General features: G+C 44.7%; 2 protein-coding genes across 5 annotated transcripts; one reads left to right on the plus strand and one right to left on the minus strand.

The window, feature by feature from the left end:
• Positions 1–757: 757 nt before the first annotated feature.
• On the minus strand, positions 758–72,306 carry slc25a16 (solute carrier family 25 member 16). 2 transcript variants are annotated; one of them, XM_078565846.1, is made up of 10 exons: positions 72,246–72,306; positions 62,056–62,193; positions 53,547–53,639; positions 25,772–25,905; positions 24,459–24,522; positions 8,469–8,590; positions 5,795–5,861; positions 4,896–5,058; positions 3,176–3,244; positions 758–1,436 (listed from the first exon to the last, which is right to left on the minus strand). In XM_078565846.1, exons 2-10 carry the CDS (start codon positions 62,150–62,152, stop codon positions 1,280–1,282), a joined length of 966 nt encoding a protein of 321 aa, XP_078421972.1. In that variant the 5' UTR covers positions 62,153–62,193; positions 72,246–72,306; the 3' UTR covers positions 758–1,279. The 2 variants fall into 2 exon arrangements, with proteins under 2 accessions (XP_078421972.1, XP_078421973.1); XM_078565847.1 differs by lacking the exon at positions 72,246–72,306 and adding an exon at positions 64,710–65,032.
• Positions 72,307–111,849: 39,543 nt separating this feature from the next.
• eif4e1c (eukaryotic translation initiation factor 4E family member 1c) lies at positions 111,850–135,524 on the plus strand. Of its 3 annotated transcripts, none has more exons than XM_078565827.1 (7): positions 111,850–111,930; positions 119,825–119,928; positions 126,732–126,827; positions 129,313–129,376; positions 130,591–130,704; positions 132,196–132,335; positions 133,842–135,524. In XM_078565827.1, the coding sequence occupies exons 1-7, from the start codon at positions 111,895–111,897 to the stop codon at positions 133,954–133,956; spliced, it is 669 nt and encodes a 222-aa protein (XP_078421953.1). In that variant the 5' UTR covers positions 111,850–111,894; the 3' UTR covers positions 133,957–135,524. The 3 variants fall into 3 exon arrangements, with proteins under 3 accessions (XP_078421953.1, XP_078421954.1, XP_078421955.1); XM_078565828.1 differs by having other exon boundaries at positions 111,877–111,930; positions 119,828–119,928; XM_078565829.1 differs by lacking the exon at positions 111,850–111,930 and adding an exon at positions 115,081–115,185.
• Positions 135,525–138,777: the final 3,253 nt, after the last annotated feature.

Below are 138,777 nucleotides of genomic sequence, written 5' to 3' on the forward strand. Positions count from 1 at the left end.
GTTCTGTTTTTGTTATGGCCCTTCCATACTGATTAGAAAGCAACAAGAGTCTTCCTTACCAAATTAGCTGATTTGCCACTGTCTGTCAAACAACCTTTTCTCACATCTCCAACATTTTTGTAACTAATAAATAAAAGTATTCAAGAAAAAATGAAAATAGAACATCTTTTTTAATGTCCCATGGTTTTTCTCCCAGGTCTGCACTATCCTTTAATTTTAATCCTTTAATTCCTGGAGACTCCAGTTTGCAACCCCAGCATGAGCTAAATGAGGCAACTAACACAGATGGATTTAAGGAGAAGCTAGATAAATACAAAGGACAGAGGAACAGAAAGGTATGATCAGGTGAGATGAAAAGGGATGCTGAGGTGGAGCATAAACACTGACATAGACCAATTCAGCAGATGGTCGATTTCTTGACCAGTCCTTGTCAATATTAATCTTCCACACAAAGAGACCAATAGAAAAGCAAAATGAAGATCTGGATGTAACAGCATCTGCAGCCCTACATTCAATGGCAGATCTCTTTGGTAAATGAAGGACCCATTTGGGTAGAGGGATAGTAGCCACTGGAGCTCATGATTCCTGCACAACACACAGAAGATTTGGTACTAACACACCAGAATTATAAAATGCAATGGTGCTCTGAAGAAATCTGCATCAAATCCAAATACCTGGAAGTTTACTGTTACCATCCAGAGGAGAAAAAATTGGCCAGAACAATTATCCCCAGGACAAAACCAATCTCAAGGCTATATCTACAAATATTCACAAATGTTTACTGCAGCATCAATTGCCAGAGATTACAATTATTACAATATTTAAAAATTAACATACACCAAATATTCGATCAAGGATGCAAAATAAACCTCACAACAAAAAGTTATATCTGTACACATGATGAACGGATTGATAATAAAATATTCATACATAAAGTAACAGAAAATGTTGCTGGCAAACATAGGTCCAATTGTTCTGCCCATATTAAACTCATCTTCCTCTCCTCAGAGCTTGTGTGCAGGAACTGAAATTAATTCTCTAGCCTAGTGAAATAAGAGAGGTGTGGCAGGAGACAGCCATAAGGTGTGTATACCTAAAAACACAAAGCACACGGATGCTGACTTTCAATGTTCATCACAATCAATTACTGAATTAAATAAATAATGGTTGTGTCCACATCTGACCAGAGCTGTGCCCACTGTGGAAATGTTCTCATGATTAAGAGTCCCAGAGCTGTAACAATGAATTCGATAGTCCAGATTAACATTCTGAAATGTCCTTAGTTCAGATGAAGAGCTTGTCTCATGAGCTCATAGGTGGTAAATGCCACAGCCTGAGATGGGATACAGCGGATGTAATTGAGAGTGAGCCCCCGGTACAGGCCCTTCTGTATCCCATGCACCTTGTAGACATACTTCAATGTTTTACACATCGAGCTAAAGGAGAAAAAGAGGTTAAACAGGAAATTATTCCATGTAAACACACCAGCGTTACAAACAATTTAAGTTTCCTACTGAATTAACCAGATGATTAGGACCATTGAGGAACCTTTGTACTGATTAATGTTAGTTAACAATTTTAATCTAACCAAAAAAAAACCCACAGGGAGAGATTTAGACCCCAGGGTCAGTGTATGCTGACCAAACAGGGAGATAGTCTAATCCCTAGGTCACAGCATCCTTTCACGATAAGGGAGAAAGAGTGACCACCAGACAGTGGTCAATAGTCAAGGGCAGTGGTCAATGAGTTGGACGGCATTTGGGTAACAGGGTCTAAGTCTGAATCTCACCCAATTTTGATAATCTCAGTTTATTGAATAGAAGAAAGTAGGCAAAGCCTCCAGGTGATCTAAATAGATGAATGTATTTCAATAGCTCTCACCCCAATATTCTTGTGCTGGCCTCTATAAATTTACTGACACTATGAGCCCAAATCACTGAGTATTGAGAACCTGGCCCTGCCTGTAAGGCTGCATTATCAGAGTTAGACCGAACATTCCTTTTTGCTTTTTGTGATAGTTCCTAGTATTTTATAGATTTTTTTCATATCCGTCCCTTGTATTCAACATTAAAATTGCACTAAAATAAAAGCAAAACACTACGGATACTTGAAATCTGTAACATAAACAGAAAATGCCAGAAAAACTCAGCAGGTCTGGCAGCTGAGTTAACGTTTCAAGTCCAGCAATATCCCAAAGAACAGTCGTATTGGACTCAAAACATGAACAGTTTCTCTCTCCACAGATGCTGCCACGCTTGCTGAGTTTTACCAGCATTTTCTGTTTTTATTATTATTAAAATTGCTCACTCCATTATGTAGTACTCAGCTGTTAGCTTGCTCTGCTCAGTTAAAAAGTATTTCAGCCATCGATTTGAGTGTGACTGCACCATGTGAAGAGGTTTTTTAATGTTCTTACATGGGATGCGAGCGTCACTGGCTAGGCCAGCGTTTATTGCCCATCCCCAATTGCCCTTGAGAAGGTGGTGGTGAGCTGCCTGCTTGAACTGCTGCAGTCCATGTGGTGTAGGTAAACCCACAGTGCTGTTAGGAAGGGAGTTCCAAGATTTTGACCCAGCCACAGTGATTACAATTCCAAGTCAGAGTGATGTATGGCTTGGAGGGGAACTTGCAGGTGTTCCCATGCATCTGCTGTTCTTGTTCTTCTAGCTGGTACAAGTCGTGTGTTTGGAAGGTGCTGTTGAAGGAGCCTTGGTAAGCTGCTGCAGTGTATCTTGTAGATGGTACACGCTGCTGCTACTGTGCATCAGTGATGGGGGGAATGAATGTTTTGTGGATGAGGTGCCAATCAAGTGGGCTGCTTTGTCCTGGATGGTGTTAAGCTTCTTGAGGGTTGTGGGAGCTGCACTCATCCAAGCAAGTGGAGAGTATTCTATCACACTCCTGGACAGGCTTTGGGGAATCAGGAGGCGAGTTACTCTCCGCAGAATTCCCAGCCTCTGACCTGCTCTTGTAGCCACAGTATTTATATGGATAGTCCAGTTCAGTTTCTGATCAATGGTAACCCCAGGATGTTGATAATGAGAGATTCAGTGATGGCAATGCCACTGAAAATTTTCTTAATGTGTGGAAAAGAGGAGGACTGACAGTCTCTTGTCATATAACATTCCCCTATCGTTACCAGAAACATTTTTGTACATCTACAGATTATACTTACACACATTTATCAGCTTCAGTCAGAATGGAGCCTAACTGCATTCGCCTCCGAGCCACATCTAGAGGGTATCTACAACATAAACAAAAATTCAACACAATCCCTGAAAAGATGTTAGAAGTATTTCTGCTAATAATGAAAAAATTGCCAATGATTGGAAAACTGCTAGTGTACAAATCCTAAGTTTTTATAAATTGTTGCCTGGGCCCACCTGCCGCCCACCAGTCTCTCCTGATTCAGGAATTATGCCCTTGAATGGAAAATTGCCAATGATACTCCATTAATTAAGAGTAAGAAAGATAAACTTGGAAATTGTATGCCCATTAGCCCAATGCCAGTTGTAAGAAAGTTATTAGAGACAGAGTGACTGCAACTTGAACAAATATTAGCTGATCAGACAGAGCCAGCATGGATTTGTAAAGGGCAAATCATGTCTAACGAACCTAGTTGAATTTTTTTGATGAAGTAACAAACATTGGTAGATAAGGGTGTGTGTATTTATATGGACCTGCAGAAGACATTGAACTAGATTCCACATCAGAAACTTAAAAATGGGAGCACATGAAATTACATACAAACTACTGGTTTGAATAGAAAATTGGTTAGGAGGTTGGGATAATAGGTCTTTACTCAAATTGGCATGGTATGACTAACCCAGGCATCTGTACTGGGAACATTACTATATATATGACTCAGATGGAAGACTAGAGAGTCATATATCTATATTTGCTGATAACAACAAGTTAGGTGGCACAGCAAGTAATGTAGATGGGAGCTGAAAGTTGCATAGGAAAGTTGACATTAAATGAATAAAACTGCAGCAGAGGGAGTTCAATGTGGGAAAGTGTGAGGTCACCACTTTGACCTAAGGAAGATGGAAGAGAAATATTTCTAAATGGCAGGAAGCAAGGATTGGCAGAGCGATTTAGCGATCGAAGTTCAGAATTCAGTAAAATCTAGGAGGCAGATATGAAAATTAAATAAAAAGGTTACTGTCTCAAGCGCGTTGGAATGCAAAGGGGTGGAAATTATGTCACAGCTGCACAGAGCTTTGTTTAAATTGTACAGACTAATCTAGTATTCCACTGAATATAGGAGATTAAGGGGTGGTCTAACTGAGAAGTTTAAGATGGTTAAAACGTTCCATAGTGTAGATTTTTTTAAAATTCCTCTGGTGAGAGAGTCCGAACAAGAGGGTACAACCTAGAGCCAGGCCATTCAGCAGTGATGGCAGGAAGCACTTCTTCATACAAAGGATAGTTGAAAACTCTCACAAAAAGCTGCTGAAAATTTAAAAACTGAGATTGAAGGATTATTTTTTAGACAAGTATATTAAGTTACGGGAACAAGGAGAGTATATACAGATCAGCCATGATCTAATTCAGTGTGGAACAAATTTGAGGGGCTGAATGACCAATTCGTGTTCCTACGTTCCACTGTGACCTATCACTGCATCTTGTTACAATCGGATCATGGGGACCAGTTACAATCGGATCACGGGGACCAGTTACAATCGGATCTCGGGTTCCGGTTACAAACAGATGACCTGTTTCAGCTATTTGGAATTTAGATGGAAGTAATAGTAATAGTAAAATCTAAAATACGTCGGATTTCTTTTTTTTTAAACCGATTGTCTACTATGAAAACAACTTTTGGAGCAAGCAGAATTGGCATGGCCAATGCTTCCCTCCCTCTCCTCCCCATTGTGCAGATGAACACTTACGATACTGTTTGAGCAAACGCTCCTGCTATTCCACCACATAGCAAGTTCACGTGGGTTTTTAAAACCAAAACATTAGGATTGTCAGAAGAAGGTCTTCCAAGAATGCCAGGAGCCTGATTGAGGCCAATACTCTTCAAAGTGCCAAAGGTGAAGAATGAAATTCCTGAAATTAATATTTATTACAAAGTAAACATCTGGAATTGTTGCTTTTGATTAATGCGAGATATGAACATAAGGGGGTTACAGAAAGGACAGGATTAGGGTCATAAAATAGGTGAGCATGGAGTGTGCAGGAGAAAGCTGTAGTAAGGGAGGTGGCACATTGGTTAGATGTATAGACTTTTATTATAGTTCTGTACTGGAGTATAATAGCATAGTGGTAATGTTACTGGACTAGTAATCCAGAGGCGATGATCTGGAAACTTGAGTTCAAATCCCACCACAGTGGCTGGGAATTTAGATTTAATTGATTAATTAAATCTGGAATAAAAAGCTAGTAATGGTGACTGGATTGTCGTGAAACCCCACTCATGCCCTTTAGGAAAAGAAATCTGCTGTTCTTACCCGGTCTGGCCTACATGTGACTCTCAACCCACAGCAATGTGGCTGATTCTTAACTGCTCTCTGTAATGGCCTATCAAGCCTCTGAGTTGTCTCCCTACCACCTTCAGAAGGGCAATTAGGATGGATAATAAATGCTGACTTTATTAGTGACACATGCTGTGAGAGAATAAAAATAATTTTAGAGATGAAGCAGTTCATCATCTTCACATTTGATATTAGAAGTGAAAGCGGAGGGATAAGCGGGCAGGTTTTAAATGTACCATAGCCCTCAGTTCTTAGAGATGTTTATTGAAAGCATTAATGAAAAAAAGATGTTCTTTAAGCCCTCTAAATACCTGCATAAGGAGCCATGCCAATGATAGTAGGAGTCAGACCTCTGTAAAACCCTCGAAATCCTCCTTCCTTATAAACAGAAAAAAAAAATTCGGGACACAAATAAACTTCTTCATTCAATCAATATTTAGCTACAACTGTACAAAAACAAAGTAGAATGGCCTCCATTAATGCAGCAACAGCACCTCTCTAAGCAATGGGCTTGAGTCTTTCACAACCTGCCACAGGGAGGCAGGATCAGATATTGCAGCCTTTGCTGCAAAGTGACCCCAAGGACCCCAGCGAGGAGGACTCTGAGCAGTGACAACAGCAACAAGAACTTGCATTTACGTAGCACCTATAATGTAGTAAAACATCCCAAGGCACTTCACAGCAGTGTTATCAAACAAAATTTAACACCTTGTTACATAGGCACAGCTACCAAGGGTGCAATGATTAAAATTGGGGATGCACAAGAGGTCAGAATTGGAGGAGCACAAGAGGTCTCAGAGGCTTGTGAGGCTGGAGGTGGTTATAGCGATAGGGAGGGCAAGGCCATGAGGGATTTGTAAACAAGGATGAGAATTTTAAAATTGAGGTATTGTCAGACTGGGAGCCAATGTAGGCCAGAGAGTACAGGTGATGGGTGAACAGGAATTGGTGAATTAAAGGACACAGGAAGTAGAATTTTGGATGAGCTCACGTTTTATGGAGAATGGAAGCCCGGCCAGGACAGCATTGGAATGAATGAGTATAATGGTAACAAAGGCATGGAGACGGGGATGTCTACAGATGAGCTGAGGCATGAATATATTCCGGCAATGTTATCAACGTGAAAGTAGGTCGTCTTTATGAGACCAAGGTTAAGAATGATCTAGTTCATCCTCAGACATTTTCCAAGGAAAGGGGTAGAGTCTACGGCGAGGGAAGGGAGTTTGTGATGAGGTCCAGAAACAATGGTTTCGGTCATCCAGATATTTAATTGGGAGAAATTTTTGCTCATCCAGTACTAGATGTCAGACGAGTAGTCTGACAAATCAGAAAGAGTGGAGGAGTCAAAAGAGCTGGTGATGAGGTAGAGCAGTGTGCTGTTGAGTACATATGCAACAGATGTGTTTTTGGATAAAGTTGAAGCATGGAGATGAGAAATAGGAGGAACGCCAGAGGTAATGGTGTGGGAGTGGGCAGAGAAGTCATTACAGGTGATTCTTTAGCTACAACTGAATAGATAAGAAAGGGATCAGTCAGGGATAGTCCCACCCAGCTAGGCAAAGCAGGAAAAGTGCTTGAGGAGGGTGATGTGGTCAACTGTGTCAAGGCTGCAGATAGGTCAATAAGGATGAGGAGAGATAATTTGTGATGGTCACAATCACAATAGATGCCATTCTGACTTTGATAAGGGCAGGTTCAGTACTGCAGCAGAAGTGGACACCTGATAGGATTGATTAAAACATGGACTTGTGGGAAGTTGACCCAATTTGGAGGCTACAACACACTCAAGGATTTTGGAGATGAGGTAATAGTTGCAAGGGCAGAGGGATAAGGGTGGTTTTCTGAGAATGGGAGATTTGTTAAGGAGGGGGACAGTGCCTGAGCAAAGACCAGCATTGGGGACCAGGATGAAAGCAAAATACTGTGGATGCTGGAAATTGGAAATCAAAACATAAAATGCTGGAAGAACTCAGCAGGTCTGGCAGCATCTGTGGAGAGAGAAACAAAGTCAATGTTTCGAGTCCTTATGACTTTTCTTCAGAGCTAGGGAACAGGACTCTGTGCTGTGATTCTAATGGGAGAGCTGCCCGTTACTCTGGCTCATGGCAATGAGGCCAGAGTCCCAGTGTCAGGGGTACCTTGGGCCTGATCATCCAGATAGGGGTGGGGCTACCTGCTATTATTGCCACTGCTATTCGCTGCTCTGTTAAAGCATCTGCATCCTTTTAAATGGTCGCATTGTTTTAAACTCTGCGGTTTTGAATTTCTACCTTCCCAGTAATGGTAAATCCTTCAGGAGCAGTGTTGCTGCTCTGAACCTGCCCTGCAAATGCAGGAAATTCCTGGAAGGAAAGCACAGTGGCTTAACGATGGAGTCACATTAACTACTAACTAACAGGAACAGAATCCTGCCAGATTGTCATTCCTTCTTCACCACCAGATGAGAATCCTGGAAATCCCTGTCTAACACACTGGAAGCACCTTCACTGCAAGCACTCCTGTGGTTAAAGGAAGGTACCTGAACAGTGTCTTCTGGGAATGAGGAGGAGCGAATAGCAGGTCCCAAGAACAAATTTAAAACATGGTCTTTTCCCATTCCATACTGTCACTTTGTCTTGCTGAGTACTTAAAAGTCAACCAAATTATAAAATGTTTATATTTATTTAATAGGCATTTGACCCTAGTTACCTCATTTTAATTTACACAAACCACAGCACAGAGACAGATAGATTCCAGCATTTTAAGGGGAGATTGGGCTAAGGAAAAAGCAATGTGAAATGAGGGTGAAACCCAGATCCTTTTATAGCCACGTATTTGAAGTTCACACACCGAAATCTACAAAATATGATCTATGCTTTGGTCATTGAAATACTGAACAGCAATGCTTACTAATATAACATCAGGAAATCTCAACATTTAACCAGTTCCAATATAGCTCATCAGGTTAGTTTCTCATAAAGTGCAACAGAAAGATGCAATACGCACCTGTGTATAAATGACCCTGAAAGCATCAATGATTCCAGCATACCTGTGCTCGCCCTTCACCTGGAATGCTAGACGCGCTCGAATCATGTCAAGTGGATAGGTACATATCACTGCAGTCATCCCTGTAAAATAAAACTACTTATTGTCCACTGTTCTCTGAAAGAGCAAGAAGTGAATCAAAACCCAAACTAAGGAGGCCCTAGCATGTTTCTGCAATGTTAGTGTAGTAACAGTTTGAGCCACAGCAAAACCCATGCATACATTAACAATCTCATGTAGAATAGATACATTTGCCACAATTTTGTACACCTCCAGTGGCCAAACGTACTTCCTGTATTATCATTTGGCCTATGATCGGATTAAAGGCAAGATCAATAGGGACTTTGCATTGAAACTTGATAACTTTCCCTGATGACATTAAGATTACCACTCCTTGGGAAATGTCATCCTGCCATCATCAGCACCAATGTGTCAACCATAAGCAGCCCAGACAAAAATCAAAAATCAAGCTCAATGAACATCTAGGCCACTGGGCAACTTTAACACTCATATGAGTCAGACCGTCAAAGGCAAATCTGGTGTTGAAAATTACCACTGCAACTGCTTTCTACTCTGAAAAAAATGCACTGAGCATAGTCTGATCATCAAGAACACAGCTTTCCAGCTGCCAAAGAAAGCTTAATGCTCATTTGTTCCAAATGCTGGCATTTGATTGATTAGATTTTGGTCATGGAAAGGGTCATCAATGTTGTCAAGGTCTCCAACAAGAGAGAATCTAGCCATTTCCCATTGACATTCAACGGCATTACCATTGTCAAATCCCCCATTGACTAGAAACTGAACTGGACCAGCCACATACTGTGGCAACAAGAGCAGGTCAGAGGTCGGTTATTCTGGAGCAAGTAACTCACCTCCTGACTCCGCAAAGCCTTTCCCAACTACAAGGCACAAGTGAACCATTATATAATTAGCCATGGCCAATCAGAGTCAACTTGACGTACAATCAGTACCCTTTTCTCCTATGGTATAAATTGTGATCGTTTGAAATTTGGCTTTCTCGCATTTGTCCTGATGAGTGCAAGATGAAAACCTTGGGGAACATGTCTTTCTTTTCAGCAATATTCCAGTTCTGTACTACCAACTGGCCGTCATCTAATAGTGATCATAATATAGTTTTTGAAAAGAACAATAGAGGAAAAGCAGCTAAGATTCTAGACTGAGGTCTGGCTGATTTTTTGCAAGGAGACAGTGACTGTCCACATTAAACTGGGCAAGCCTGTTAATAGAAGGTGCTCAAAAATAATTTAACCTGATACAGAATAAGTCTGTACCTCCAAGGGACGAAAGTTCTCCTTGCCAAAAAAAACAGCAATGGGCAATTAAAGAGGTAAGAGACAATATAAATATTAAAAAATGCACATAAAATGCAAACAATAATGGAGATCCTAGCAAATGGAAAAGATACAAAGAAAATCAAAGGGTGACTGATTGCAAGAGCTACAAAAATGGATATGAAATGTGTGAGGAATAGCAAAAGCAACACAAAATATTGTGACAATTTTATTTGGAAAATGAGGGTGTTCAAGAGTAATGTGGGCCGCTTGAAAACTGATAACTGTGATGTTGTCCAGGAAAATAAGGAAATGGCAACCAAGTTGAACATTTACTTTGTGCCAGGATGAGGAAGATGTTAGCATGCCAGAAATCCCAAGGAAAGTAATACTGAATCAGGGACTCAACAAGGTTAACATGGTAAAGAAGAAAATAATGACAGTAAAGGGTGACAAATCCCCAGCACCAGATGTTTCCATCCTAAGGTTTAAAGGAAGTAGGTGAGAACATTGTGGATGCCCTAAATATAATTTTCAAAAGTTCTCGATTCTGGAACTATTCTTTTAGATTGGAAAATTGTGCATGTCACCCAGCTAATTAAGATTTAAATTTAAATGAAATGGAAAAACAGAGTATTTGCAATTTAAAAAAAAAACACACATGCACAAAACAAGAAAATACCTACTACAGGGAATTGCAGGTCAGTTAACATAACATCTGTTATCAGGAAATCATTAGTTTATAATTAAGGATAGGGTGACTGAGCATCTTGAAAATTTTCAGCTAGTCAGAGAGAAAGAGAAAAAGCGTGAATTTGTGAAGGGTACAGTATGCCTGATAAACCAGAAGAGCTGACTAAAGTAGTGCACAGGGGAATGTCAATAGATGCTATTTATATGGGCTTCCAGAAGGCATTTGGTAAAGTCCCTTATAAGGGACTGTTAGCTAAAGTTGAAGCTCATAGAATTGAAGGTGAATTGTCAGAAATTAGCTAAGCAGGAGGACACAGAGATTGGGGACAATGGGACAGGATGTGACTAGTAATGTTTTGCAAGGATGTTTTGGGGGCGCAACTATTCTTTGTATTCATTAATGACTTAGATGAAGGGACTGAAAGCTAAATATCAGAATTTGCCAATGACAAAGATTGGCAGCAGTATAATTGGAAGTATAATGTTGGAATTGTATAAAACACTGGTGAGGCCACAACTTGAGTATTGTGTGCAGTTCTGGTCACCATATTACAGGAAAGACATAATAGCTCTGGAGAGAGTGCAGACGAGGTTTACAAGAATGTTGCCAGGGTTAGAAAAGTGTAGCTACAAGGAGAGATTGGATAGGTTGAGGTTATTTTCCTTAGAACAAAGAAGGCTGAGAGATGACTTGATTGAGGTGTTCAAAATTATGAGGGTAATAGATAGAGTGGACAGGATAAAATTGTTTCCCTTGGTGGAAAATTCTAGAACCAGGGGACATAGATTCAAGATAAGTGGCAGAAGGTGTAGGGGGGACGTGAGGAAGAATTTTTTTACATAGAGGGTAGTGGGTGTCTGGAATTCGCTGCCCAAGTTGGTGGTAGAGGCAGAAACTCTAAACTCTTTTAAAAAGTACCTGGATCTGCACCTTAAGTGCTGTAAGCTGCAGGGCTATGGGCCGGGTGCAGGAAGGTGGGATTAGAAAGGGCACCTGGGTGTCCTCGGGCTGGCATGGACAAGAATGGCCTCCTTCTGTGCTGTAACTTTTCTATGGTTCTATGGTTTAAAACTACAAAGAGATATTCATAGATTAAGGAAATGAGCAAATCTGAGGCAAATGGATTTGAATGTAAACAAATGTGACCTCGTCACTGCTAAAAAGGATAGAACAGGATACCTTTTAAATGGACCTCCATTGTTTCTAGCTTTTCACCACAGAGGCTTAGGAGTACAGATACACTAGGTACATAAATCATGGGCAGATACAGAAAATAATCAAAAAGGCTAATGAAATGCTGGCCTTTATATCTAGAGGCCTAGGATACAAGAAGTCACACTTCAAATACACAAGCCCTGGTTAGGCCACACCTAGAGTAATGAGAGTAGTTCTGGGCACTACACCTTTGGAATGCAGACTTACCCAGAATGATACCTGGACTCAAAGGGTTAAATTACATTAAACAAAGTAGGGTTTTATTCCCTAGAAGTTAGAAGCTTAATGGGTGATTTGATTAAGTTTTAAAGGTATAAGGAGAAACAGCATAAAAACAGAAAAACTATTTCCACTGATTGGGCCGTCTAGGACTAAGAGGCATAGTCTATACATTAGAGCCAGACTCTTCAGAAGTGAAATTAGGAAATACTTCTATGCACAACATTTGCAGCATGGGGTCCAGTACTGGGGAATTTGCGAAGAGTAGTCTAAGAGAGGGGACAGAAGACAGGAGACAGTGAGACCTGAGAGCGAAGATCTGGAAGCATTAATTAAAATTAATAGTTTAAAAAAGATACTAAATAAATTCTAAAAGAGTGAGGAGAGATTTTCCTTTAACATCATAGAAAGAGGCACGCAGCATACGAGACAACACCTGAGTGAGACATAGATCGGGCGAGGAGTTGGGAATTTGGTTCAGGTGGGAATTTGGGGCAGAGAGTTGCTCCTTTTCCTGCATTTTTTCCAGTCTCCAGTAGTTGGTGAGTTTCCTTCCTTGTCTCCAAGCTAGGTGAGTGCAGCTTTCTATTACTTTATCTGTGTAAATTATTAACTATTTGACTAATTAAATAAATAAGGTTAGACAGAAAAGGCAGGGCTGGTAGTGTGCCATGACTGCAGCATGTGGGAATCTATGAAATGTACTGCAATCCCAGACAACCATATCTGCAGCAAGCGTCTGCAGCTTAGGCAACTTTGGCTCCAACTTGCAGACATTGCGGGGCATCAGGGAGGGGGAAAAGTTACCTGGACACTTTGTTCCAGGAGGCAGTCATTCCCCTTATGTTAGGTAGAACTTTAGAGTTGGTCAATGGTCAGGGACAGAAAAGTATGATTGAGAGTCAGGCAGGTATGGGGAACCACCATGTAGTGATGGAAGAGCTTCAGCCCCTGACTTTGTCCAACAGGCATGAGGTGCTTGCTACCTGTGTGGATGAGGAGAAGGAATGCAAGATGGTTGAGCAAAGTGCCCATGGCACCATAGTGAAGGATGCCATTCAAGTGGGAGGAGCGAAGAGGAATGCGGTAATGACAGGAGACAGTATAGTCAAGGGGTTTGACACTGTTCTCTGCAGTCAAGAGCGAGAATCCAGAAGGCTGTGTTGCCTGAATGGTGCCAGGATTCGGAATATTTGATGGAGACTGGAGAGGAACTTGCAGTGGGAGGGGGAGGATCCAATGGTTGTGGTCCACATAGGTACCAACGACATTGGAATGACTAGGAAAGAGTCTGCACAGAGAGTATGAGGACATAGCCACTAAATTAAAAGTGACGAATGCGTGGCTCAAAGACTGGGTTGGGAGAAGTGGGTTCCGGTTCGTGGGGCACCAGCATCAGTACTGGGAAAGGGGACTGTACCATTGGGACAATGTGCACCTGAACCATGCTTGGACCAATGTTCTAGCGAGCTGCGTAACTAGGGAAGTAGAGAGGATTTTAAACTAAATAGTGGTGGCAAGGGATCAAATTTGGGAAGATGTGGTAAATCAAAGAGTAGAGACAAGGCAAGAGAGAAAGGTACTAATATGGGAAAGGATAAACAGACTGTGACAGGAAGGGACAAAGAGTACAAATCTAAAGGTAAATCAGCAGATAAGGCTAAAGGTTACAAAAATAATAAAAAGACAAAACTAAAGGCTCTGTAACTGAATGCACATAGCATTCGAAACAAAACAAATGAACTGATAACGCATATAGAAATAAATAAGTGCGATCTGATAGCCATTACAGAGGCACGGTTGCAGGATGACATAGATTGGAACCTGAATATTAAAGGGTACATGACATGTAGGAAGGACAGGAAGCTAGAAAAAGGTGGATGGGTAGCTCTGTTAATTAATGATGGTATTAGCACAGTAGAGGGGGGTGGCTTAAGTTCAGAAATCAGGACGTAGGAGTGGTTTGGGTAGAGATGAGAAATGATAAAGGCAAGAAGTCACTTGTGGGAGTAACCACATGGTAGGACGGAGTATAAAGGAAGGGATAATGGGAGCTTGTCAGAAAGGTACGGCGATAATCATGGGGATTTTAATCTATATTTAGATTAGAAAAATCAGATGGGCAAAGTTAGCCCAAATGAGGAGTTCATAGAATGTTTTCAGAATGGTTTCTTAGAACAGCACATTCTGGAGCCAACCAAAGAGCAGGCGATACTAGACCTGGTATTGTGCAATGATTTAGGATTAACTAATGACCCCATAGTGAAGGTGACCCTTGGTAGCAGGGAACATAATATGATTGAATTTTACATTCAGTTTGAGGGAGAGAAGAGTGGGTCCAAGATTAGTATTTTAAACTTAAATAAGGGCAATTATGAGGGCATGAAAACAGAGCTAGCTAAAGTGACCTGGCAAATTAGGTTAAGGGATAGGTCAATAGAGATGCAGTGGCAGACATTTAAGGGCATATTTCAGAACATACAGAATAGATACATTCCAGCATGAAAGAAAAATTCCAAGCAGAGGACCTACCATCTGTGATTACCTAAAAATGTTAAAGATAGTATCAAACTTAAAGATAAAGCATATAATTGCGCAAAGATGGGTGGCAAGTCAGAAGATTGTACAGGATATAAAAAACAGCAAAAACTGACTAAAAGATTAATAAGGAGGGAAAAATTCGAGTACAAGAGAAAGCTAGCCAGAAATGTAAAGACAAAGAGTTTCTGTAGATATTTAAAAAAAAGAATTAACAAAGTGAGCATTGGTCTTATAGAAAGTGAGTCTGGGGATTAATGACAGAAAATAAGGCAATGGCAGATAAATTCAATGGGTTTTTTTTAATTCATTCATGGGATGTGGTTTCGCTAGATAGGCTAGCATTTATTGCCCATCCCCAGTTGCCCTTGAGAAGGTGGTGGTGAGCTGCCTTCTTGAACTGCTATAGTCCACGTAGTGTAAGAACACCCACAGTGCAGTTAGAGACGGAGTTCCAGGATTTTGACCCAGCGACAGTGAAGGAACGGTGATATATTTCCAAGTCAGGATGGTGAGTGACTTGGAGGGGAACTTCCAATCTATCTATCTGATGCGCTTGTCCTTCTAGACAGTAATAGTCGTGGGTATGGAAAGTTCTGTCTAAGGAGCCTTGGTGAATTCCTGCAGTGCATCTTGTAGATGATATACAATGCTGCTATTCTGCGTCGTGGTGGAGGGAGTGAATGTCTGTGGATGTGGTGCTAATCAAGCAGGCTGCTTTGTCGAACAAACAAAGAAAAGTACAGCACAGGAACAGGTCCTTCAGCCCTCCAAGCCTGCGCCGATCATATTGCCTGCCAAACTAAAACATTTTGCACTTCCGGGGTCCGTATCCCTCTATTCCCATCCTATTCATGTGTTTGTCAAGCTGCCTCTTAAACACCACTATCGTACCTGCTTCCACCACCTCCTCTGGCAGCGAAATCCAGACACTCACTACCCTCTGCATAAAAAACTTGCCCCGCACATCTCCTTTGTACTTTTCTCCTCTCACCTTAAATCTATGTCCCCTAGTAATTGACTCTTCCACCCTGGGAAAAAGCTTCTGTCTACTCTGTCCATGCCACTCATAATTTTGTAAACTTCTATCAAGTCGACCCTTAATCTCCGTCGCTCTACTGAGAACAATCCGAGTTTCTCCAACCTCTCCTCGTAGCTAATAACCTCCAAACCAGGCAGCATCCTGGTAAACCTCCTCTGCACCCTCTCCAACACCTCCATATCCTTCTGGTAATGTGGCGACCAGAATTGCACGCAATATTCCAAGTGTGGCCTAACCAAGGTTCTATACAGCTGCAGCATGACTTCCCAGCTTTTATACTCAATACCCCTGCAAATGAAGGCAAGCATGCCATATACCTTCCTGACTACCTTATCCACCTGCGTGCCACTTTCAGTGACCCGTGGACCTGTACACCCAGATCCCTCTGCCGGTCGATGCACTTAAGGGTTCTGCCATTTACTGTATAATTCCTACCTGTATTAGACCTTCCAAAATGCATTACCTCGCATTTGTCCAGATTAAACTCCATCTGCCATTTCTCCGCCCAAGTCTCCACCTGATCTATATCCCATTGTATCCTTTGACAATCCTCTTCACTATCTGCAACTCCTCCAACCTTAGTGTCATCTGCAAACTTACTAATTAGCCCAGTTACATTAACCTCCAAATCATTTACGTATACTACAAACAGCAAAGGTCCCAGCACTGATCCCTGCGGAACTCCACTAGTCACAGGTCTCCATTCAGAAAAGCACCCTTCCACTGCTACCCTCTGTCTTCTATGACCAAGCCAATTCTGTATCCATCTTGACAGCTCACCTCTGATCCCGTGCGACTTTACCTTCTGTACCAGTCTGCCATGAGGGACCTTGTCAAAGGCCTTACTGAAATCCATGTAGATAACATCCACTGCCCTTCCATCGTCAATCATCTTTGTCACTTCCTCAAAAAACTCGATCTAGTTAGTGAGACACGACCTCCCCTTCACAAAACCATGCTGCCTCTCACTAATACGCCCATTTGCTTCCAAATGGTAGTAAATCCTGTCACTAAGAATCTTCTCCAATAATTTCCTTACCACTGATGTAAGGCTCACCGGCCTGTAATTTCCTGGATTATCCCTGCTACCTTTCTTAAACAATGGAACAACTATGGCCATTCTCCAGTCCTCTGGGACCTCACCCGTAGCCAGTAAGGATAGAAAGATTTCTGTCAAGGCCCCAGCAATCTCCTCCCTTGCCTCCTTCAGTACTCTGGGGTAGATCCCATCTGGCCCTGGGGATTTATCCACCTTAATATTCTTCAAGACGCCTAACACCTCCTCTTTTTTGATCTCAACATGATCCAGGCTATCCACACACTCTTCCCCTGGACAACTCGACTGCTAAGTCCTTCTCTTTGGTGAATACTGATGAGAAGTACTCATTTAGTATCTCTCCCATTTCTTCTGGCTCCACACACAGATTCCCACCTCTGTCCCTGAGTGGGTCTACCCTTTCCCTGGCTACCCTCTTGCTTTTTACATATGTATAAAAGGCCTTGGGATTTTCCTTAATCCTGGTTGCCAATGACTTTTCATGACCCCTTTTAGCCCTCCTGATTCCTTGCTTAAGTTTCTTCCTACTTTCTTTATATTCTCCACGGGCTTCATCTGTTCCCAGCCTCCTAGCCCTTACGAATGCTTCCCTTTTCTTTTTGACTAATCTCACAATATCCTTCGTTATCCAAGGTTCCTGAAACTTGCCATACTTATCCTTCATCCTAGCAGGAACATGCCGGTCCTGAATTCTTATCAACTAACGTTTGAAAGCCCCCCATGTCAGTTGTTGATTTGCCCTCAAACATCCACCTCCAGTCTAGATTCCTCAGTTCCTCCTTATATTGTTATAATTAGCCTTCCCCCAATTAAAAACCTTAACCCGAGGGCTCCTGTTATCCTTATCTACCAGTATCTTGAAACTTACTGAATTATGGTCACTTTTCCCAAAATGCTCCCCTACTGAAACTTCGACCACCTGGCTGGGTTCATTCCCCAATACCAGGTCCAGTATTGCCCCTTCCCTAGTTGGACTATCTACATATTGTCTCAGGAAGTCCTCCTGGATGCACCTTACAAATTCTGCACCATCCAAACCCCTAGCACTAAGTGATTCCCAGTCAATATAGGGAAAGTTAAAATCACCCACCACAACAACCCTATTGTCCTGGATGGTGTCAAGCTTCTTGAGTGTTGTGGGAGCTGCACTCATCCAGGCAAGTGGGGAGCATTCCATCACATTCCTGACTTGTGCCTTATAGATGATGGACAGGCTTTCGGGAGTCAGGAGGTAAGTTACTCGCTGCAGGATTCCTAGCCGCTGACTTGTAGCCACAGTGTTTATATGGCTAGTCTAGTTCAGTTTCTGGTCAATGGTAACTGCTAGGATGTTAATAGTGGGGGATTCAGTGATGGTAATGCCACAATGTCAAGGAACGAAGGTAAGATTTTACCTTGTCGGAGGTGGTCATTGACTGGCACTTGTGAGGAATGAATGTTATTTGACACTTGTCAGCCCAAGTCTGGATATTTTCCAGGTCTTGCTGCATTTGGACATGGACTGCTTCAGTAACCAAGCAGTCACGAATGGTGCTAAACATTGTGCAATCATCAACAAACATCCCCACTTCTGACCTTATGATGGAATGAAGGTCATTGATTAAGCAGCTGAACATGGTTGGGCCTCGGACACTACCCTGAGGAACTCCTGCAGTGATGTCCTGGAGCTGAGATGACTGACCTCCAACAACTGCAACCATCTTCCTTTGTGCTCGGTATGACTCCCACCAGTAGAGAGATTTCCCCCAATTCCCATTGACTGTTTTGCTATGGTTCCTTGATGCCAAACTCGGTCAAATGCGGCCTTGGTATCATGGGCAGTCACTCTCACCTCACCTCGAGAGTTCAGCCCTTTTGTCCATGTTTGAACCAAGGCTGTAATAAGGTCAGGATCTGAGTGGCCCTGGTGGAACCCAAACTGGGCGTCAATGAGCAGGTTATTGCTAAGCAAGTGACGTATGCTAGAACTGTTGATGACCCCTTCCATTACCTTACTGATGATCGAGAATAGACCGATGGGGCAGTAATTGGCCGGGTTGAATTTGTTTTGCTTTTTGCGTACAGAACATACCTGGGCAATTTTCCACATAGCCGGGTAGATGCCAGTGTTGCAGCTGTACTGGAATAGTTTGGCTAGGGGTGCAGCAAGTTCTGGAGCACAAGTCTTAAGTACTATTGTCACGGCCCATAGCCTTTGTAGTATCCAGTGCCTTCAGCCATTTCTTGATATCACGTGGAGTTAAGTGAATTGGCTGAAGACTGGCATCTGTGATGCTGGGGACCTCAGGAGGAGGCCCAGATGGATCATCCACTCAGCACTTCTGGCTGAAGATTGTAGCAAATGTTTCAGCCTTATCTTTTGCACTGATGTGGTAGGCTCTCACATCATTGAGGATGGGGATATTTGTGGAGCCACCTCCTCCAGTGAGTTAATTGTCCACCACCATTCATAACTAGATTTGGCAGGACTGCAGAGCTTAGATTTGATCCATTGGTTGTGGGATAGCTTAGCTCTTGACTATCACTTGCTGCTTATGCAGTCCTGTGTTATAGTTTTACCAGGTTGACACCTCATTTTTAGGTATGCCTGGTGCTGCTCCTGGCATGCCCTCTTGCACTCTTCATTGAACCAGGTTGATCCCCTGGCTTTATGGCAATTGTAGAGTGGGAATATGCTGGGTCATGAAGTTACAGATTGTGTGCGAGTGCAATTCTGATGCTGCTGATGGCCCACAGCACCTCATGGACGCCCATTCCATTTAACACGGTGGTAGTGCCACACAACACAATGGAAGGTATCCTCAATGTGAAGGTGGGACTTCGGTTCCACAACAACTGTGAGGTGGTCACTCCTACCAATACTGCAATCTGCGGCAGGCAAGTTGGAGAGGGTGAGGTCAACTATGTTTCTTTATTGGTTCCCTTATCACCTGCCGCAGGCCCAGTCTAGCAGCTATGTCCTTTAGGACTCAGCCAGCCGAATCAGTAGTGGTGCTACCGAGCCAGTCTTGGTGATGGACATTGAAGTCCCCCACCCAGAGTATATTCTGCACTCTTGCCACCCTCAGTGCTTCCTCCAAGTGGAGCACTGATTCATCAGCTGAGGAAGGGGGGTATGTGGTAATCAGCAGGAGGTTTCCTTGCCCATGTTTGACCTGATGTCATGAGACTTCTTGGGGTCCAGAGTCGAGGTTGAGGACTCCCAGGGCAACTCCTGACTGTATACCACTGTGCTGCCACCTCTGCTGGGTCTGTCCTGTCAATGGTGGTGTCTGGGACATTGTATGTAAGGTATGATTCTGAGAGTATGAATATGTCAGGCTGTTGCTTGACATAGTCTGAGAGCAGCTTTCCCAATTTTGGCACTAGCCCCCAGACGTTACTAAGGAGGACTTTGTCATTTCCAGTGCCTAGGTGTCATTCCTTTTTTGAGACTTTGTAGTGGTTTGGTACAACTGTGGGTCTGGAGTCACATGTAGGCCAGACCAGGTAAGAGCAGCAGATTTCCTTCCCTAAAGGACATTAGTGAACCAGCTGGGCATTTACAACAATCGACAATGGTTTCATGGTTATCGTTAAACTTTTAATTCCAGGTTTTTTAAATTGAATTCAATTCAATTGAATCTGCCGTGGCGGGTTTCGAACCGGGGTCCCCAGAGCATTACCCTGGGTCTCTGGATTACTAGTTCAGCAACAATGCCAGTACGCCATCGCCTCCACTATAGAAGATACAAGTAACATCCCAGAAATAGCTGTAAATCAGGAAATGGAAGGGAGGGAGGAACACAAGAAAATTACAATCACCAGGGAAGTGGTACTGAGCAAACTGTTGGAGATGCAGGATGACACATCTCCGGGTCCTGATGGACTACATCCTAGGGACTTAAAAGAAGTGGCTAGTGAGATAGATGCGTTGGTTTCAATTTTCCAAAATTCCCTGGATTCGGGGAAGGCTCCATTGGATTGGAAATAGTGAATTATTCAAAAAGGGAGGGAGAGAGAAAGCAAGAAACTACAGGCCAGTTAACTTAACATCTGTCATAGGGAAAATGTTAGAAGCTATTATTAAAGACATTTCAGCAGGGCACTTAGAAAATTTCAAGGTAATCGGGCTAAGTCAACATGGTTTTATGAAAGGGAAATTATGTTTAACCAATTTATTGGGGTTATTTGTAGTAACACGTGCTGTGGATAAAGGGGAACCAGTGGATGTAGTGTGCTTAGATTTTCAGAAAGCATTTGATAAAGTGCCACATGCAGAAAAAAGCTCATGGTGTAGGGGATAACGTATTGGCATGGATAGAAGATTGGCTAGCTAACAGGAAACAGAGAGTGGGCATAAATGGGTCTTTTTCCCATTGGCAAGACGTAACAAGTGGCGTGCCACAGGGATCAGTTGCTGGGCCTCAACTTTTTACAATTTATATAAATGACTTGGATGAAGGGACCGAAGGTATGGTTGCCACATTTACTGATGACACAAAGATAGGTAGGAAATTAAATTGTGATGGGGTCATAAGGAGGGTACAAATGGATACTGATAGGTTGTTAAGTGAGTGGGTAAAGATCTGGTAAATGCAGTATAATGTGGGAAAATGTGAAATTGTCCATTTTGGCAGGAAGAATAAAAAAGCAGCATTTTATCTAAATGGTGAGAGATTGCAGAGCTCTGAGTTGCAGAGGGACCTGGGTGCCCAAGTTCATGAATCGCAAAAGGTTAGTATGCAGGTAATTAGGAAAGCTAACAGAATGTTATCCTTCATTGCGAGGGGAATTGAAAACAAAAGTAGGGAGGTTATGCTTCAGTTATACAGGGCATTGGGAGACTATTTCTGGGTACTGTTTGCACTGTTGGTTTCCTTATTTAAGGAAGGATGTAAATGCGTTAGAAGCAGTTCAGAGAAGGTTTACTAGACTAATACCTGAAATAGGTGGATTGTCTTACGAGGGAAGGTTGGACAGACTAGACTTGTATCTGCTGGAATTTAGAAGAATAAGGGTGACTTGATTGAAACATATAAAATCCTGAGGGGTCTTGACAGCGTGACGTGGAAAGGATGTTTCCTCTTGTGGTAGAATCGAGAACTAGGGGTCACGGTTTAAAAATAAGGGGTAGCCCATTTAAGACACAGATGAGGAGAAATTATTTTGCTCAGCATTTCGAGAGTCTTTGGAACTCGCTTCCTCAAAAAGCAGTGGAAGCAGAGTCTTTGGATATTTTTAAGACAGAAGTAGATAAATTCTTGATAAGCAAGAGGGTGAAAGGTTATCGGGAGTAGGCGGGAATGTGCAGTGGAGCTTACAATCAGGTCAGTCATGGTTTATTGAATGGCAGAGCAGGCTCGAGAGGCCTATTCCTGCTCCTAATTTATGTATTCGTATGTAGCATGGACAGGCAGCAGAGACCTGTTGCTTACCATTCCTGTGCCATGAGAGAACTTCAGGAAGCTTCATGTGTCTCGGGTGACCATGTATGTGGGAAGTGTCACCAGCTGCTCAAGCTCTGGATTTCCGACCTTGATGGGGCAGCTTTAATCACTGCAGAGCACCAGGGAGGATGAGAGTTCTCTGCATCGTACATTTGAGCAGGCAGTCACCCCACAAGCAGTGAGAGGTCAGGATAGTAGATAGGTGGCCATCAGGAAGTGCAGGAATCTTCAAGGTGTGTGCCACTCTCAAACAGGTACTCAGCATTGGAGACTGCTGGGGGTGATGGCATCTTGAATGAGTGCAGTACAGACCATGGCACCAACGGGCAAAGGGCTGTACAGAATGGAAAAGCCAAGAATAGAAATGCAGTCGTTATAGGAGATTCTATAGATAGGGGACAGAATAACGTTTCTGTAGTCCTCATTGAGAGTTCCGCATGGTGTGTTGCTTCCTTGGTGCTGAGGAAAGGATAGCATGGAGATGGTGCAGAATATTCCGAAGTGGGTAGGAAGTGGGACAGAAGTTGTGGTAAATGTTTGTACCAACAACAGGTACTGAGGTCCTACAGTCAGACTTTAAGGAGATAATGTTTAAAATGTAGGACCCTGGAGGTAGTAATCCCTGGATTATTCCCAGTACCACATGCCAGCAGGAGCAGAAATAAGGTCAAAGAAGTGATGTATGCTTAGAGGTGCAGAACGAGGCAAGAATACTTAATAAGTATTTTGTATTGGTGTTTACCAAAGTAGAGGATACTAACAAAATATCGCTAGAAGTGGAAATGGTAGAGGTAATGGATGAATGAAAAAGTTAGGATGTACCGGAAAGGCTGGTATGCTTAGAGTGGATAAGTCACCTGGTCCGGATGGTTTGCATCCCAGATTGCTAAGGGAAGTAGGTCTAGAGAATGCAGAAGGGCTTGTCATAATGTTCCAATCTTCCCTAGATACAGGGTAAATGCCAGAGGAAAGTGGCAGATACACCCTTATTCAAGAAAGGGTGTAAGGAAAGTCCTAGCAACTACAGGCCAGTCAGTTTAACAACAATGGTGGGTAAGATTTTAGAAACAATGATCAGGGAGAAATTAAGACGTTTAAGTTAAATAAGGAGAGCCAGCACAGATTTGTAAAAGGCAGATCATGTTTGACTAATCTGATTGAATTTTTTGATTAAGTAACAGAGAACGCTGATGAAGGGAAAGCGATGGATGTTGTGCACATGAGTTTTAAGAAAGCGTTTGACGAAGTAGCACAAATGCTATTTACCAAAATTGAGGCTCCTAAAATAGGAGGATCAGTGTCCAATTGGATAAAAAATTGTTGAGTACAGAAAACAGCGAATCGTTGTAAATGGTAGTTTTTCGGACTGGAGGCTGGTAGACAGTGGTGTTACCCAAGGGTCAGTGCTAGGACCGCTGCTATTTTTTTGCTACAAATAAACAACCTGGATATTGGAATAGAGAGTAATATTTCAAAATCTGATGATGATACTAAACCTGGAGGTGTGGCAAACAGTGGGGATGATTCTTATCGACTGCAACAGGACATAGATACACTAGCAGAATGGGCAGACAAGTGGCAGATGGAATTTAATATGGACAAGTCTGAGGCAATACATTTTGGAAGAAGAAATAAAGACTCAATGGCACAATTTTAAAGAGTGTGAGGAACGGAGGGACCTGGGGTGTTTGTGCATCGATCTTTGAGGATGGCAGGTCATATTGAGACAGCATTGAGCAAAGCAAACAGGATCTTGGACTTCATAAATGGGGGCATCAAGTACAAAAGCAGGGAAGCTATTCTGAACCTTTATAAAATTCCAATTATGCCACAATTAGAGTATTGTATCCAGTTCTGTTCACCACACTTTTGAAGGATATGAAGGTCCTTGAGCGGGTGCAGAATAAGTTTACTAGAATAGTTCCAGGGTTGGTGGATTTTAGTACAAGGTTAGGTTGGAGAAGCTGGGGTTGTTCTTCTTGGAGCAAAGGAGATTGCGGGGAGATTTGATAGAGGTGTACACAATTTTGACAGGTTTAGAAAAGGTAGACAAAGCTATCTCCATTAGCTGATGGTACAAGAATTAGGGGATACAGATTTAAGATTTAAGGCAAGAGATGCAGGGGGGATGTGAGGGAGAACTCTTTTTACAAAGCGAGTGGTAAAGACCTGGAACTCACTGAGTACAAGGATGGTGGAAGCAGTAACAATGAATGATTTCGAAAGGAAATTGATTGGACATTTGAGCAAAATAATCCTACAGTGCTATGGGGATAGAGAGGGGGAATGGGGCTGATTGGATTGCTCTACAGAGAGCCAGCATGGACTCAATGGGCTCCTTCTGTGTCATAATGACTCTATGACTTCATAAAAACACTTCTTTAATTTTTTTAGCAATTTCAGAAGTCTTCTTTACACCAGCTACACTGGAAGGTTATCTAGATTTCAGAAGAAAAACAAATTACCTGCCATGGATCCAGCCATTAATCGGTGAATGTGCCCAGATATGCCAAGTTTGCTGATCAAAAGCTGAATGAAACATAATGAAGATTCTTTTATTCACAATTCTAACTATTCAAAATCCTTCCTAATCCTTGCCACAATACACACACAGTATACAGGTGAGACCCCAAGACTCTGGGCAACGCCCCTCCCCCACTGAGAGGCTTGGTACTCCCCACCCCCTTGAGACACTCAGTACTGCCCCACAACATATGGTACTTTCCCCCTCCCCCAAGACACACAGCATCATACGTAGAATGATACATCATAAAAGGAGGCTACTCATCCATCAGATGTATGTTGGCTCTTTGGTACAACTATCTAACTAGTTCCACTTCCCTTCTCTTTCCACATAGCTCTGCAATTCACTTTCCCCTCAAAACACTTATCCAAATCTCTTCTGGAGACCCAATGGAACCTTTTATAAACATATAAATTGTGAGAGTCAAAGGAAGGGTTGGGCCGATTAGGGAACCAAAAAAGAGGCAGAGGGCATGACTGAGTGTGAAGTGATGCATTTCGGCAGAACGGATAGGGAGGCACTTATAGACTTAACGGCACAGTTTCAAAGAGTGTGCAGAGGCAGAGAGACCTGGGGTGCATGTACATCGATCTTTGAAGGTGACAGGACATATTGAGAGAGTGGTGAGCAAGGCGTATGGGATCTTGGGCTTTATAGAGGCATTGAGTACAAAACTAGAGAAGTTATGGTGAACTTTTATAAAGTTCAAATAAGGCTACAAACTAGAGTATTGCATTCAGTTCTGGTCACCACACTGAGGAAGGATATGAAGGTCCATGAGAGGATGCAGACGACATTAATCAGAATGGTCCCAAGGATGGGCGGGTTTTAGCTCCAAGGTTAGGTTGGAGAAGCTGTGGTTGTTCTCCTTGGAGCAAACAAAATTCAGAGGAGATTTGATAGAGGTGTACAAGATTATGACAGGTCTGGATAAGGTAGGTAAGGAAAAACTGTTCCCATTAGTTAGGAATAAGAATTAATTAATTAGGAATGGGAGACACAGAATTAAGGTTTTGGGCAAGACATGTAAGGGGAATATCTGTGTTACATCCATATCTCATGTTCAGTTATAGATGACTGTTCTGATGCACTGATATAGGACCTATTTACTCCACTGCTACAACACACTATTGCCCACTCATTTAGGTCAGCAAGTTACAGAACAAAAATGAATGCCACAAATTTTATTTGTATAATGATTTCATACTTTAATAATACTATTATCATGAACTCTGTTTCTTCAACTAACTTTACCTTTCTGTATCGGTCGAATGCAGTGAACTGAATAGCACCATAAGGAAAGATCCTGACCATCATAGCTCCGTTACCTTTATACAATCCAAGGAAGCCTTCTTTCTTTGGTACAGCACGCAGAGTAGAAAACACTCCTGTAAGAAAGATTGCAGTCACAAATCAAGTTCCAAACAAACTTTTAATTACAAAGCTGATTTTGATGACCCGCATTGCTTAAACCAGATATCACTTATTACTCTATGATACTAGCACACGTGCAGCACCTTCACTGGTTGGAGTGTATCAAAAATGTGAGAAATTTACACAGACAGTTTACATTACAAATGTAAATGTAGAAATTTTGAAACTAAATACACAAATACGATCAGAATGTCTTTAAGGTGAAAACTGAATTATGTTATTACCTAAATACATTTCATCCCACACTCAAATTCACTTTGAAGTGGAGCAGTTTAACTCACTCCTTTTCCTAATGTACTAATTGAGAAATCCACTAATGGGTTCTTTACTACTGTCTACCACAAGCCTACCTTCACCAGTCAATATACATATTGGGATTCAGAAAGCTCCATGTGCTCTAAGATTGGCCTGATCAGCAATCTTGTCAATAGGGCCCCAGCCATTTGTTCACTTTGCAAGCTTGACGCAGAAATACAGCGCATCAAAGCTACCCTGAGGGACCATGACTATCCTGATCAGGTCATTGTTTGCTGTGTATCGTGCAAACTCACAAATGGGTCAAAGACCACCCCTTTCGAAACTGAAAAGTGCCCATTCTACCTCAAATTATCCTGGAAAGGCAAAGTTTTTCAATAATTTGAACAACAGGTTAAGCAAGCCGTTACATGCTGCTACTACGCAGTGGCTACACGAGTGGTATTTTCCACCAACAGAATGCTGCTGTCAGTCTAAAAAGACGTTCTGCCTACTATTGAACAGCTTTGTGCATGAATTTCAATGTTTACTGTTAGATATGATCCTGTGATTGGACAACACTTGCTGAACAATCCTGAATGCACCAATAGCTACACTAACAACCAACTTAAGATAATCAGTTGAGCTCGTAATATGACTCAGTTAAGCCTGCTAAAAGTGACATACATTCATACGCAGGGACTTGTTCTCTGCAAAAAGGAATATGTTCAGCCTTGTGCCTCCTCTTAGAATTACCCAGGAGCCTGGGGAGCCTAGGGTTCGCCGTGCATTCTCCATAGCAACACCTCAGTCAATTAGCTTGTCAACTAATCAGCAACCCTTTTCTCCTGTAGTATAAATTGTTGTGATAATTTGAAATTTGGTATTCTTGCACTGCCCTGATGAGTGCAAGACGAAAAGCTTCAGCAACATGTTTGTTTTTTCAGACATTTTGAAGTTCTGTCTCACCAAGGGACAGTTTGTGTTTCCTGGTCCAATTATCTTCCATTCTTTAGCCCTGCTTCACCTGAAAACTGTACCTGGTCTTGATTCCCTTTGTGCAATAGTATATCTACCAGGACATTATTGAAAATCACATGTCTATATGAACTTCCTGACAACATGACTTGCGAATCACTTTTCTTTCCCCCACACTACTACTTAAATAGCGTCTTCCCACTGCTCAGATTTATAACTAAGTTAAAATTGGTTCTCATAACAGCTGATTTTCAGGCAGAAAATGATGATGAGGAGAAAGAAAGGGCCAATTTCGTGGGCAAGGTCCCATGCCTGAGCTGCACCTGTATCACAAGCATGGGCATAATGACAAACAGGTTTAAGGACCCAATGCAGTGTTAGGCTCAGAATACATTCCAACACTTCTTGAGGAACAGCAGCCTCTGCATCAAACTAATGTTGGGGGATATTTAATTCAATCACAAATAGATGCCTCTGGAGCAAGAAGCAAAAGTGCTCTCAGACTCCACAGTGCTCACAATTAAATCCTGTCTTTAATTTTGAAACTGTTGGCAGGAGTAAATGTGATGTGAGGGAATTTCTTTTCACCCAGAGAGTGGTTGGAGTCTGGAACAAACTACTTGAAAGGGTGTTGGAAGCAGGGTTGATCGAGGTATTCAAAAGGAATTGGATTGCTACCTGAAGAGAGAGAATGTGCAAGGTTACAGTATAAGTCAGGGATTGGGACTAGGTGGAACACTCTTTCAGAGAGCCAGTGCAGACTTGATGGGCCGAATGGCCTCCTTCTGCACTGTAAAGATACTGTGATATATTATTCCACACACATTGAAGATTAAACAGGTATAGTTACATAATGTTGATGTAATGACATCATGGTAGGGGGATGTAATTAAACATAGAAAAGATACAGAAACTGGAGCTCCTTGGGAACTTTTGATCATAGTTTTGCTAAGTCTAGAAAGCATTCAATACGACGTGCTTGCGATCCTGGAGAAGTCCTTGGTATACAAGATAAAATGGCCTGGATTTTGAAGTAGAAATACTGGTGAGACTATTGTGTAATATTGCTTTTTTTTAATTCATTCACGGGATGTGGGCTTCGCTGGCTGGGCCAGCATTTATTGCCCATCCCTAGTTGCCCTCGAGAAGGTGGCGGTGAGCTGCCTTCTTGAACTGCTGCAATCGATATGGTGTAGGTACTTCCACAGTGCTGTTAGGAAGGGAGTTCCAGGATTTTGACCCAGCGACAGTGAAGGAACGGCAGTATATTTCCAAGTCAGGATGGTGAGTGACTTGGAGGGGAACACCAAGTTCCCATCTATCTGCTACCCTTGTCCTTCTAGATGGGAGTGGTCCTGGGTTTGGAAGGTGCTGTCAAAGGAGCCTTGGTGAATTCCTGCAGTGCATTTTGTAGATGGTACACTAGTAAAGCTCTTGCCCAAGGTCTTGTGGTCTAACAAAAACTTTTTTGAACACCACCCACTGCTCATCTATACATTTATCAGTTAGTAGTTCTGCCCAGTCTGTTATGGTCAATTCTTGCCACATCTCTCCAAAGTCAGCCTTTAAAGCCCTGATTCATGACTCAACATTTTCCCTCTCCAACCTAATATCGAATTCTCACATATTATGGTCACTGTTAACTAGGTATTTTCTCCCTGTTAGATTAACAACTTAGACACATTATTAAATCTAAGATAGTCTGTTCTCTTTTTGGTTCAAGGACATATTCTCCCAGAAAACTGTTCTAAATACCCCAAGAAATCAGCCCTTTGGACTTTAATTGAGAGAAGCAGGACATCTCAGGGAGATTAAAGTCTCGCATTATTATCACTCTGTCTTTGCAACAAGCTTCTCTGATCTTTGTGAATACTACTTCATCACTGCTATCCTACCCCAAATCTTTTATCTTTTTCTATTCTTTAAAAACCCAGTGTCTCTACCGCCTCCTCATCCTTACTGGTATTCTCTCCAAAGCTGCACCAATGTCCTTTATCAATATTGTTATTCCTCCTTTTCCAGTTTCCCTATTCTATCTAAAGACCTTATAACCTGCAATATTTAGTCCCCAGTCACACCCAACTTGTAGCCAGGTCTCAGTGATGGCCCCTACATCATGCTGTTTAAGCTGAATTTGTGTTTCGAATTCACTTGCTTTATTTCTTATACTACACACATTTGGTGTAGAGAACACTTACTTAGGCAACAGACCCTATCCCTGTCCTGGAGTATAATATGGGAAAATGTGAGGTTGTCCACTTTCATGCCTTTCAGTGGGAAGAATAAAAAAAGGGATATTTAAACAGACAAAGGCTGCAGAATGCTGCAGTACAAAGGTAGCATGCAAGTACACAAGTAATTAGGAAGGCAAATGGTATTAACATTTAATGCAAGGGGGATGGAATATAAAGTAGGGAAGTCTTGCTACAACTGTGCAGGGCATTGGTGAGATTGCAACTAGTGTGTATAGTTTTGTTCACTTTGCTTAAGGAAGGATATATTTGCATTTGAAAATCACAGAAGAATCACTAGGGTGCTTCTTGGGGTGAAAGGGTTCTCTTATGAGGGAAGGTTGATCCTATACTCATTAGAATTTAGAAGAATGAGAGGTGATCTTATTGAAACATATGAGATTCTAAGGGGGCTTGACAGGGTAGATACCGAGAGGATGTTTCCTCTCATGGGGGAATCTAGAACTAGGGGCACAGTTTAAGAATAAGGGGTCACACTTTTAAGACGGAAATTAGGAGGAATTTCTTCTCTGAGGGCTGTTATATCTTTAAAAATTCTCTTCCCCAAACAGCAGTGGAGGCTGGGTCATTGAATACACTCAGACTGCATCAGACAGAATTTTGATCCACAAGGGAGTCAAGAATTATTGGGGGCAGGGGAAAGGCACGGAAGTGGAATTAAGGCCACAATCAGATCAGCCATGATCTCACTGAATGGCAGAGCAGGCTCAAGGGCCTATTTCTGCTCCATACCTTATGATCTTATTATGTTTTTCTGATACATTTTAACTTGCTTTCATCAATCATGTTCTATTTTTAACAGAAATATTGTTATTTCCTATATTTCTTTTCTGAACCTGAAATATTTATTACCTTCAATGCTATTTATGATCTGGACTTCGCTCTCATTCTTTTTCTTTATGTTTAGGCTATTTTCACTTTTATTTTTATGTTTGCCTTAGTTGAATAAGGATATACACCCAGCTCTACCTCACCACCACCTCTCTGACCCCCTTTACTCCCCCTGAAAATTACACTGCTAGTCTGACATCTAGTATCGGATAAGCATAAATTTTCTATAATTAAACAGAGCGAAGTCCAAAGCCATTGTCTTCTGCCCCACCAAGAACTCCACTCCTAGCTATCAACTACATCTCTCTTCTTGGCCACAATCAGATGCAAAACAGATTGTCCATAACTCTGGTACTCTTTGAGCCAATTTCCCATCTTGTATCCTTGTAAACGTCAGTTCATCTAAACCATGCTGCCCATTTCCTAAATCGCAGCAAGTCCCATTCACCCGTCACCCATGTTCACTGACTCACATTGACTTCCAGCCTGGCGATGCCTCGATTTTAAAATTTTTATCCTTATCTTTAAATCCCTCCATAGCCTCACTCCTTCCTATCCCTGGAATTTCCCCCAGTTCTACAAACCTCCGAGGTGGCTGCACTCTTCCAATTCTGGACTCTTGCAGCATCCCTAATTTACACTGCTCCACTTTTGTCAGCTGTGCATTCAGTTTCCTGGGCTCTGGAATTCCTTCCTTAAACCTCTCTGGCTCATTAAGACGTGCTATAAATGCAAGTTGCTGCATATGATGATATAATACCTCCACATACGGGCATTAAGAATATATGACAATATTCAATATACCTCCACATAAGGACAACAGGAATATATGATAATATCCTACAATGTCCCCAAATGAGGGCAATAGGGATATATGACAATGTCCTACATTAACTCAACACTATTGGCGACTATGGCAGGAACATATCTAATTGAGCGTTTGAGTGCTTTGAGTGTCTAACTGGGGACTGACTATCTCCATTACAAAGCAGATTCAGGAAATATGGGGGATCTGGGTGAATACTTGGCTGCGTACTCACCACAATGTGATCTTTAAAGAAGGGTAGAACAAAAGTTGCAGGCCAAGATTTGTTCGCAGTTACTAAGGTTGCATCAGAGTCTCAGAAAGGAGAGTAAAAGATTGAAGGAATTAAATTAACTCAACAGGAGTCAATGGAAATATTTTATAATGAATATATAATTGGCTGATTGATAGAACCAGTATCATGGTTTGGGAATTCTCAGCAGTCTGGGTGAATATTGCTAATAAAGTCATGGACCCGATGGGCCAAATGGTCTCCTTCTGCACCAAAATGACTTATGACATGAGGTTCTCTCTTATTTAATACCTTAATAAATATTTGAGAGTTTGGTGTCTCAAGCATAACATCTAAATTTGCAGATGATACAAAACTAATCAAGGTGGCAGGCCATGAAGCTGAACAGGATAAGGTACAGGAGGGTTTCAACATACTTAAGAACAGCTGTGTTTATTTCAGAATCACAGAATGCTTCCCACAGTGCAGAAGAGGCCCATCGAGTCTGCACCTACATGTGAGAAACACCTGACCTACCTACCTAATCCCATTTACTAGCACTTGGCTCATAGCCTTGAATGTTATGACGTGCCAAGTGCTCATCCAAGTACTTTTTAAAGGATGTGAGGCAACCCTCCTCCACCACCCTTCCAGGCAGCGCATTCCAGTCCGTCACCACCCTCTGGGTAAAAAGGTTTTTCCTCACATCCCCCCTAAACCTCCTGTCCCTCACCTTGAACTTGTGTACCCTCGTGACTGACCCTTCAACTAAGGGGAACAGCTGCTCCCTATCCACCCTGTCCATGCCCCTCATAATCTTGTACACCTCGATCAGGTCGCCCCTCAGTCTTCCCTGCTCCAACAAAAACAACCCAAGTCTATCCAACCTCTCTTCATAAATGTTTCATCCCAGGCAACATCCTGGTGAATCTCCTCTGCACGCCCTCCAGTGCAATCACATCCTTCCTATAATGTGGCGACCAGAACTGCAACAGTACTCCAGCTGTGACCTCACCAAGGTTCTATACAACTCCAACATGACCTCCCTACTTTTGTAATCTATGCCTCGATTGATAAAGGCAAGTGTCCCATATGCCTTTTTCACCACCCCACTAACATGCCCCTCCGCCTTCAGAGATCAATGGACACACATGCCAAGGTCCCTTTATTCCTCAGAAGTTCCTAGTGTCATGCCATTCATTGAATACTTCCTTATCAAATTACTTCTTCCAAAGTGTATCACCTCACATTTTTCAGGGTTAAATATTTGTACCACAACACTTGGGAGCGTACTTCTTGCACATGCACAGTTGAAGTGTCAGCTGTCTGTATTAAAGCAAATGAGTTGGTTTGACACAGACTAACAATAAAATCCAAGTTACCCACTTTTGGGTCTTGCAGTCCTTAACCAACTTCAAGTTCTTCTATCTAGTCCACCTATCACTTCTCAACTGTTCCCTATGTAACACAATTCAGTAAATAACGAAGATATATAATCAAGAAATCTCAGTAAATGAGATTCTTAACTTCCAATGAACTCAAAGAGACTGCAGAAATTTGATTGTAATATTTAGTTTAAGGATACATTTTGGTTTAAAAAAAAACTATTTTGAATAAAATATTTTGGAAAAATTTCATTACCCAATGTGAGACTTGAAACCATGACCCTAGGATTGAATGTCCCATTATCTACCAACTAAGCTACTTAAGCTGTGTAAGAATTTCCTGCACAAAGCCTTAACACACTAGGTTTAGCTCCAAGTGACTCCTTTTAAGGAGACAGCACTCATATAAAATCTGATTGAGATTCCATCACAGAAAGGGAATTGGAATGAATAATTAAGCTACAAAGAGATGTTTTAATCGTTCTCGCCAAATTATGTTTTTTCTTTCATATCTGTTATTTGCTACAGTGAAATTGATGCTGATCGTGCACATTCCAAACTCCTGTCACCAGCCAGAAAGGCATCAGGAACAGTCGCATGCACACCAGCAGCCACAATTTGGGCCTAGTACACATGCACAACCATTCCTGATGCCTTTCTGGTCAGCAGCAGGAGTTACAGTGTTCATTCAAATGATAAATTTCTTTCAGAAAAGAGCACTTTGGGATACAGTATGTGAGTAATGTGAGATATGATGAGTGTAGAGCACTTGGGAGGAACATGTGACTTTGGGCCGATGGTTCCCAAAGCTCTCCACCACTGGGGTTTTTTCTCACCTCTGGGTGTGTTGTGGACTATCTAGTGATCTCTGTGGAATGGATTTCAACTTCCCAATGTTAATTTGGATTCAGCTTCAAGTCAAAAGGATCTACAGGCATCTAGCAACAGTGATGTCATCAAGCAAAGTAAATAACAATCACATTGTTCTGACAGACGGCAAGCCAGGAGATAAAAAGCACTTGTTATCTTTCACATTTTATAAGTTTTACAGAAAGTGAACATGTACATTAGAAGCTGAAATATATGATCGAATTTTAACACTTATACAGACTCACAGTTGGGGAAGCACACTGGGCATGTGAAAGCCGCTGCAGTGGGCTTTGCTGTGGCTTTTTAACTCAGCAACAGCATTAGCATCCCATTTCAAGGTTTTCAGAACAGTCAAAGCAGGGTGTTATGGTAACCTGCTCCTGACAGTTAAAGGCTCTCTATTTAAAGAGGCACCAGTAGAGGTTATAGTGGATCCATTATTGAAATGGTTGCACAGACAGAGCCTGTACAATTATGGAGATTCAACGTGGGAAGGCTACCCCTTGGTTCCCAGAGGCAGCCCTGGATACCATGCTGTGGGCTGTAAGGGCCCATACAGAAACACTCTTCCCAGCAGACCGGGGAAAGAGAAAAGCCTCTGAAACCAAGCAGGCACGGCTAGAAATGGCTCAGGCAGTCAGCAGCAGAAGCGTGGTACCTTGCAAATGGATACGGTACCAAAAGAGATTCAAAGGCCTCATTTACGGCAGGAAAGTGAGTGACGGCTCCCTCATTCAAGTGCCAACACCCTCGCTTTGATTTCAGCGTTCTCCTGTGCAGCACTACTCAGACCAACACATCTGATAACTCCATTCATTCCTGTTCCTCGAGACATTTGCACATCCCTATCTGAACAGGATCCACTGACATTCACCTTTGTGCCATCCCACATCCATCTCTCAGTCACCCTCCACAAATATTGTCCTTCCAGCCTCTCAAAATGTTCTGTTTCACACACTCACAGATCTCTCATTTCTCTTGCAGAAGATAGCACATGACACCAGGGAGAGACAGAAAGCTGGGGGGTGGCCCTCCGATCATCGCCACCACGACTGCTGTGGAGGCGGTGGCCATGGAGATGTGCAGGATGGTGGGCTGCACAGTCATTAGAGATGGAGATCTCTCAGATGGCTAGTGACAGAATTAGCAATTACACAGACACATGGCACACACACTCACTGTATGATCACAATGCTGATATTTTTTAAAAACCCTTTCCAGTTCTAATTCATGTCTTTCATCTCTCAGGTCCATAAAACATGATGCACTTTGAGGAAACACCAACTCATGTACACACATCTCAGTGGGGATCCCAAGTAAGATAGCTACGTTGTCACATGGTAAAGTGCATATCATAAGTGAGCAGGAGCAGGTATTGAAAACATGGACAACAGTGTGTCATAGGACGCAGGGCATTCCAAGCTCTGCTTAGCTAGGCACAGATATTAAGCCTCAGTGGTCATCCACGAAGAAGGCTATTCTAGAAAAGTAACAGAAAATGTGTGAGGTAGTCAACCTATCAAGAGGCACTGTGCACTCTTGGAGAGAGATTGGAGGAGTCTGTATCTAACATGAGTGCTACGATGTTTCGGGACTTTGCACAAATGTCCATCTCTATGGAAAGTGAGGCCACCTGCGTGGAGAAGCAGATGCGGCAGGTAACCGAGTGTATGCTGAGCCTCACCAATGGCCTATACACTCAGGATGAAGAAAACCTCCCCTTGACCATTTAGTGCTGAAGTGTAGCAGAGTGCTCTCCAGATTTTGGCCAGCAGGGAAGTACAGACGGGCCATGATAAGGAAGATGGAAACATGGAAGTTGGAACTCTGCTCAAGACACTCCCGTTCTTCCCTGCTTTCCCCTTCCCACCCAAGTCAAAGTCCAAAGGCCCAGTCTGACCCTGCATAGGTGCAGGTGGGACAACTTACTGGGACCCTCATGGTCCCAAAATCCAGAGGTCATACATCTCACATATCTCAGCTGTCAGCAGGGAAATGAGCAAGCCGTGATGAGCTCTGACTTGCCGAGAGCTTAAAAACAGCTCGGGTTGGGGGGGTGGAATGGGGAGCATGGGAGGGAATACAAGCTGTGGACCAACTGTGTTTGGAGAAAAATCAAAGTATGACATCACAGGAAAACAGATAAGTGTTGGTGGGTATTTGTTCCCATTTTTCTCGTTTAATTGGTAATTGTAAGGTTTTATTCATAAGGTTTACTAGCAGTCGTAAAGCTTATTGGGAGTAGTAGGGTTTATTAATTATAAATTAAGTAAAAAGTAATAAATTAATTAACATATAGTAAAAATGCCAGAGCAGGTCTTGCGTGGCAGCTGAAAAATGTGGGTGTTCCTGGACATCAGTGTGATCCAGGAAAACGCGTCTGCAGAAAGTGCCTACGGCTTGAGGAATTTCGGCTCAGAGTCCTCAAGCAAGGGGCCGAGCTGCAGACATCTGGAGGCAATCACACCCCTTAGGCTAAGCAGATCTTTAAGAGTTGGTCAATAGTTTAACAGAAGGGTGTGACTGCGAGCGAGGGAGGTATGGGGAATCAACATGTAGTGACAGCAGAGCCTCAGGTCCTAACTTTGTCCAACAGGCACAAAGTGCTTGTGACCTGTGTAGATGAGAAGGACTGCAAGGTAGATGAGCAGGCTGTCCATGGCACCATGGTGAAGGACACCATTCAAGTGGGGGGAGCGAAGAGGAATGAGGTAATGACAGGGGACAGTATAGTCAGGGGATTATACTGTTCTCTGCAGCCGCGACTGGGAGCTCCAAAGGTTGTGTTGCATGCCCAGTGGCAGAGTTAAGGACATCTTCTCATGGCTGGAGGGGAGTTTGGTGTGGGACAGGAGTTGTGTGCAGAATCTAAGGGATAAAAGATTAAAGGTGTTATCTTCCTGCAATTAATAATGAGACCTTTTGGTGGGTGTTAATTTACAGGGAAACAGTAGATATGAAATTTGCACTTGGGGATGAGTTTTGAAATTGATTTGTAGCTGTTGCATTTCAAAGGAGTCTCAGATACAGAAGAACATTTTACAAGAGATTTGTGAGTAAATGGGGATAGGCATTTTAAATTTTATTAGCCTGAAATAGAGGTAAAATGGGAACATGAAAGGTTTTGATACTTGGGAACCTGAGTTTTCAAAGAGATATTTAAAGACAATGGAGAACTAAGATAAAAGGGTGAAAAGGTATTTATGAAAATGGGTTTTCAGCTGTAGTGAGTTGCTGTAGGGGAAAGCTCCACTGAAGGCCAATTCTGGTGTTTTGGAGTGTGCTGAAAAGCTGTGAAAGTTTTTTAATTAAAGAAAACAACTCAGTTTTGGGTCAGGAGAATATTTGTTCTGAGAAACAGTTATTTTTTAATCACCCTTTGGAAAAACCACATCAGTGTAGATTTGTTCTGGGGAGTCATGGATTGTATTTCTGTTTACAGTGAAAGTAATTTCTCAGTTTGGATAATATTTCCTGGATTTTATGGTTAAGAATCTAGAAGGGCTGTTGTCGAAGAGTTATTTTGGGCACCTTTGATAAAGCATTTTGGGGGTTGTTTTGTAAGATTTCTTTATGTGTACCTTTTTTCTTGTGCATTTGAGTTTCATCTTTTCTTTCTTTTAATAAACAGTTTAATTCTCCGATGCCTCAACCTTTCTCTTTGGATTTTAAATCTCCCTTCTCCCCCACTCCATTAGTTTAAAGACCTGTCCGTAGCCCTAGTTATATGACTGGCCAGGACGCTGGTCACAGCCTCACTTAAGTTGAATCCATCCCAATTGTTATGACCACTGATAATGTTAGTGCTGAGCAAGCCAGGTTTCAGATTGAAATCTGTCTCAGCTAATCGTATTTTTTTTCCTGTACTGTAAAAATGAGGAGGAAAAGCTACTAGATACAAAAGCACAGGACTCACACAATGATAATTTTTTTTAAATTAAAGACAAGCAGAATGCGACAGGAAGAGATAGAGTTTAACAAAATCTGTACATCAGCAAAAAAGGTCATTGCAGGGAACAAAAGAAAAAAATGAAATTAAAGGTTCTTTATATGAATGCATGAATCATCTGCAATAAGATAGATGAATTAGTGACACAAAGAGAGGTAAATGATTTAGATCTAATCGCCATTACAGAAACATGGTTACAAGATGATCAAGGTTGGGAAATAAATATTCGAGGGTACGCAATATTTTGGTCAGACAGACAGAATGACAAAGGAGCTGGGGTAGCCCTGATAGTAAAGGATGACATTAGTAAGAATGGATCTGGCCTCAGAAGATCATGAAGTGGAATCAGTATGGGTAGAAATTAGAGACAGCAAGAGTCAGCGGGAGAAGTTTATATAACAGTAGTTGTGCTGTTGGATAGAGCATTAAGCAAGATAATATTGGAACTTGTAACAAAGACAATGTAATAATAGTGGGACTTTAATCTTCATATAGATTGGGACAATCAAATTGGCAAGATTGGTCTCGAAGATAGATTTGTAGTATGTTTCCATGACAGTTTCTTGGAGCAATACACTGTGGAACCAGCTAGGAATAAAGCTATCTTAGATCTATTATTGTGTAAAGAAACAGGGTGAATGAGTAATGTCATAGTAAAATATCCATTGGGAAATAGTGATCATAACACTATTGAATTCCACGTTACATTTGAAAGTGACATACTCCAACCACATACAAGAGTCTTAAACTTAAATAAAGCCAAATACATAGGTACGCAGGGAGAGCTGGCTAAATAGACTAAAAGGTATGGTAGTAAATGAATGGTGAGAAACATTTAAAGAAACAATTCGAAATGTTCACCAAAACTACATTCCACTGAAAAACAATAAAGGGCAGAATTTTGCCCTTAATGGGTGGGTGGGCCCCGCCGGCTCAGTGGCAGGCGGGCAGCCAATCGCCGCTGGCGAAACGGGCCCCACCGCCATTTTGAGTGGGCAGGCCAATTAAGGCCCGCCCAGTGGGCCACCCAACGGGAAGTGCTATGTACTTCCTGTGTGGGTGGGTGAGGAATTCCCCAACTGTCAAAGTGTGCTCTTTCGTGCATGCGCGCGAAAGAGCGCACAGCTCCCTGAGACTAAGTGCTGTCTTTGGGAGAGCGCTGAAAGTTTTATAAACTTAAAAAATAGAAAAATAAAAAAATTATTAACATGTCCCCCTCATGTGGCAATGTCACACGAGATGGGACATGTTAATAAATATCACATAAATTTTATTAAAGTTTTCTAAAACAGACATGAAACTTCATCCCACCAGTGATTGAGGTTTCATGTTTTTTCAGAAGCCCGCTGGGGCTCCTGGCCTACCCACCAGCCTTAAGGTTGGATGGGCAGGGCCTTTAATTGACTTAATTATCCTGTCAATGGCCTCAATTGGCCATTGACAGGTTGGCGGGCGGACAGCTGATTTCGCTGTCCGCCCGCCTTCCTGAATATTTAAATGGGGCGGGATGACGTCGGGGGTTCCGCCCGACATCATCCTACGTCATTTTCACGTCGGCAAGCGGGCCCTGCCCCCAACTCGCCAACGAAAAATTCTGGCCAAAAGCTCAACAAGGAAGACCCATCTGTGACTCACTCACTAAGGCTGGTGTTAGATTAAAAGATTAGGCTTATATTGTTGCAAAAAACAGCAGCAAGTTTGAGGATTGGGAGTGTTTTAGAAACCAGCAAAGGGCCACCAAAAATTTGATAAAAAGGGAAAAAATAGAATGTGAGCAAAGTAGTTAAAAATATAAAAACAGATTGTAAGAGTTTCTATAAGTGTATAAAAAGAAGAAAGTAATTAAAGTAAACTTTGGTCCCTTAGAAGCAGAGAGAGAATTTATGGGGAATGAAGAAATAGCAGAGACATTGAACAAATATTTTGTGTCTGTCTTCGGCATAAAACTCAAGTTTCATACTGGAAATAGATGGTAACCTAGGGGCTAAAAGGAGTGAGGAAATTAAAGAAATTATCAGCAGAGAAAAAGCATTGAAAAAACTTAAGGTACTAAATTCTGACAAATGCCTGGGACACGATGGCCTACACCCTGAGGCTCTAAAAGAGATAACTGCAGAAATATTGGATGCATTAGCTATGATTTTCCAAAATTCCTTCAATTTGGGAATGGTCCTATCAGGTTGGAAGTTAGCAAATATTACTCTGCTTTTCAAGAAAGGAGGGAGAAAGAAAACCATGAACTATCGGTCTGTTAGCCTAACATCAGTTGCTGAGAAAATGCTGGAATCTATTATTAAGAAAGTCTCAACAATGCACCTATAAAAGCATAGTATAATTAGAACTCAGCGTGGTGTTATGAAAGGGAAATCCTGTTTGACAAATTTATTAGAGTTTTTTGAGGATGGAACTATTAGGGTAGATAAAGGGGAACCAGTAGCTGTAGTACAGCTGAATTTCCAAAAGGCATTCAATAAGGTTCCACACAAAAGATTAATAAGCAAGATAAGGACTCATGAAGTTGGGGGCAATGTAGAAGCATGGATAGAGGATTGGTTAACGGACAGGAAGCAGAGAGTGGTCATAAACAGGGCGTTTTCAAGAGGCAAGAATTATGGAGTGCTGCAAGGATCAGTGCATCACTGGCTAGGCCAGCATTTATTGCCCGTCCCTAATTCCTCAAGGTGGTGGTGGTGAGCTGCCTTCTTGAACCGCTGCAGACCCTGTGGTGTAGGTACACCCACAGTGCTGTTAGGGAGGGAGTTCCAGGATTTTGACCCAGCAGTAAAGAGCAGCGATATATTTCCAAGTAAGGATGGTGAGTGACTTGGAGGGGAACTTTCATGTGGTGTTCCCATCTATCTTCTGTCCTTATCCTTCTAGATGGTTGCGGTTTTGGGTTTGGAAGTGCTTTCTAAGGAGCCTTGGTGAGTTTCAGCAGTGCATCTTGTAGAAGGTACATAATGCTGCTACTGTTCATCGGTGGTGGTGGAGGGAGTGAATGTTTGTTGAAGGGGAGCCAATCAAGCGGGCTGCTTTGCCCTGGACGGTGTCAAGCTTCTTGAGTGTCGTTGGAGCTGCAGTCATCCAGGCATGTGGGGAGTATTCCATCACACTCCTGACTTGTGCCTTGTAAATGGTGGACAGGCTTTAGAGAGTCAGGCGAGTTACTCGCCACAGGATTTCTAGCCTCAGACCTGCTCTTGTAGCCACAGTATTAAAATGGCTAGACCAGTTCAGTTTTTGGTCAATGGTAACCCCCAGGATGTCAATAGTGGGGATTCAGTGATGGTAATGCCACTGAACGTCAAGGGGCGATGGTTAGACTGTCTCTTGTTGGAGATGGTCATTGCCTGGCACTCGTGTGGCATGAATGTAACTTGCCACTTGTCAGCCCAAATTGTGCTAAATCCGCAGGGGTAATATTTGTGGAAGGCGAAAAGGAAGGGAAAGACTTTGTAGTTCCACAAGACTTAGGTGTTTTCAAGTAATGTCACTGTGTCAATTTTATTGTCAATGTTCAAAAACCATAAACTTTATTCCAAGTCTCCACTGTCGCCTCTCACCTGTCGACAGGCCGTGAGTCTTGAGAAAAATTGTCCCGCCAGAGATGACGACAAGCAATGGGTGTCAATGAGATGAAAGGATTATTGGATGTGGGAATGCTTTGTACTGGGTGTGGATAGTGCCCAGTCGTTTCTGCACTGGTGTGCCACATGGTTTAACAACATCAGTTAGCTCAATCATGCTTGTATGAGTCCACTGCAGGTGTTTCTAGTAGCTAGGTGAGCAGCCTCAGGGACACTGGACACACCCTCTTCCTCTGAAGATGCAAAACAATCATCACCTTCCTCCTCCTGCAGCTCCAGTCCTCTCTGCCGCACTATACAGTATTGTGTAAGGCAAAGTGGACCACTACCATTTGGGGTGCCCTTGCCGGTGCATACTGAATGATACCCTTAGATCAGCCCGGGCACACAAATCACATCTTCAGCAACCCAATAGCTTGCTCAATGACCTCTCTTGTCATACAGTCATTACAGTTCAGAAGGGGGCCATTCAGCTCTGTAGAGCAATCCAGTCAGTTCCATTCCCCCTGCTTTATCCCCATAGCGCATGTTTATTTTCCCCAAGTGCCTATCCAATTTCCTTTCGAAACCATTGATCATTTCCGTTTCTAACACCCTCATAGGCTGTGAGTTCCAGTTGAATAAAAACAAAATACTGTGAATGCTGGAAATCTGAAACAAAAACAGAAAATGCTGGAAAAACTCAGCAGGTCTGGCAGCATCTGTGGAAAGAGAAGGCTCTGAAGAAGGGTAATACGGACTCGAAACGTTAACTGAGTTCCAGTTGTACCTTTCCTATTCATCTGAGTTAGGGCTCCTCACAGGTGTCATCAACCAGGTCTTTGTAGGGTGGCCTTTGTCTCCAAAGAGCCACTCGCTGACTCTGCTTGGAGGTTCAAAAACCTGTGGAAGACATGACTGGCAAAGAATGAAGGCACCATGGCAGCTTCTAGGATATCTTGCACAGACATGCATGCTGGTGGTCACATACCAGCTGAACACTGATGGAGTGGATTTCTTTCCGAACGATAAAGACTGCTGGTTGATTGGAGGGTGCCTTAATTTGCCACTGTGTACTGTATGACTCCCTGTATCTATAAGACCATAAGACACAGGGGCAGAAGTAGGCCATTCAGCCTATCAAGTCTGCTCCGCCATTCAATGAGATCATGGTTGCTTTGATAATCCTCAATTCCACTTTCCTGCCTTTTCCCTATAAGCCTTGATTCCCTTACTGATTAAAAATATCTCAGCCTTGAATATACTTAATGACCCAGCCTCCACAGAGCTCTGCGGTAAAGAATGCCACAGATTCATGACCCTCAGAGAAGAAATTCCTCCTAATCTCTGTCTTAAGTGGGCAACCCCTTACTCTAAGACTATGCCCTCTGGTCCCAGACTCTCGCACAAGGGGAAACAACCTCTCAGCGTCTACCCTGTCAAGCCCCTTAAGAATCCTATATGTTTTGTCATCCTAATAAGGTTACCTCTCATTCCTCCAAACTCCAATGAGTACTGACCCAATCTCTCCTCATAAGAAAATCCCTCCATATCCGGGATCAACCCAGTGAACCTTCTCTGAACTGCCTCCAATGCCAGTATATCTTTCTCTAGGTAAGGGGACCAAAACTGTTCACAGTATTCCAGGTGTAGTCTAACCAGTGCCCTGCACAGTTTTAGCAAGACTTCCCCATTTTTACACTCCACTCCCCCTGAAATAGAGGCCAACATTCCATTTGCCCTCCCCATTACCTGCTGAACCAGTATACTAGCCCTCCAGGATTCAAGCACGAGGACTCTAAAATCCCTTTGTGCTGCAACTTTCTGCAGTCTTTCTCCATTTAAATGATATTCAGCTCCTCTATTCTTCCCGCTAAAGTGCACAACCTTACACTTTCCCACACCATAATTTGTGGAAATCTGCAGAAAATCCAATGACCCTCTTATCAGTGGACCCTGGCATGCAAGGCATCGGGCACTTGACCTTCACACAAGTGCATCTCCCATTTTGAAATCCTGCAGATGTGTCACAAGCCCTGGAGAGAGCTGGAGACAAAGAAATTCAGGAATGACCTTGACAGCCACTGGCATGTCCACCTGGTCTTGTTCCAGGAGGCTACAGGTGTCAGCAACCTGAGAAATTCTGAGCCTCCTGAAGCACTGCTGCTCAGTCATGTCCAGAAAGCTGATCCTTTGCTGAGAAACTGTGTTAGGGATACCACCTCCTTCAAGCTGGAGCTCTGTGTTCACTCCAATTGTCCTACGTAAATCCGGGTGGCTGAAGAAAAGACAGCTGCTGCTCTTGCTCCTTACCAGGAATCCAAGATAAAGCTGCTCCCAAGCTGCAGTGAAGGTTGGCAGCTGGGAAGTGCAGGTCAAAAAAGTCCAGGTAGCAGAAATGAGTTACAAAGTGTTGACTCACTAAAGCAGTGAAAGCATGCACTCAGAACATGTCCTGTAACCCAAATCTTTGACAGCTGCTTCATTTCATGAGTAATAAATAGCTCAGCACTTAATGGCTTTCCAACCTGTCAATGTTACAGTGTTAAACTCGCCTTGTTGACCTTAGAAACTTTCAGATTGCTTGGGAAACCCGTGTGCTGGTGGTTAAAACCAGAACACAGGGTTAAACCTTCATTCAAAATGTATTTTATAATCACCAACTTGCCTACCCCATGAGGCTTTCCATGTGCCTCCAAACACACACCAATGCTGTGTTTCCAACAAGCCAGCATTCCTTTGTTTTAAAAACCCCCCATCCCACCTTGCAGGATTAAACCCCCCAGTATAAACAAGCTTTTTTAAATTATATTAAAAACCTATGGAATTTATCATAATGGAAAAAAATCAACATTACACAAATATAAACTTAGTTTTCCAGGGCCAGCGAGGTTGTTCGGAGATAGTTATTGCTTAGTACACCGTTAAAAACCTAGTTACACCTTATTAAGGAGGCATAACTTGAGAGGGTAATAAATGCAATATTACAGCATAAAAGTGGCCCACAGAACCATAAGGAACCACTACCCATTACAAACCACTTACAGAAAGAGTCCTTAGCTCCTGCTATCTCTCTCTAATTCCACATCAGTTAATCTGCTCCAATAATCTCCTGGGTGGTACCTTATCAGAAAGTCCTGGTATACCACATCCACTACATCTCCCCATCTACCTTGTCTGTCGTCTCCTCAAATAAATCCATCGCTTTTTTCAATCAAAACCTTCCATAGATGTTTAACTAATGGAGCAATCCATCTTTATACTTTATCTCTAATCATACAGACCGTCTGAACCTCCTTTGTGTATATTGTTAGGTTTTTAGAATCCTCACTACCCTTCCTCTTTCAAACTTCAAGGACCAAGAAATATTGAAACTTCAGATTAACAACTTGCATTAATATAAACACCACTAGAACCCATTGTGCACAGGAGTCCATGAGATCAACACCAACTATGCTTGGAGAACTCAATAGGGTCAGAGTTGCATCTATCCTCCCACCCCCAAACAGTATTCCTGGGTCACATTATACACAATTCCTGAAATACAAGAGTGTAGCCTGTACTAATAAGGTTAACTAATGAATCCAATATCTCATTACCTTCTGTATGCATACAGTTGATAGGTCAAGCTTGTTTAGTTGTTAGGTCAATTACTATCGTTCAGTCCATTTGTCAATTAATATCTTTGTTTTATGCACTGGATGTTCCCCATACACCGGGGTGAACTAAGATTCTCTGCAATCTTTAATCTTTTATCACAAAAGGGGCTAATTCTCTATATCTATACAGACCGGCATTGTGGCCATGCTAAATTACCCCCCTCATCTTTCCTGACTTGCATACAGCTTTTGACATGGTTGACCACACCACCATCCTCCAACACCTCTCCACTATTGTCTAGTTCGATAGGACTGCACCTGCCTATTTCCATTCTCAACTATCTAATCAGAGCTAGAGTATCACTTGCAATTTTCTTCTCGTTCCTGCACCACTATCTCTGGTGTCCCCAAGGATCCTTGCTTGGCTCCCTCCTATATCTCATTGACATACTACCTCTCAACGTCAGCCAAAAGCACCGCATTAGTTTTCACATTTTTTTTACTCACCCATGGGATGTGGACATCTCAAGTTAGGCCAGCATTTATTAACCATCCCTAATTGCCCTCAAGAAGGTGGTGGTGAGCTGCCTTCTTGAACCACTGCAGTCCATGTGGTGTAGGTACACCCACAGTGCTGTTAGGGAGGGAGTTCCAGGGCTTTTACCCAGCCATATACACCAATACACCCAACTCTACCATTGCCTTCAATCCTTGCTCCAAACTCAATTCCACAGCTACCCACTCCATTCTCCTCCCCAATTACAGTCTGAGGCTAAATCAGAATGTTTGTAACTTTGGCATCACTCTTGGCTGAAATGAGCTTCTAACCACAGTTCTTCTCCACCACCAAGATCATTTATTTCCACCTCCATAACATCGCCCAACTTCGCTCAGTCTCAGCTGAAATCCTCATTCATGCCTTTGTTACTGCTAGACTTGACTATTTAATGCTCTCCTGGCTGACCTCCTACATTCTACCCTGTATAAACTTGAAATCATCCAAAGCTCCACTGCTTATATGCTTACACCAAGTCCCGTTCCCCTATCACTCATGTTCGCTGATCTCCACTGGATCCTGGCCAAGCAACATCTCAATTTGAAAATTCTCATCTTGTTTTCAAATTCCTCCGTGGCCTCACCTCTCCCTATCTCCTAAATCTCCTCCAGCCCCACAGCCTCCGAGATATCTGCACTCATCTAATTTTGACCTCTTGAGCATCCCCAATTTTAACTGGTGGCTGTACCTTCAGTTGCTCAAGCCCCTAAGCTCTGAATTTCCCTCCCTAAGCCTCTCCAAAACTCTTCCCTTCTCTCTTCTTTTAAGATGCCCCTTACCTCTTTGACCAGGCTTTTGGAAATCTGGGCGAATATTGTCTAATGTGGCTTGGTGTTTAATTTTACTTTATAACATTCTTGCGAGTCACCCTGGGACGTTTTATGACACTGAAGTATTTCAAGGTAAGTTGTTGCTGGTAGGTCTTTTTTTTAATTCATTCACAGGATGTGGGCTGAGCTGGCTGGGCCAGCGTTTATTGTCCATCCCTAATTGCCCTTGAGAAGGCGCTGGTGAGCAGCCGTTTTGAACTGCTGCAGTCCATGTGGTGTAGGTACACCCACAGTGCTGTTAAGAGGGAGTTCCAGGATTTTGACCCAGTGACAGTGAAGCAACAGTGATATATTTCCAAGTCAGGATCGTGAGCAACTAGGAGGGGAAATTCCGGGCGGTGATATTCTCATCTATCTGCTATCCTAGTCCTTCTAGATGGTAGTGCTGGTTAGTTTCGAAGGTGCAGTCTAAGGAGCCTTGGTGAATTCCTGCAGTGCATTTTGTAGATGATACACACTGCTGCCACTGTGTGTCAGTGGTGGATGGAGTTTGTGGGTGTGGTGCCAATCAAGCAGGCTGCTTTGCCCTGGATAGTGTCAAGTTTCTTGAATGTTTTTGGAGCTGCACTCATCCAGTCAAGTAGGAAGTATTCCAGCACACACCTGACTTGTGCCTTATAGATGGTGGACAGGCTTTGGAGAAGAGGCGAGTTACTCATCACAGGATTCCTAGCCTCTGACCTGCTCTTGTAGCCACAGTATTTATATGGCTAGTCCAGTTCAGTTTCTGGTCAATGGTAGCCCCCAGAATGTTGATAGTTGGAGATTCATTGATGGCAATGTCATTGAACGTCAAGGTGCGATGGTTTGATTCTCTCTTCACACAGAATCATAGAATCACAGTGCAGAAGAGGCCCATCGAGTCTGCACCGACACGTGAGAAACACCTGACCTACCTACCTAATCCCATTTACCAGCACTTGGCCCATAGCCTTGAATGTTATGATGTGCCAAGTGCTCATCCAGGTACTTTTTAAAGGATGAGAGGCAACCCGCCTCCACCACCCTCCCAGGCAGTGCATTCCAGACCGTCACCACCCTCTGGGTAAAAAAGTTTTCCCTCACATCCCCCCTAAACCTCCTGCCCCTCACCTTGAAGGAGATGGTCTTGTTGGAGATGATCATTCCCTGGCACTTGTGTGGCGTGAATGTTACTTGCCATTTGTCAGCCAAGCCTGGATATTGTCCAGGTCTTGCTGCATTAGGACATGGACTGCTTCAGTACCTGAGCAGTTGCAAATGGTGCTGAACATTGTGCAATCATCAGCAAACATCCCCACTTCTGACCTTATGATGAAAGGAAGGTCACTCTTGAAGCAGCTGAAGATGGTTGGGCCGAGGAGTCCATTCAGTTATTGACATTCCCTACATCTATGCTGCATTCCACTCATTAACTGATATTAAGGAAAGATGTAAATGCATTAGAAGCAGTTCCGAGAGGGTTTGCTAGACTATCAGGAATGGGCGGGTTGCCTTATGAGGAAAGGTTGGTCAGGCTAGGCTTGTATCCACTGGAGTTTAGAAGAGTAAGGGAGACGACTTGATTGAAACCTTTAAGATCCTGAGAGGTCTTGACAGGATGGATGTGGAGAGGATGTCTCCTCTTGTAAGAGAATCTAGAACTAGGGGTCAGTTTTTAAACTTAAGGGGTTGCTCATTTAAGACAAAGATGAGAAAAAAAATTTCTCTGAGGGTTGAGAGTCTTTGGAATTCTTCTTCAAAAGACAGTGGAAGCAGAGTCTTTGAATATTTTTAAGGCAGAGCTAGATAGATTCTTGATAAACAAAGGGATGAAAGGTAATTGAGGGTAGGCAGGAATGTGGAGTTGAGCTTACAATCAGATCATGATTTTATTCAACGATGGAGCGGGCTCAAGGGGCTGAGTGGCCTACTCCTGCTCCTAATTCATATGTTTGTATTCCCTATGTTCCCAAAATCTACACTGGTGTCCATTCAGAGATTGACATTTCCCATATTTAAATAGGGTTACACTTAGTGATTGACATTCCCTATATTCTCTATATCTACACTGGATTCCATTCCGTAATAGACATCCCCTATATTCCCTACATTGGAGATCATTCAAAAAGCAGGACAAATTCAACCCGGCCAATTACCACCCCATCAGACTACTCTTGATCATCAGCAAAGTGATGGAAGGTGTCGTCAACAGTGCCATCAAGCAGCACTTACTCAGCAATAACCTGCTCACTGACATTCAGTTTGGGTTCTGCCTTGGCCACTCAGCTCCTGACCTCATTACAGCCCTGGTCCAAACATGGACAAAAGAGCTAAATTCCAGAGGTGAGGTGACATCAAGGCAACCTTTGACTGAGTGCAGCACCAAGGAACCCTAGCAAAACTGAAGTCAGTAGGATCAGGGAGAAAACTCTCCACTGGTTGGAGTCATGCCTAGCACAAAGGAAGATGGTTGTGGTTGTTGGAGGTCAATCATCTCAGTCCCAGGACATCACTGCTGGAGTTCTTCAGGGTAGTGTTCTAAGCCCAGCCATCTTCAGCTGCTTCATCAATGACCTTCCTTCCATAAGGGCAGAAGGGGGATAGTCACTCATCTAGAAGTTCCCCCTCCAAGCCACTCACCATCCTGACTTGGAACTATATCACCATTACTTCACTGTCATTGGGTCAAAATCCTGCAACTCCCTCCCTAACAGCACCTACACTACATGGACTGCAGCGGTTCAAGGTGGCAGCTCAAAGCCACCTTCTCACGGGCAATTAGATGGGCAACAAATGCTGGCCTAGCCAGTGATGCCCATATCCCACGAGCAAATAGATTTTTAAAAATTCAGTGACTGACATACCTATACACAGGGCTACATTTAGTAACAGACATTCTTCATCTTTCCTATGTGCTCTACACTTATACTGGGGTCCATTCAGTGACTGATATTCCTTTCTCACACCCACCCCACACCCCAACCTTCACATTCCCACCACAACTCAGCCTGGCAGCAAATGTGTGTGTCTATGTCCAAAGCGTGTTTCAATAATTTGTACACACTGGTCTTTACAGTGCAATCATTCCACCCTCCAGCAGACACTCTCTCCTTTATCAGTATCACTTACCTTCCTTTCTTCTAAACCATTCAACACCTCCAAAAAATATTGTGAACAACATATTTTCCACTCCTGCCCAGTTTATAGCCCAGGTTCTTTCAGTACTTTCAAATCTCTATCCTCCTTTCACACAGCAGAAATGATCTTCCAATACCCAACCTAAAGGGACCTGCTTAATAGAGCAGCTCCCAAAGCTGGCAGCCAATGGCCAAAGCCGGCAGCCAAAGGCCAAAGCCATCATTGAATTGTCCCCACAACATCCCACTGCTTGTGACAGGGTGGGAAATCAGTTCTTCGTAGCCCCAAAAAATTGAAGTTCAAAATGTATTTGGCTATTTTTTGAGTGGCTTTTGATGGTCCCTCTTTAGACAGCTTAATGCTACATAGAAAGAAGTGAAATAGGTACCTAAATATTGCAGTCAGGGTCATACAACCAGCACAGGACCCTGATTTGCATTTTGAAAAGCCTTCCACCAGAACCATGCAGACATGTAGCTTGTTCATTTACAGGGCCTCCTGAAAATTCTATCAGGTGGGCCTTAGGCATCAATGAGTCAGCTATAATGCTCCCTCTCGTTCTCCCACTCCTCCACCCACCCTCTGCCCCGTATCCACTGCCTAGAAGTATATCTAGCACAAAGAAAAATGTCTGTCAAGATCAATCATCTCAGCCCCAGGAGTTCCCCAGCACAGTGTCTTCGACTCAACCATCTTCAGCTGCTTCATCAATGACCTTCCCTGCATCATAAAGTCAGATGATGAGCTGCTTAGTGATGATTGCTAGTGTTTAGTCCTGTTTAGGTGCTGAAGCTGTCTGTACCCACATGCAGCAAAACCTGGACAACATTCAGGCTTGGGCTCATAAGCTGCAATAAAGCACAAATGCCAGGCAATGACCATCTCCAACAAGAGAGATTTTAATAACCTCCCTTTGACATTCAATGCCATTACCATCATCTAGTTGCCTACTACCACCATCCTGGGGTGGGGGGGGTCACCATTGACCAGAAGCTGAACCAGACTAGCCACATGAATAAAGTTACAAAGCAGGTCAGAGTCTGAGAGTCCCCTCATGACACTCAAATCCACTCTCCCACCAATTATGGCACAAGTCAGGAGTTGGATGGAACACCTTCCATTTTCCTGGAAGAGTACAGCTGCAACAACACTCAAGAAGCTTGGCACCATTCAGGTACACAAAGCTGTTCGCTTGATTAATAGCCCATCCACCACCTTAAACATCCACTCCCTTCATCCCCAGTGCACTGTGGACTATCCACACTCTCACCACCAACTAGAAGGACAAGGGCAGGAATTGTGTAGGAGCACTATCACCTCCAAGTTCTCCTCCAACTCATGGAATAGAAGACAAATTGTTGATCTCACTAGATTGGTTAGACACTTGGTTAGAGAGTAAGGGATAAATAGTACATACTCAACAGGAAGTGACGAATGGGTGGAGGTTATTCACTATACTTATGAATGACTTAAGTAACATAATAGAGAGCCATATATTCAAGTTTGCTGATGACACATAGATTGGTGGAGTAGCAATAGCACAGACAGCTGCATAAAAGTATAAAGAAACACTAGTAGATTAAATGAGCAGACAAATAGATTTTAACAAGGACAAATATGAAGTCATCAATTTTTAACCAAAAAATATAGATCTGAGTATTATTTTAATGGTGAAAAACTAGGGCAAGTTGAGATCCAAAGAAATTTAGAGGTCCATGTGCACAGATCACTAAAATTTAACTGATCAAATACAAAAAGTCTCCTAGAATGTTCGTCTTAATAACTAATGGACTGGAATATTAAGGGAGCAAGTTTTGCTACAGCTATACAAAGCCCTGGTTAGACTATATCTGGAGTACAGTTCTGGGTACCGTATCTTAGAGAGGATATATTGACCTTGGAGTGAATGTCCCCAACCTTCAAGGGCTAAATTATCAGGAGAGATTACTAGAGCAAGCGTGTATAGATGGAATTGGGGCACACATTTCCATGATCTTGTTGAATGGCAGAACTGCCTACTCCTGTAAATGTAATCCAAAGTCACACAGCATCTCAACCTGAACCACCCCTCTAACTGTCAACACTTGGTCTAGACTGCATTAGGTACTGCTCACCCCTCACCTTCACTGATGATAAAGAGGGTAACTTAATCGGGATGTTCCTGCTCTAGCCTGCCTCCCTCACTTTCATTTAAGGTTAGAGCGAGAAGGAAATTTACTCTAGGTTTTCCTGCTCTACTCTGCCCCTCCTAGTTTTGTCTGCTCTTCATGGAATCACACACTATAGTGAAATTGTTTGGTACACAGTGCCTGTTCCAGCTCTTCGAAAGAGCCACCAATTAGTCCCACATCCTTGTGATGCTTCTACTGCACTGCCAATTTTCCATTTTAAGTATTTGTCCAATTCCCAATCACAGATTTAAAGTAATTGGTAAAAGAAGCAAAAGCGACATGAGGAAAAACTTCTTCATGCAATGACTGGTTAAGGTCCGCCTGAGTGTGGTGCAGGCAGGTTCAATTGAAGCATTCAAGAGGGAATTAGACTGTTCTCTGAAAAGGAAGAATGTGCAGGGTTACAGGGAGAAGTTGGGAAAATGGCACCAAGTCAATTGTTCATTTGAAAGCCAATGCAGACATGATGGGTCGAATGGCCACCTCCTGCACTGTAACAATTCTGTCATTCCCTTTTGAACGTCGCTATTGAATCTGCTTCCACCAAACTTTCAGGCAGTGCATTACAGACCATAACATGCCACTAACAGACTAATGAAAAAAAAATTCATCTTCGTCTGGCTTTTTTGCCACTTATAAATGTGTTATCTGGTTATTGACTCTTCTGTCATGGATCTGCCCATTTCCTCAATCTTTCTATGTCCTCCTCAAGTCTGTTACTAACTTCCTCATTATCACATTTCTGAGTTTTGTCTCAACTGCAAACTTTGAAATCTCCATTTCCCTTTTCAGTGTTGCTATTGATTTGCTTCAAACACTGAGGTATCGCATTCCAGATCATAACTCGCTGCGCAAAAGAATTCTTCCTCTTAACCTTGCTCTATCTTCCCACTTTCAGCAGCATCAACGTCTAACCTTCATCAGCTTGCACCCCAGGATAACTGTGAGAATGTGGTTTCAACTACCCATATATTTCAGTATACCTCGCTGTTTGTGGGATCAGCACATGATGGTTAAGAGATTTCAGTTCTGCTGATGCTTTGTAAAAAGATGAGATGTCGATAAAGTGGAAAAGTTATTCATCCAAGTCTTCAGGATTTGGGTCATTAGGTCATAAAGTGTTTGGGTGGATCTGTATCAACAGTAATGAATCATTGGGATCAATTGATGAACATCAGTGTATCTTCTTGGTTCCATGTTATTTGAAGTCTGCCTTGCGTTTCTTTTAATATGTTGTGGTTTAATGTTTAATGTTAGTATGCATAGAATGTACAGATAAAAGATAGAATTAGTATAAGTATTTTGAGCAAGTCACTGCTTGCGGTAGCCAGGCTTGAACCGAGCTTTGTGCCAGAGTTCTTATATTGAGTCGTGGACTCAATAATCAATAATAATATAAATGGAATCACATTATATGATTTGACTGAGTATTCATGTTAATTGTGTTGCATGATCTTGTTAAAGCCAAAGATCAGATTCTGCAGTTACTACAACTGACGTCCATTTTTAAGTAACGAAAGAAAATACAAGAAAGCAGTCCAACAGTCTCTGCTCAACTCTTCTACTGTTTCCTTCTAGCGCCTTTTTGATTCCAGCGTGATAATCCTCCTTTGCCATTGTTCCAATTATTCTCGTCCTCTAACTCCACTTTACCAGAAGTCTATCACCAAATTAGTTCACATCAACAGGAGCAAACTGGCTCCTGAGCAGAGGATCAGAAAATTGTTTAGAAGGGACCATTTTTTCAGAAATTGAAACAACATAAATTCACCAAAAAATGTCAGCATGAATTGGCATGGCTGGTTCAGTCAATTTACATTGTACCTGCCATGGCAAGTCGTACATTTATATCTGACCTGCTGCTTTAAGTACGTGACCATGTTTGCCACTGATTATGTCTGTGTACCAAAGCACCGTATCAACATGGAAATGTGTGGACAGTTCAAGGAGCGGTTAGGAACAGCTCCTCCTCTGGTCGGTCCTTTCCTGATGGAAAAACACCCAGCTGTCTAGTATTTCCCCATTCTAGACGGAGGTCGTGTGTTACCCCTTTGGATCAACAAGTAAAAGATTGCTGCAGAAAGCACTCATTTAAACTCTATCTTGCACCTCAAATACGACATTTTGCATCAGTTGGTGCCAGACTGACATTTTCCCCAGTCTGTTAGAACACCAGTGTGCTCCTATATTCAAGTTAAAAAAGTTACAACCAACTGACAGATTTCTGTTAATAATTACCAAGGTGTTTATAATGCCGATTGTGAGCCTGCAGTAAAATTTTCACTCTGTCCAAGGGCGCAATTGTCGACTTCGCACAACATCCTGCAACACCTGTACGAAACATAATCTTATATTAACCTTCAGCAGTAACAAAATATTAATTTCCAAAAACATTTACATCTAATAATCTGCACCATATATGTAAATTTGATGTCAGCTGTGATTCAGTAGAACACAATTGCCCAAGTCAGAACATAAAAATAGGAACTGATATTTTTGTTTTATTCATATATGGGATGTGGGCGTTGCTGGATAGGCCAACATTTATTGCCCATCCCTAATTGCCCTTGAGCAGGTGATTTCAGAGGGCATTTAAGAGTCTATTGCTCTGGGTCTGGAGTCACATGTAGGCCAGACCAGGTAAAGACAGCAGGTTAAAAGTAAAATACTGTGGATGCTGGAAATCTGAAATAAAAACAGAAAATGTTGGCAAAACTCAGCAGGTCTGACACCATCTATGGAGAGAGAAACAGAGTCAACATTGAGGTCCATTTGACCCTTCTTCAGAGCTAAAGGGAAGTAGAAATGTGATGAAATTTATACTGTTTAAGGGGGGTGGAGCAGTTGAAGCTGGGTGGAAGGTTAGAGTACAGGTGGGGACTAAGGAGATATTGACAAAGTATGTCATGAACACAAGACAAAGGGAATGTTAATGGTAGTGGTAGAAAAAGGGATAAAAAAAATTTAAAAAGGGATAAAACAATGAATGAGTAAATAAAAATAAAAATAAGTAAATAAAATATAAAAATAAATTTTTTAAAAGTGGTGATGATAGAGGAGAGAGTTCATGGCCTGAAGTTATTGAACTCAATGCTAAGTCCAGAAGGCTGGAAAGTGCCTAATCAGAAAATGAGGTGCTGTTCCTCCAGTTTGCGTTGGGCTTCACTGCAACATTGCAGCAGGCCAAGGACGGACATGTGGGCATGAGAGCAGGATGGTGTGTTGAAATGGCCCTAAAGGACACTAGCGAACTAGGTGGGTTTTTATGACAATCGACAATGGTTTCTTGGTCATCTTTAGACTTTTAATTCCAGGTTTTCATTGGATTCAAATTCCACTATCTGCCGTGGTGGGATTCAAACCCAGGTCCCCAGAGCATTAGCCTGGGTCTCTTGATTACTAGTCCAGTGGCAATACCACTTCCACCAGCTCCCCTTCAATTCAGTCCTCCGAGCCTGCTCTACCTTTCACAAGATTGTGGCTGATCTCCCACCTCAACTCCAGTATTCCTGTATTACCCCCATATCCCTCAATCCCCTTAGTAGCCAAAGATCTATCCATCTCTGTCTTGAATATATGCAAAGACTGAGCATCCACAGCTTTCTGGGTGGAGAATTCTAAAGATCCACAATCCTTTGAGCGAATACATTTCTCCTCAGACCCAGTGTTCTAGACTCCCCAGGAGAAACATTCCCCCCCCAGCATCTACCCTCTCAAGCCCCTTAAGAATACTATATAATGAAACCTAACTTTTCTGCTAAGGTGATTAAAGAAGTCTTAATGCCAGAGGATTGGAATCTGGAAGGCAAAAAGCAAATTGTGTTAAAATTGTATCGGCAGTTTGCCCACCCTTCTTCGTGAAGATTAAAAATTTTGCCAAAAATTGTTTCCCTTGATGGAGAATTCTAGAACCAGGGGACATAGATTCAAGATAAGTGGCAGAAGGTGTAGGGGGGACATCATGAAGAACTTTTTTACGCAGAGGGTAGTGGGTGTCTGGAATTCGCTGCCTAAGTTGGTGGTAGAGGCAGAAACTCTAAACACTTTTAAAAAGTACCTGGATCTGCACCTAAAGTGCTTACAGCAGGGTGCAGGAAGGTGGGATTAGAAAGGGCACGTGGGTGTCCTCGGGCTGGCATGGGCAAGATGGGCTGAATGGCCTCGTTCTGTGCTGTAACTTTTCTATATGTTTCAATCAGATCTTGCTCATTCTTTTAAATTCTCTGGAATATAAGCCATGACTACTCATCTGTCCTCAGAGGAATCAGTCTAGTGAACATTCATTGCACTCCCTCCAAGGCAAGTATATCCTCCTTAGTAAGGAGACCAAAACTGTATGCAGTAGTCCAGCTCTATACAATTGTAGGAAGGCTTCTTCCCTCTTGTACTCCATTGCCTTTGTAATAAAGGCAAACATACAATTTGCTTTCCCAATTACTTGCTGCACCTACACGTTAACTTTGTGATTTGTATACAATGACATCCATGTCTCTCTGAATACTAACATTTCCCTGTTCCTCACCATTCAAAAAGTATTCGCTTTTCTATTTTCCTTTCAAAGTGGATAACTTAACACATTCCACGTTATATTCTGTCATGTTCTTGCCCCCTCATTTAACCTAACTCTATTCATTTACAACCTGTGTCCTTCTCACAACTTACTTTCCTACCTAACTTTATATTGTCAGAAAACTTGGATACAGGACACTTGATCTTCTGATTCATTGGTATAGATTGTAAATAGTCAAGTCAAGTACTGATGACAATTCCCCACTGGTTACAGCCTACCAACCTGAAAATTGCCTGTCTATTCCTGCTGTGTTCTCTTCTGTTAACTAATCCTCAATTCATGTTAATACATTACTCCCAATCCCACAAGCCCTAACTTTATTTAAACCTTACTAAAGGTGTGGCACCTTATCGAGTGCTTTCTGGAAATCCCTCCATGGCCTTGCCCCTCCCTAGCTCTTCAATCTCCTCCAGCCCTAAAACCCTCCAAGAAATCTGTGCTCCTCTAATTCAATTGCCACAAACCTAAGCTCTGGAATTCCCTTCCTAAGCCTCTTTGTGTTTCTATCTAGCTTTCCTCTCTTATGATACTCCTTAAAATCTACCTTTTTGATCAAGCTTTTGGTCATCGGACCTAATACTTCCTTGTGGTTCAGTGTCATACTTTGTTTTATAATCCTCCTGCGAAGCGCCTTGGGGTGTTTCATTACATTAAAGTCACTATGTGTTAATTTTCTGGCTGCGACTGGATAGTTAGGATTGGAACCAGCTGGCAGCAGTAACAGAGGTGGTGTTGAGGAGGATGGTGTGGCCAACCATGTCAAAGCAGTAGAGAAAGTATAGTGTACCACAGTCACAGAGGAGGTCATTTGTGACATTCAGTAGAGCCATTTCAGCACCATGACAGGGGCTGAAACTTGACTGAGGAGCTTCAAACTTAGAATTGCAGGAAAGGTGGGCACAGATTTGGAAAAAAAGGGAGGATAAGGGTGGTGCAGTAGTTTGTAAGGATAGAGTGATCAAATGTCAGTTTTGGGAGGAAGTGGGTTGATGACAGCAGATTTGAAAGGGAGGAAGTCAATACCAGAGGAGAAGGGGGCCATTTACAAAGTCAGTTAACATGAGGGGCAGGAGGGGAATTTGGGTGGTCAGCAGTTTGGTTATATAAGAGTCAAAAGAGCAGGAAGTGGGTTGCAAGGTCAAGATAAGCTCAGAAAGGGTGTGAGGGAAGAAACTACAGATAGATGCAAGTTCAGGGCTAGGTTGAGGAGAACCTATGCCTGCTGGTCTGAGAGGAGGGAGGGATAAGATAGAACCATAGAAAGGTTACAGTTCAGAAAGAGGTCATTCAACCCATCATATCTACACTGGCCAAAAAGAGAAAAAAGAAACTAGCCGCTCACTTTAATCCCACTTTCCAGCACCTGATCCATAGCCTTGCAAATTACAGAACTTCAGTTGCAGATCCAGGTACCTTTTAAATGAGTTGAGTGTTTCAACCTCAACCACCAATTTAAGGCAATGAATTCCAGACACCCACCTGGGTGAAAAAGTTTTTCCTCATGCCCCCTCTAATCCTTCTACCAATCACCTTAAATCTATGCCCCTGCTAAGTGACCTCTCAGCTAGGTGAAACTAGTTTTTCCTGTCTACCCTATCCAGGCCCCTCATAATTTTGTACACCTCAATCAGGTCACCCCCTAGCCTCCTCTGTTCTAAGGAAAACAACCTTAGCCTACCCAATCTATCCTCATAGCTGCAATTTTCAAGCCCTGGCAACATTCTTGCACTCTCTCCAGAGCAATTATGTCCTAAGTTGATAGTTGAACAGATGGTCTTAATCTTAGTGACAAAGAATTCCATGAGTTCCTCACACTTGTTTTTGGAATTGAAGTGGCAAGAAGCAGGGAGAATGTTTAAGAATACAGTTTGTAGTAGAGAAGAGAAGCTGGGAGTTACACCTTTGCATTCCAGGATGACTCTAGAACAGTGAGCAGTTTAGGCAGAGGCATGCAGGGCCCAATCGTGCTTGATGTGGTCCTGCCAGATTTGTTGGTGAATGGTTAAACCAGTTGATGCTATAAATGTTTGAGTAGGCATCCCTTGGATTATTAATTCTAAAAAGGTTCCCCCACGTTAAGGTTAAACTGATTGTCTGGTAATTGCTGGGTTTATCCTTTTTTGAACAAGGGTGTAACATTTGCAGTTCTTCAGTCCTCTTGCAACTACCCTCTATCTAAGGAGGATTGGAAGGTTTTGGCTAGTGCTTCTGCAATTTCCAAATTTGGGATCCTGAAGTTGGATCACTCCATTAGGGTTAGGGTTTGACTGACTGAGGTTAGAGTAGCGTCCATTCAAGGTCTTTGGGTGCACGGAGCAGACTTACTTGCGCGTGTTGTTCTAATGTAAAAATGTGGCCAGCAGTGCTTTGTGCGCACGGAAACCTGAAGTGGACATTCCATTACTCAATTTGGCACACATGCTGTTTTATGTCCATGACATTAAACCATGAAACTATAATCAGCAGCAAGTTTTCAAGTGCCAGTGTACAGCCCCCACCGACGAAGACAGAAACAGCTGCTCACTGAAATATCCACTTGCCCAGGTAACATGTATTCCAACAATAGCAACTTAATCTGTTTAAAATTAGATTTTCGATTGTCTTTTCTCTTCTGCATATCGTACATAGCTTCTACAATCCTCTATGTATGTCTTTTTTCCCCAAGGGAAATATTCTAAAGGCATCATACATATTTGTCTTTACTCTTGCACTTTCCCCCACTTATCGTAAACAGCAGTGTATGTTTCCCAGCTGCCAGTGTCCAGTGGGGAAGGAGGTGGAAAATCCAGACATAGAACCTGATTGCCAGAGTTCCTGCTGAATGTGTGCCCTGGAGATATTTCCCAAAGGAGCAACTTTATATGCACACAGGGGCATTATAAAACAAAACTTGACACCAAGTCAACAAAGAGATATTAGGGCAAGTATCAAAAGATTGGTCAAAGAGGAAGGTTTCACAGAGCATCTTCAAGGAGAAAAGAGAGGCAAAGCAGCAGAGATGTTTAGGGAGAGAATTCCAGAGCTTGGGGTCTATGCAACTGAAGGTACGGCCACCAATGACGGAGCATTCAAAATTGGAGATGCTCAAGAGATCAGAATTGGAGGAGTGAAAATATCTCAGAGGGTTGTAGGCCGGAGAATATTACAAATAGGGAGGAGCAAGGGAATGGAGGGATTTGAAAACAAGAATGAGAATTTTAAAATTGAGATTTTGTTTAACCAGGAGTCAATGCAGATCAGCAAACATTGTGGTGATAGGTGAAAGAGACTTGAAGCAAATAAGGACACAGGCAGCAAAGCTTTAGATGATCTAAAGGTTCCGGCGGGTAGAATGTGGGAGACCTGCAGTCAAGTCTAGAGACAAGAGAGAGATAGATAAGGGTTTCTGCAGCAGATGAGCTGAGGCAGTGGGAAAGTCAGGTGACATTACAGAGGTGGAAATAGGTGATCGCCATGATGGCACAAATATGTGGTCAGGAGCTCACCTCTTGTTCAGATATGACACAGAGATTGCAAAGAGACCAATTCTGCCTCAGACAGTTGCCTGGGAGCAGGATGGAGTCGGTGGATGGAGCAGGGATTGAAAACAATTGCTCCAATTAATCATTGACTGAAGTAAAAATGTGTTCATCCAGTACTGGACGTTGGCTAAGAACTTCGTTGTCAGTGTACATGTGAAAACCTATGCTATGCTTTCAGAAGATGCCGCAAAGGGACAGCCTGAATGTTAGAAATAGGAGGCCCAAGGAGGAGACCTTCAGAGTCACCAGAGATAATGGTGCAGGAGCTTCTGGCTATGACTGGATAGATAAGAATGGAACCAAGGCAAATGCAGTACAAAACACAAATGACTTCTAAGGATACAAAGACTAGCAGACGTGTAATTTGCCAAGATTCTCAGCAGGAACACTGTGTCTTCCTGCCATGGGTATAAAGCATTACAGAATAAGGCATTCTGTGCTGACATCCAATCATCATTTAACAGCAGATTGCTGATTTGGAATCACTGTAACCAACTTATTGGAATGTTTTTCTTTTACAATGGTTTTAGAAAATGCTAAAAGTTTTACGTGCCTATAACAGGAGGACAGTTGGCCCTTTCCAAGACTGATTTTACACAATTCCAAACAACTCCACTCGCTCAGCATATCAGCCATGGCTCAGATGGTAACACATTCACCTGAGTTAGAATGAGTTCAAGCTCCACTCCAGAGACTTGAGCACAAAAATCCAGGTTGACTCTCCAGTGCAGTACTAAAGGGGTGCTGCACCATCAGAGATGCCATCTTTCAGTTGAGAAGTTAAATCGAGGCCCCGTCTGTTTTCTCAGTTGAACATAAAACACCCAATGGCATTATTTCAAGTAACTAGGAGAGTAGATAAAGGGGAACCACTTGATATAATGCATTTGGAAAGCATCAAACCACACAAGAGGTCACTGCACAAAATTAGGGCCCATGGATTGGGGCTAAAAAACACAATATCTGCTCATTATCACATTGAACTTGCTGTGCACATATTGGCTGCTGTTTTTCCTGTTTTAGAACAATGTCGATACTCCAAAAGATTTCATTGGTTGTAAAGCACTTTAGGGTGTTCTGAAAGCTACTCTATAAATGCAAGTCTTTATCACATATTTTCCACCAAATTAATCCTGTATCCCCCCCACTCCCTCTCCCCACCCCGATCCCATATCCCCCCACCACCCCGATCCTGTATCCCCCGTTCCCTCTCCCTACCCTAATCCCATTTCTCCGTTCCCTCTCCCCATCCTCTCATTTCCCCATTTCTTCTCCCCACCCTAATCCATTCCCTCTCCCCGCCCTAATCCATTTCCCCATTCCCTCTCCCCACAGGATCCCTTTCCCCACTGTCTCTCCTCACACTAATCCTTCTTCCCACTACCTCTACCCACACTAATCCCATTTCACTGCACTCACCCAGACTACTCCCTACTGTCTCTCCCCAGACAATGGATCAAACAAAGATAAATCAGAATATCATCTTAATGCTGAGAGGCCCGGAGCTGTATAAGAGCAAATGGATTTGGGCATCCATGTAACAAATGACTGAAAGCTTGTTGATAGGTACAAAAGCTTTAAAAGGCTAATGAATTGTTGGCATTCAGCTCAAGGGGGTTGAAATAGAAAGGCATCGAAGTTTTGACACTGTTGCATAAAGCTTTGATTAGATTCCATCTGGAGAACTGCATTCAGTTCCGGTACCACACCTCAGGAAGGAAATACTGACCTTGGAAGGGGTGCAGTCTATATTTCCCAGCATTATACCAGAGCTCAGGTGGTTAATGAGGAGGACAGGTTGCATAAACCTAGCCTGCATTCTTTTGAACTTAGAATAGGTGATCTAATCAAGCTATTTGTTCTATTGAATCCCTTTGCCATTTTAAATACAGAGAAAACTATTTTCTTTGGTGAAGAGTGCAAATTAAAATTAGAGCTAGGCCATTTGGAGGGAAATTGAGAAGCACTTATTCAAATACAAGAAAATGGAAATCTGGAACTCTCTCCAAAAGGCAGAATGCTGAGGGACAATCGAAGCTTTCAAGATTCAGATCAACAGATTGTTGTTTGATTAGGGATATAGAGCAACAGTGGTGTTAACGTGCAGCAAGCTTGAGGGGCTAAATGGTCTATGCCTGTACTTATAATTTACCTATATCAACTGTGGTTCAGTTATTAGGATTCTTGCCTCTGAGTCAGAAGGTTGTGGTTCAAATCCCAGAGACTTGAGCACAAAAATCCAGGCTGATACTCCATTGCAGCAGTATGAGGGAGTGCTGCACTGTCAGAGGTGTTGGCTTTCAGATGAGATGTTAAACTGAGGTCCATCTGCTCTCTCAGGTGGACATAAAAAAATCCCATGACACTATTTCAAAGAAAAGCAGGGCAGGCACCCATGGTCTCCAGTCCAACATTTATTCTTTAAATCAACATCACAAAACCAGATTATTTGGTCATTATAATATTGCTGTTTGTGGGAGATGCTTTGCATGAATTGGTTACCATGTTGTCTACATTACAAGTGACTACACTTCAAAAAAATGTAACTCATTAGCTGTAAAACCTTTGGGGCTATTGTGAAAGGTGCTATATAAATGCAAGTATTCCTTTTTATAATGGCGTATTATTCTGAATCAATTATTCAGAGTACGGTTACCTCCTGCCACCAAAGATCGCAGCCAAAAGAAGTCTCTGCGAGTTGGGGTACCCACACCAGATTTGGCACCGCCAGGAATGGATGCTTCTGTTGTCATGACTACTAGAGCTTTTAAAGATGGTTGATCCTCATGCAAAACTGCAAAAGAAATTAGCCAAAGTTAATTGAGCACTGGATACCATACAAAGTCTCACTGTTATTGCTTTATACTTCTTTTCAAATATAACCTTCTCTTTCAATCTCCATAGGTTTGGTGGGATATTAAAACGGACAAGAGAGTGGGATCAGATGAGGTGGGATAATTAAGGGTTGTGGTGAATGAGCAGGAAAGTGGAATTAGTCTGGGTTGGATAGTAAAGGGCGTGGAAAGTGAGGAGAGTGGGATTCAAGTAGGTGAGATAATAAAAGGTTATGGGGAACAAGGAGAGTGGAATTGGATGGGTGCATTCATAAAGGATACAGGTAGAGAGCAGAAGAATAGAATTAGAGTGAGATACTAAAGCATGAGGGATGAGAAGAGTAGGTTTGGACAAGGTAGATTTGAAAAGGGATGGAGAATGAGGAGTGGAATTAGACTAAAAGGTTCGAGCCAGAATGTATGATTAGAGCACCTTGGTACGTAAATGATGTTGAGTGAGGACAGCCGGATTGGATTGTTTACTCTATTAGAGTATTGAAAGAGAGTGGAATTTGATTGAGTGGGATATTAAAGTGTATGAGGAATGAACAGCACAGTAGAATTAGAGTGGGTGGGATACCAAATGGTATGGGGAGTAAGTAGAAGAGTGGGTGTGATATTAAAGATCATGAAGAGGGGAGAACGGATTAAACAAATTGGATATTAAAGGGTATGAGGTTTGAATAGGACAGTGAGATGTGATTTGTTAGAATGTCACATTGAATTTACAGCACAGAAATGTGATTTTCGGCCCAAACGATCTACGCTGTTTTCCTTTATGCTATGCTATTGTTTCTGCTTCAAAGGAGCTTCCTCTGACTTATTTCATCTAATCCTATCAGTAAATCCTTCTATTCCTCTCTCCCTCGCCCATTTGTCTAGCTTCCCCTTAAATGCATCTATACTATTTGTCTTAGTCACTCCTTAGGACCACAAGTTCCATATTCTCATCTCTCTCTGATTAGAGTTTCTCCTGAATTCCTTATAGGATTTGTGACGATCTTACATTTATGACCCCTTCATAAGAGGAAACATTTTCTTTACACATACTCTATCAGACCACTTTATATTAAAAACGTCTATCAGGTTCTCTTTCGCTTCTCTCTTCTAAGGGAAGAAGGGTTCCAGCCTGTTCAGTCTTTGCTGCTAGGTGTCACCTCTCAATTCTTCTGTTTTCTTTGCCCCTTCTCTAGCCTCTCTACATCCTTTTTTTGTAATTATTTTTATTCATTCAGGGAATATGAGCATCACTCGCAAGAGCAACATCTATTGCCCTCGAGAAGGTGAGCTGTTTCTTGAACTGTGGTGAGCTGTCTTCTTGAACCGCTGCAGTCCATGTGGTGTAGGTACACCCAATGCTGTTAGGGAGAGTGTTCTAGGATTTTGACCCTGCGACAGTGAAGGAACGGTGATGTAGTTCCACGTCAGTATGATGTGATTTGGAGGGAAACTTGCAGGTGGTGGTGTTTCCATGCATCTGCCGCCATTGTCCTTCGAGGTAGTAGAGGTCATGGGTTTGGAAGGTGTTGTCGAAGGAGCCTTGGTCAGTTGCTGCAGTGCATCTTGTAGATCGTACACACTGCTGCCACTATGTGTCAGTGGTGGAGGGAATGAATGTCTAAAGTGGTGGATGGGGTGACAATCAAGTGGGCTGTTTTGTCTTGGATGGTGTCAAGCTTCTTGAGTGTTGTTGAAGTTGAACTCATCCAAGCAAGTGGAAAATATTCCATCACACTCCTGACTTGTGCCTTGTAGTTAGCGGGCAGGCTTCAGGAATCAGGAGCTGAGTTACACACTGCAGAATTCCCAGCCTCTGACTTGCTTGTGTAGCCACAATATTTATACAGGTGATCCAGTTCAGTTTCTGGTCAATGGTAGCCCCCACAATGTTGATACTGGGGGTTCAGCGATGGTAATGTCATTGAATGTCAAAGGGTGATTGTTAGATTCTCTCTTATTGGAGATAATCACTGCCTGGCACTTGAGTGGCACATATAAAAAGAAAGATTTCCATTTATAAAGTACTTTACACAACCACTGGACATCTCAAAGCACATTACAGCCAATGAATTCTTTTTGACGTGTAGTCACTGTTGTAATATAGGAAACGCTGCATCTAATTTGCACACAGCAAGTTCCCAGAAACAGCAACATGATGATGACCAGATAATCTGTTTTTTGTGATGTTGATTGAGGGATACATTTTGGCCAGAACACGAGGGATAACTCCCTACTTTTCTTCAAAATATTGCCATGATCCCATTTACATCCACCCAAGCAGACTGATGAGGCCTCAATTTTTCTGAAGGATTGCACCTCTGGCAGTGCAACACTCCCTCAGTACTGCACTGAAGTGCCAGCTTTAATTCTTGTGCTCAAATACTGGAGTCGGACTTGAACCCAGAACCTTGCAACTCCAAGACAAGAATGCTACCAACTGAGCCAGAGCTGACACTATATGGTATTTGCCACTTACCAGCCCAATCTTGAAAGTTTGAGGTCTTGCTACGTGCTGCACAGCCTATTTCAGTATCTGAGAAGTGGAAAATGGTACTGAACACTATTCTATTAACCAAAACTGTGCATAGTACTCCAGGTGTAGCCCAAACAATATAAAATTAACATAACTTCTGTTTTTTTGAATTCTAGTCCTCTAGAAAAGAACTGCGTCCCTCACCCCAGCTCTTTCTCTCTCCATCTCCGTCTCTCCCCATCTCCCGCTCCCCTCAATTCACCCCCCCCTCCCGCCCTTCCCTCTCTCTTCCTCATCACCCCCCCCCCACAACCACCTTCTCCCACTCTCTCCCCCCACGCCGGTCTCTCCGCCTCTCTCTCGCCCCCCCTCCCCACGCTTTCCCCCTCTCGGCTTCCCCTCCCGCTTTCCTCTCTCTCCTCCCCCTTCCCCTACCCTCTCTCCCCCCTACCGTCTCTCTCTCTCCCTACCCACTTTCACCTCTCGTCCCCGCCCCCAATTTCCCCCACACCGTCTCTCGCTCCCCAGACAGCCTTCCCTCCCAATGTCTTCGTCTCGCCCCCCCACTGTCTCTCTCTCCCCCACCCCCCTCTCTTCCACCCCTCTCTCTCCCCCCTCTCTCTCTCCCCCCCTCCCCCTCATCCCCCCCTCCCGTCTCCCCCTTCCCACTTCCCCCTCTCCCTCCTCCGCCCCCTCCTCCCCCACCCCCCGCCCCCTCACCCCCTCCCGCCCCCTCCCCCCGCCCCCTCTCCTGTCTCCCCCCCACCCGTCTCCCCCGCCCCCCGTCTCTCCCTCTCCTCCACCCCCCCCCCGTCTCTCCCTCTCCTCCACCCCCCCCCGTCTCTCCCCCCCCCCGTCTCTCTCTCTCTCCCCCCCCCGCCCGTCTCTCTCTCCCCCCCCCTCCCCACGCTTTCCCCCTCTCGGCTTCCCCTCCCGCTTTCCTCTCTCTCCTCCCCCTTCCCCTACCCTCTCTCCCCCCTACCGTCTCTCTCTCTCCCTACCCACTTTCACCTCTCGTCCCCGCCCCCAATTTCCCCCACACCGTCTCTCGCTCCCCAGACAGCCTTCCCTCCCAATGTCTTCGTCTCGCCCCCCCACTGTCTCTCTCTCCCCCACCCCCCTCTCTCCCACCCCTCTCTCTCCCCCCTCTCTCTCTCCCCTCCTCCCCCTCATCCCCCCCTCCCGTCTCCCCCTTCCCACTTCCCCCTCTCCCTCCTCCGCCCCCTCCTCCCCCACCCCCCGCCCCCTCCTCCCCCACCCCCCACCCCCTCACCCCCTCCCCCTCTCCTGTCTCCCCCCCTCCCGCCCCCTCCCCCCCGCCCCCTCTCCTGTCTCCCCCCCTCCCGCCCCCTCCCCCCCCGCCCCCTCTCCTGTCTCCCCCCCACCCGTCTCCCCCGCCCCCCCGTCTCTCCCTCTCCTCCACCCCCCCTCGTCTCTCCCTCTCCTCCACCCCCCCCCGTCTCTCCCCCCCCCGTCTCTCTCTCTCTCCCCCCCCGTCTCTCTCTCTCTCCCCCCCCCGCCCGTCTCTCTCTCCCCCCCACCCCCGTCTCTCTCCCCACCCCCCGTCTCTCTCTCTCCCCCCTCCTCCCGTCTCTCTCTCTTCCCCCCCCACCCGTCTCTCTCTCTCCCCCCTCCTGTCCCCCCCTCCCGTCTCTCTCCCCCCCACTCTCTCTCTCACCCCCCCTCCCGTCTCTCCCCCCTCCCGTCTCTCTCTCTCCCCCCCCGTCTCTCTCTCTCCCCCTACCCCCGTCTCCCTCTCTTCCCCCCCTCCTGTCTCTCTCTCTTCCCCCCCCCGTCTCTCTCTCTCTCTCACTCCCCCTTCCCGTCTCTCTCTCTCACCCCCCCCTTCCCGTCTCTCTCTCTCACCCCCCTTCCCGTCTCTCTCTCTCTCCCCCCCTTCCCGTCTTTCTCTTTCTCCCGCCTCCTGTCCCCCCCTCCCGTCTCTCTCTCTCCACCCCCCTCGTCTCTCTCCCCCACCCCGTCTCTCTCTCCCCCCACCCCCGTCTCTCTCTCTCACCCCCCCTCCCCCCCTCCCGTCTCCCCCCTCACACTTCCCCCTCTCCCTCCTCCGCCCCCTCCCCCCCCCGCCCCCTCACCCCCACTCCCTCCCGCCCCCTCCCCCCCACCCCCTCTCCTGTCTCCCCCCCTCCCCCGTCTCCCCGCGCCCCCCCCCCCACCCCGGTCTCCCCCCCCGTCTCTCCCTCTCCTCCACCCCCCCCCCCCCGTCTCTCTCTCTCTCCCCCCCGGCCCGTCTCTCTCTCCCCCCCACCCCCGTCTCTCTCTCCACCCCCCGTCTCACTCTCCCCCCCCCGCCCGTCTCTCTCTCCCCCCCCACCCCCGTCTCTCTCTCCCCCCCCACCCCCCGTCTCTCTCTCTCCCCCCCCCTCGTCTCTCTCTCTCCACCCACCCCCCCTCGACTCTCTCTCCCCCCCTCCCGTCTCTCTCTCTCCCCCCCCCCCCGTCTCTCTCTCTCCCCCCCCTCCCGTCTCTCTCTCTCCCCCCCCCTCCCGTCTCTATCTCTCCGCCCCCCTCCCGTCTCTCTCTCTCCCTCCCCCTCCCGTCTCTCTCTCTTCCCCCCCACCCGTCTCTCTCTCTCACCCCCTCTTCCCGTCTCTCTCTCTCTCCCCCCTCCTGTCCCCCTCCCGTCTCTCTCCGCCCCCCTCTCTCTCACCCCCCCTCCCGTCTCTCCCCCCTCCCGTCTCTCTCTCTCCCCCCCCTTCCCGTCTCTCTCTCTCTCCCCCCCCCGTCTCCCTCTCTTCCCCCCCCACCCGTCTCTCTCTCACCCCCCCTTCCCGTCTCTCTCTCTCACCCCCCCTTCCCGTCTCTCTCTCACCCCCCCTTCCCATCTCTCTCTTCCCCCCACCCCCGTCTCTCTCTCTCCCCCCCCGTCTCTCTCTCCCCTCCATCCCGTCTCTCTCTCTCACCCCCCCCTCCCGTCTCTCTCTCTCTCTTCCCCCCCTCCCGTCTCTCTCTCTTCCCCCCCTCCCGTCTCTCTCTCTCTCTCTTCCCCCCCCTCCTGTCTCTCTCTCTCCACCCACCCCGTCTCTCTCTCTCTCTCCACCCCGTCTCTCTCTCTCTCTCTCTCTCTTCCCCCCTCTCCCGTCTCTCTCTCTCTCTCTCTCTTCCCCCCCCTCCCGTCTCTCTCTCTCTCTCTCTTCCCCTCCTCCCGTCTCTCTCTCTCTCTTCCCCCCCCCGTCTCTCTCTCTCTCTCTTCCCCCCCCCTCCCGTCTCTCTCTCTCTCTTCCCCCACCCCGTCTCTCTCTCTCTCTTCCCCCACCCCGTCTCTCTCTCTCTCTCTCTTCCCCCCCTCCCGTCTCTCTCTCTCTCTTCCCCCCCTCCCGTCTCTCTCTCTCTCTCCCCCCCCCTCCCGTCTCTCTCTCCCCCCCCCTCCCGTCTCTCTCTCTCTCTCTCCCCCCCTCCTGTCTCTCTCTCTCTCCACCACCCCCCGTCTCTCTCTCTCTCTACCACCCCACGTCTCTCTCTCTCTCTCTCTCCACCCCGTCTCTCTCTCTCTCTCTCTTCCCCCCTCTCCCGTCTCTCTCTCTTCCCCCCCCTCCCGTCTCTCTCTCTCTCTCTTCCCCCCCTCCCGTCTCTCTCTCTCTCTCTTCCCCCCCCTCCCGTCTCTCTCTCTCTCTCTTCCCCCCCCTCCCGTCTCTCTCTCTCTCTCGCTTCCCCCCCCTCCCGTCTCTCTCTCTCTCTCGCTTCCCCCCCTCCCGTCTCTCTCTCTCTCTCTCTCTCCCCCCCCCTCCCGTCTCTCTCTCTCTCACCCCCCCCTTTCCGTCTCTCTCTCTCCCACTCCCCCCACCGGTCCCCCCCTCCCGTCTCTATCCCTCTCTCTCCCCCCCCCTCCCCGCCTCTCTCCCCCCCTCCGTCTCTCTCTCTCTCCCCCCCCATCTCTCTCTCTCTCTCCCCCCCCATCTCTCTCTCTCTCCCCCCCGGCCCGTCTCTCTCTCCCCCCCACCCCCGTCTCTCTCTCCACCCCCCGTCTCACTCTCCCCCCCGCCCGTCTCTCTCTCCCCCCCACCCCCGTCTCTCTCTCTCCCCCCCACCCCCGTCTCTCTCTCTCCCCCCCCGCCTCTCTCTCCCCCCCCGCCTCTCTCTCTCCCCCCCCGTCTCTCTCTCTCCCCCCCGCCTCTCTCTCTCCCCCCCGTCTCTCTCTCTCCACCCACCCCCCCTCGACTCTCTCTCTCCCCCCCCCTCCCTCGACTCTCTCTCTCCCCCCCCCTCCCTCGACTCTCTCTCTCCCCCCCTCCCGTCTCTCTCTCCCCCCCCCGTCTCTCTCTCCCCCCCCGTCTCTCTCTCTTCCCCCCCACCCGTCTCTCTCTCTCACCCCCTCTTCCCGTCTCTCTCTCTCCCCCCTCCTGTCCCCCTCCCGTCTCTCTCCGCCCCCCTCTCTCTCACCCCCCCTCCCGTCTCTCCCCCCTCCCGTCTCTCTCTCTCTCACCCCCCCTCCCGTCTCTCCACCCTCCCGTCTCTCTCTCTCTCTCCCCCCCCCCTCCCGTCTCTCTCTCTCCCCCCCCCTCCTCCCGTCTCTCTCTCTCTCTCTCCCCCCCTCCCGTCTCTCCCCCCTCCCGTCTCTCTCTCTCTCCCCCCCCCCCGTCTCTCTCTCTCTCCCCCACCTCCCGTCTCTCTCTCTCCCCCCCCCTCCTCCCGTCTCTCCCTCTCCCCCCCCCTCCTCCCGTCTCTCTCTCTCCCCCCCCTCCTCCCGTCTCTCTCTCTCCCCCCCCCCTCCTCCCGTCTCTCTCTCTCCCCCCCCCTCCCGTCTCTCTCTCTCCCCCCCCTCCCGTCTCTCTCTCTCCCCCCCCTCCCGTCTCTCTCTCTCCCCCCCCCTCCTCCCGTCTCTCTCTCTCCCCCCCCCTCCTCCCGTCTCCCTCTCTCTCCCCCCCCTCCCGTCTCTCTCTCTCCCCCCCCCTCCCGTCTCTCTCTCTCCCCCCCCCTCCCGTCTCTATCTCTCCGCCCCCCTCCCGTCTCTCTCTCTCCCTCCCCCTCCCGTCTCTCTCTCTTCCCCCCCACCCGTCTCTCTCTCTCACCCCCTCTTCCCGTCTCTCTCTCTCTCCCCCCTCCTGTCCCCCTCCCGTCTCTCTCCGCCCCCCTCTCTCTCACCCCCCCTCCCGTCTCTCCCCCCTCCCGTCTCTCTCTCTCCCCCCCCTTCCCGTCTCTCTCTCTCTCCCCCCCCCGTCTCCCTCTCTTCCCCCCCACCCGTCTCTCTCTCTCACCCCCCCTTCCCGTCTCTCTCTCTCACCCCCCCTTCCCGTCTCTCTCTCACCCCCCCTTCCCATCTCTCTCTTCCCCCCACCCCCGTCTCTCTCTCTCCCCCCCCGTCTCTCTCTCCCCTCCATCCCGTCTCTCTCTCTCACCCCCCCTCCCGTCTCTCTCTCTCTCTTCCCCCCCTCCCGTCTCTCTCTCTTCCCCCCCCTCCCGTCTCTCTCTCTCTCTCTTCCCCCCCCTCCTGTCTCTCTCTCTCCACCCACCCCGTCTCTCTCTCTCTCTCCACCCCGTCTCTCTCTCTCTCTCTCTCTCTTCCCCCCTCTCCCGTCTCTCTCTCTCTCTCTCTCTTCCCCCCCTCCCGTCTCTCTCTCTCTCTCTCTCTTCCCCTCCTCCCGTCTCTCTCTCTCTCTTCCCCCCCCCGTCTCTCTCTCTCTCTCTTCCCCCCCCCTCCCGTCTCTCTCTCTCTCTTCCCCCACCCCGTCTCTCTCTCTCTCTTCCCCCACCCCGTCTCTCTCTCTCTCTCTCTTCCCCCCCCTCCCGTCTCTCTCTCTCTCTTCCCCCCCTCCCGTCTCTCTCTCTCTCTCCCCCCCCCTCCCGTCTCTCTCTCCCCCCCCCTCCCGTCTCTCTCTCTCTCTCTTCCCCCCCTCCTGTCTCTCTCTCTCTCCACCACCCCCCGTCTCTCTCTCTCTCCACCACCCCACGTCTCTCTCTCTCTCTCTCTCCACCCCGTCTCTCTCTCTCTCTCTCTTCCCCCCTCTCCCGTCTCTCTCTCTTCCCCCCCCTCCCGTCTCTCTCTCTCTCTCTTCCCCCCCTCCCGTCTCTCTCTCTCTCTCTTCCCCCCCCTCCCGTCTCTCTCTCTCTCTCTTCCCCCCCCTCCCGTCTCTCTCTCTCTCTCGCTTCCCCCCCTCCCGTCTCTCTCTCTCTCTCGCTTCCCCCCCTCCCGTCTCTCTCTCTCTCTCTCTCTCCCCCCCCCTCCCGTCTCTCTCTCTCTCACCCCCCCCTTTCCGTCTCTCTCTCTCCCACTCCCCCCACCGGTCCCCCCCTCCCGTCTCTATCCCTCTCTCTCCCCCCCCCTCCCCGCCTCTCTCCCCCCCTCCGTCTCTCTCTCTCTCCCCCCCCATCTCTCTCTCTCTCTCCCCCCCCATCTCTCTCTCTCTCCCCCCCGGCCCGTCTCTCTCTCCCCCCCACCCCCGTCTCTCTCTCCACCCCCCGTCTCACTCTCCCCCCCGCCCGTCTCTCTCTCCCCCCCACCCCCGTCTCTCTCTCTCCCCCCCACCCCCGTCTCTCTCTCTCCCCCCACCCCCGTCTCTCTCTCTCCCCCCCCGCCTCTCTCTCCCCCCCCGCCTCTCTCTCTCCCCCCCCGTCTCTCTCTCTCCCCCCCGCCTCTCTCTCTCCCCCCCGTCTCTCTCTCTCCACCCACCCCCCCTCGACTCTCTCTCTCCCCCCCCCTCCCTCGACTCTCTCTCTCCCCCCCCCTCCCTCGACTCTCTCTCTCCCCCCCTCCCGTCTCTCTCTCCCCCCCCCGTCTCTCTCTCCCCCCCCGTCTCTCTCTCTTCCCCCCCACCCGTCTCTCTCTCTCACCCCCTCTTCCCGTCTCTCTCTCTCCCCCCTCCTGTCCCCCTCCCGTCTCTCTCCGCCCCCCTCTCTCTCACCCCCCCTCCCGTCTCTCCCCCCTCCCGTCTCTCTCTCTCTCACCCCCCCTCCCGTCTCTCCACCCTCCCGTCTCTCTCTCTCTCTCCCCCCCCCCTCCCGTCTCTCTCTCTCCCCCCCCCTCCTCCCGTCTCTCTCTCTCTCTCTCCCCCCTCCCGTCTCTCCCCCCTCCCGTCTCTCTCCCCCCCCCCTCCCGTCTCTCTCCCCCCCCCCCTCCCGTCTCTCTCCCCCCCCCCCTCCCGTCTCTCTCCCCCCCCCCCTCCCGTCTCTCTCCCCCCCCCCCTCCCGTCTCTCTCCCCCCCCCCTCCCGTCTCTCTCCCCCCCCCCCTCCCGTCTCTCTCCCCCCCCCCTCCCGTCTCTCTCCCCCCCCCCTCCCGTCTCTCTCCCCCCCCTCCCGTCTCTCTCTCTCCCCCCCCCTCCCGTCTCTCTCTCTCCCCCCCCCGTCTCTCTCTCTCCCCCCCTCCCGTCTCTCTCTCTCTCTCTCCCCCCCCCCCCCGTCTCTCTCTCTCTCTCCCCCCCCCCCCGTCTCTCTCTCTCTCTCCCCCCCCTCCCCCCACCGATTCCCCTCTCCCTCACCCCCTCCCATTCCCCTCTCCCCCTCCCATTCCCCTCTCCCCCTCCCATACCCCTCTCCCCCTCCCATACCCCTCTCCCTCTCCCATACCCCTCTCCCTCACTCACAGCCGTTACTGCTGCTCTTTCACTCGATCCAGTCGCTCCATCCGGGACATGGAGCTAAGTGATTGGTCAGTGGCTCCACGGCGCCCCCGTCAGTGCGGGAGGAGGATATTGCGTTTCTGAAAGTCAGGAGAATTCCTATCTAATCTATACCTCATCAAATATACAGTGCTTAATATGCCGTTCATCCATAATGACGTATATATGAAATATGAAAAACATTATATATAATTTATACTTACGGATATATGCCATAGTAATCTATTCATAATGTCGTATATCTGAAATGTATGAGTTAATCTATCCATAATGAACTATATATGAAATATATTAGTTTACATATAAGCCATTCATAATTATATATGTATGAAGTAAATGGAGCTTATATGACATTAGACATATTAGAAATACTTGAGAGTTTGTTTATAATCTGTCATGTATTAATTATGAAATATACTGGTATTTATATATAATCTATCCATATTGACATATATATGAAATATAGGAGAGTCATAGTTTAATTTACAGCACAAAAGGAGGTCATTTGGCTTATCGAGTCCATGCCAGCTCTCCGCAGAGCAATCCAGTAAGTCCCACTCCCCTGCTGGATACCCGTAACCCTGCAAGTTTATTTCCTGCAGCAACTGCATTTAGATATAATCGATACATAATGATGTATGTATGAAATATAGGAAAGTTTATATATATTCTATACATGATGAGGTATATATGAAATACTGGAGAGCTTACAGATCATTGATCCATAATGACATATATGTGAAGTATATAAGAGATTATATGTAATTTAGTGACCATGGCATCTATATGAAATATACCAGAATTGATACATAATGAAATATATATAAAATATACTGGAGTTTATAGATAATCTTTCAATAATGACAGATACGTCAAATATAGGACGTTTCGAATTGTTACAATCTCAGTAGCGGCTGGTTACTTTTAAAAAGAAATTCAAATTAACAGTTATTAACTGAAAAGACTGTATAACAAGATTTCTTGTTTTAAAACGAAAGAACTTTTACTAACAAAAGAAAATGAACAAGCACGATTAACATTCGGAATGGTCCCAGATTTGCACTAAGTGCGGTAGCAGGCAGGTAAAACAACTTTTTACCCGTCAGCTGCGATGGCGGGTTTTCATGCAGTATCTTCCCAACCCACCACATTATTTATGCAATCCCGGGAAACATGCCGTTTCAATAGCGGGCGGGCTCTCATTTGCTCACCATCATCTCATTGCTTCATCACACCAGGTGCCATATTTAAAGTCCAGCACCCACCAGGGAAGATGTCCATGAAAGGCAAAAAGACTGCCACCGTCGGGTTTAGCGACACTCCACTGGCCTTCTGGACGCCGTGGAGGCCCGTCACGATGTCCTCTACCCCTGCTCTGACCGCAGAATGGGCAGTGGCGTGACCAACCAGGCTTGGGAGGTAGTGGCAGCAGTGGTCGTCACCAACGCCTTTCAAAAAAGGACAGCCACCCAGTGCCACAAAAGGATTAATGATCTCCTCCGTTCTGCCAGGGTAAGTCACTCTTCTCATCACTCTCAACTCACACACTCACAAACCCATCGCACATTCACAGGGATCTCACTCACTGCCAGTGCAAGGGACACCACCATTCACTCTCTCACACTCACCGTCATTGTCTTCATCCAGTCCATGGAACCACTCACAACCCACACAGGTCAGGCATACTTATCATCTGGCCTGGCAGGCGTCCTGCTTACAACTTCTCCATCTCTATTCATGCAGGACAAGCTGGCACACAACAACAGGGAGAGGTCGCAGCCCGGTGGAGGAATGCCAGAAATCAAGGTCCTCACGGACTTTGAAAACAGCCATCCAGCTGGCCGGCAAGGATCTGGACTGTTCCTGTGCAACATCAGACAACCATGCTGTGAGTGATGTGTCATGTTTCACAGGCCACTGCTATGCACTAATTATCCCCCCTTGCTTCTGCAGGCACATCTGGGAAATAGCAGACAGATTCCATGATCCAGGGCCTCCAAGCAAGCCCCAACAAAACCTCTGAAGAGAAAACTTGAGGCACTCTCCTTGAAGTCCCATCACAGCACTCATCCACACCCTCCACCAGAGCAGAGACATACACCTCGGTGTGACCTAGCTTTAGAATAACCTCAGGATCACAATCTGGTGAGCACATCGCACTGCCTGATCTACAGCAGGAGGCAGCAGGGACTTCTCTGGTTTCTGGCACTTGGAGGGCTGCTGGAGGCCATAAATTTGCTGAGTCCAAGTCAGATGATGAGCCTCTGGACTCGGTCATGTCACAGTTGCTGGAGCCACAAAGGCAAGCTCGGGAACATCAGAAGAGATGTCCGCTGCACTCCTCAGATTGCAAGGCACAATGGAGGAGTCCATCTACCTTCACCCTGAGGTGATAGCACCGGCATTGCAACGCACCGAGGTCAACACTGGTAGGATGGCTGCTGCCATGGAGACCTTAGTCCAGGACATCACTCCGGCACTGCTGCACAGGCTTAACTCCATCGCTGATGCCATAGTTGGCCTCCAACAGTGTGTATGGGAGAGGGGTGCTGGCAGCTCAATCTCACTCCAGCTACCCCTTCTCCTCAAAGAGTCAGCCTGGGTCCCCTTGGGCACCCATAGAGAGGAGGATCAGCAGGAGCACACACCTGTGCCATCCACCCAGGTGACTCCAGGCATGTCCGGCCCATCCAAATCCCCTCTTCCTCTCACCTCAGCATCTCCAGCTCCACAGGCTGAGGATGGTGCCACTGCAACACTGCAGGACTCCGAAAGCAGGCCGGGGCCCTCCAGGTCACAGACCTCCAGAGGACATCTTCCAAAGTCATCACAGACAGGGCATAGCAGTCAGCAGGCTCCCTCCACCTCCACTGCGGATGTCCGGGGAGCACCAAGACATAGCAGCAGGGTTAGGAAGGTTAAGGAGAATTAGTTGCACAGCCTGGGCACGGGTGTTAACCGCTTGTACATACTGTTCACTATTGTCAATAAACGCCCAAGAATCTCTCCCTGCCTATGGCTCCTTGTTCTGATGAGCAGTGTTCATGTCACTCAGATATGAAACAAGATAAAGGCAGGTGTCTCAATCCGGGGCCTCTTCCCTGTGCTCTGTGCAGCCTTCAGACCAAAGTGATGTTCCGACCTCACACTCACTGGACACATTACTGATGCCTGCACCTCGATGGTGCTTGTCAATGCTGCCAGAATGTTTGGACAGGCATCACAGAGTTCTCTCTTTCTCCATGATGTGCTCTCAGCACCTTTATGGAGGGGCTGGCCCCCATCTCTTCAGCATCTGTTACCAGTGACGCTGTGCTCCTGAAGGACTCAGGTGTTAAAGGCAGACAAAGGATTAGATGCTTCTAAAGTTTCCTGGCTGCGTCTCTATGATATGACCCGGATCACAGAGCGGAAGTGAGCTGCCCTCAGCCAGACAGGAGTCAGGCATTCTCAGAGGTTATGTGAAGATCTATGGAGTGTCCTCACTGCATGTCGTCATCATCCTCCTGCAATCGAGCAACTATTAGCACCCCCACTGTGTCTCCTTGACAGGAGCATTATCACAGAGGATACCCTTGCTGCCATAAGCCAGACTGGAGTCAAACATTCACAAATGCAATGTGAGGACTTTGGAGTCTCCTCACTGCATGTCATCATCATCCTCCACAAATCTAGCAGCTATGAGGGCCTCCCAAGCATGCTTGCTCTGTCATTGCCGCCTTCAAGGACCTTCTCACCCTCATCCTCTCGGAGTCCTCCTCATTGGAGGAGACCTCCAGCTCCAGCATCTCCTCCTCAACCAGCTCCTCTCCCCATTGCAGTGCCAAGTTGCAAAGGGTGCAACAGGCGACGATGCGTGACACCCTCTGTGGACTATATTGCAGGGCTCCACCAGACCGGTCCAGGCACCAGAACCTCATTTTCAGCATCCCGATGGTCTGCTCCACCAAGTTGCAGCATGAGCCTCGTTATACTAACGTTCTGCTGCAGTCTAAGGCATGTCCTCTGTGGGTAGCCCTTGTCCCCAAGAAGCCATCCCTGCAGCCTCTGTGGACCCTGGACAATGTCAGGGATCTGAGACCGGCTGAGGATGTAGGAGTCATGCACACTCCCTGGAAACTGTGCGCACACCTGCAGGATGCATTTGTGGTAGTCGCTCACTAGCTGCACATTCAGCGAATGGAATCCTTTGCAATTGATGTAGTTGACTGCGTGTTGCAACAGAGACCTGAGCACCACGTGAATGCAGTCGATCACACCCTGCACCTGTGGGAAACCTGAGATCTGGGCAAATCCAATCACTCTTGCATCCTGGCTGTCCTGGTCCTGGGCGAAATGCACAAAGTTGTGTGCCGTTGCAAAGATGGCATTCATGACCTCATAGATGTATTTGTGGGTGGAGGCTTGTGATATCCCACAGAGGTTACCTGTGGAGCACTGAAAGGAGCTACTGGCATAGAAATTGAGTGCCGCGGTCACTTTCATAGCCACTGGCAGTGGATGCCCTCCATGTCCACCCTCCATGTCCACATGGCGCCAAATCCTGCAGTAGCTGGCGGATGTGACTAACCAGTTCCCTAGACATGCACAGTCTTCAGTGACATTGGTTCTTGGTCATCTGCAGGAATGAAAGGCAGCATCCATAGACTCTGGGTGTCGTTAGGTACTGACCAGCAACAGCTCGCTGTGGATCTTTGGCGGTATGTGCAAGAGCCCCAGCCGCCCCTTCTTCCAGAGGGTGCTTCTCCTCTCTCTGCACAGCCAAGAGCCTCAGTTGCTCTTTCCTCCGTCATTTTCACTCTCTGTACGCCATCAGGCATACAGCTAGTTCACCAGACTCCATGCTCCTGATGTCCTGAAGGATGAAAAAGAGAGACACGCGGATTAGCATGGGTGTACTAAGAACTTGTCCTGGTTGAGTCTGAAGGCCCCTTAACGCATCCCGGAGAGTGCTGGCTACCACTTGGATGGCCAGAGATTAGTGCGCTGCATGGCTGCCTGAGACCCCACCCATCTCCACCCTACTCCATTAGCAGCAGCTTTTCCCATTGGACTGCATGCTGTGCTCTCAGCTCAGGTGCAGGCATTCTCCTAACCCACACTGCAAGGCTGCACTGTTAGATTGAACCATCAGGGAGACTGGTCCATTGGTTCTATATCACTGTCTATACCTGGCCACCAGACATAGCTTCGCACAAGCATCTTCATCATCAAAGTGCCTGGATGAGCACTGTGAAGCCCTGTCAAGAGTGGTTTTCTTCCTCGTGAAGGGACAACGACTCTTGCTCCCCACAACAAGATCTTGACAACTTAACTCAGTTTTATGGGCATGGAATGGTCTTGTCTCTTCAGACACTGGTGAATTCAACCATCCTTGCAATACCTGGTCTTGGACCTTTGAGTTCTGGCGGAGGCTATCAGCGCAATTGCTTTATCTTCACTAAATAAGTCCATATGATCCGACACTATGGTGAAATGTCGTCAATGCAGATACTGATGAAATTTCTTTACTCTAAATATTACGGATAAACTTTCTTTTTCAAGTTGTGATTAACCCTTCTCAGCTGCAGAGAGGGTTCTGGAGACACAGCCGATTGGCCTTTCGGAACCATCTTCCACCCTGTGTGACAACACAGCTCCCACCCCGAGGGGAGATGCATCACAGGTTAATATTAATTATTTTGATGGGTCATAATGTACTAGCAGACTTGATGAGTGCAATAGCTTCTTGACTTTTACGAGGGTTTCTTCTTGTTGCGCCTTCCATGACCAACGATGTTCTTTTTCAATAATAAGTGTGGAGGAGCTAACACTTGACAAATTTGGCAAGAAGCGACTATAATAAATTATCATGCTCATAAAAGACATGAGTTCAGTGACGCTGGTAGGAGAGGGCGCCTCCTTGATTGCCCTGACTTTCTTCTCTACTGGATGCAACCCTGGGCATCCACTCAGTGACCCAAGTAAGTGACTTCAGTCGCTTGGAAAGTACATTCTTTTTCTTCAATCATACACCAGCTTCCAAAAATCTTCTTAAAACCTCTTTTAGATTAGCCAAATGTTTGGTTTCTGTTGACCCTGAATTCAGGATGTCATCCAGGTACACTATTACTTGGGGCAGTCCTTGCAATAGGCTTTCCATTGTCCTTTGGAAGATTGCCTCTGCAGATGATACACCAAAGGATAGGCATATATATTAGTACAGGTCCTTGTGCATGTTGATTGTTACATGCCTTCTGGATGTGCTGTCCAGCTCTTGCTGTTGGTATGCATGGCTCATGTCCAGTTTGGTGTAGGACTTTCCTCCAGCAAGCTTAGCGTCCAGATCTTCAATCCTCGGGATAGGATATTTATCTAGTTTAGCAGCCTTGTTCACAGTTAATTTATAGCCTCCGCAGTTGCAAATAGTTTGGTCTGGTTTCATCACAGGGACTATGGGCGCTGCCCATTCCAAAAACTAGACTGGCTGGATGATGCCTAACTTCTCTTAGTGGCACAATTATGCATCCACCCTCTACTTTAGGGCATAAGGCACAGGTCTGGCTTTAAAGAACCGGGGTGATGTCTCCAAATCTAAATATATTTTTGCTTGTTGGCCTTTTATCTTTCACAATTCATCACAAAACACGCAGTTGTGCTTCCTTAACATCTCAGGAATTTCTCCTGTCCTCACTTGAAAGATTTCTGACCAGTTGAGCTTAATTTTTTGTAACCAGTCATGGTCCAGAAGACTAGGTCCTCCATCTGTCACTATGATTACTGGAAACTGGGCTATCTGTTGCCTAGAGGACACAGGTGCTGTGGTGATGCCCTTCACCTGTATTCAGTGTACGTCTTCAGCTGAGCCGTGGTTTGCTCCAGATTCAGTGGCTGGGCATCTTCACTTAGGTAATTAAATGTATGTTCTCTCACCACAGTGGTCGAGGCTCCTGTGTCTACCTCCATGGCTAGAGGCTTCCCATTCACTTGAATTGTGACAGCGATTGGTTCAGTTTTTACTGCTTTGACATTGTATGGGGAATGGATATCAGTATCAGCAGCTTCTGGTTCAGTTATATTGCACACTTTAATCATCTTGGTCTGCTGTCTTAATGGCTGTCTCGAGTTTGCCCTGCATTGCTTTATTACATGCCCTTTTTGGTGACAGTAATGGCATTCTGTCTCATTAAATCTGCAGGTTTCCAGTACATGGTTACCCCCACATCCGTAACAAACTAATTTCTGAATCGCCGGTGAAATGCTTCCATGTGCCTTTTCGTTTTTTGAGCAGTAGAGGCTGTTTCCCGCTTCACAGCTGTCTTTCTGGTTTTCGTGCCACGCCTAGCGGTAGGTTCCTACCCAAACTAAAGAATGGCACCATGTTGCGCACTCTGCAAAGCCTGCCAGTCCCTCTTAGCACACTCCATTGTTAGCACTATTTCCATGGTGCACTTTAGACCAATATTAACTTCTGTAAGTAAACAGTGCTGAATGGCATATTGTGTACGCCACAAATCAAACAATCTCGCAACGTCATTGAGTGTATCTCCGAAGTTGCAGTGCTCAGTCAACTGCTTCATTTTCGCAGCATAAATTGAACTTAAATCTCTGCATAATTACCGACGGCTTCAGCTGAAAATGTGTCTTCACGGGATCTATCAGATCATTAAAAGATTTAGAATTGGGCACATTTGGGGCTGTCGGACTACGGATGAAGTTATATGTCTCGCTCCCGCAGACACTTAAAAGAATTGCTTTCTGCTTCTCCTCCGCTGCTATTTCATTCACCACAAATTAAAAACCTAGGCGCTCTATGCACTGTCTCCAGCATTCCATGGACATACGAACATACGAACAAGGAGGAGTAGGCCATTCTGCCCCTTAAGCTTGCTCCACCATTTAATAAGATCATGGCTGATCTGAGAGTAACCTCAAATCTACATCTCACCTACCCCCAATAATCTATCACCCCCTTGCTTACCAAGAATTTATCCACCTCTGCCTTAAAAATATTTAAAGACTCTGCTTCCACCACCTCTAGAGAGTTCCAAAGACTCACCACCCTCTGAGTGAAAAAATTTCGCCTCATCGCTATTTTAAATGAGCGACCCCCTCATTTTTAAACATTGACCCCTAGTTCCCAATTCTCCCACAAGAGGAAACATCCTCTCCACATCCACCCTGTCAAGACCCCTCAGGATTTTATATGTTTCAATCAAGTCACCTCTTACTGTTCTAAACTCCAGCAGATACAAGCCGCGTCTGTCCAACATTTCTGCATAAGACAACCCACCCATTCCAGGTATTAGTCTGGTAAACCTTCTCTGAACTGCTTCCAATGCATTTATATCCTTCCTTAAATAGGGAGACCAATACCTACACTGTAGTCCAAATGTGGTCTCATTAGTGCACTGTACAACTGAAGCATAACCTCCCTACTTTTGTATTCAATTTCCCTCACAATAAACTATAACATTCTATTAGCTTTCCAAATTACTTGCTGTACCTGCATACTAGCCTTCTGTGATTCATGCACTAGGACACCCAGATCCCTCTTCACCTCAAAGCTCTGCAATCTTTCACCATTTCTCTTTTATTCTTCCAGCCAAAGTGGACAATTTCACATTTTTCCCAAATTATACTCCATTTGCCAGATCTTTTCCCACTCACTTAACCTATCTATATCTTTTTGTAGCCTCCTTATGTCCTCTTCACAACTTACTTTTCTACCTATCTTTGCATCATCAGCAAATTTGGCAATCATCCCATCCATCCCTTCATCCAAGTCATTTATATAAATTGCAAACAGTTGAGGTCTCAGCATTGATCCCTGTGGCACACCACTCGTTACATCTTGCCAACCTGACGAGTCACATGGGTCGATTCTGCCGAAGAGTAGCATGACTGGTGGGTACACTTTTCTTTCTTTCCTCAAGAATTGATGTACTCACGTTCACGAGGAGAGGTGCAGCGTCGGAGCTATTTATCCTCATTGTCAATTGTAATAAACTTGGTGTACTGGACAGGTTTCTTACTTGAAACAGATAACTTTATTTACAAAGCTCTTGTAGAAACTACATGCTTGAACCAGGTCCATGACTAGAAAGCTTCACCCCTAATATTACCTGCACTTAAGGCTGATTTGTCAGTACAACCACGTGACCCACAAAACAGTAGGAAAGGTTTTACCTACAATCAATTACATAATCGTAAGTAATATCTTGGAAAGAGGCACTTTCAATTGTCAGTATTACCAAACTTGTCAAATGTTCCTGACTCATCGTATCTCTCAAATAATTTTTAACTCGTTTCAATACAGAAAAAAAACATTCACTAGATTAACATTCTGTTAATGTTAGTGCCTCTGCTTCCACCAAGCTATAGACATTTTGAACTTCCATAATAAAACTGTTAACTGAGGTTAATAATTGTGCAGCATTCAATAAATTTGCATCAACCTTTCGCAGTGATTTGCTGACGGCATTAATTCTTTGAAGTAAATGGTTCAATAAAAGAGTAAGAACAGCAATATCGTACTTTTCAAACTTTTCTGCTAAGGATTTTGCTTCAGTTTTCACACATGGTTTTTCTGAATTTGATGTGGCTCTGTCTAATAAGGTTTTCTTCATATCAACATAGCTCATTTTCAAAGCCAAAACAGCATCTGCACGAGCAGGCCACCTGGTGTCATGAATTCTTTTGACTGTCAAATGTTTTTCTGTCAAATGTATGTTCATAAGTTTTTCATTTGCCAGCTCCAAGTATGATTGTAGCATACTCCAAAGATGTGTTGAAATTGAAGAAAAAGGCATACACATTTTGAACAAAGTCAAAAAAATGTGTTGCTCCCTCACAAGATTCAGCTGCAGGTTAAATTTAAGGAATGGCTGGAACATGGTGTGAATAAAGCAGAAGGGCTTGCATTGTTCAGTCTTGCCTGTAGACCTGAATATATTCCTGCCACATTTGCAGCATTATCAAAGCTCTGCCCATGACAATTTTTGATGCCCAAACCTAAATTTGTAATGATTTCCAAAACAGTTGTCTCCAGCCATTCTAAAGTGTGGGATTTAAGCGGGACAAAACAGAAATCGCTTTACCACTTCACCATCGCTGGTCACATATCTTCACATTGATGTTAATTGGTCTGCATGATTCACATCTGGTGTTGAATCGACTATTATGGAATAGTACTTGGCATCCTTTACTTCATCAGTGGTTTCTGAGCCACTCTGCCATTGTAGTGATGAATTTATCGTAGGTTTGGTGCATTAAAAAGCTGGTCTTACCTGAGCCACAATACTGATGGCTTTTCAAATGCTCTTTGAGAAAATCGTCAAATTCACTAAAATATTCTAGGCTGCCTCAAAAATTACCTTTTCGATGTGACAATGATGACTCATGTCCTCTTAGAGGTAGTCCCAAAGAAGACAGTAGTTTGACCATAGCAACGACGGGTCACAGCACTTTCCTCCAATCAGTACATTCCTTTTCAAACTGAGCCGATAACACAGATAATTTACACCTTTGAATGAATTTACACATAGCACTAATATGAGCTGTGGAAGTTTCATGATCAGCAATATCTCCTCCAACATTTCTCCAAATAGAGTACCCATCAACAAATGTTTCTTTTCCTTTACTATGGTCAGGAAATAATTTGCAAAGGTAACAGTCGGCTGCCTTAGTGGTTTCTGAAAAAGTCAACCAAGTTTTCATTTCTGTCGTTCCATTTTCCTCCATCTGCAGAAAGTGAGAATCATGAAGATCTCGAAATTGCTTTCAGCCTCCAACCTCATACTCCGTCCTCAGATTTTCCATATTACCATTTTTTTTGGTTTATTTAGTAAGAAATATTCTATCATATCCAATGAAACAGATTTTGGCCATAATGCAATGCTTTCAGGGTAGGTTTCTTCCCTTACTTCAACAAAATTACCAATATTTTGTAGTTCCATTGTCACTTCAGAGTCCACTTGTTCAACTTTTGCAGTCGTTGTGGAATCTCCACAACTCGGCAAGTGATTGGATAATTCCAATCTATCCTCACCCATATTTTTTGATGAATGTCCACTATTCAATACTTCAAGCTTTTTAAAATAAGATGAAAAACTGTCTTTTTGATTGGCTTCGTCTTCTTACCTCACCTTCATTTTCTGCATTTTTGACTGCCAGACTCATATTGTCTCTTCATTATTGCTAGAAAACTGGCCTTGATCCTAGACAGCTAAAAAAAATGTCTGACAGAGCAGGGTTTCACACAATCATTCCACGTCGTTATCAGGCTCTGCAAAGACAGGGTTTATTTTTAACTATGAAGCTGTGATTCTGATCATGGATTTCCGATAACACTCTGTCTCCCTGCACCACCCTCAGACTCTCTCTCTCCCCTGTTATGATACGGCAGGTGCTATTTGCCAGGCTAATCAAATCCACAAGGGAAACTTGACCATGCTATAACAACCATTTTGTAATTTGTATTTAGTACGAGAAGGTTTGTGCACTGAAGTCAGAAGTAATGAGTCCACTACACCTTTGGAGATTTTAAAGATTAAATTAAAACATTTATTAATAAAAGAAGAAAAAAAACTTAAACACACACACAGGGCTACAGTTACACAGTTGTAACAGTTCCCAAAATTTCTACTTAACCAGACTCCCAACTACACCCCTTGCCCCTTTAAGGCAACTGTCCAAATAGATTTTGAATTTATAAAGTTATCCAGCAATATCACCACAAGCACCCAGTGGACAATGGAATTCCAAAGCTTTTTCCACAACTTTGGTTATTGGAACAGCAAATTTCTGCAGGGTGGCTAGAGGTTTTATTCCCCAAGTCTGTTTCACACAGTCACCTTTCAAGGTCTCACATAGCCACCACTGACACAGCCTTCCATCCTTCTTTAAATAAATTTTATCACTTTTGATTTGTAAATCCCATTGTTTCCATTTGTCGTTAGAAGTTACTTTTCCCAGTATATAAAAAACTTTCATGTTCTGCATGGGTCTACACTGGAGTGCTGTGTTTGGAGATTGGTGACTGAGGAAGTTTAAGGGTTAAATTAAGGGTTAAATTCTATCTAAAGTCGAGTCTTTCTTTAATTTAGCAATTAACTAAAAGTTGTTGTTAGGGTTGGAAGGTGAGTTTTAATCCAGCCTTAAAACAGGGCTCATACAGGCTCTGCTTGCAACTGTAACTAATTAATTAGATAACTGGCTTAATCAGGTTTTCAGAGGCTAGGTTCAGAGAGTATAAAAGTAGACTATCTTATAGTGCTGAATTTGTCTGCACTGGAGTGCTGTGTTTGGCTGCAGTAGAGAGCTTCAGTTGGAGATTGGTGACTGAGGGAGTTTAAGGGTTAATTTAAGGTATAAATTCTATCTAAAGTCTAGTCTTTCTTTAATTTAGCAATTAACTAAAAGTTTCTGTTAGGGTTGGAAGATGGTGAGTTTTATACCGGAGAGGAGAGACCAGCGAGAGCAGTATAAAAGGGTGCGAAAAACAGAGGCCGAGACCAGGGAGGAGAAGTGTACCCTCAGGACCATCAGGCGGTGGAGTTCAAAGTGATGTCGTGATTCAAAAAGTGACACAGTGCAGGGGAGGCAGCTGATTGGTAAGTAGGGTCAGATGAGTACTTCTACTTCTACTTTTTCTACTAATTAAATTGCTGCAGTCCTTTAGCTTAAACAAAATAATGTGAGGGCTTTGGACTATAGTGGGAGTGTTTGGAGTGGAATAAGGCCCCTAGCGTAGTTAGTATTCTTTAAAGGGAGTAACTAACAAGCTTAATCTAAAGGGAAGTGATGGCAGCAGAGCTCACATCCATGATATGCTCCTCCTGCACTATGTGGGAAGTCATGGACACTCCCAGTGTCCCCAGCGACCATGTGTGCAGGAAGTGTGACCAGCTGCAGCTACTGGCTAACCGTATTTCAGAGCTGGAGCTGTGGGTGGATTCTGTGGAGCATCCGCGATGCTGAGATTGTTGTGGACAGCACGTTCAGTGAGGTGGTCATACCGCAGGTAAAGACTGAACAAGCAGAAAGGGGACAGTGACCACCAGGCAGAGTAGAGGAAGGTAGGTAGTGCAGGTAGTGCAGGAGTCCCCTGTGGCTGTCTCCTTCTTTAAAAGATATACCATTTTGGATACTGTTGGGGGAGATGACTTATCAGGGGAAAGCAGCAGGAGCCAAGTTCATGGCATCACGGGTGGCTCTGCTGCACAAGAGGGGAGGAAGAAGAGTGACAGGGCTATAGTGATAGGAGATTCAATAGTAAGGGGAACAGACTGGCGTTTCTGCGGCCGCAAAAGAGACTCCAGAATGCTATGTTGCCTCCTTGGTGTCAGGGTCAAGGATGTCTCGGAGAGGCTGCAGGGCATTCTGAAGGGGGAGGGCGAACAGCCAGTGGTTGTGGTACATATTGGCACCAATGACATAAATAAAAAAGGGATGAGTTCCTACAAGCTGAATATTGGGAGTTAGGATGTAAATTAAAAAGTAGGACCTCAAAGGTAGTAATATCAGGATTACTACCAGTGCCACATGCTAGCGAGAGTAGAAATAACAGGATATTTTGGATGAATATGTGGCTGAAGAAATGGTGTAGAGGGGAGGGATTCAGATTCCTGGGACATTGGGACTGGCTCTGGGGAAGGTGGGATCAGTGCAAACAGGATGGTTGCATCTGGGCAGGACCAGGACTAACATCCTCAGCAGGGGGTGTTTTCTAGTGCTGCCGGGGAGGGTTTAAACTAGAATGGCAGGGGGATGGGAACCTGAGCAGGGAGACGGAGGAAGGGGAAACAAGGATATTAATGAAAGACAGAAAAGTAAGAAGCAAAAGTGGAAGGCAGAAAAGACAAGGGCAAAAAACAAATGGGGTCATAGTGCAAAATAAAGCTAAGATGACTAACAAGGTTAAAAAGACAGGTCTAAAGGCATTGTGTATTAACGTGCAGAGCATTCGCAATAAGGTAGATGAATTAACAGCACAAATAGATATAAACGGTTATAATATAGTTGCAATTACGGAGACATGGCTGCAGGGTGACCAAGGATGGGAACTGAACAATGAGGGGTATTCAATATTTAAGAAGGACAGACAAATAGGGAAAGAAAGTGGGGTAGCATTGTTAATAAAGGAGGAAATCAATGCAATAGCGAGGAAGGATATTGGCTTGGAAAATCATGATGTGAGATTTGTTTGGGTGGAGATAAGAAACACCAAGGGGCAGAAAACGTTGATGGGAGCTGTCTATAGGCTCCCAAACAGTAACGGAGGTGTAAGGCAAGGCATTAAACAGGAAATTAGAGATGCAAGCAATAAGGGTACAACTGTAATCTACATATAGATTGGACAAACTAAACTAGCAATAATACTGTGGAGGAGGATTTCCTGGAGTGCGTACATCGTAGTTTTTTAGACCAATACATTGAAGAGCCAACTAGAGAGCAGGCTGTCCTAGACTGGGCATTATGCAATGAGAAAGGATTAATTAACAATCTTGTTGTGTGGGGTCCCTTGGGGAAGAGTGACCATAAAATGATAGAATTGTCCATTAAGATGGAGAGTGAAGAAGTTGAATCCAAAGCTAGGGTCCTGAATCTAAATAAAGGGAACTATGAAGGTATGAGGCACAAGTTGGCAATGATGGATTAGGGAACCTTACAATAAGGGTTGAGGGTGGATAGGCAATGGTTAATATTAATTCCTGTCTGGAGCAAAAATAAAACAGGAAAGGTGGCTCAACCATGGATTAACAAAATAAATTAGGGATAGTGTTAGATCCAAAGAGGAGACATATAAAATTGCCAGTAAAAGCAGCAAGTCTGAGGATTGGGAGCAGTTTGGAATTCAGCAAAAGTGGACAAAAAGATTGATCAAGAAAAGGGAAAATGGAGTATGAGAGTAAACGTGCAGGAAACATAAAAACTGATTGTAAAAGCTTCTATAAATATGTGAAGAGAAAAAGATCAGCAAAGACAAATGTAGGTCCCTTACAGTCAGAAACAGGAGAAATTATAATGGGGAACAAAGAAATGGCAGAAGAATTGAACACATATTTTGGTTCTGTCTTCACAAAAGAGGACACAACTAATTTCCCAGAAATGTTAGGGAACCAAGGGTCTAGTGAGAGGGAGGAATTGAAGAAAATCAGTATTAGTTAAAAAAATGGCACTAGAGAAATTAATGGGGTTAAAGGCTGAAATATCCCGAGGGCCTGATAACCTACATCCCAAAATACTAAATGAAGTGGCCCTGGAAATATTGAATACATTGGTGATCATCTTCCAAAATTCTATAGACTCTGGAGCAGTTGCTACAGATTGAAGGGTGGCAAATGTAACCCCACTATTTAAAAAAGGAGGGAGAGAAAAAACAGAGAATGACAGACCAGTTAGCCTAACATCAGTAGTGGGGAAAATGCTGGAGTCTATTCTAAAATACATGGTAACAGAACACTTTGGAAAGCATTAACGGGATTAGACAAAGTCAGGGTGGGTTTATGAAAGGGAAATGATGTTTAACTAATCTACTGGAGTTTTTTGCAGATGTAACTAGTAGAATAGATAAGGGAGAACCAGTGGATGTGGTGTAGTTGGATTTCAAGAAGGCTTTTGATAAGGTCCCACATAAGAGGCTAGTGGGCAAAATTAAAGCACATGGGGCAGATATTGCTGTCGGTGTGCGGGGGGCGGGCTCAACACGACGACACGTAAAATGATGCGAGATGACATTAGGCCTGCTTCCTGACGTCATCGTGCGTCATTTTGATATTGCGTTCAATGGGCGCGCGCCGGAGGCAGCTGTGCGCTCGCCGAACCGTCAACGGCCTGTTAAGGCCATTAAGAAAGCAATTTACCCTATTAACAATGCTTAAGGTTGGCGGGCAGGCAAAGAGCCCAAGTGGCCTTCGGGGTTTCCAGGAAAACTCATCCAAAGGCAGGATGAGGCTTCTTGAAGGTTTTATAAAATCAATAAATAAATTTTGTCAACTTCACAAAAATGTCCCAGCTCATGTGACATTGTCACATGAGGGGACATATTTAAATAATTTTTTACTTTATTTTTAAAAAACTTTTATTTTCCATTTAAACACTTAGTGCTAGGAGTTTGGATGGTGCAGAATTTGTAAGGTGCATCCAGGAGGGTTTCCTGAGACAATATGTAAATAGTCCAACTAGGGAAGGGGCAATACTGGACCTGGTATTAGGGAATGAACCCGGCCAGGTGGTCGAAGTTTCAGTAGGAGAGCATTTCGGGAAAAGTGACCATAATTCAGTAAGTTTCAAGGTACTGGTGGATAAGGATAACAGGAGTCCTCGGGTTAGGGTTTTTAATTGGGGGAAGGCTAATTATAACAATATTAGGTAGGAACTGAGGAATCTAGACTGGAGGCAGATGTTTGAGGGCAAATCAACAACTGACATGTGGGGAGCTTTCAAACGTTAGTTGATAAGAATTCAGGACCGGCATGTTCCTGCTAGGATGAAGGATAAGTATGGTAAGTTTCAGGAACCTTGGATAACGAAGGATATTGTGAGATTAGTCAAAAAGAAAAGGGAAGCATTTGTAAGGGCTAGAAGGCTGGGAACAGATGAAGCCCGTGGAGAATATAAAGAAAGTAGGAAGAAACTTAAGCAAGGAGTCAGGAGGGCTAAAAGGGGTCATGAAAAGTCATTGGCAACCAGGATTAAGGAAAATCCCAAGGCCTTTTATACATATGTAAAATGCAAGAGGGTAGCCATGGAAAGGTTAGGCCCACTCAGGGACAGAGGTGGGAATCTGTGTGTGGAGCCAGAAGAAATGGGAGAGATACTAAATGAGTACTTCTCATCAGTATTCACCAAAAAGAAGGACTTAGCAGTCGATTTGTCTAGGGAAGAGTGTGTGGATAGCCTGGATCATGTTGAGATCAAAAAAGAGGAGGTGTTTGGTGTCTTGAAGAATATTAAGGTGGATAAGTCCCCAGGGCCAGATGGGATCTACCCCAGAGTACTGAGGGAGGCAAGGGAGGAGATTGCTGGGGCCTTGACAGAAATCTTTGTATCCTCACTGGCTACGGGTGAGGTCCCAGAGGACTGGAGAATGGCCAGTGTTGTTCCATTGTTTAAGAAGGGTAGCAGGGATAATCCAGGAAATTACAGGCCGGTGAGCCTTACGTCAGTGGTAAGGAAATTATTGGAGAAGATTCTTCGTGACAGGATTTACTACCATTTGGAAGCAAATGGGCGTATTAGTGAGAGGCAGCATGGTTTTGTGAAAGGGAGGTCGTGTCTCACTAACTTGATCGAGTTTTTCGAGGAAGTGACAAAGATGATCGACGATGGAAGGGCAGTGGATGTTATCTACATGGATTTCAATAAGGCCTTTGACAAGGTCCCTCATGGCAGACTGGTACAGAAGGTAAAGTCGCACGGGATCAGAGGTGAGCTGTCAAGATGGATACAGAATTGGCTTGGTCATAGAAGACAGAGGGTAGCAGTGGAAGGGTGCTTTTCTGAATGGAGAGCTGTGACTAGTGGAGTTCCGCAGGGATCAGTGCTGGGACCTTTGCTGTTTGTAGTATACGTAAATGATTTGGAGGATAATGTAACTGGGCTAATTAGTAAGTTTGCAGATGACACTAAGGTTGGAGGAGTTGCAGATAGTGAAGAGGATTGTCAAAGGATACAATGGGATATAGATTGGTTGGAGACTTGGGCGGAGAAATGGCAGATGGAGTTTAATCTGGACAAATGCGAGGTAATGCATTTTGGAAGGTCTAATACAGGTAGGAATTATACAGTAAATGGCAGAACCCTTAAGTGCATCGACAGGCAGAGGGATCTGGATGTACAGGTCCACAGGTCACTGAAAGTGGCAACGCAGGTGGATAAGGTAGTCAGGAAGGCACATGGCATGCTTGCCTTCATCTGCAGGGGTATTGAGTATAAAAGCTGGGAAGTCATGCTGCAGCTGTATAGAACCTTGGTTAGGCCACACTTGGAATATTGCGTGCAATTCTGGTCGCCATATTACCAGAAGGATATGGAGGTGTTGGAGAGGGTGCAGAGGAGGTTTACCAGGATGCTGCCTGGTCTAGAGGTTATTAGCTATGAGGAGAGGTTGGAGAAACTTGGATTGTTCTCACTAGAGCGACGGAGATTGAGGGGTGACTTGATAGAAGTTTACAAAATTATGGGTGGCATGGACAGAGTAGACACTCAGAAGCTTTTTCCCAGAGTAGAAGAGTCAATTACTAGGGGACATAGATTTAAGGTGAGACGAGAAAACTTTAGAGGAGATGTGCGGGGCAATTTTTTTATGCAGAGGGTAGTGAGTGTCTGGAATTCGCTGCCAGAGGAGGTGGTGGAAGCAGGTATGATAGTGGTGTTTAAGAGGCAGCTTGACAAACACATGAATAGGATGGGAATAGAGGGATACGAACCCCGGAAGTGCAAAATGTTTTAGTTTAACAGGCAATATGATCGGCGCAGGCTTGGAGGGCCAAAGGACCTGTCCTATGCTGTACTTTTCTTTGTTCTTTGTTCTAATCCTCCTGAGGCAGCTCTGTGCCTCAGAGGGGTTGCTGCGCAATTTGGCGCACATGTGCGAAAGAGCGCAGGCCCCGACTCTCCCTCCTCCCCCCGCCCGCACAGGAAGCGCTGCTCTACCAGCCACTCATTACGCTGGGTGGGCCTTAATTGGCCCACCTGCATAAAATGGCGGCGTAAAGCCAATTGCGGGCAGTAATCGGCTCCACGCCCACCCCCGCTTTTACTTTCACATCTCTTTGGGTTACCTGACCATGTCCAAACGTGTGGCCTAAATATGTATCTTGCGCTTTCGCAAATTCACTTAGCCAAGTTCACCACCAAATTCACCTCTTGCAGTCGATCAGACTGTCCTTCCAGATGTTGTAAATGCTCCTCCCACATTTGACTGAAAACTACCAAGTCGTCAATACAAACAGCACAATTGCTCAGTTCTGCTGAAGGGTCATTGGACTCGAAACGTCAACTCTTTTCTTCTCCACCGATGCTGCCAGACCTGCTGAGTTTTTCCAGGTATTTCTGTTTTTGTTTTTGTTGCAGATGATAAGTATGCCTGGCATGTGTGGGTTGTGAGTGGTCCCATGGATGGAATGAGGACAATGACAGTGAGTGTGAGAGAGTGAATGGTGATGTCCCTTGAACTGGCAGTGAGAGGGATTCCTGTGGGTATGTGCTGGGTTTGTGAGTGAGTAAGTTGAGGGTGATGAGAAGAATGACTTACCCTGGCAGAAAGGAGATCATCATTCATCCTCTTGCGGCACTGGGTGGCTGTTCTATTTTGAAGGGCATTTGCGCTGACCACCGCTGCCTCCGCCTCCCAAGCCTGGTTGCCCATCCTGCAGACAGAGTTGGGGTAGAGGACATCCTGTCGGGACTCCATGGCATCCAAAAGGCGTTCCAGTGGCGTGTCGCTGAACCTTGGGGCTGCAGTCTTTTTGCCTTTTGTTCCCTGCTGCAGTGGTGAGCTGGAAGCACTGAGATGTGTGTGCACAACTGGACTTTAAATATGGCACCTGGCGTGAAGAAGTAGCGAGGTGGTGGCGGGCGGGTGAATGAGAGCCTGCCCGCCATAGAAACATCGTGTTTCTCGGGAATGTATAAATGATGCGGCAGGTTTAGGACGATACATGTGAAAACTTGCCATCAGGGCCAGCGTTTTACCCGTCCTCTACAGGCTGGTGGAGAAATGCCTGAAATCAAGGTCCTCACGGACTTTGAAAACAGAGCCATCCAACTGGCCAGCTAGGATCTGGACCATTCCTGGGCTGACAGTGAGGTCAGCGGTGATCTACTAGAAATCTAGGACGATTCCGCCCTGTGAGTGAGGCAGGTAAAGAGACCGAGCAGTTATTGGAGGAACTTCAGACTTTGCAATTGTCAGACAGGTTTTTTTTTTAATTCATTGGATATGGGCATCACTGTCTAGGCCAGCATTTATTGACCATCCCTAATTGCCCTTGAGAATTGAGTGGCTTGCTAGGCTTGCAGAGGGCATTTAAGAGTCAACCACATTGTTGTAGGGTCTGGAGTCAAATGTAGACCAGATCGGGTAAGGACAACAGATTTCCTTCCCTAAAGAACCAGATGGGCTTTTATGATAATCGACAATGGCCATGGTCATCATTAAACTTTTAATTCCAGATTTTTTATTGAGTTCAAATTTCACCATCTGCCATGGCAGTATTCAAACACAGGTCCTCAGCGCATTACCTTGGGTCTCTGGATTACTAGTCCAGTGACAATACCACTATACCACTGCCTCCCCTGTGTGGACAAAAGCAACGACTACAAGGTGGATGAGCAGGTTGGCCATGGCACAGGAAGCCATTCAAACGGTGAGGAGCAAACAGGAATGTAGTGGTAGTAGGGGACAGTATAGTGAGGGGGATTGACACTGTTCTCTGCAGCAAAGAGCGAGAGTCCAGAAGGCTGTGTTGCCTGCCCGATACCAGGGTTCAAGACATGTGCACAGGCTGGAGAGGAACTTGCAGTGGGAGGGGGAGGATCCAGTTTTCTTCATCCATGTAGATACAATAACATAAGCAGGACAAGGAAAGAGGTTCCTCATAGTCATTATGAGAAGCTAGGTACTAAAGGTATTAAGAAGCAGGACCTGAAAGGTAATAATCCCTGGATTATTACCTGAGCCACATGCAAATTGGCATGGGGCAAATAAGATTAGAGAGATGAATGGGTGCCTCAAAGACTGGTGTGGGAGAAGTGGGTTCCAGTTTGTGGGGCACTGGCACCAGTACTGGGGAAAGTGAGGGCTGTACCGTTGGAATGGTCTACACCTGAACCGTGCTGGAACTGGTGTTCTTGCAAATCGCATAACTAGGGCAGTAGAGAGGGCTTTAAACTAAAGAAGGGGGGGTGGGTGAGAGATGTGGCAAATCAAGGGGTAGATTCAAGGCAGGAGACAGTGATAGTAATATGGGAAATGAGGGTCTGAGAATAGCAGGAAGGGACAGAGAGATTAAACCTAAGAATACACCAATAGTCTAGACTAGATGTTACAAAGATAGCAAAAAGACAAAACTAAAGGCTCTGTATCTGAATGTGTGTGGCACTCATAACAAAGTAAATGAATTGATAGTGCACATTGAAGCAAATAAATATGATCTGATAGCCATTACGGGGATATGGCTGCAGGATGACAAGGATCGGGTTCTGAATATTATAACTCTATGACTCTATTAGGAAGCTAGGTAAAGGTGGAGGGGTAGCACTGTTAATCAAGGATGGAATTGGTGCAATAGTTAGAGATGACCTTGGTTAAGGAGATCAGAATGTAGAATCGGTTTGGGTGGAGATGAGGAATAGTAGCGGAAAGAAGTCACTAGTGGGAGTGGTCTACAGGCCCACTAACAATAACCACAATATAAAACAAAATATACAAGAAGAAATATTGGGTGCTTGTGACTTTAATCTACATATAAACTGGAAAAATCAGATTGGCATAGTAACCTGGATGAGAAGTTCATAGAATGCTTTTGAGAGAGTTTTTTTAGAGCAGCACATTCTGGAACCAATCAGAGAGCAAGTTATATTAGACTTGGTATTGTGTAAAATGTCAGAATTAACTAATGACCTCAGAGTTAAGGCAGCCCTAGGTAGCAGCGACCACAATATGATTGAATTTTACATCCAGTTTGAAAGGGAGAAGAGTCGGTCTGAGATTAGTACTTTAAACTTAAATAAGGGCAACTATATGGGCATCAAAGTTGAGCTAGCTGAAGTGAACTGGGATATTAGGCTAGGGGATAGATCAATAGAGAAGCAGTGGCAGACATTTAAGAGGATATTTCAGAATACTCAGAATAAGTATATTCCTACTATAAAGAAAAATTCTAAGGGGAGGACCCACAAACTGTAGTTAACTAAAGGCATTAAGGAAAGCATCAAACTTAAGCAAAAAACATAACTGGGCAAAGATGAGTGACAGGTCAGATGATTGGCCAGAATATAAAGAACGGCAGAGAATGACTAAAAGGTTAATCAGGACAAAGAAATTAGGGTATGAGAAGAAGCTAGCTAGAAATGTAAAAACAGATAGCAAGAGTTTCTACAGGTATTTAAAAATGGGAAGAGTAAGTAAAGTGAGTATTGGTCCTCTAGAGTGACAATGGGGAGTGATGTGGTGCTGACACTTTGGTTGTCCTCAGTGCCATGGATTCCCTGTTCAACAGAACATCTGGGCTGCAGTGAGTGAGTGTCTGTTCGGATAATGCTTAAATATCACCCCAGAACTTTTGAACCCATGAGGTAATGGCAGGGCAGGTGAATCCCTGCCTGTCCCACCGCAAGATTCACCAAGCCCTTCGCTAATGCATAATTAATGAGCTGAAAAGCAGGATATTGTGCATGCTCAGCCTCCCCTCCGCTCAGTGGGAATTACGCCAACTTTCCCATCCGCCACCGCACTTAATCATCAGAATGGAAAATTCAACTGAGTGAGGGAGGAAATATTTAAGTGATGAGCACAAATGGACAAAAAACAAACAGTCATGGATGAAATATATCCCAGGTTTCAAAGGAAAGCAAGAGAAGAAATAGTGGAGGTTCGGACCATTATTCTCCAATCCTCTTCGGCGACAGGTGTGATGCCACTGGACTGGTAACTTGTACCGTTATTTAAAAGGGGAAGAAGGGATAGATCAAGTAATTACAGGTCAGACAAACTTTGGTGGTGAACAAACTATTGGAAAAAGTTCTGAGAGATGGTATAAATTAGATAAATTATAATGGTATAAATTAGATCAATCAAGAACGGTTAGCATGGATTTGTAAGGGAAGGTCGTGTCTGACAAACTTGATTGAATTTTTTGAGGAGGTAACAAGGAGGGTTGATAAGGGCAATGTACTGATGTAGTCTACATGGATTTGTGCAAGGTTTGACAAGATCCAACATGGCAGACTGATCAGTAAATTAGAAGATCAGTGGATCCAGGGGAAAGTGGTAAGTTCAATCCAAAATTGGTTCAGTGGCAGGAAGCAAAATGTAATGGTCAATGGATGTTTTTGAGACCAGAAGGCTGTTTTCACTGCAGTCCCGCAGGACTCTGTGCTGGGTCCCTTGCTGTTTGTGGTGTATATTAATGATTTAGAATTAAATGTGAAAACGCATGATTAAGGAGGTTACAGATAATACGAAAATTGACCATATAGTTGATGATGAAGAAAACCCACAAGGGAAACTTGGCCACGCTATCACAATGATTTTGCAATAATTAACTTATGCGCGCGCACACACACACACACACACACACACACAAAATTTTCTTGTGCAGCCACATGTATAATCTGTAAATTAAACGGTTGCCGTATTAAACTCCATCTGAACAGTCTAGCACTTTGGTCTTGAAATTTGTCCAAAAATTTTATAAGATTGTGGTCTATATATACAATTGTTTCTGAAGAATTGCTTGCAACATAAACCTCAATGCTGCAATGCTAACACCAGACCTAGAATCTCTTTTTTGATGCTTGAGTATCTTTTTCTGATGTACATTCAGCTTCCGTGAAAAATATCCTACCGGCTTTTCAATTCCTGTTTCATCTTCTTGTAACAACACAGCTCCGAAAGCCAAATCACTTGCATCAATCGCCACCTTAACCCGACTGGCATAATTAGGTGCTGCCAAAACTGGTGTAGTAGTCACACAGTTTTTAAACTGTCAAATGCATTCTGATACTCCTGTGTCCATTGAAATTTCTTGTTCTTTTTCAGTAGTTCACATTGCTAAAATTTGGCACAAACTTCCAGTAAAATCCACTCATGCCCAGAAATCTCAAAACTTCCTGTTTGGTTGCAGGCACTGGGAAATTCACGCTTTTACTTTCATTTCTCTTGGGGCCACCCGACCATGTCCAATGGTATGGCCTAGATATGGAACTTGTGTTTTTGCAAATTTACTTTTAGCCAAGTTCACAACCAAATCAGCTTCTCGCAGTCAATCAAAGAGCTCTTCAGATGTTGTAAATGCTGCTCCCACATTTGACTGAAAACTATCAAGTCGTCAATATAAATAGCACAATTGCTCAGTCCTGCAATTACTTTGCTTGTCAGTCTTTGAAATGTTGCTGGTGCATTCTTCATACCAAATGGCATAACTTTAAATTGATATAGTCCATCTGGTGTTCCAAAAGCTGATAGCTCTTTCGCTTTCTCCGATAAGGGTACTTGCCAATATCCTTGTGGCGAGTCAGTCTTTGTGATAAGCTCTGCTTGTCCCACTTTCTCAATACAATCTTCCAACCGTGCAATAGGATATGAATCTACTTTTGTCAATGCGTTTACTTTTCAATAATTCACACAGTCTTTGTGTTCCATTTGGTTTCGGCACCATCACAGTAGTTGAACTCCAGTTCCTGCAATTAGACTCTATGGTGTCATTCTGAAGCATGAATTCGATTTCTTTTTGCACTTGAGCTAATTTTACTGGATTTAATCTATAAGGATGTTGCCGTATTGAAACTGAATCTCCCACATCCAAGTCAAGTATAGATAAATCTGTTTTCCCAAGCTTATTTCCTTAAATAGTTTTGTGTGACTGCAACAGCTTTTCCAAATCACTTTGACACTTGTCTGGAAGGCAACTCAATATTGCATTGAAATTTTTTAAAGTACTCCTCATTATCCAATTTGATTGGAGGAAAATCAATTTCAGAACCCTTCTTCTACGTCTTTCTCTTTATCTACCACTATTAATATCTCCTTTTGGTTATCTTCCCTGTCAAAGAACTTTTTAAGCATATTTATATGACACACTCTCTGCTTTTTTCATCTATCTGGAGTATTTATTAAATAGTTTACTTCATTCAGTCTCTTTTCAATCCTGTAAGGCCCATTAAACCTTGCCTTTAATGATTCACCTGACACTGGTAACAAAACTAACATCTTTTCCAAGCAACAAAACTATGAGATAAAAACAAAAAACTGCGGATGCTGGAAATCCAAAACAAAAACAGAAACAGAAATACCTGGAAAAACTCAGCAGGTCCGGCAGCATCGGCGGAGAAGAGCACAGTTGACGTTTCGAGTCCTCATGACCCTTCAACAGAACTGAGTAAAAATAGGAAAGGGGTGAAATATAAGCTGGTTTAAGTGGGGGGGGTGTGGTTTGTTGGGACAAGCAGCCAGTGATAGGATAGCCACCTATCACTGGCTGCTTGTCCCAACAAAACCCGCCCCCCCCTTAAACCAGCTTATATTTCGCCCCTTTCCTATTTTTACTTAGTTCTGTTGAAGGGTCATGAGGACTCGAAACGTCAACTGTGCTCTTCTCCTAACAAAACTATGAGCTTTTGCCCTCTTATCTGCATTTGCCTTCATCACCCGCTGTGATATCTTTAAATGTTCCTTTGCTAACTCACATGCTCTGTTCAATCTTTCTCTGAATTTTGTCACATAATCAAGGAGAGTAGTTTCTGAACTCTGACCCCTATCCTGAAACAACTTAAGTGGTCGCTTACTTCACAACCATAGACTAATTCAAAAGGACTAAATCCTTTCGATTCATTAGGGGCATCCCTAATAGCAAATAACAAGAATCGAATCCCCCAATCCCAATCCTGTGGGTAGTCTTGACTATAAGCCCTTATCATTGTTTTTAAGGTTTGATGCCATCTCTCTAAAGCACCTTGTGATTCAGGGTGATAAGCTGATGACTTAAAATGTTTTATCCCCAGGTAGTTCATTACTTCCTTAAACAGCTGCAACATGAAATTCAAACCCTGATCTGACTGTATTTCTTCTGGTAACCCATACCTTATAGAGGAGTTGACCAAAATCTTTACAAGTCTCTTTGCTGTAATGTTTCATAAAAGTATCGCTTCTGGAAATCTAGTAGACACATTCATGATTGTCAGCAAGTACTGATTTCCACTTTTGATCTTAAGAACGGGCCCTACACAATTAATCAGGACGCTGGTAAAAGGTTCCTCAAATGCTGGAATTTGAATTAGAGGTGCAGGTTTAATCTCACTGCTTGTGGTTTCCCTGTCACCTGACATGTGTCACATGTTCTACAGAACTGACAACATCATTATGCAGCCCAGGCCAATGAAAATATTTTTGTATTTTCGTCTGAGTTTTTCTAATTCCTAAATGTACACTTTTTGTAATTTCATGAGCTTTTCTCAGTATTTCATTTCTGTATCCAGATGGTATAACTATTTGATGTACTACCGCCCACTCCTCATCTGCTGGAATATGAGTTAGTCTCCATTTCCTCATTAACACATTATCTTTAATGTAATAACATTTTGGAATACATTCTGCCTCTGTTTCCTAATGAGCTGTCTGATATAACTGCTTTATTCGTGGATCCTTCTGCTGTAGCTCCATCAATTTCACTGAACTAAACACTTCCGCCTCATTGTCCTCAACCTTCTCTTCCTAAACAATTTTTTCAAAAATAGATCCAGCTAATTGGATGTTAGCACCCTTCCACTGCCTTTTAGATTCCTCCTCCTCCTGTTTCAACCTGTGAGTTTGTGATCTCATTACTACACAATCTGGAAACAATCCAGGATGTTCTTTCTGCAACAAATCTGTTGAATGCATCTCCACAGGCTGCTCAACTACAGTAGGCATCACCAAACATCAGTGACCCAGCTATATCATTATCTAAGATAAATTGAACCCCTGCAATGGGCAATTTTTCCACCACTCCAACAATCACCTCACCTGTTTTCAACTTACTTTTAAAATTTATCTTACACACTTATCACTACCCTTTCCTGCAATACTCCCTCTGGACAACAAATTGTACAATCCCATAACATCAATGATTGACTAGCCCCCGTATTGCTTAAAATTTTAACACCATTGCCTGCTCCACCCTATACACATGAAAAGACTTTCCCTTCACACACAAAATCCTTAAACATTTCTGTAACCTGCCCTTCAGAACTCCCTTGGGTAAATTGTGAACATTTGACATTGATTCTTCCTGCTTCACCTGTACACAAACCGCTGGTTTTTCTTGCCTCTGGATCTCAGAACCCACAATATTCTTATTTCCAGAACTTTTCTGCAATACAACTACTGTAATAGGTTTTCCCTGTAACCTCCAACATATTGACTTTGTGTGCTCAACCTTATTACAATGAAAATATTGAAGTTTTCAAGTGTCATTTCTGCACTCAGCACCTTCTTTTTCTGGTCTGAGGAGAAACATCCTGAAAATTTCCAGCTGCTCCTTCTCTTCCCTGATTATCTGTCTTCCTTTCACCTTCCCACTTTCTATCCTTCTCAGATTTATTACTGCTGCTTGCCTAGCTGTTTTAACTCTCTGTTCTTTCACATGAGTTCTAACTACTGAAGGAATGGAACCTTTCAATTCTTCCAGAAAAATGACTTCTCTAAGAGCTGCATATGTTGTGTTTACCTTTAATGCCTATATCCACCGGTCAAAATTACTTTGTTTTACTCTCTCAAACTCAATATAAGTCTGACCAGGCTGTTTCCTTACATTCTGAAATTTCTGCCTGTACGCCTCAGGAACAAACTCATATACACTCAAAAATAGCCTTTTTTACTGCCTCATAATCCACTGATACTTCTTCTGACAGTGATGCATATACCTCATGAGCTCTACCTACCAACCTAGACTGTAAAAGCAATGTCCAGATTTCTTGTGGCCATTTCATTTGATTAGCTATCTTCTCAAATTAAATAAAGAATGCCTCTACATCCCTTTCCTCAAACTTCAGAAGAGCCTGTATAAATTTAAACATCTCCCCACTGGGCTTTGGGTTAAAAGTGGTTGCTTTCATATCACAACCTTCCTCAGCATCTGAAGTCTCTTTTTAACTTCCAGCCTTTTAAACCGATATTCTCTTTCCCTTTCTTTTTCTCTTTCCTCCATGGCTAACTTCTCCACTTCCCTTCGAAATGCTCGTTCTCTTGCCTTTCCCTTTAGCCTTTTCAATTCCGCTTCTCTTTCTCTTTCTTTTGCCTCCAATTCAAGTTTTTCTCTTTGTAACTGAATCTTAGCCAATTCAACTGACTCACTGGTTCCAGGTATCCCTTCCAATTTCAAATGCTGCCCATGACTTCAATTATGTCCACTTTCTTTGCCTATGCAGTTAATCCTAATTGCAATTTATCCACCAATTCTGTTAACTGTGCCTTAGTTACTTTTTGTAAAGCAGTCAGTGTTAATCTTCTACTCCCAGAAGAGTCTTAGCAATTGTTAAAGCCATATTTGCAGTCTAACCACTTTAAAATCCCTCAACACCAACTCCTGAGTTCAATGTTCTTCTCATATTCATAGGCTTTAAGATTCACCAACTCCAAGCCAATCAAGGAATTCTAAAAATCCTTAAAGATCCCCCAATTGTGTTCTGATATGGCAGGTGGTACTTGCCAGGCTAACCAAATCCACAAGGTAAACTTGGCCATGCTATCACAATGATTTTGCAATTTGTATTTATTACGAGAGGTTTGTGTACTGAAGTCAAAAGTAATGAGTCCACTACCACCTTTAGAGATTTTAAAGATTAAATTTAAGTTTTTTTTTTGTAAATAAATGTTTTAACACACACACAGGATTACAGCTACACAGTTATAACAGTTCCCAAAATTTCTACTTAACCAAACTCTCAACTACACACCCCCTTTGAGGCAACAGTCCAAATAGATTCCAAATTTGTAAAGTCATCCAGCAATATTACCACAAGCACCCACTGGACATGGAATTCCAAAGGTTTTAAACATAACTTTGGTTTCTGGAACAGCAAACTTCTGCAGGGTGGCTAGAGGCTTTTTCCCCAAGTCTATTTCACACAGTCACCTTTCAAGATCTCACACAGTCACCCCCCACACAGTCTTCCATCCTTCTTTAAATATATGTTATCCCTTTTGATTTGTAAATCCCATTGTTTTCACTTGGCTTTAGAAATTATTTTTCCCAGAATATAACAATCTTTCATGTTATCATTATGGCCAGCACTTTTGCAAAAAAATCAGCGTAATAATCTTGCTTTGTTTATCTTGCTAGTTGTAAACATTTCCATGTCCCTTTGAAAATCAAACACTTCTCCACTTATCTAAAAATGCAAATTTCATTCACATATCTGCTGACCTCACCCTAGCTCTACTCAGCTCCATTTCAAATGCCTGTTTTACACCTCATTTGTTTGATATTGTAAACCTTGCAGTCCGACAGTCTCTAGTTTAATTAACTTAGCCACACACACAGAACCATACACACACAAAGCCTGCTTTAAAATATCCCACAATAATATTTGGAAAAAATATGAGTTTCTTGACAGTCTGTTTGCCAATAACTGTGCTCCAGCTGTTGGTTCAGGGCTGGACATGCAATGGATTTGTTCTCCAATGCATATGACAACCTTGACATTATAATCAGCATGGAGAAAACTGAGATAATGTACCAGCCTGCTCCAGGAAAGCCCTATCTTGAGCCCAAGGTTTAAGTCCATGACCAGAACCTGTCAGCAGTGGGTAAGTTCATCCCAGAGTACACGGACAGAGTCAGCATGGATTTATGAAAGGGAAATCATGCTTGACAAATCTACTGGAATTTTTCGAGGATGTAACTAGTAGAGTTGATGAGGGGGAGCCAATGGATGTGGTTTATTTGGACTTTCGGGAGGCTTTCGACAAAGTCCCACATCAGAGATTGGCGTGTAAAATTAAAGCACATGGGATTAGGGGTAGTGTATTGAGATGGATAGAAAACTGGTTGGCAGACAGGAAACAAAGAGTAGGAATAAACAGGTCTTTTTCTGAATGGCAGACTGTGACTAGTGGGGTACCGCAGGGATTGGTGCTGGGACCCTAGTTATTCATAATATATATTAATGATTTAGATGAGGGAACTAAATGTAATATCTCCAAATTTGCAGATGACACAAAGCTGGGTGGGAGGGTGAGCAGTGAGGAGGATGCAGAGATGCTTCAGTGTGATTTAGACAAGCTGAGTGAGTGGGCAAATACATGGCAGATGCAGTATAATGTGGATAAATGTGAAGTTATCCATTTTGGTAGCAAAAACAGGAAGACAGATTATTATCTGAATGGCTATAAATTGAGAGAGGGGAATGTGGAACAAGACTTGGGTGTCCTTGTACACCAGTCGCTGAAGGTAAGCATGCAGGTGCAGCAGGCAGTAAAGAAGGCAAATGGTATGTTGGCCTTCATAGCCAAAGGATTCGAGTACAGGAACAGGCATGTCTTGCTGCAATTGTACAGGGTTTGTTGAGACCACACCTGGAATATTGTGTGCAGTCTCCTTATCTGAGGAAGGATGTACTTGCTATAGAGGGAGTGCAGCGAAGGTTTACCCGACTGATTCCTGGGATGACGGGACTGACATATGAGGAGAGGTTGAGTCGATTAGGATTATATTCGCTGGAGTTCAGAAGAATGAGGGGGGATCTCATAGAAACCTATAAAATTCTAACAGGACTAGACAGGGTAGATGCGGGAAGGATATTCCTGATGGTGGGGGAGTCCAGAACCAGGGGTCACAGTCTGAGGATATTTAGGACTGAGACGAGGAGAAATTTCTTCACCCAGAGAGTGGTGAGCCTGCGGAATTCGTTACCACAGAAAGTAGTTGAGACTAAAACATTGTATGCTTTCAAGAAGGAGTTAGATATAGCTCGAGGTGAAAGGGATCAAAGGGTATGGGGAGAAAGCGGGAGCAGGCTATTGAGTTGGATGATCAACCATGATCATAATGAATGGTAGAGCAGGCTCGAAGGGCTGAATGGCCTACTCCTGCTCCTGGTTTCTATCTCAGCAGCACAGTCTTGAGCTGTCTATATTGAAGCTGAAACACATTCATGAATTGCCAAAAGCAAGTGTAGTCTTTGGCAGACTTTGAACATCAGTCTGGGAATGAAGAGGAGTAAGTCTGCCTACCAAACTGAGAGTCTAAAGAGCAATAGTCCTGCCCATCCTGCTCTACGCATGCGAGTCTTGGACTGTGTACCAGTGTCCTGCCAAGAAGCTCAACCACTTTCACTTGAGCTGCCTATGGGAGCTTCTGAGGTTCATATGACAGGACAAACACCAGACACTGCTAAGCATCCACACCATATTGAGACAGTCATGACTGTGTTGGGCTGGTCATGTAGCCAGAATGCCTGGCACTCGCTTAGCAAAGTGAATCTTCTCTGGAGAGCTTAAGGCTCTCAAGGCGGTCAGAGGAAGCACTACAAGGACACTCTGAGGTTTCATGAGGAGTTTTGATATCAACTTCAAGTCCTGGGAGAAGCTCAGCCAGGATCGCTGCACCTGACGCAACCTAAAAAATGATGCAGCCTCCTTTAAAAGCAAGTGTATATCAGAGGCAGAGAGAAAATGCATAGAGAGGAAATCCCAAGCCAGCAACTTGTCCAAAACTCAATTGTTGAGGTAAACTGTCCTATTTGCAGCAGCACCTTTGGCTGCATAAATCGACCTTAGCAGTCACCCATGTACCCACCAGAACCCTACCAAACACCCCAGATGATGAACATGGACATCTTTGCCTTGAAGGACAAAGAAGACGACATGACAAGTAGGATGTGATCGCACTAGAGAAAGTACAGAAGAGGTTTACAAGGATGTTTCCAGGACCCGAGAATTGTAGCAATGAGCAAAGATTGGATTGGCTAGCGTTGTTTTCTTTGGAGCAGAGGAGGCTAAGGGGAGATTTAATTGAGGTTTATAAAATTGAGGGACCTAGATAGAGTGGATAGGAAGGCCCTTAGCAGAGAATAACCAGAAGGCATCAATTTAAAGTAATTGATGGAAGGATTAGAGGAGAGTTGGGAGTCTGTTTTTCATCCAGAAGGTGGTGGGGGTTTGTAACTCACTGCCTGAAAGAGTGGTAGAAGCAGAGACCCTCATTACATTTCGAAAATACTTGGATATGCACTTGACTGTAACAGTCAAGGCTATGGACCCAGGAGCTAGAAGGCAGAATTCAGCAAGATCGCTGTTTGGCCAGCATGGACGCCATGGTGATCAATATTCAATTTTTTAATGGGATCATCCCGTAATTTTGCTGATTGTCCCATGCCCCATATTGTTTCCTCCTGGGACAGCTTTTGTCTGTATTTCTAAAACAATCTGGGAAACTTCCGGGGTTTGGGTCTCATCTTTCCACTCCACCCCGCCACTACATGTACTTATTGTATTTGTGCTACTGCACTGTGCTCCTGCAGTCAGCCACAAGATGGCATTGGAGCCCCCATCCCACGGAAAAGCAGCCAAACTTGCAAGGCTTGAATCCAACTTCATGTTGGAGTTCTGTTGTTGGACACAGTTTATTTTGGTGTTACATATAAAATGCATGAGGCCATTTTTGAATAATTGAACAATTTTGCAATTTCCCCAAATTGAGGAGCATCATCTGGCTGTGAATAAGCTGGTATAGGATTTCTCGGCCCCAGTTATGCCTCTTTCTTTATGGGTGATGTGGAACATTCCTTGTTCCAGTCCTACTCCGGCCCCCTCCCACAACTCTTTCTCCGGTACATCGATGATTGCTTCGGTGCTGCTTCATGCTCTTGTCTGGACCTGGAAAAATTTATTAATTTTGCTTCCAATTTCCACCCCTCCATCATTTTCACATGGTCCATCTCTGACACTTCTCTTCCCTACCTTGACCTCTCTGTCTCAATTTCTGGTGATAGACTGTCCACCAATATTCATTACAAGCCTACTTACTCCCACAGCTACCTTGACTACAGCTCCTCTAAGGACTCCATCCCATTCTCTCAGTTCCTTCGCCTCTGTCGCATCTGTTCTGATGATGCCACTTTCAAAAACAGTTCCTCTGACATGCCTTCCTTCTTCCTTAACCAAGGTTTTCCACCCACGGTGGTTGACAAGGCCCTCAACTGTGTCCGGCCCATCTCCCGCGCATCTGCTCTCACACCTTCCTCTCCCTCCCAGAACCATGATAGGGTCCCCCTTGTCCTCAATTATCACCCCACCAGCCTCCGCATTCAAAGGATCATCCTCTTCCATTTCCTCCAACTCCAGCAAGATGCCACTACCAAACACATCTTCCCTTCACCAACATTCCACAGGGATTGTTCCCGCCGGGACACCCTGGTTCACTCCTCCATCACCCCCTACACATCAACCCCCTCCCACGGAACCTTCCCATGCAATTGCAGAAGGTGCAACACCTGCCCCTTTACTTCCCCTCTCCTCATCGTCCAAGGGCCCAAACATTCCTTTCAAGTGAAGCAGCATCTCACTTGCACTTCCCTCAATTTAGTCTACTGCATTCGCTGCTCCCAATGCGGTTTCCTCTACATTGGAGAGATCAAACGCAGACTGGGTGACCGCTTTGTGGAACACCTTCGCCTGTCCGCAAGCATGACCCAGACCTCCCTGTCGCTTGCCATTTCAACACTCCACCCTGCTCTCATGCCCACATGTCCGTCCTTGGCCTGCTGCATTGTTCCAGTGAAGTTCAACGCAAACTGGAGGAACAGCACCTCATCTTCCGACTAGGCACTTTACAGCCTTCCGGACTGAATATTGAGTTCAACAATTTTAGATCATTAACTCTCTCCTCCATCCCCACCCCCTTTCCGATTCCCCCCCCACTTTTTTTCCCCCAATAATTTATATAGATTTTTCTTTTCCCACCTATTTCCATTATTTTTAAATGTATTTCCATCCATTGTGTTATCTCTACCTTTTAGCCTATTTCGATCCCTTCCCCCTACCCCACCCCCACTAGGGCTATCTGTACCTTGCTCATCCTGCTTTCTACCCTTAATGTCACCTATTAGCACATTCCTTGGATAATATCACCACCTTCAACACCCCTTTGTCCTTTTGTCTATGACATCTTTTGGCTATCTCCACCTATCACTGGCCCTCTATCCAGGTCTACCTGTCCCACACCCCGTTAAACCAGCTTATATTTCACCTCTTTTCTATTTCTCCTTAGTTCTGTTGAAGAGTCATACGGACTCGAAACGTTAACTGTGTTCTTCTCCACAGATGCTGTCAGACCTGCTGAGTTTTTGCAGGTATTTTTATATTTGTTTTGGATTTCCAGCATCCGCAGTTTTTTTGCTTTTACAATAGGATTTCTCTCCATGTTCTTATGACCTTTGAGGTTTTGTGAGGAGATGTCATCATGTTGCCTTGGCTTGTTTCAGACTCACTACTTTCCAGCCCTTCCTTGGATTTTGGTCTTTGTTGCAATGTTGTTTTCAGCACCAATGCAACTTGAGATCTTTAAACTTTAAAATGTCTTTTCAGTGACTTACAGAAATGAGCAGTACTAGTTGTGATGTGGTCAGGGTAGAATTTTGTCTTCACCACCTGGGCAGTAATCTGGCATAGCAGCTCTGTGACAAAGGACCCTGTGCTCTAAGGGCTGTTCCCAGGGGGGGACACTGAGACAAACATCAACTGCAGCTGGAAGATCATCAACTCAGTGACATACGCTCTTTGGTCTGCCCGAAATTTGTTGGTCTTCCAGTGCAAAGAGTTGTCCCCGACTGAGCACTGCAGGCTGGCACATTCCAAGGTCCAGGACTACGTGCTGAGGGATGCACTAAAGCTTAGGGCAGCCGGCACAAAAGCGCAATGGGGAAAGGTCGGTGCCTAAAACCTTTCTGCCATAGTGCACCGAGGGGTTGGGAATTGTATAGATCTCTCAGGCTGTATGACTCAGAAGGAATGTATGCAGTGAAAACTACGTTTCATAATTATATTGAAACACCTCAGAGTGCAACATGATCTATGTAGAGAACTTGAATACCATTGCACTGTCTGTCTGTAATGACCATGTTGAAATGTCTGTAATGTTCATTGATTGTATTGAAGCACCTCATGATCAATGTGGAAAAGTTGTATAGGATTGCACTTTTTGTGATGGCCATTTTGAAATGTTTTGTAATGTTCTTTCAGGTATATTATGAATAAAGTATATTTTCCAAAAAAAAAAGTAATCTGGCATAGCAGTTTCTAGAGCCACCCAGTTTTCATTCCACTGATTTTCAGGCTAGTTCTATAATGGTTGGGCAATCCAAGGTGCTAAAGATGAAAGTTTACCGGCGTGCCATTTGTGTTTCTGATACACACAAAAAATTAAACCCTGAATTTCTGTAGCAGCTGCCTGAATTTTACAATGTAAGTTTGGTGGAACATCATCAGAACCCCCCGAGAAACACATTAAATGGCCGAGACAATGCCAGAACTAGAGCAGAAAATCAATAGGCATCACATGAAGCCATCAGCCAATCAATGGAGCCAACCAATTAAAAAATTTCTTTTGTGGCCAATCAAATGAGAGACTAGGAATCCTCACCTCCTGACTCCCCAAAGCCTGTCCACCATCTACAAGGCACAAGTCACGAGTGTGAGTCGCCAGTTATCTGGATGAAAGTAGCTCCAACAACACTCAAGAAGTTTGACACCATTGTTATGCCCCATTATATTCTGAACTTCAAATTAATTTTTATATTTTAAAAATGACCACAAAAGGCTGCAAAAGATGGCTGTCTGACAGGTTGCACAGGTTGGGCCTGTATCCATTGGAGTTTAGAAGACTGAGAGATGATCTTATTGAAACATATTGATCCTGAGGGGACTTGACAGGATGGATGCTGAAAGGGTATTTCTTCTTGTAGGGGAGATCAAAACTAGGGGACACAATTTAAAAATAAGGAGATAAGGAGAATTTTTTCTCTCTCAGGGGTCATGAATGTTTGGAACTCTTCTTCCCAGAGAGCAGTGGATGCAGGGTGAATGAATATATTGAAAGCAGAGGTAGATAGATTCTTAACGAACATGGGAGTCAAAGGTTATCAGGGGTAGGCAAAATGTGGAGTTGAGGCTACAATCAGATCAGCCATGATCTTTTGAATAGCGGAGTAGGCTCAAGGGACATAATGGTCTACTCCTCTCCTAATTCATATGTTACTATGTGTGTTCTTTTGTGGATTGAAACATTCCCCTCTCTCAAGAGGGGACCGAAGGGACCTTCCAGACTGATGATGTATCAATGTCTTTCCCTGCGATAATTCAGAAAGAAAATTTCATACTGAATGGGTCATTCAAACACAAAGACACTGGGTGTCTCAAACTCTTAAGGTATTTAACGACAACTCAGGTACTTAATGTAACCACCCACCTTATTTGGTAAAAGGACTTTGAACTTGTAAAAGTCACATGATGACACAGTCATGTTTTCTATCTGCATTTAAATCAGGCAAAGCTGCTTGTAGAGAGGACTCCACCAAAAGCAATCGAACCAGCTGCAAATTATCCAAGCAGCCAAGGTAATAAACAGCAATACATTGAAAGTGGGAGAAGGACTCCCCCAATCTGTTCACCTGTGCACCAACCTCCTGGAAATTCGACTACAAGAAACCTCACAGCTTACTGAGAATCCTTTGCTTTACCAGACGCTCACTTCAACTTTAAAGCATCATCTGCATCTAAGAAACTAAAGGCCTGCCACGAAAGAGACTGAGATAATTATAAGTTGCAACTGTCCTGTTTTTATCTTCATCTATATCTAATCTTTATGTGTGTGAGAGTGTCTGTGAGGTGAGTGAGTGAGACGTCACATTTTAAATTCTGGGGCAAGTGTATGATTATAAATAATCTCATTTATTTTAAAACTCACAAAAAGCTTGCTGCTGGAAATTATTTCATTGGGATTCTCACCCTGAGGATAAGAAAACACACCCCTTTTACACAAACACATTGATCATGGGCACTGAAAGGAAACAGATAAATTCTGTCTGAGACCATCCAGGACAAAGCAGCCCACTTGATTGATGTTTCATCCACCACCTTCAACATTCACGCCCTCCACCATCGATGCACAGTGGCAGCAGTGTGTACCATCTACAAGATACACTGCAGCAATTCACCAAGGTTCCTTCAACAGCACCTTCCAAACCCACGACCTCTACCACCTTGAAAGGCAAGGGCAGCAGATGCACGGGAACACCATGACCTGCCAGTTCCCCCTCCAAGCCACTCACCATCCTGACTTGGAACTATACCGCCGTTCCTTCACTATCGCTGGGTCAAAATCCTGGAACTCCCTCTCTAACAGCACTGTGGGTGTACCTACACCACATGGATTGCAGCAGTTCAAGAAGGCAGCTCACCATCGCCTTCTCAAGGGAAATAAGGGATGGGCAATAACGTTAGCCTTGTCAATGATGCTCACAATGTGTGATTTAAAAAAAAAATTGAACAGCATATCAGAAAGCAATCTGGCTGTTTTGCACAATCAAAAGGTCAAGACACGTAATCCAATCAGAAAAGTGAGCGAGAGTGATGCATCCACTAGTTGGGGTGACCACACATCCTGGTTTGCCGTTACAACCTCGAGTTTTCATCAAATGTACTAGTGGTCCCGTCAATTTCCTCAAAATGGTTCGGATGTTCCGGTTTTCAGCTTCCCCTTTTATTCTCCAGGATCAGAACGAGTCTGAATTGAATAGCTCTATTTAGCTTTGTGCAAACGTCCTAGACCCGCCGGTTTGCCCTGCTGTCGGTGTGGTTTGTGTGTCGCTTTTCCCCACAGTTAGTGCAGCTTGTGTGTCCCATTTCCCCTCGGTCGGTGCGGTTTGTGTGCTCTGTTTTCCTGCAGTTGGTGTGGTTTTTGTGTTGCTTTTCCCCACAGTCAGTGCAGCTTGTGTGCCATATTTCCTCGCCGTTGGTGCGGTCTGTGTGCCGCATTTCCCCACAGTCGGTGCGGTCTGTGTGCCGCATTTTCCAATGGTTGGTGTGATCTATGCCGCCTTTCCCTGCGGTCGGTGCGGTTTGTGTCACTTTCCCCCACATTCAGTGCAGCTTATGTGCTGCACTTCCCCGCAATCGGTGCAGTTTGTGTGCCGCTATGTCCTGCAGCACGACATTACATTTTCAGATAACACGTGGAATGCAGTTCTGGGTGAGATGGGCAGCAGGAAGGTGGGAGGCAAAAGCAAAAAACTGCGGATGCTGGAAATCCAAAACAAAAATAAAAATACCTGGAAAAACTCAGCAGGTCTGACAGCATCTGTGGAGAGGAACACAGTTAACGTTTCGAGTCCATATGACTCTTCAACAGAACTAAGGAAAAATAGAAGAGGTGAAATATAAGCTGGTTTAAGGGGATGTGGGACAAGTAGAGCTGGATAGAGGGCCAGTGATAGGTAGAGATAGCCAAAAGATGTCATAGACAATAGGACAAAGAGGTGTTGACGGTGGTGATATTAGTTAAGAATTGTGCTAATAGGTGACATTAAGGGTAGAAAGTAGGATGAGCAAGGTACAGATAGCCCTAGCGGGGGTAGGGTGGGGGGAAGGGATCGAAATAGGCTAAAAGGTAGAGATAAAACAATGGATGGAAATACATTTAAAAATAATGTAAATAGGTGGGAAAAGAAAAATCTATATAAATTATTGGAAAAAAGGGGGATCGGAAAGGGGGTGGGGATGGAGGAGAGAGTTCATGATCTAAAATTGTTGAACTCAATATTCAGTCCGGAAGGCACTTGTCTGAGTTGTTTGCATTCGAAGAGCGTGGTTTTCTCTGGAATTGGCAGGGAATTGACTTTGCCAAGCTGAAAAGGCACTGATTTATGGTCACATCACGTGTTTCTAGTAGTATAATGATAATAACAAAGAAGTTGCTGCACCTGAGGAGCTGCAAAGGGAAACTTGTTGGTGAGGGAGCATTACCTCAGGGTAAAATCTGGTCACCCCGTGTTGCTCATTTTATTTCACAGGAGTTGGTCACCTTGACAGACACAAAGGACCAAAAAGCCACCGACGTGCCATGATTCTTCTATGTTCATAATCTTTAGAATGATGGGCCTAAATGGAGTTGGTGTATTTGGTGATCACTTTCGTGCCTTCAGAAACAGCGTGTTTGGCCAGTTCCCCTGGTAGCATGAGGCGGACGGCGCTCCTGGATCTCTCTGCAACCATATGGTGTGCTGCTTGTTGTAGTGAGTGAGGTGTGAGGCCTCGGAGGCGATGCGCTTGAAAGTGTCCACAATGAAGGGGTTCATAACATTCATGCCTTGGACAAGATCCTGGTAAAAGGGTGGACCTGGGTCAGCACCCTGTACACGTCAGTGGAATAGCTCTGCTTGCGAGATCTCCTCCGCTTCTTGGTGACTGTGGTCACTGCTTACCGGTGAACCACCCTTCACCGCCACCTCAGGCATTCCACTCGATTTGGACTAACTGAGGGAGACCCCAATGATCTTATGATTCACCAATTCCTATTGGTTCCTATTTTTGAATAGAATGCCAGTAATCTCCCTGATTGGCAGTCAGACGACCAATCACAGCGCCACTTTCAACACCACTCGGCCAACGTGGTCTAGCTGTTCGCTGACTGGAGAAGGTGCGCGGGCGCGGAATCACCGATTGGTGGAGGTGCGCTGGCTCGCTGATTGGTGCAGTGAACCTTGGATCACTGATTGGTGGAGGTGCGCCGGCTCACTGATTGGTGCAGTGAACCTTGGATCACTGATTGGTGGAAGCGTGCGGGCGCGGTCTGGATGATTGGTGGAGCTGTGGGGGCCCGTTGATTGGTGGAAGTGTGCGAGCCCGGGGAGGGGCCCTCAGGACAGCAAGATGGCGACCGCGGAGCCGGCAACAGCGGCAGAGCCGGTGAGAAAGGAGCGGGTTGGCGGGGCCGGCGATGGGAAGAGAAGTGCAGTGGGAGCTGAGCCTTGTCTTTACCCCAGTGTGGAGGCGGCCCTCTGTGTCCTGTACTGGTTTGGCAGGCCAGCCGCTCAGACGGGAGTGGTAGCTGCCCGCAGAGGCCTGGCTTGGCGAGTCCGGGGCCCAGTGGCGGCGCGAGGCTGTGGACTTTTTGGGGGGGCCTTCCTCACCACTGGTAACATGGCTCCAGGGCCCTGGTTCTCCGCAGGAACCGGGGCTTGATTGGGAACAGCTAGCAGAGGCTTTATTAGTTATATCAACTTATCCATAGCTATATTGATTAGAAATAGGGGAAAAAAAATAGAGCATGTGCAGGGACCTCTAAATGTTGGGAGGAGAAATATTGGAATCTTTACTCAAAAGATGCAATAGAAAAATACAAGAAACTGAAATTATAATATGAATTTCAAAAGGGAAGGTCATGCTTGACCATGCTAATTGAATTCTTTGGGTTTTTCAGAGTAGGAGGTAATGTAGTTAATAAAAATAGATGCTTTTACATCAACCCCAGGTCATCCCAAAGGTTTACTACCAACTGGTTTTGAATTGTAGGAATTGTGATCAATTTGTACATAGCAAGTGCCCATAAACAAAAATCTGAAACCAAACCTATTTTTGTGATGTTGATTGAGGGATAAATGTTGGCCAGGCTCAACAGATCATCATAGGATCTTTTGCATCCACCTAAGAGTGCTTATGGGCCTTAGTTGAACATCTCATGGACATGGACTGCAGCGGTTCAAGAAGGCAGCATACCAATACCTTCTCAAACATGATTAGGGATGGGCAATAAATGTTCACCTAGCTAGCGATGCCCACATCTCATGAATTAATATTTTTAAAAATCTCATTCGTGGAGATGACACTTCCAATAGTGCAGCACTCACTCAGTATGGCACTGCAGTGTCAGCCTGGATTTCTGTGTGCAAGTCTCTGAAGTGGGACTTGAACCCCAAAGCTTCTGAATTAGAGGCAGGAGTTGCTACCAACTGAACCATAGTTGACACTGATGATGTAGTGTGTAATATATTCAGAGGTTCAAAAGACCTTTGATAACCGTTGCATAGTTAACTCAACACTTAAGCCAGAGCACGTGGAGTCAAGGGCAGGTAGAATGGCCACAAAACAGAAACCAGAGTAGGCTTAAGGGGAGTTATTCGGACTAGACACAAAGATTGATGCAGGGACCACAGTTCACCGTATACACAAACGATTTTGCCTTGGGAATTGGGGCTCTTGGGGATGGGAGCTGGTGTTGGGTGGGATGAGGTTTGTGGGGAAGAGGTTGCGCTGGGAAGTCAGGCAGGTTGACTGAATTTGCATGAGAATTTAAATGCACACTGGATTGGCAAGTTTCAGGTACGGCTATGTTGCTGGGCAAGGAGCAGCTACAGGCTGATTGGACAGGTTTGTAAATTCTGGGGAAGCGCAAGGATTCAAACACCCTTTCTAACAGCACTGTGGGTGTACCTACACCACATGGGTTCAAGTGGGGCTGTATGAGTTCTTGGATCAAGCATTTCAATAAAAAAAATGCATCCATCATGTTCTAACAGCTGGTGCATTGCATCTTGACTGGGCTGGGGGACCCTGTTCTGTTCTGGACAAGGCCAGGAATCCTGTCCTATTCAGACCTGAGTTGGGTATCCTGTCTTTGAGAATTTGGTGCAAAAATGACTAAGTTATCATGAATAGACGAGCCGTATGGTTCAGATTTTATATTTGGGTCACCAGATGGGTGGGGAAAGTTTTGGGCAGGTGAAGGTGAATGCCATCACACATTTGGTCTTAAATCCAGGTTCCTTGGATTATTTTCCTTTTAATGTTTAATTGTTACACGTTATTGTGATGCCATTAACTCGGCTTCAAGTGGTCTGTTGAGACAAGGCAGAAAATGCCCATTATTATTTTTGTTCTGGATGTTTTTAAGCCTTTATTCCAAATGTCTGCATCAAGGAGAGGCATCAGTGTGGTACTAAGCTGAAGGGACAATCTTAGACAGGAACCACCCAGTCACATCTATTATGAGCTGCTGTCACAAGAAATGGTGTATTCTGCAGCATAAGTACAGGAGCAGTTCGTTCACTTGAGCCTGTTCCACCATTCAGTGACGTTCTGGCTGATCTGTACTTCATCTTAACTCCATCGAACAGTCTTTGTTCTATAACCTTTATGACCCTTGTCCAATAAAAATCCATCAATCTTGGTTTTGAAAATTTTGATTGACCCCCCCCAACCTCAACAGGGTTTGTGGAGTTCCAGATTTCCACTATCTTTTGTGAAGAAGCACTTCCTCATATCACCCCTGAACATCCGAGCCCTAATTTTAAGGTTATGCCCTCCTTTCTCAGGACGTCCCCAGCAGAGCAAATAGTTTCCTTCCCCCTCCCCAATCAAATCCTTTAATTCCCTCAATTAGATCACCCATTAATCTTCAAAACTCAGAGGAATAAAATTAACGTTCCCTCTAACTGCGTGACCGCACAACAACCTGAAAGTTCCCGTGCACAATCCAACATGGTGCGAACACGGTCGTGGGAGCTCAAAATAATTTAACGAGCCTATGTATTTAAACAAATCAGCATGCAGTTCAAAAAAGTTTAAAACAGGCTGAAAACAAACCTAGCCTAGGTACCCTGTCCTCATAAATTTAATCCTTTTAACCCTGCTGCCATTCTGATGAATCTGCAATGCACACTCCAAAACTAATAGATCCTTCTTGAGGTGTCCAGAGCTGTAAAGCTGCCATTCCATTAGCCCTTTTCATTTTTTTTGTATCTGTTTGTACATTTCTACTGATTTCTGTACTTGAGCTCCTAAATCTCTTTTCTCCACAGTTCCTAGATTCGCACCATCTAGAAAATTCTCTGATCTACCCTTTCTTGGGTCCAAGGTTGATGACCTCACACTTTCCCACATTGGGTGAAACTGCAGTAGATGGAATTCGCTTAATCCAGCAATGTCCCTTTGAACTTTCTGCTATCTACACCATGTACTGTGTCAGTAAACTTTGATGTGTCGCTTCCTTCATAATAAAAGGAGGACACCCCAGCAGATCCAATTTATGCAGTGAAGTTACACAAACAGCAATGAGGTGTGGCCAGTAATCTACTTTTGCTGTTGGTGAGGGATCATTTTCAGTTGGGACACTGGAAGAGTGTCTCTTGCTGAGCTGGTGTTGATCTTGCTGAGATTGTATGTGTAAGTCAGGTATTGCTTAATATGAGCTTCCGATAGAAAGCACTTTCTTCTAGACTTCAGAGACGGCTCTGAATCAACCTTCACGATAGTGCAAGCTGTTAAATGCTGAGGCACTGCAGTTATCACTGTTGGCATTTTACTTTTTAAAGCTATTCTGGCATCTGCTACTACCATTTGTTGTGGCACCTTCCACTTGTTAACTCTGTCCTTTCAATGATCTTAGCTTATATCCTCCAGTTACTGACTCACAGATCGTGGAAATCGTTTTTGCCAATTTATTTCATCAAAGGCTCGGATAATTTTCCTTGGCTCAGTTAACCTCATTTATTCTGCTGAGCTCCAATTTATGTGGCCCCTCAAGTGAAACTCCTCATCAATGAAGTCACCATGTGTTAGTGAGTCCCTCCTGTCCCACTTCATGGTCTTGAACTCCCCACTGTGCAGCCTTCGAATTTCAAATCACCATGACGTTACTGCAGTTGTTGGTCTGTATAATTGCACCCTCATCTCCATCTTCAATCCTCCCGCCCCTCCTCTCCCTCTCCCCCCCCTCCTCACCCTCTCCCCCCCCTCCTCTCCCTCTCCCCCCCCTCCTCTCCCTCTCCCCCCCCTCCTCTCCCTCTCCCCCCCCTCCTCTCCCTCTCCCCCCCCTCCTCTCCCTCTCCCCCCCCTCCTCTCCCTCTCCCCCCCCTCCTCTCCCTCTCCCCCCCCTCCTCTCCCTCTCCCCCCCCTCCTCTCCCTCTCCCCCCCTCCTCTCCCTCTCCCCCCCCTCCTCTCCCTCTCCCCCCCCTCCTCTCCCTCTCCCCCCCCTCCTCTCCCTCTCCCCCCCCTCCTCTCCCTCTCCCCCCCCTCCTCTCCCTCTCCCCCCCCTCCTCTCCCTCTCCCCCCCCTCCTCTCCCTCTCCCCCCCCTCCTCTCCCTCTCCCCCCCCTCCTCTCCCTCTCACCCCCCCTCCTCTCCCTCTCCCCCCCCTCCTCTCCCTCTCCCCCCCTCCTCTCCCTCTCCCCCCCGCCTCTCCCTCTCCCCCCCCTCCTCTCCCTCTCCCCCCCCTCCTCTCCCTCTCCCCCCCCTCCTCTCCCTCTCCCCCCCCTCCTCTCCCTCTCCCCCCCCTCCTCTCCCTCTCCCCCCCCTCCTCTCCCTCTCCCCCCCCTCCTCTCCCTCTCCCTCCCCCTCCTCTCCCTCTCCTCCCCCTCCTCTCCCTCTCCTCCCCCCGCCTCTCCCTCTCCCCCCCGCCTCTCCCTCTCCCCCCCGCCTCTCCCTCTCCCCCCCTCCTCTCCCTCTCCCCCCCTCCTCTCCCTCTCCCCCCCCCTCCTCTCCCTCTCCCCCCCCTCCTCTCCCTCTCCCCCCCCCTCCTCTCCCTCTCCCCCCCCTCCTCTCCCTCTCCCCCCCCTCCTCTCCCTCTCCCCCCCCTCCTCTCCCTCTCCCCCCCCTCCCCGCCCTCCTCCCCCCCTCCCCGCCCTCCTCCCCCCCGCCCCTCCCTCCTCCCCCCCGCCCCTCCCTCTTCCGCCCCTCCCTCTTCCGCCCCTCCCTCTTCCCCCCCGCCCCTCCCTCTTCCCCCCCGCCCCTCCCTCTTCCCCCCCGCCCCTCCCTCTTCCCCCCCGCCCCTCCCTCTTCCCCCCCCGCCCCTCCCTCTTCCCCCCCGCCCCTCCCTCTTCCCCCCCGCCCCTCCCTCTTCCCCCCCGCCCCTCCCTCTTCCCCCCCGCCCCTCCCTCTTCCCCCCCGCCCCTCCCTCTTCCCCCCCGCCCCTCCCTCTTCCCCCCCGCCCCTCCCTCTTCCCCCCCGCCCCTCCCTCTTCCCCCCCGCCCCTCCCTCTTCCCCCCCGCCCCTCCCTCTTCCCCCCCGCCCCTCCCTCTTCCCCCCCGCCCCTCCCTCTTCCCCCCCGCCCCTCCCTCTTCCCCCCCGCCCCTCCCTCTTCCCCCCGCCCCTCCCTCTTCCCCCCCGCCCCTCCCTCTTCCCCCCCGCCCCTCCCTCTTCCCCCCCGCCCCTCCCTCTTCCCCCCGCCCCTCCCTCTTCCCCCCCGCCCCTCCCTCTTCCCCCCCGCCCCTCCCTCTTCCCCCCCGCCCCTCCCTCTTCCCCCCCCAAGCCTCTCCTCTCCCCCCCCAAGCCTCTCCTCTCCCCCCCCAAGCCTCTCCTCTCCCCCCCAAGCCTCTCCTCTCCCCCCCCAAGCCTCTCCTCTCCCCCCCCAAGCCTCTCCTCTCCCCCCCCAAGCCTCTCCTCTCCCCCCCCAAGCCTCTCCTCTCCCCCCCCCAAGCCTCTCCTCTCCCCCCCAAGCCTCTCCTCTCCCCCCCAAGCCTCTCCTCTCCCTCCATCCCCCCCAAGCCTCTCCTCTCCCTCCCTTCCCCCCCCACCAAGCTTCTTCTCCTCCCTCTCTCCCCCCCAAGCCTCTCCTCTCCCTCCCTCCCCCCCAAGCCTCTCCCCTCTCTCCCTCCCCCCTCAAGCCTCTCCTCTCCCTCCCTCCCCCCCAAGCCATTCCTCTCCCTCCCTCCCCCCCAAGCCTCTCCCCTCTCTCCCTCCCTCCCCAAGCCTCTCCCCCCCCAAGCCTCTCCCCTCTCTCCCTCCCCACCAAGCCTCTCCCCTCTCCCCCTCCCCCCCCCACAAGCCTCTCCCCTCTCTCCCTCCCCCCCCCAAGCCTCTCCCCTCTCCCCCTCCCCCCACAAGCCTCTCCCTCCCCGCCCCAATCGTCTCATCTCTCCCCCCCCACCCCAAGCCTCTCCTCTCTCTCCTTCCTCTCCCCTCCCCCCCGCTCGCCCCAGCCTCTCCTCTCTTGTGGAATTTTTTTTCATTAGAATTGAATCTTAACTATGCTAATGCGGTTATGACTGGAACCTCACATCCTACCCACTAAACTTTAGAACATCCAAAACTCTGCTGCACGTGACCAAACTCATAGCAAGTCCTGTTCACCCATCTTCCCATGCCTTCCACTACTTTCATCCCACCATTTGCAGCCATGCCTTCAGCTGTTTCCACCCAAAGCCTTGGAATTCCCTCCCTAAACCCCCTCTGCCTCTCACCTTGTTTAAGTTGCTCTTTAACACCTACCTCTTTGACCAAGTTTTGAGTGACTTTTTAATCAAAATTGGCATCAATTTTTGTCTGATTACATTGTTGTGAGTGTATTAAAGATGCTATATAAATGCACATTCTTGTTGATGTGCTTAAACTGGTCACAATGTTTTAAAAGTTATCGGGGCACTAATTGGTTAGATGTCATAGTGCGGAAGCGGCTTTGGTGTAGATTGAGCAACAATTTTCTGTGGTGGTCAGCTTCCCCTGTCACCAACAATATACTGTGATGGTCAGCTTCCCCTGTCACCAACAATATACTGTGATGGTCAGCTTCCCCTGTCACCAACAATATACTGTGATGGTCAGCTTCCCCTGTCACCAACAATATACTGTGATGGTCAGCTTCCCCTGTCACCAACAATATACTGTGATGGTCAGTTTCCCCTGTCACCAACAATATACTGTGATGGCCAGTTTCCCCTGTCACCAACAATATACTGTGATGGTCAGTTTCCCCTGTCACCAACAATATACTGTGATGGTCAGTTTCCCCTGTCACCAACAATATACTGTGATGGTCAGTTTCCCCTGTCACCAACAATATACTGTGATGGCCAGTTTCCCCTGTCACCAACAATATACTGTGATGGTCAGTTTCCCCTGTCACCAACAATATACTGTGATGGTCAGCTTCCCCTGTCACCAACAATATACTGTGATGGTCAGCTTCCCCTGTCACCAACAATATACTGTGATGGTCAGCTTCCCCTGTCACCAACAATACACTGTGATGGTCAGTTTCCCCTGTCACCAACAATATACTGTGATGGTCAGCTTCCCCTGTCACCAACAATATACTGTGATGGTCAGTTTCCCCTGTCACCAACAATATACTGTGATGGTCAGTTTCCCCTGTCACCAACAATATACTGTGATGGTCAGTTTCCCCTGTCACCAACAATATACTGTGATGGTCAGTTTCCCCTGTCACCAACAATATACTGTGATGGTCAGTTTCCCCTGTCACCAACAATATACTGTGATGGTCAGTTTCCCCTGTCACCAACAATATACTGTGATGGTCAGTTTCCCCTGTCACCAACAATATACTGTGATGGTCAGTTTCCCCTGTCACCAACAATATACTGTGATGGTCAGTTTCCCCTGTCACCAACAATATACTGTGATGGTCAGTTTCCCCTGTCACCAACAATATACTGTGATGGTCAGTTTCCCCTGTCACCAACAATATACTGTGATGGTCAGTTTCCCCTGTCACCAACAATATACTGTGATGGTCAGTTTCCCCTGTCACCAACAATATACTGTGATGGTCAGTTTCCCCTGTCACCAACAATATACTGTGATGGTCAGTTTCCCCTGTCACCAACAATATACTGTGATAGTCAGTTTCCCCTGTCACCAACAATGTACTGTGGTGGCCAGCTGTCTCCTGTCACCATCAATATACTGTGGTCAGCTGTCTCCTGTCACCAATATTTTACACAGGGCTTTATAAAAGTCTCAGCTTTTTGTGTTTATGCTAAGAAAGGTGCCTAACAGAAAGCTTGGAAAGCTGATGTTTATAATTCTCTAAGTATTTTCTATCCTTCATTATATTTATTTTACAGCAGGAAGTACCAGAAGTACTGGAAGCTGATTCAGCAGCAGCAACTGAAGTGTGTTCTGAAACTGTAACCCAGGAACAATACCTAAAACATCCTCTACAAAACAGGTCAGTTTGAGTCTGTGCACCAGGAGTTTACCAGTGCATTTGTGGCAGTTTGGGAAGGTGGCTAAAGAGTTGCAAGGAATTTTGCATTTTGTACCTAAAGAGTAGCAAAGAGGTGATGCTGAACATGAGGGTACAGCCACAGTATTGTTTATAGCTTTGGCATCCTGTTATAGGAATCATAGAAATTTACAGCACGGGAGGCAGCCATTTGACCCATCGTGCCTGTGCTGACTCTTTGGAAGAGCAGTTGTACTTAGTCCTACATACCCACTTGTTGTCCCCTAGCTCTATAAGTTCCTCGTCCTCAAGTAACTGTTCAACTTTCTTTGGAAACTAATAGCAGAATCAGCTTCCACCATGTTTTCTAGTAAAGTGTTCCAGATTCCAACAGCTTGTGAAAACATTTCTCTTCATCCGTGGATATTTTGCCAATGATTTTAAATTTATGGCCTCTGGTTATTAACTCACCAGAGGAAAGACCCTTTCTCCAATCTACTCTTATCAAAACCTCATCATCTTTAACCTCAATTTGATCCTCTCTCAACATTCCCTTTTCCAAGGAGCACTGTAACAACTATTCCAACCTTTCCTTGTAGATTAATTGCCTTATTGATGGTAAACCTCCTCTGTACCTAATGTTTTCCATCTTTTCTGAAGTGTGTTGCCTGGAATTGTCCACAAAATCCTAGCACAATATCTTTGCTTTTGTATTCTATGCTTCTGTTTATAAATGCAGGTAACCCATGTGATTTGCATCTATAGTATCAACTTACTTGCCATCTTTTAAGGATTTGTGTTTATGGACCCCAAGGTCTCTATGGTCATCTACCCTTTGCAAAGTTCTCCCATTTATACTAAACTGGTTTTCTATATTAGCCCTTCCAGAGTGCATCGCTTCACAGTTCTCTGTACTGAACTCCATCTGCCATGCTTCTGCCCCTTTCAGCATCTTGTCTATCATCCTGAAGTCTGCAATATTCTCATCACTACAACATTATAAAGTTTGCAGATGATATGAAACTTGGCAATGCTCTTCGCTACATCCGAGTCTAAGTCGTTCTATAAACATTGAAAGGAGTAATAGACCCCAAACTGACCACTGCAATGGAACACCACTGCAAAACTGGTTGGAAAATATGCATTCTCCACCGTCCTTTGTTTCGTCACTGAACTAATTCCGTATTCATACTGCCATATTCCCCTTAATTGCATGGACTTCCATCTTTTTTATTCATTCACGGGACGTGGGCTCTGCTGGCTGGGCCAGCTTTTATTGCCTCTCCCTAGATGCCCATGAGAGGTTGGTGGTGAACTGCCATCTTGAACCACTGCAGTCCATGTGGTGTAGGTACACTCAGTGCTGCTAGGAAGTGAGTTCCAGGATTTTGATCCAGTGACAACGGAGGAACAGCGATATAGTTCCCAGTCAGAACAGTGAGTGACTTGGAGGCGAACTTCCAGGTGCTGGTGTTCCCATCTAGCTGCAGCCCTTGTCCTTCTAGATGGCAGCGGTCGTGGGTTTGGAAGGTGCTGTCTAAGGAGCCATGGTAAATTCCCGGAGTGCATCTTGAAGATGATACACACTGCTGCTACTGTGCGCTGGTCGTGGAGTGAGTGAGTGTTTGTGGATGTGGTGCCAATCAAGCGGGCTGCTTTGTCCTAGACGGTGTCAAGCTTCTTGAGTGTTGTGGGAGCTGCACGCATCCAGGTGAGTGGAGAATATTCCATTGCGCCCCTGACGTCCGCCTTGTAGATGGTGGACAGGCTATGGGGAGCCAGGAGGTGAGTTGCTTGTCGCAGGATTCCTAACCTCTGACCTGCTCTTGTAGCCACAGTATTTATTCGGCTAGTCCAGTTCATTTCTGGTCAATGGTAACCCCCGGGATGTTGATAGTGGGGGATTCAGCGATTCAGCGATGATAATGCCATTGGACGTTAAGGGGCGATGGTTAGATTCTCTCTTGTTGGAGATGATCGTTGCCTGACACTTGTGTGGCGTGAATATTACTTGACACTTGTCAGCCCAAGCCTGGATATTGTCCAGGTCTTGCTGCATTTGGACATGGACTGCTTCAGTATCTAAGGAGTTGCGTATGGTGCTGAACATTGTGCAATGAACAGCGAATATCCTGACTTCTGAACTTATGATGGAAGGAAGGTCATTGATGAAGCAGCTGAAGATGGTTGGGCCGATGGGTTCTTAACAATCCTCCTTTGTGGCACTTTGTTTTATATATGGCCTTTCAGAAGGCATTTGACAATAACTGCAATACCTTGATCAACCTTCTCTTACCCCATCAAAATTAAATCAAGTTCATCAGACATGATTTACCTTTAACAAATCCATGCTGACTCTCCTGTATTAACCCATGCCTTTCCAATGTTAAGCTCACTGGCCTGTAGTTTGCTGTTTATCCCTCTTCCCTTTCTTGAATTGTGGCATGATATTAGCAACCCTCCAGGCCACTCCTATATCTAGTGAGGATTGAAAGATTGTGATGAGTATCTCTGCTATTTCTTGATTTCTAGTCGCACTACGGTAACTCCAGTTGCTTTAAAACTTAGCTTGAGCTCAAAACAACCGGTAGCACTTCCTGCACGCGTGATTATCTAGAATTAATGAGTTGTGGACTTCCCACCACAGAACAGAATGTGCATGCAGTGGGTCCCAGCTAGGATGCCATGTTAGCTGACCCACTGACCTCGCAAACTTTGGGCCCCTGACTGCTAAACCATTTGACAGTGAACTGTAAAAATCTAAGGTTAGATGTCCAGGGCACTGATCTATAAAACAGACACTGACCTCTAAGAAACTGACTTGAGAGTCTGAGATACTAAGACATTAAAAAACTCCAAGCAGTAGAATTGATATCTATCACTCTGAAATGCAATGTAAATTACCTTCAAATGAATTAGTAACAGTTGAGAAAATATAGACAATTTAGTGAAGCAAGCTAATACTTACCTGTTACCCTCAATCCACTCCCTCTGTGGCAGTGACACCATTTTCGAATTTCTCTCCCAGATTCTCGCACTCTTGCTTTCCCTTCTGCCTTGCTCCCTCCACACTCTCTGACTCCCTGTTGATGGTCTTCCCACTTGACCGGTTGTCCTCTTGCAATGTTTCCCTTTCGGCTCACTCTCCCTGCTCTCAGAATAGAAGGATACTAAAATCTGTACAAGAGTTCAGTGCCGATTCACTGGAATGTTCCCTGGGATGCAGGGTTACAGTTACAAATCCATTCATATTACACCCAACTTTAAATCAGTCAATTCAGCAGAGCATGGGTTGATCCTCCGAGGTCCTGCTTTCTTTAGGTTAGTAAATGCTTTATTCCCTTTATCATCTAGGTTTACCAGGAGCCAGTCATCGATAACAGACAGCTCGATGAACTGTTGTTGTGCAGAGTGCTGATTATGATAGCTAGAGTTGGCAAGAGGGGCGTGTCTGTCGTTTTCCTTCAGCTGCCCAACCTGAGCATTTGCGCACTGTTGCTACAGTGTGTTATCTGCAGGGTGCATTGCTACAGCTTGCCAAGGCTTCTTCAGCACCTCCCACCTCATGACCTCAGTCGGCTGTCCCTTGATGCGAGGATGATGTCGACTCAGGATTTTGAGTTTCTGTCATAGGTCTTCATGTAAATGAAGAATCACATTCTCAACCCGCAGACCTTTGAACACATGAGGCAGTTTTCCCCAAGTGTTAGTGGGATCTGGAGTGCAGGATTTCCTTCCTATTCTTTCCATCTCTGATGCTGCTTTGCCTCATCATTAAGGCATTGTGACTTAAAGGCTGATGCAGCTCAATGGAAAGTTGTCGCCAATCTGAATGATTAGTAGCAAGCTCCTCTCAGTTATTAATGCCTGCTGTTGGCCTCCAAGGAAAGCTTTGAAGCATTTTCTTTGTCCTCCCCTGGAATGCTGGCCATTTGAGAGTTGGGAGAACAGGACCTGGCATCTGGACACAGTGCACTGAAGTTGATTTTGCAGGAGTTTTGCCTGAATGCTTATGGAGCTGGCTTCAAGAAGGACATTTGATTGATGGTCCTCCCATTGAATCCGGAGGATGCGGTGGAGATATTGCTGATGGAATTTCTCTAGTGCTCTTCTGTCACTCACATGGAGATAATTGCTCTGTACATGAGGACTGTTGTTGACTTGTGGAGGTCTTTGTTGTCAAGTACTTGCTGCCATAGTTTGCAGAAGGCTGAACTGGCACAGAATTGAAGAGATCAAGAGTGACTTGCAGCCCCAGTGCAAAATGGGCAACAACACTGCAGTCATCCACAAACTCTAGATCATGCGTACATTGGTGGTCAGTTAAGTTTTGGCAAGGAAGTGACCGAGTTAGAGTTTTCCATCTAGATAATGCTGACACCAGGGGGCAGTTAATCTTTGTTGAGGAGAATAGCCACTGTCAGGTAGATTGTAAATAGTGTGGGGGCTATTGAACAGCCTTGCTTGACTCAAGTCTGGACTTTTGAAGGCTTCTGTTTCAGATCTCCCATTCAAGATGGTTGCAGTATATCGTGAAGCAGTTGTAGGATTGTGATGAAATTTTTTGGACATCCAAATTATTGGAGCTCAATCCACAGAGCCTTGTGGTTTATTGAGTCGAATGCTTTGGTCAGTTCCGCGAATGTAATGCAGAGTTCCAGGAATTATTGCCAAATTTTGGATTTTTCTGGCAACAAAGACTATATTGGAAGGTCTTGGTAGATTTCAGTGATGTCAAGCCATGATGACTGGGGCCACCATGTTGCTGCAGCCTTTTTGCATCTTTGCAGCAAGTGAAGCACACAGTCTTCCTTTGCCCATTATGCTGTTGAGGGCCTTTTGGAATGCATTTGTTCTGGCATCTCCTGTCCTTGCTACCATGGGTGGCCTTGCCAGGAGCACTGAGCTCCCAATGGCATCGCTCAAGGGACCATTGGAATCTAAAAACCTCTCCACCGCATCAGTGGCAATTCATGAAGAAATCATGACCTCCCCACCCCCCACCCTTAGAGGGATAAGGGTGGGCTGTAAGTACATCTCCAAGTTACTCTCCTGATCCACATTTATACATTGATTGTCATTCCTTTGAATCCAAGTCAAAATTCATATCTAGAAACAGAGTACATTCACTACATAGTAAAATAGGATGGGCAGTGTAATTTTCAGTAATTTTGTGCTTCTTCCACCAGCACAGCCTTGCTTACTCATATTCTACTCCTCTTTCCTGTTGTACATTTGAATGGTTTCCTCCATCATCCCACACTCCACAATGATGTAATTTGCCCATGTTGCACTCTCACTCCTGTCATGTATGAAATCTTTGTGACTGAATCCAGGATTTCAGCCATGTATACATAATTTCTCTGAAATACACTAAGTATACTGTATGCAAACATATTATATATACAAATACACACTCTGCAGTGTAGTCCTCCAAATGTCTGTATTCAATTTTATTTTACGGCAGCAGTTGCCTGAAACAATTGAATGCTTAGTAATGAGCAAACCATGTAGAGATAACTGATCTTCATGTCTTGTGCAAGACATCCGGTACCTGTGTAGTCCTGGAAAACCATGCAGATTAGCACTTAACGATTTGCAAAACAACAATTATGTTACAAATTATCATTTGTCTACCTGATGGTCACGGCCGTTTAAATGTGATTAATTATGCAATACACTTTGCGATAATGCGACACGAGGTGCAGTATTTATGTGAGTGTTGCAAAAAAATTTCAATCGTCAAAATGAGTACTGTCAAAGTTGAAACTATAATAAATATTCACTTTGGATATTTAGTGTTGGCAAGTATACAGATCAAGTATGCCACAGCCAGCTGCAAAGTAAAGAATCCTCCTTAGAACACAAGCGGTATGAGTAGACTGTATGACACATCAAACCTGCTCTGTCATTCAAAAAATTATGGTTGATCTTCTGCTTCAACTCCGCTTTCTTGCCCACTTCACATATCCCTTAATTCCCTGAGACACCGAAAACCTGCCCATCCCAGCCTTAAATATACTCAATGATGGAGCATCCACAATCCGCTGGGGTAAAGAATTCCAAAGATTCACAGCCCTATGATGAAGAAATTTCTCCTCGTCTCAGTCCTAAATGATTGCCCCTTATTACCCCATGTTCTCGATTTCCCACCAAGGGGAAATACCCCTTAGTGTCAACCCTGTCAAGCCCCTTCAGCATTCTGTATGTTCCAGTGGGATCACCACTTGTTCTTTTAAACTCCAGAGAATATAAACCCAATCTCATCATAGGACAACCCTCTCATCCCAGGAACCAATATGGTGAACCTTCGCTGTACTACCTCCGATGTAAATATATCCTTCCTGAGATATGGAGACCAAAACTGCACACGGTATTCCACATGTGGTCTCACATTGCCACAGTATGTTTTTCTCTGTTAGCCACACTAATGTCCCTGAGAATCCACTTCAGTGACAAATGACAAGTTGTTCTGTATTGTGGCATTGTCCAAACTCTTCACATGGGAAAGAGGTGAAAGTGAAATGACAAATGCAGTGTACTATGGGGCCACAAGTATTTATAAAGAGAAAAGATTAACGTTTCAAGGAAGGTCTACAGTATAAAATAAAATATATGTTCAGGATCTAAAGGGAAGAAATTCCAATGACCCCCTTGGAACGCCAGCCCCTGTTAGCCTGGTGCTACAGTCGGTCGGGTTCTGGCCCCCTGTTAATCTGATGCTATAGTCTGTAGGGTTCTGACCCTCTGTTAATATGATGCTATAATCTTTGGCTTCTACTAACTGCTTCTCCTTTATATTACAGATGGGCTTTATGGTATTTTAAAAATGATAAGACCAAAGGTTGGACAGAGAACTTGCGACTTATTGCTAAATTTGATACTGTTGAAGACTTTTGGGCGTAAGTATGATTTGTGTATGTAGACTGAACAGATGGCATAAATTAAATGGGCTGAATGGCCTCCTGTGTCATAATGACTGACACTATGAAATGTAGAGATGACTTGATTTTACCTCTGCAGAAAGTACATTAAGGATGAGAATATAAAGCTGCACAGTGTTTAATGAGAGGGGCACACTGGTCACATCTGAAGGGACTGCAGAGCTCCCAACCCTGTGGATTGTACCCTGGCAGGAGTCAAAACTTTTGGGAAGTGAGTCGGGGTGGGTGGAGTTGGGGGCGGAGGGGGAAAGGGGAGGAACGCAAAATCTCTGCACCATGACGCAAGCCAGCTGTCTCAGCCAACTGTGAACATAGATGAGATTATGCAGGATTGCATTGGCAAAGTTGTTTCTTTATGGTGGGAATTTGAGCTTTTCAGCACAATTCAATCTTTTCTACTCTCAATGCTGTATTGTCTCTTATTTGCTGTTAATTGTATCTTTACATAATGATGGAGATGTCTATTTTGCCTCCCAACCTAGCTGTACCCTCCTACAGGTTCTGAATCTTCCCAAGGTACAATCCATAGGTTGGCAGTCCTCCAGTATTCAAGTGACTGTTGTTGCAATAACAGCCAGCTCTTGGTCATTTGATTGTCAAGGTTGGGGAAGGCGGGTGGGTGATTGGGGTATAGCACATGATGAAAACCAATCCTGCAGTTGCCATGTAATCTAATTGAGGTGTTTAAGATGATTATAGTTCGTCAGGGTAGACAGAGACAAATAATTTACTGTGGAGAACTTCAGAACAATGAGGTAGAACTTTATAACCAGAGCTAGGTTGTTCAGGGGTCGTGCCAGGAGACACTTCTTCACATAAACAGTAGTAAAAAGCTGAAACACTCTCCTCCAAAAAGCTGCTCAGGTTGGGGGTGAATTGAAAATTTAAAAAGCTGACATTGATAGATTTTTTGTTAGGAAGAATTATTAAGGGTTACAGCACTAATATGGGTAGATGGAGTTGAGATACAGGTCAGCTGTGATCTCAGAAACAGGCCTTTCAGTCAGGGATCACTGAACAGAGGAAGGAAGCTAGCTGAATCCCCCTTTCTATAGTCTGGGTATGCTGAGTCCAGCTGAGATCAAGCCTGGGCTGTCGATCTGTTTGATTAAATAGCTCACTGCCTGTGGCTCACCCAGTAAGCTGAGAGGGAACACCATGCAATTTGTGTTTTTCTTTGCCATTGCAATGACTATTCTCCCTCCTGTTGCTAATATTGCTCTATATATGATAAGGTAACAACTAATGGATGAAGGAGGTTAAAGGGAGGCAGAGTACTAGGCCCAGTTGGATTTCTTAGGGCACCTGAAAGAGTTTCTAGTAAAATTTGGCAAATTCTGCCACTCTCCTTGGGTACATGGATTAGTGCTGTAGGATTGTAACCTCAATCCTTAACAAGGGACAAAGCTATATAATAAGGGAACTACAGTCCCAATAATCTGCTCTTGTGGGTAAAGCATTAGTGAGCACTGTTTGAGATGATGAAACCTCTAGAAAGGAATGGAATTATGAAAAAGGATAATGAAATGGGTTGGTTGGAAGATGGAGTTAATATGGTAAAGTATTTGGTAATGGGGTGAGGGAAGTGAAATAGACACTGGGGGTTTAAGATAAATAAAAATACGTGGAAAAACTCAGCAGGTCCGACAGCATCTGCGGAGAGGAACACAGTTAACGTTTCGAGTCCATATGACTTCAACAGAACTAAGGAGAAAAAGAAAAGAGGTGAAATATAAGCTGGTTTAAGGGGGGCGGTGGGACATGTAGAGCTGGATAGAGGGCCAGTAATAGGTGGAGATTGCCAAAAGATGTCATAGACAAAAGGACAAAGAGGTGTTGACGGTGGTGATATTAGCTAAATGTGTCAACAACTCTTTGTGCTTTTGTCTATGACATCTTTTGGCAATCTCCACCTATCACTGGCCCTCTATCCAGCTCTACATGTCCCACCGCCCCCCTTAAACCAGCTTATATTTCACTTCTCTTCTATTTTTCTTTAGTTCTATTAAAGAGTCATAGGGACTCGAAACGTTAACTGTGTTCCGCTCCGCAGATGCTTGTCGGATCTGCTGAGTTTTTCCAGGTATTTTTATTTTTGTTTTGGATTTCCAGCATCCGCAGTTTTTTGCTTTTATCTTAGGGTTTAAGGTAAATGATTAGTTAAAGGGCACAGCACAGGAGAGAGTACTGGGGGAATTGGTAGTTGATTCATTGAAGCTCCTAGTGCCGGGTGTAAAGAAAGCTAACAGGATTCTGGGATGTAAGGTCAAAGGGGGAAGAGCACAAATTCCAGGGGAAGATCATGAGTTTGGGCAAAGCACTGACACTGGACATTATTCTGGGCACTGGTACCCACCCTTCACCTAAAGCACTGGATATAGTTCTTGGCACTGTTGCCATTAATATTTGAACATTTAAATGTGCTTTTGTTTCCTTTCTGTAGGTTATATAATCATATACAGCAGCCAAGTAAACTTTTGTTTGGATGTGATTATTGTTTGTTTAAGGTAAGAGAATTTTCTCACGTTTGACAGCAAAAGTAGTGTTTTGTACTAAGATGCAGCAGTAATGATTTGATTTGTTTTCTGTTTTCTGGATTGTTGGGATGGAATTCACTTCCTGGAGACAAAAGGGAAAAAAATCAAATGGATTCATAATTATTGACAAAATTATAAACTAATTTACTTGAATATGTACACCATTAATTTGTGAGTGCACAGAATTCAATTGAAGCTTAACATGGGGAACTGAACCTTGCAGCTCCCGACTTGCTCAGTATGAGCCTGTGATCAAACCAAAAGCATGAGCCTGTGATCAAACCAAAAGCCTTACGCTTGATATGTCTCAGTGAGTGTGTGGAGTGGTTCCTGGAGTTGCTTATTGCTGGCCAGCTCTACTCCAAATTTAGCTCTGTGCCAAATACTGTAGGCTGAAGTCAGTAGAGGTGACAGCATGCGGCAGTCAGAGTAGGGCCCAGCCCCCCCTCATATCTCACCCCTGAGGGATGAGAGGGAATTGACTGTGCAGTGCTGAATTTGTGGCACAGAAGCTCGTTAAATTTGATGCATTTTTTACGTGTCAGTCACATTGGTGTGGAATTGAGTCTTGTCTAATCCAGTCTGGGTTAGAACGACAGATTACCTTCTCTGATACCGGTGAACCAGTTGGCTTTTTGACAATCCAACCTCTTATTAGTTACTTACTGATACCATTTCTTTATTAATATTCAGATTTTTTTCCTCGCACTGTATTGGGATGACATAGAGATTAATTATTCTGTGTGACTTGTAGTTTTTGCTGAATGGGAATAGCTACTAATGAGCACTGTATTGTTCATTACTCAGGAATTACATTGGATTAAGTAAGAATATTACGTTTAAAACAGTAAATTTCGCATCTCATTTTGGCTTCAACTTTCATTTGAAAAGTTTTGGTTAATTTGGTTAGATTTAGGAATTTAAAAAAGTTGACTCTGTGACAATAAATTTGTTGGGTTATTCATTGGTTTACATGATGTGATTAATGAAACATGGGGTCTGTGAAGTTTCTAGTTAAACGTGTTTCTACTCAGGGTGAATAGTTTGTATTGAAGTGGCCAGAGCTTGGAGGCTATGGTACAGGTCTTGGGGAGGATGTTGTTTTCTTTTGGGCATCCTGACGATGCTCAGTTTTGTCAGTGAAATCATACAAACAGTTCATTAAGATGTGGCTATTTTAACAGGATGGTATTAAACCGATGTGGGAAGACGATAAAAATAAAAAAGGAGGAAGGTGGCTAATGACACTTAACAAGCAACAGAGGCACAATGACTTGGACCGATACTGGCTGGAAACGGTAATTGATGTTCTCCTGGATAATCCTGCCATGTCGACCATACTCTTGGCAACCCCTGTAGAGTCCTAAATTTTGAGCTTGGTTGTAATTGGCTTTTATTCTTTGCTTTTAAGCCTACCAGTCCTGGTACTGGAATAAAATAAATGGGTCAGTTATACAGTTTACTAGTGGCATTGAAGTTTACAGCATAGAAACAGGCTTTTCAATCAATTGATTTGTACCGTGGTCTATATGCTCCATATGAACCTCCTCCCATGCATCCTCATCTCACCCTATCAGCATATCCTTGTATTCCTTTTTCCCTCATGTTTATTTAGCTCCCCATTCAATACATCTATGCTATTTGCCTCACTACTCCTCGTGATAGCAAAATCTGCAAATTAATCATTCTTTGGGTAAAGAATTTCCTCCTGAATTCTCGATTGGATTTATTGATGGTGATACATTTATGGCCACTATTTTTAGTCTGCCCCACAAGAGAAAACGTTTGGCCTATCAAACCCTTTGATAATCTGTCAGGCCAGCCTTCTCTTATCTAGAGAAAAGAGCCTCTGTTTAGCTTTTTCTGGTGTGTGCTCTTTCTCATTTCTGTATCATTGTAGTAAATCTTTTTTGCTCCTCCTTCAGTGCTTCTATGTTTTTTTTAAAGTATGGAGAGCAGAACTGTGCAAAATATTCCAAGTGAAGTATAATCAAGATTCTATACAAGTTTAACATAACTTCTCTGTGTTTCAATTCTATTCCTCTAGAAAAGAACCCCAGTGCTTGGTTTGCAATTTTTATGGTTTAATTGACCTGTGTTGTTACTTTTGGTGATTTGTGTATCTGCAGCCCTAGATTCCTTTGCTCCCCTACTCCATTTAGACTTGCTTTCCAATGAATATATGGCCTCTTTATTCCCCTATCAAAATGTACCACCTCACATTTATTGATATTGAATTTCTTTTGCCATTTATGTGTCCATTCTGTAAGTTTATTTGTCTTTCTGTATTTTGCTGCCATCCTCCTCTATCGATTATAGTCTCCCCCAACTTACTGCTGTCCCCATAAATTGTGATTGTATTTCCAATTCCCGAGTCCAAATCTGAATACATTACATCGACCTTTGCTTTATCTCTCCTTTAAAGAATTCAGTTGGATTGGTCAAGCATGATCTGCTTTGGCTATTCTTTTTATGTTTTTGGCTTGTAAAAGTTTTTCTATTGCATCTTTAAGCAAAAGTTCCATTATGTTGCTTACCACTGGATGTTATGCAGACTGGTCTATTGTTCCTGGTACTCATTCTTTCTTTTTTTATATATAGGAATAAAGTTAATGGTTAATTGATTAGTTGAGATTGAAAATTCTCCTCTTAGATATAGGAAGATGCATGGTTGAAGATGAATTTATTCCACTGAGTTTTTCGTCAGGCAGTATTGAGACATCTGTATTCAGCTAAGAGTGTAATGTAGTGTGTAACTGTCCTTTGCTTGTTTCTGTCCCATGTACCAGCTCCTGTGTCTGATTGGGGAGGCCTTCGATGAGTACAGCGACGAGGTGTGTGGAGCTGTTGTAAATGTCAGGCCAAAAGGTGACAAAATAGCAATCTGGACAGGAAACTGCCAAAACAGAGAAGCAGTTGTTTCAATAGGGTAGGTGCAATGTTGCAATCCTCAGTATTAAAGGATATGTGGGTTGTTTTGTATCAAGCTGTAATTTCTGTTTTCCATTGCCTTATTTTGGGTCTTCCCAGCATACGTGCCCTTTGTATGTGGGCACCAAAATACAAAGAGACTTGAAAAATTGGGAATGTATTCATTATATCAACACATTACATGTTAATTATGATGGAAATGTTTAAAATTCTTTATAGTACAGGTCAGGGTAGATCAAAGCAGACTGTTCCCAATTGAGGAATTTAGAATGAGTTCTGTGGACGCAAGATTAAATGAGCAATTTAGAAGGAAGAAGAGGAGACATTTCAGAGTTGTAAAGCTGTGGAATTTACATCCAAGGTTAATGACTGAGGCAGAAAGTGTGAACATTCAAAATTAGATTGGATTAGCAGAGGGATTGAAGAGATATGGGGACCAGGTGTGCAAACGAGTAGGACTAGATGCCATGTCGAGGATAAACACCCAGGCGTACTGATAGGGTTGAATAGCTTGTTTCCATGTGTATCTTAACTGTATAATTCACCAGGTTCCCAACACTCTTCAGTTTTGCTGTTGTGCACTTCTGCAAACATAGTGTGGTGAATGAGCCCTGGTGACTGTCCCGTTTCCTCCTTGTATGGGGGATGAGAGGGGTTGTCTCCAGATGACCCAGTCCTTTCTCTGAAGATGAGTTGACCCCAAGTGAGTCATCCTGTTTGATGGGGTAGAGTGGGGTGGAGGGGTGTTACCCAGAATTGATAGAGTCCTGTGTGTTGGATTAGTTTAGTTTATATCTTGATATTCTGTCCTGGTGGTGCCAACTCTCATTAGGCAGTTCCACAAACACCTCCTTGGAGTGCCTTCACTTGTTCTCTGCAGGTCACCATTGGAACGCACTGAATAATCTTTCCTCCTTACACTGTGCCCCAGGGCCCCTGACTATTTCCATAGCTGCTGCCCCAGCTAGGAATGAGCAAATTAACCAGTTGGCAGGACTCCAAACTGGGACCTCCAGTTCAGTGTGGCTCATCATCAGTGCACTGCCTTCAGCAACTGAGCCTTTAATGGGAGCTTTGCTGCTTATCAGGCTTCAGCCAAGCATCTTTACAAAACTGTTGATTAGCTAATGTGAAATGAGGCATGCTGTTGCAAACCTTCTCCAGTGCCAGTCTGAGGGAAGGGAAAAGCAGACACTCTAGGTAAAACTGTGCTGTAATCCAGATAGCTGAGGTAAAGGGAGAAGCCTTAAACTGGAAATCTGAGACAAAAGCTGGTCGACAACTGATGCTTAAAAAGACAGATTAACACTTTGGATGGGACCCAGCATCCTAGTTCTGCGGCATCTTCTATAAAACTAACCTCCTCTTCACGTGTTGATAAATTCATGAAGTGCCGGCATTTCTTGTTCCAGAATAGCACTTTGCATTAAACGTCAATAGTACTTTCGACTTTCACTTTGTGTTGATGTTTCTATTTTATAAACCAATTAAATGTATTTTACAGGCAATTGTACAAAGAACGTTTAGGACTGTCTTTGAAAGCTCTTATTGGTTACCAGTCACATGATGACACATCTAGCAAAAGTGGATCCACAACAAAGAACCTGTTCTCAGTTTAGGGAACAGTCTCATGCAGTAAACAAACTGAAATTCATCTGGTAACAAGGGTAAAAGGAACTAAAACATTGGACCTGTCAACACGCAAAGACACTTGCAGAAAGCAGGAGCTGAACGAGCATGTTCTGAGATCATTCTTGCAGCTGGTCAGATTCGGTTTCTATTGGCAAATGAAAGGACAATGGAGGAAGCCTTACCATCGGGTCTATAGAGATTTTTAAACATTTCTTTTAGGGCTCAAATTTAACACTAGCTGATGAACAGACTACACATTTTGAATTTTGATGGCCATTTTTAACCAATCACTAGTTTAACATAAGTTGCCAGTAGCTTGGTGTGTACACATCACACTGTTCCACTTCAGTACAGGCAAAGGGCAGGCTCCAATGAACACTTTCCCTGAGATTTGGCCAGATTCGCAGAATGCTGAGAGCCGTCCTGAATTTTAAGCAGTAATGCTGAGAGCAGTGTGTGTAGCACAAAATAACTGCAGACTAGTTGGTACACTTGTATTTGCAAACTACAGGTACAGTGTAGGAATCTTTCCTTGTATAAAGCACTCACTAAGGAGCAGCATTCTATGTGGGAGGAAGCGGAATCTGACACAGCAGCTTCAATTGTGCTGTTTAAGGGAAGAGGGTGTGCTTGTGATAGGATGATTTTAGCCTCCCCAACCTGTCTGAGCTCAGTACAGATGGGAGTTCTCTGGGCAGTGTGCTGCACTAGCGCCTTCGTGTGAGAACTCACCACTTGCTCCCAAAAGGTGGATTTGAATCAGAATGGGAGCCAACTACTAATGCCCACATCCTTTTCCTCCCCTTCCAGAACTGTCTCCATGAGTGTGATGTCCAAAATCCAGTTTACATTTATGTGGCAGTGTTAAATTACTCAGAGCCCTGTAATAAGCAGAGCAGACACCAGGGGGAAAAAAGACAGAAATAGTACTTTACCAACTTGACATCTATTATGAAAGCATGACAAATAATTCTAAAACACACATTGACCGTTGTAAAATGTGGAAGCAATCAAAATTATGTCACTAGTTGGAAACAGCCCAGCTTAGTTTTGCTGTTTCTCTCACTTGCCAACCCCCCTACCCTTCTGCTGTTTAAACTTTGAATGGTTTGGAGTTTACTGCTGCTTTTCCTCATATCCTGCATTTCTTTGTTACCCTCTGATAACCTGAGTGCCCAGAAACATTCCTGCTAATGTTTGGTCTGCAGCCCTGTGTTGATTTTGATCACTTGCATTTTGAGGTGAACTTATTTGCATGTGGAACTATTCCATAGAAAATATTATTTTCTTAAGGTATTTAACAGTTAAAAGCATTGCTGTGAATTTAATTTGAAGGTTTTAAAAGGATGTTGAACAGCTATCCTCATTTGAGATTCATTGATTGGATTTGTACAGCTTTTCACAGCAGATGAAGTCAAAATTTGAAATTAGGGATATTGCCTGATGAGCAGGAAAACTGATGCTTTTAACATCCTTTCACCAGTATTTTCTCATTTGGTATTGTGCATTGTATGAATTCCAGAACTTGGTAATAAATGCTAATATTGGAACAATTTGTGAATGATTTCACTGCTGTCATTGTCGATTGTGTATTCCAGCCAATCTTTAACTACATTGATAATATCTGATTTAATATACATTAGTGTTAGAAATTGCCTTTTTCCTCATTTGTCTATAAATTACTGAATGGTTTTAAACTCCATGCCCAGAATCTTTAGCCAGCACAATATCAGTGAGTCTACTCCTAATCTGGGATACAATAAGAATCTCTCAACTGGATTCCTGCAGAAGTGCATATCTAATGATATTACATGGAGGTAAACACTAGCTCAGCTGTTGAGATTCCCATAGCTAGCTAGTTGACCAGCTATCACTGTGTGAAAACAGGCTGGCTGGTGCTGTTGAACTAGGGCGTACAGAGTGGAGGAGAATACTCTGTGCATACTTCTCGCTCTCCTGTTTGTCTTCGCCACTAGGATTCTCATAAATTACAGTAAAATTATGTTTCCCAAGCTCCAGGGAGACCTAATGAACTGGAATAAAGATTTAACTGAGTGTCAATGCCATGAAGATGCACTTGAATATCAGAAATATGTAGAAATTATGCCAGCCTAAATGGATAAAGCCTATGGTCAGAATTACTGAGGCTGGGAATTCACATAGTGTGTCAATGATTGTTGCAGTAACTGTCAACATTGAATATTAGATTGGATTGGTGGATGAAGGAATGTGGAAGCAGAATGTGGTAATGTGATTAGAGCTATTTAGTTATGTGGAGAGTAAATGCTGACATGGACTGATTCTGTGTTGCAATTTCTGTGTTGTACTTTGTACTAAACTCACGTTTTAGTCTTAAATTGCTGATGATACAGATTGGAGGGCTGTGACCCCACTGTATCCTGAGGTCAGTGCTGCAAATCTGTCTGTAAACACTGCCAACTTGTGTAGGGAAGACTGCTTCAGAGACAAAGATTCTGCAAAGGAATAAAAAGCAATCTTAACAAAGAAATACATAATACAATTTAAAAAAAAATAGAATGAACTTGAGACTCTGGGAAAGCTTGCACTATTTGGACTTGAACAGGGATTGGACATCGGGGAGATTTAAAACAGGTAACAACAGAAAAAGGAAATACAAACACCATTACAAGCCAAATCATGACTCAATATGGGGCACAAATTCAAGCTAGCAAGGGGCAGAGTTAGGACTGATAAATTCCTCCAAGTGGAGTGGCTTCAGAGTAGAAAAAGAGAAACCTGTAGTTAAAGAAATGTCCTATGAGGTTGACAGTAGGAGTGGGGCAGGACTTGTTGAAACCTATATTGGATAAGGGAATACCCTGTGTCAGGAATGAAGCAGGAGGACTACAAGAATGGGTCATTCAAGCCCTTGTACCTGTTACACCATTGTTATATCATGGCTGATCTGTATTTTAATTCAATCTACCTGCCTTAGTAAATAATATTCTTGTCAAATGAAAATTGATCAATTTTCAATTGACCCACCCTGCCCCAGCCTCAACTTTTTAGAGGCGTGTTCCAGAGTGTTTTCTGGCATCACCCCTGAATGGCCTAGCTCTAAGTTTAAAATTATGCCCCTATGTTCTGGACTGTCTCATCAGAGGAAAATGTTTCTCTCTATCTATCCTGTCAACTCCTTTAATCATAAAACACCTCAATTTTATCACCTCTTAATCTTTTATACTCAGAATACAGAAAACAAGGTAGATGAGTTATGGGCAGCAAGATGTCATTGCTATAACGCAGACCTGGCTAAAGGAGGGACAAAACTGGCAGCGAAATATCCCTGGTTATAGAGTCTTCAGACACAATAGAGTAGGAGATAAAAAAGGAGGGGGCGGGTAGCACTAATGGTTAAAGAATCAATTCCAGTTGTGAGAAGGGATGATATACTAAATGGGTCAACAAATGAGGTTTTATGGATTGAGCTTAGAAATAAAAAAGGGGCAGTCACACTACTGAGAATATACTACAGACCCCCAAATAGTGAAAGGAAGATAGAAGAACCAATATGTAGGCAAATTTCTGCAAGAGGGCAATAATAGTAGGAGACTTCAACTATCCTAATATCAACTGGGATTCAAACAATATAAGGGGCACTGAAGGAGAAAAATTCATGCAGTGTCCCCAGGAAAATTTTTTCAACCAATGAGTAACAAACCCAACAGGAGATGCAATTCTAGACCTAATCTTGGGGAATGAAGAAGGCCAAGTGGGTAAAGTGACAGTTGGCGACCATATCGGGGACAGTGATCACAATTCAGTTAGATTTAGCATTACCATGGAAAAGGACAGAGATAAGGCAGGAGTAAAAGTCTTGAACTGGGGCAAGGCAAATTTTGCAGAAATGAGAAGGGACTTGGCTGAGGTGGACTGGACAGCACTGTTGGTGGATAAAACTGGAAAACCAGTGGGAAGCACTAAAAAGCGAGATCCTAATTGTACAAAGTAGACATGTCCCCTACAAAAATGAGAGTGGTACTGCCAAATCTAGACCCCCTGGTTGTCTAGAGGAATACAGGGGAAGGTCAAACAGAAAAAGAAAGCGTACGGTAGGCACAAAGAACTAAGCACTGCAGATAGCCTAGACGAATATAGGAAGTGCAGGGACGAAGTAAATAAGGAAATCAAAGAGAGGGCATGAAAAAAGATTAGCAAGTAAAGTTAAAGACAACCCAAAGATGTTTTACCAATACATTAATGCTAAAAGGTTAGTTAAGGAAAAAGTGGGACCTATCAGAGATGAAGATGGAAACTTGTGTGTAAATACAGAGGCTGTGGGAAGGGCTTTGAATGAATATTTTGTCTCTGTGTTTACAAAGGAAAGGGAGGATGTCGATATAGTAGTCCAGGAGGAAGACTGCGAGATATTGGATGGGATAGTCATAAAGAGAGAGGAAGTACTCGAAGGGTTGAAATCCTTGAAAGTTGATAAGTCACCAGGGCCAGATGGATTGTTTCAGAGGCTGCTGAAGGAAGTCAGGGAGGTACCGGAGGACTGGAGAAATGCAAACGTAGTTCCGTTGTTTAAAAAGGGATCAAAGGAAATGCCAAACAATTATAGGCCGGTTAGTCTTACATCGGTGGTTAGCAAATTAGTAGAATCAATCCTGAGAGATAGGGTTAACTGTCATGTGGAAAGGCATGGACTAGTAAGAGATGGTCAGTGTGGATTTGTTAAAGGAAGGTCTTGCCTCACAAATTTGATTGAATTCTTTGAGGAAGTGACAAGAAGGGTTGATGAAGGTAAAGCAGTGGATGTTGTGTACATGGATTTTAGCAAGGCA

Source organism: Cetorhinus maximus, chromosome 20, assembly GCF_964194155.1.
Source record: "Cetorhinus maximus chromosome 20, sCetMax3.hap1.1, whole genome shotgun sequence".
In the NCBI taxonomy this organism is placed as follows: domain Eukaryota; kingdom Metazoa; phylum Chordata; class Chondrichthyes; order Lamniformes; family Cetorhinidae; genus Cetorhinus; species Cetorhinus maximus.

Coding starts and splice junctions, on each gene's coding strand:
- slc25a16 (XM_078565846.1), bottom strand. CDS start 62,152: ATGACAACAGAAGCATCCATTCCTGGCGGTGCCAAATCTGGTGTGGGT. Junction 24,523..25,771: donor CATTCGACCGATACAGAAAG/GTAAAGTTAGTT, acceptor TGTTTCATTCAG/CTTTTGATCAGCAAACTTGG. Junction 8,591..24,458: donor AATGGCTGGATCCATGGCAG/GTAATTTGTTTT, acceptor TTTATTTTACAG/GGATGACTGCAGTGATATGT.
- eif4e1c (XM_078565827.1), top strand. CDS start 111,895: ATGGCGACCGCGGAGCCGGCAACAGCGGCAGAGCCG. Junction 119,929..126,731: donor AAACATCCTCTACAAAACAG/GTCAGTTTGAGT, acceptor TTTATATTACAG/ATGGGCTTTATGGTATTTTA. Junction 126,828..129,312: donor ACTGTTGAAGACTTTTGGGC/GTAAGTATGATT, acceptor TCCTTTCTGTAG/GTTATATAATCATATACAGC.